General features: G+C 38.3%; 1 protein-coding gene and 1 non-coding gene across 8 annotated transcripts; one reads left to right on the top strand and one right to left on the bottom strand.

Moving 5' to 3' along the window:
* The first annotated feature begins 48,301 nt into the window (after positions 1-48,301).
* SUCO (SUN domain containing ossification factor) lies at positions 48,302-136,642 on the top strand. 7 transcript variants are annotated; one of them, XR_005724988.1, is made up of 25 exons: positions 48,302-48,791; positions 70,352-70,460; positions 72,122-72,232; positions 74,576-74,736; positions 81,216-81,353; positions 81,587-81,740; positions 85,821-85,944; positions 86,610-86,746; positions 87,788-87,855; positions 94,483-94,590; positions 96,558-96,663; positions 99,163-99,183; positions 99,381-99,436; positions 100,156-100,247; positions 101,190-101,255; positions 107,101-107,169; positions 108,098-108,188; positions 111,562-112,725; positions 118,941-119,028; positions 121,734-121,838; positions 123,706-123,860; positions 124,304-124,395; positions 124,677-124,767; positions 133,358-133,413; positions 134,620-136,642. XR_005724988.1 is itself a non-coding variant. In XM_040263482.1 (24 exons), exons 1-24 carry the CDS (start codon positions 48,730-48,732, stop codon positions 135,058-135,060), a joined length of 3,774 nt encoding a protein of 1,257 aa, XP_040119416.1. In that variant the 5' UTR covers positions 48,304-48,729; the 3' UTR covers positions 135,061-136,394. The 7 variants fall into 7 exon arrangements, 5 of the variants coding, with proteins under 5 accessions (XP_040119416.1, XP_040119415.1, XP_040119419.1 ...); XR_005724987.1 differs by having other exon boundaries at positions 134,617-136,642; XM_040263482.1 differs by lacking the exon at positions 124,677-124,767 and having other exon boundaries at positions 48,304-48,791; positions 134,620-136,394.
* Positions 61,153-61,224, bottom strand: TRNAG-GCC. The gene has a single exon. It is a non-coding gene; the product is annotated as a tRNA-Gly (tRNA).
* Positions 136,643-144,179: the final 7,537 nt, after the last annotated feature.

The raw sequence follows: 144,179 nt of genomic DNA, 5'->3' as shown, positions 1-144,179 counted from the left end.
GATTTCATATATGTGGTTACAGAAGTAGCACAATTTCCCCCACGGATCAAGGCAAGAGAAGGGCTGACCCATGGGGGTGGGTATACAGAATGGGCTAAATCTCCTTCTTTAACAACTTAATATTCTTGAGTGCCTTCAACCTGGCTCCGTTTGTCGCAGCAACGTTGTGAGGATTATAATAAGCATTATTGCAGTGACTTTATACTGTCCTTTCTGAGCACATACCCTATAGCAGGCAATATTCATTTTGCATCTGTTAAGTCTTTTAATTCTCATAAGTGTGGAAGTAGAGATCATTTCTTCATCCTCTTCTTACAGATGGATTTAAAATAGTGAAGCAAAGAGAAGTTAAGCAATTTTCCTAGGGACAAACAGCTACCCAGTGGTGGAGCTCGGCTTAGAACCCAGGTATTACAGCAGGAATGTAGCAGGTCGCACGGTGTGATTGCTCTTCAGGCAAGTTAGTGCCCACACCAGGGGAGGGTGGGGAGGAGAACAGAACAGAAACGCAAGGCTCTCCGCTGGTTCTGGAGCTAGATTCCCTCCCCAGTGGTGCCTCAGCCAAACTCTGCCACATCAGTCCCCTGGCCTGGAGTTTGACACCCACTGCCGTTCATTCGGGTCGGGTGACAGTGACGCGCGCGGGCCTGGGCCAGCAAGCATCCGAGCCAGGTGGCAAAGTCCAGCCGCCGGCGCTGTGCTGCACCTCCCCTTGTGGGACCAGGGCTCGGGAGGACACGCGACAGAGCTTCCCTGGCCTCAGAGAGTCGTGCCCAGGCCCTGCCTGCCTCTCTGCCCGATAGGAGCGGATGGGGCTCCGCGCGGGACGCCCTGGCCCGAGGTGGGGCAGCTGTGCCAGGTGAGGAGGCCAGGCTGACGGGTGTAACCACGGGTGCTGCCGCCGGCCCACCCTTCCCAGCAGGCGACGGGAGGCTTCTCACTGTGAGTCTTTCTTCCCGGGCAGACTGGGAAGGAGGGCTGCCTTCGGGCTTTCTCCCGCAGATGGGAATTCAGAGCCAACAGGCCTCTCCCCAGAAGACTGCAGACCCAGGCCACGGTTCCCAGGCAACGGCCAGCTCACCCTGGCTGACAAGTGACCTCTCCTGACAAGTGGCCAATCGAGTTTCAAAACAACAGTGCCACTGACTAAAAGAAAAGTGTCTCTTTTAAAAAAAATAGTATTGATTCATTTTTGGCTGTGCTGGGTCTTCATTGCCGTGCGGGCTTTTCTCTAGTTGTTACAGGTGAGGCCTACTCTTTAACTGTCATTCGCAGGCTTCTCATGGCGGCGGCTTCCCTTGTTGTGGAGCATGGGCTCTAGGGCCCGGGGGCTTCAGTAGTTGCGGCCTGTGGCTCAGTAGTTGCCGTTCCCAGGCTTTAGAGCCCAGACTTACTAGTTGTGGTCCATGGGCTTGTGGAGTTAGTTGCTCCGGGGCATGTGGAGTCTTCGGTGTCAGAGGTCAAACCCAAGTCTCCTGCATTGTCAGGCAGACTTAGACTGAGCCACGAGCGAAGGCCAAAATTGCCTCTTCTTAAAGAACACAAGGTGGTTCATAGGTGGATCAGAGTTCCACTCTTCAGATGCAGGAATATGGGGGACACTCATACCCATTCCACAGAACAGGCTATCTGGGTCACCCCATCCCAGAGGGGCTGACGCATGTGTACGCTCTGCTTACGCTCAAGGGAATTGGTAGCTGGAGGTAGTGCAGGACCCGCCGTACTGGACATGCTTTCTGAACACAGGAGGGCCTGCCATGGACCCACTCCACCACTCGGAAATGAGGGCTCAGACTGGTAACTCCTGGCCTCTGCACAGTGTGGGTTTTGTTTCCTTGTTTGAAGGCAATTTTAAGCTTAAATGTATATGGTGGGAAAAACATGTTTTTCTATTAGACAGTCTAAAACAACTGGCAAAGGTACAAGGAGCCCTTGTTACCTGGACCAGGATCTGAGGAAATGCTCCTTACCCAGAAGAAGACTCTGGAATAAACTGTTCCTTTCACCAGGCTGGCTCAGGCCCCAGTGATTGCTGAGGGAACAGATGAATAAAGCCTGAGGGCTGGGAGAGCCACTGGGGCCTCCCAGAAGTCTGCAAGTCTCAACAGGGCCCCATCCTCCTCCCTAAACCACTCTGGATTACTTAGCTTAAAACCCATCAGTCCTTAAACACCTTCTCCCACCTGCTCAGGGAAGATGTCATCCCTGGTGCCCAGTTTCTGGAAGTTTCTGCCTTTCATTTTTAAGAGTTTGCTTTTTGCCTGGGGTTAAAGATCATCCATTCAAGAAGCAGGCTGGGCAAGCTTTCCTCCACAGTCCAGCTGGAGCCCAGGGACTCCTGAGCCTCCATGGGAAGCATGCCAGGTTAGCCCTGGAACTGCTGGTGGACTCATTCATGGAGCAAGTCTTTAGGGGGCACCTTCTACACGCCAGGCTTGACCAAAGCCCTGGAGACAGACACATGAACCAGATCTGCTTTCACAGAGCCTGTGCTGTGCTGTGCTTAGTCACTCAGTCGTGTCCGACTCTTTGCGACCCCATGGACTGTAGCCGGCCAGGCTCCTCTGTCCATGAAATTCTCTAGGCAAGACTACTGGAGTGGGTTGCCATGCCCTCCTCCAGGGGATCTTCCCAACCCAGGAATCGAACCCAGGTCTCCCACATTGCAGGAGAATTCTTTACTGTCTGAGCCACCAGGGAAGTCCAAGAGTACTGGCATGGGTAACCTATCCCTTTGCCAGGGCATCTTCCTGACCCAGGAATCAAACCGGGATCTCCTGCGTTGCCGGCGGATTCTTTACCAGCTGAGCTACCAGGAAAGCCTCCTCACAGAGCCTATGTATGTGAAATTGCTCGGTCGTGTCCGACTCTGCAACTCCATGGACTGTAGCCCACCAGGCTCCCCCGTCCATGGGATTTTCCAGGCAAGAGCACTGGAGTGGGTTACATTCTAGTATTTGTGGTTTCAGTCACTAACTCATGTTCGACTCTTTGTGACCCCAGGGACTGCAGCACTCCAGGCTTCTCTGTCCATCACTATCTCCCTGAGTTTGCTCAAACCCTTGTCCATTCAGTCAGTGATGCCATCCAGCCATCCCATCCTCTGTCGCCCCCTTCTCCTCCTGCCCTCAATTTTTCTCAGCATCAGGGCCTTTTCCAATGAGTCAGCTCTTCACGTCAGGTGGCCAAAGTATTGGAGCTTCAGTTTCAGCATCAGTCCCTCCAGTGAATATTCAGGGTTGATTTCCTTTAGGATTGACTGGTTTGATCTCCTTGCTGTCCAAGGGACTCTCAATAATATTACATTCTTAATATGGTATATTAGGAGGTGATGATTGCTATGGGGAAAAAAGCGTAACAGGAGTAGAGGACTGATAGAAACCTGAGGACCCAAGGGAACCCAAATCAGGAGTAAGTCATTGGATGGGGATGTCTTTTGGCCTGAATGTCTGCTCCTCTCACCCCAGGACCTTCATTTTTACCAAGAGCTCCTTCTAATGCCCGCCTCTCTTCTTTTGAGCTTTTTGTTCCTATCCCTTCCTCCACCACCAAACACTGGGCCACTTCCTCTGTTACTAATCCTCCTTACTTCCAAGGTCTAACTCAAGCCCAGCTTTCGTGCAGCTCCTCAGAAGTGTCCAGATGTGCCCTCTCTCTGAGATCTGTGAAAACATTATGCCAAGCGCTCCTGAGTCTCATCTCGTCTCCTGTTGTCCTGTCAGTGGCATTCTCAACTCGTGCTAAGCTGTTAAAGAAGACTGCTGACCTCCCAGCATATGGCTTGAACAGAAGATACCTTTAGTCAGCATACTAAGTGGCTCCAGTGCACTTTGCTTGGAGAGGACTCCTCACTCCCAGGAAGCTGCAGCTTTTTCTGCTGCTGCTGCTGCTAAGTCGCTTCAGTCGTGTCTGACTCTGTGCGACCCCATAGACGGCAGCCCACCTGGCTCCCATTCCCTGGGATTCTCCAGGCAAGAACACTGGAGTGGGTTGCCATTTCCTTCTCCAATGCATGAAAGGGAAAAGTGAAAGTGAAGTCGCTCAGTCCTGTCTGACTCTTTGCGACCCCATGGACCACAGCCTACCAGGCCCCTCCATCCATGGGATTCTCCAGGCAAGAGTACTGGAGTGGGGTGCCATTGCCTTCTCCGGCAGCTTTTTCTACTCAATCCCTAACGGCTCCCTCAAGCTCTCTCAGTAGAATCTCCATTTGATGAGAATTTACTCAGTTTTCCCTCTCCTCTAAGTGTTCCTCAGTCATGTCCACCTCTTTGCAGTCTCATGGACTGTAGCCCGCCAGGCTCTTCTGTCCATGGAATTCTCCAGGCAAGAATACTGGAGTGGGTAGCCATTCCCTTCTCCAGAGGATCTTCCTGACCCAGGGATTGAACAGAGGTCTCCCACATTGCAGGCAGATTCTTTACCATCTGAGCCACCAGGGAAGCCCAAAGCACACATCGGGCAAAGGTAGGATTGAACCACGCATTCAGAGAACAACGGCTTAGCAGTCCATTGCCTTAACCACTCGGCCACTTCATCCTCATCTCTCCTCAAAGCATAATCTGTATCTTTATCATCTCCTTCTTATCTAAGGAGAATTAGTGCTGATTGTGGCCAAGACTAACTGCTTCATCTACACTTTCCCACCATGGCTGCTCATGACTCTGGCAATCTTGTTCTGTTCATTATCCAAAAATTCTTGTTCATTCTCTTAAAGTACTGATTCCTTCTTCTAAGCATCCCAGCAAGCTGAAGTCTTCCCAATTAAAAATAAGAAAAAATCCTCATACTTCTTCCTCAAATTACTACCAAATCATTTCAGAAGGAAAAGTGAGTTAGAAAATGGATTCTTGAACCAAATTTCCCATAGTTTAAGTACCACTTCTACTGTTGCTAACTGTGGGTTTGGGCAATTTACTTAACCACTCGATTCCTCAGCTCTTCATCTGTGAGAATGGGGATAATCATAATAACAATTATCTCATCATGTGAAGGTGAGAATGAAGCAAATTAATTGTTTGTAAACCACTTAGAAACAATGTCTGACACCTTATAAATGCCATGTAAGTATTTGTTAATTAAAATAAATAATGGCTAAGCATTAGCTATTATTGCTCTTTTATTTCCTTGGTCTTATTTCTTCTTAAAGCTACCATCCAATCCCTCTATTGCCTTTCATCACTAAATTTCTCTAAAGGATGGCTTATGTTGCAGCTTCTCCACTAATTGCCTTCAGTTCCTCATGTACTTCGTTCCTGAAGCCACTATAATACTGAAACCACCCCCCTCAAAGATGCTGATGGCATTCTTGACCTATGACTCCACAAAGTCTCTTTTCCTTTTACTTGCCTTCTAGTATCTGACTTAGAACCTCCTCCTCCTGTTGGAGAACCCAATCCAGCGCCTTGTCAGCCCTCATCTCTCCGCCTACTCCATCCCTTAACACAGCCTTCCCAAAGGTTCTCCTTGCCTTCTTATGCTCCTCCCTCTCCCTGGTGATGTCATCCTTACTCCTGTCTTCAGTTATTGCCCACATGCCATTGACTCTCACACCTACGAGGCCTAACATTTTCCCCCTGAGCACTACCCTAAAAGTCTGACTGTCCAGACAGGTAAGATATCCTACCAAATATTCAGTTACAAAATGTGAATCTTCTCCCTCTCATGTGTTGCTACAAGTCTCTATTTCTGGCATTTAGCCTCCAAACTTTGAAATCTTAGTCTTTGTTGTTCTATACCCGTACATGCCTTTGCATTTCACAAGTAAGTTTCCACCTTCCTTAGTGCAGTTGTTCCCTATGATGACCTTAAGAATATTATTTGATGAGTAATTTAGCAAATCTCAATTTAGATGAGTCATCTTTCCCCAGACTGACAAAATGAGTATATTTGCCGATTCTTTTAAGAAAGGCTGGTATAACTGCTTACAAAGGAAGGAAACAAGCCTCATGAAAGTTAGGTAGCTTGTCAAGGTGTTGGAAGGGTCAAATACAATAGTAAATGCAATGGAAGCTTCATGGACCATAAAACATGATGAACATACAAGGTTTTAATAATTACTAATAAAATATTAAATTGTTGCTGAAACAACACATCTGGTAAATGTCGTAAGAGAAGTAGTATGCGTGCGTGCTCACTCAGTCATATCTGATTCTTTGCAACCCCATGGACTGTAGCCTACAAGGCTCCTCTGTTATGGGATTTCCCAGGCAAGAATACTGTTGAAAATTACTAGGTGCATAAAACACAGAGGGGAGAGAAAGATTTCAGTTTGATGACCTTCTAAATGACCAGAGGCAAAGCCTAGCAGTTGCCAACCTCGCTGGGCCTGGATGGTGCATTCAGAGACTATCCTCACCTCTCAATATTCCAGGTGCTTCACTGTCACTAAAGATGTCCCACCATTATTTGACTAAGTGACTGAGACACAGTCCTCTGGAATGTACCAGAGGAAGCCACCAAAAGCTTGTGTCTCATTACTTCTTATGTTTTTCTAAGTTATTTAAGAAAAATTAATCTTGTTTATTTTTATTGGAATAGGTTGACTTACAAAATTGTGTTTGTTGGTAGTTTAAAGACTCTTGTCCACTTATGCCCATATTATAGCTATTCAGCTGTGCTTTTTTTTTTTTCACATGTAAGTTATTACACAGTATTTAGTACACCACTCTTGCTAAAGTAAGTCCATGTTGATGATATATTTGCAATGCTCCTTTCCCCAGACTGGAAAAATGAACATATTGCCAATGCTTTTAAAGGACTGTTGTGAGGGTTACTGAGATTATGCTTGTACAGGGCTTGAATTCCTACTAAGAAGAATGCTGAACAAATACTGAGCATGTGTGCATATATGCTATTGCTTCAGTCGTGTCCAACTCTGTGCAACCCCATGGACTGTAGCCCACCAGGCTCCACTGTCCATGATATTCTCCAGGCAAGAATACTGGAGGGGTTGCCATGCCCTCCTCCAGGGGAAAAGCATAGTCAATATTTAATCCAATTACCATTTATTTTAATAGTTACTCATGAATAGTGATATCTTGAGAACTAGGGCTAAAACTGGAACAACTATGAGCTGTCCAGTCACAAAAGTCAGTGGGTACACTTTTACCTAGAAATGGAGTCACAGAATGAGATATAGTCAGTTCGCTCTGAAAGCTAAAAATAAGTTATGTCACATTTATGTTCAGATCTCTAAGAGGTCCTGTTGCTGCTGCTCTGGGGAGATGCCACCCTCTCTGCCTGAGTGGTCATCAGATGATGTCCAGAGAGTGCCCCAGCCTGGGCCACGTTGTCCTGAAAAGGGGGACAAAAAACTAGAAAGAACAGAGTTGATCTCAGCTTCCCAACAAATTCACGATCTGTTGATGATGTAAGAAAGCTTCATTTCACAAATTGCTGTATCTGAATTTAAAAGTAAGGAGAAACCTCTCCTAGGTCCCCAAAATCTGCCCTGTGGGTTGCAGTGGATGTAAAGGACAGAGAGGTGGAGGAATAGAACTGAGTCACTAACCAGGGAGGAATTCATTTAAGTCTCTGGGTTTGGGGATCCAGCCTCTTTGTGTAGGACTCACTGGGGCCAGCAACTTTTCTCAAGTGTCTTGTGCTACCTGTTTCCTTGAGCACCCCACCCCTAAGGAACACTAACCTGGAACAACAGGATCAAGAGAAATTCCTTAAAGTTTAGTCCAGAGCAGTACAGCTAGATGCTGGGAGGGCCAGCTGGAGCGAGGGTCTCCTCTCTAACGTCAAAGGGGCTGTGGAGAAAGAACCTACAATAAGGTGCAGCTGAAAAGTGACATGCTTACCTGAATTCTTTACCACTTGCTTCCAGTTGGAAAGGAAAACCTAGCTTATGATACCAAAACCACTGTTACTAACAAACCCAGGTGCTCCTGTGGATCCTTCACCACGGTCCTGCGGAGGCCACACTGCCTACAAGCTGCTCCCAGCCACTGACAGAGCACACAGGCCACCGTGAGGCAGGCCTGTCCCTCTAAGACTTGGGACTCTTCCAATAGGTGACTTTGGCTCAAGGACATCCCATCAGCTTGGCCAAGCCTTTCGCGGAACTGGGCTGCAGTCCGTGACGCTTCATACCCATTTCTCCTTCCTTCTTCCTTCCCTTCACTGTTGTCAGACCTGCATTATGGTCTGAAAGCTCTTCCCAGCGTCTGTTCCTTCCCCCTTTATCCTTCACAGGCACCAACTCTGTACATCTCTATTGTGTCTAATCCTCTCTTGGATCTGCTAAGGACCTGAACTCACACAATCATCAACACTAATATTTCTATTGCATTTTCTGGGGAAGGTGCTATACCAAGATTGAGGGATGGTGGGACCATACCGAGATAGAGGCCACAGTCCCTTTTTCTTTGGAAGCCTTTCGTTGAATAGCTAAAATAATTCCCACAGATAAAATCAGTTCAGTTCAGTTTAGTTCAGTCGCTCAGTCATGTCCAACTCTTTGCAACCCCATGGACGGCAGCCTGCCAGGCTTCCCTGTCCATCACCAACTCCTGGAGCCTACTCAAACTCATTTCCATCATATCAGTGATGCCATCCAACCATCTCATCCTCTGTCATCCCCTTCTCCTCCCACCTTCAATCTTTCCCAGCATCAGGATCTTTTCCAATGACTCTGTTCTTTGCATCAGGTGGCCAAAGTATTCGAGTTTCGGCTTCAGCATCAGTCCTTCCAATGAATATTCAGGACTGATTTCCTTTAGGGTTGACTGGTTAGATCTCCTTGCAGTCCAAGGGACTTTCAAGAATCTTCTCCAGCCCAGTTCGAAAACATCAATTCTTTGGTGCTCAGCTTTATAGTCCAACTCTCATATCTATACATCACTACTGGAAAATCCATAGCTTTGACTAGACAGACCTTTGTTGGTAAAGTAATGTCTCTGCTTTTTAATATGCTATCTAGGTTTGTCATAGCTTTTCTTGCAAGGAGCAAGCATCTTTTAATTTCATGGCTGCAGTCACCATCTGCAGTGATTTTCGAGCCCCCAAAATAAAGTCTTTCACTGTTTCCATTGTTACCTCATCTATTTGCCATGAAGTGATGGAACTGGATGCTATGATCTTAGTTTTCTGAATGTTGAGTTTTAAGCCAACTTTTTCACTCTCCTCTTTCACTTTCATCAAGAGGCTCTTTAGTTCTTCTTCGCTTTCTGCCATATCTGAGGTTATTGATATTTCTCCCGGCAATCTCGATTCCAACTTGCACTTAATCCAGCCTGGCATTTCACATGTTGTACTCTGCATATAAGTTAAATAAACAGGGTGACAATATAAAGCCTTGATGTACTCCTTTCCTAATTTGGAACCAGTCCATTGGTCCATACCCAGTTCTAACTGTTGGTTCTTGACCAGCACACAGATTTCTCAGGAGGTAGGTCAGGTGGTCTGGCATTCCTATCTTTTTCAGAATATTCCAGTTTGTTGTGATCCAACAGTTAAAGTCTTTACTGTAGTCAATAAAACAGAAATAGATGTTTTTCTGGAACTCTCTTGCTTTTTCCTATGATCCAGTGGATGTTGGCAATTTGATCTCTGGTTCCTCTGCCTTTTTAAAACCAGCTTGAACATCTGGAAGTTCATGGTTCACGTGCTGTTGAAGCCTTGCTTAGAGAATTTTGACCATTACTTTGCTAGCGTGTGAGATGAGTATAGTTGTATGGTAGTTTGAACATTCTTTGCCTTTGCCTTTCTTTGCGATTGGAATGAAAACTGACCTTTTCCAGTCCTGTGGCCACTACTGAGTTTTCCAAATTTTCTGGCCTATTGAGTGCAGCACTTTCATAGAATCATCTTTTCAGTTCAGTTCAGTTCAGTCGCTCAGTTGTGTCTGACTCTTTGCAACCCCATGAACTGCAGCACACCAGGCCTCCCTGTCCATCACCAACTCCTGGAGTTGACCCAAACCCATGTCCATCAGGTCGGTGATGCCATCCAACCATCTCATCCTCTGTTGTCCCCTTCTCCTCCTGCCCTCAATCTTTCCCAGTATCACTGTCTTTTCAAATGAGTTAGCTCTTCGCATCATGTGGCCAAACTATTGGAGTTCCGGCTTCAACATCAGTCCTTCCAATGAACACCCAGGACTGATTTCCTTTAGGATGGGCTGGTTGGATCTCCTTGTGGTCCAAGGGACTCTCAAGAGTCTTCTCCAACACCACAATTCAATAGCATCAATTCTTCGGCGCTCAGCTTTCTTTATAGTCTTACTCTCACATCCATACATGACCACTGGAAAAACCATAGCCTTGACTAGACAGACCTTTGTTGGCAAAATAATGTCTCTGCTTTTTAAAATGCTGTCTAGGTTGGTCATAACTTTCCTTCCAAAGAATAAACATCTTTTCATTTCATGGCTGCATTTACCATCTGCAGTGATTTTGGAGCCCCAAAACAATAAAGTCAGCCACTGTTTCCACTGTTTCCCCCTCTATTTGCCATGAAGTGATGGGAACAAATGCCATGATCTTAGTTATCTGAATGTTGAGCTTTAAGCCAACTTTTTCACTCTCATCGAGAGGCTCTTTAGTTCTTCTTCACTTTCTGCCGTAAGGGTGGTATCATCTGCATGTCTGAGGTTATTGATATTTCTCCTGGCAATCTTGATTCTAGCTTGTGTTTCTTCCAGCCCAGCGTTTCTCATGATGTACTCTGCATATAAGTTAAATAAACAGAGTGACAATATGCAGCCTTGACATACTCTTTTTCCTATTTGGAACCAGTCTGTTGTTCCATGTCCAGTTCTAACTGTTCCTTCCTGACCCGCATACAGATTTCTCAAGAGGCAGGTAAGGTGGTCTGGTATTCCCATCTCTTTCAGAATTTTCCACAGTTTATTGTGATCCACACAGTCAAATGCTTTGGCATAGTCAATAAAGCAGAAATAGATGTTTTTCTGGAACTCTCTTGCTTTTTCCATGATCCAGCAGATGTTGGCGATTTGATCTCTGGTTCCTCTGCCTTTTCTAAAACCAGCTTGAACATCTGGAAGTTCACGGTTCACGTATTGCTGAGGCCTGGCTTGGAGAATTTTGAGCATTACTTTACTAGCATGTGAGATGAGTGCAATTGTGCGGTAGTTTGAGCATTCTTTGGCATTGCCGTTCTTTGGAATCAGAATGAAAACTGACCTTTTCCAGTCCTGTGGCCACTGCTGAGTTTTCCAAATTTGCTGGCATATTGAATGCAGCACTTTCACAGCATCATCTTTCAGGATTTGAAATAGCTCAACTGGAATTCCATCACCTCCACTAGCTTTGTTTGTAGTGATGCTTCCTAAGGCCCACTTGACTTCACATTCCAGGATGTCTGGCTCTAGATGAGTGATCACATCATCATGATTATCTGGGTCGTGAAGATCTTTTTTGTACAGTTCTTCTGTGTATTCTTGCCACCTCTTCTTAATACCTTCTGCTTCTGTTAGGTCCATACATTTTCTGTCCTTTATTGAGCCCATCTTTGCATGAAATATTCCCTTGGTATCTCTAATTTTCTTGAAGAGATCTCTAGTCTTTCCCATTCTGTTGTTTTCCTCTATTTCTTTGCATTGATTGCTGAGGAAGGCTTTCTTATCTCTCCTTGCTATTCTTTGGAAGTCTGCATTCAAATAGGTATATCTTTCCTTTACTCCTTTGCTTTTCGCATCCCTTCTTTTCACAGCTATTTGTAAGCCTCCTCAAAGAGTCATTTTGCTTTTTTGCATTTCTTTTTCTTGGGGATGGTCTTGATTCCTGTCTCCTGTACAATGTCACAAACCTCCATCCATAGTTCATCAGGCACTCTATCATATTTAGTTCCTTAAATCTATTTCTCACTTCCACTGTATAATCATAAGGGATTTGATTTACAGATACAATGGTGAACAATAAAAAGAAGTATATGCTTTTAATACAATATTGTTGTCATCTGTTTACACAGCTGTTCCCCTTTCTCTATCTCAGTGGAACCAGTGTTTTTTTTAAACTGTAAATCAAGACTCATTAGGGAGCTGTAAAATCCTAATAGTAGGTCACAACCAGCATCATTTGAAACAAAATAGAGGAAAGCAGAAGGTAGAATACATAATAAATATTATATGTGACACTCTTGCATCTATATATTATGTGTACACACAAATATATGTGTACAATGGACTTTAAAGTAAAATAAAATATAATATTCCTTACTGGAACACCATTAAGAAATTCTGAAAGTGAGTAAACTCAACCATAAACTTCCTGAGGAAAAGAACAGTGTCCTTATTCAGGGGTATAGTCCCAGCATCTAAAGTAATGCCTACTTACATGCAGGCACACTGTAAATATTTGTTGACTATGTGTGCTTTTGATGGCTAACTTTAGAAAGCCATTTGACTGGGCTTAGTGATGCCCAGATAGCTAGAAAAACATTGTCTCTCTGGATGGATCTGTGAGGGTGTTTCTGAAAGAGATTAGCATTTGACTTGGTAAGGGTGGGTAAAGGAGTTCACCCTCACAAATGGAAGTGGGCATCATCCCATTCTTTGAGGGTTTGAATAGAACAAAAAGGTAGAGAAAGGGTGAATTTGATTTCTCCTTGAGCGAGGATATCCGTTTTCTCCTCCCTTCAGACTTCAGTACTGCTGGTTTGTGGGCTTTTGGACTTGGAATTACACCATTAGCTCCCTCGGTTCACCGGCCTTTGGCTGTGACTCCACGACTGGCTTTTCTGAGCCTCCAACTGGTAGATGATAGATTGTGGGACTTCTCAGCATCTATCTATAATCACACGAGCCAATCGCTTGTACTAAATCTCTTTTAAATTATCTGTATAACTCCAGTTGGTTCTCTTTCTCTGAAGAAGCCTGCCTAATATGGTAGTGAATAAGAAAAAAAGAGTCAGTTTACAGAGGAGAGAAAACCTTAGCTAGAACTTGAAAAAAAGGACTGGATTTAGAAAAATGGAGAGCAAAAGGACAAGGATGCAGGGAGCATGATCTGAGGTGAGAACTAAAGATCAAGATGCTCCTGATATATTAGGGAGATTGAGTAGACCAGTTTTTTGGTTTAGTGACTATCAGTGTGGAAAGAGAGTCGAGAGGAAGAGACGTTGGCCAGATATTTATGTCAAAATGGCCAACACAGTTCTCCCAGCGTGTGCTTTTGCAATGATAAGGTGATAAGGTAATAATGATAATGGCAAAATCATACCCAGAACTCACAGGAGGCATTTTGCAGAGGTCTCTGAGCACATTACCATGCTGCATGACTCATCCTCTTGAGGATTCTGTGAGACAGGTTCGGGGAACTTTTCAATCATCTCTATTACTCAGGGAGGGAAACCCAAATAGAGGCAGTGAAAATGTCTTAATTCTACATCCCTATTGTGAGCTGGCTGGAGTTCTTTGTCTCTCCGTTTCAGCTACCTCTTCTAAAGCCAGTCTTCACACATGTACCCCAATGTTCATCGCAGCACTGTTTATAATAGCCAGGACATGGAAACAACCTAGATGTCCATCAGCAGATGAATGGATAAGAAAGCTGTGGTACATATACACAATGGACTATTACTCAGCCATTAAAAAGAATACATTTGAATCAGTTCTAATGAGATGGATGAAATGGGAGCCGATTATACAGAGTGAAGTAAGCCAGAAAGAAAAACACCAATACAGTATACTAATACATATATATGGAATTTAGAAAGATGGTAATGATGACCCTGTATGCAAGACAGCAAAGGAGACACAGATGTGTAGAGCAGACTTTTGGACTCTGTGGGAGAGGGAGAGGGTGGGACGATTTGGGAGAATGGCATCGAAACATGTATACTATCATGTAAGAAACGAATCGCCAGTCTATGTTTGATGCAGGATACAGGATGCTTGGGGCTGGTGCACGGGGATGATCCAGAGGGATGGTGTAGGGTGGGAGGTGGGAGGGGGGTTCATGTTTGGGAACTCATGTACACCCGTGGTGGATTCATGTCAATGTATGGCAAAACCAATACAGTATTGTAAAGTAAAATAAAGTAAAAATAAAAATTAAAAAATAAATAAATAAAGCCAGTCTTCATTGTTAAGGGATGTCCCAGATCCCTTGTAGAGGTAGATCCCTTTTAAGTCTATAGATGTGTCTCTAGTTCAGGCAACTAGCTAGATTTAAAGCCTTGGGAAGGAAGAAGGGCTACATCTTCTCTTTTAGTGATATACAGATATTTCTTGTTGACACCTAAAATGAAATCTGTGTGTCTAAAAGTAAGAGAGTCAAATGACACATGGGTTTTTAAGTGCATTTCCAGTCTAATATGGGTTCATTCTGTTAGCCTACTGGAGTCTTCTGCCCTTGAAATCCATCAGTTTCTCTCTCTTTAGACTGTTCCTTTGCCCTTCTTCCCTCTTTCACCACCAATAAGACATGATACATAACTCCAAATACTGGTTTCCAAATCTAGTGAAAAAATTGAATGGTTCACAAACCTCCTCTGCCTTGTTTATGGCCTTTTATTCTTCATGGCCCACTGTACAGACTGGATCTTCAACCCAAGTTCCTTGAAGACCTTTATACTTACCTTAGTGCAGGTGCAGGTCAGTAATGGCTTCTCTTAGTTTTCCCAGAGCTCAGTTGAGTAGCAGCCTACTTGACCTCTTAACCAACGAAATGAGCAATGACATGATCGGCCATGGCTTGTAATTTATTTCCTATCTGTCCCCAAGCAGAAGCTGAAGTTGAACGGTTCTATGAAGACCTACAAGACCTTCTAGAACTAACACCCAAAAAAGATGTCCTTTTCATTATAGGGGACTGGAATGCAAAAGTAGGAAGTCAAGAGATACCTGGAGTAACAGGCAAATTTAGCCTTGGAATACGGAATGGAGCAGGGCAAAAGCTAATAGAGTTTTGACAAGAGAACGCACTGGTCATTGCAAACACCCTCTTCCAACAACATAAGAGAAGACTCTACACATGGACATCACCAGATGGTCAACACCAAAATAAGATTGATTATATTCTTTGCAGCCAAGGATGGAGAAGCTCTATACAGTCAGCAAAAACAAGACCGGGAGTTGACTGTGGCTCAGATCATGAGCTCCTTATTGCCAAATTCAGACTTAAATTGAAGAAAGTAGGGAAAACCACAAGACCATTTAGGTCTGACCTAAATCAAATCCCTTATGATTACACAGTGGAAGTGAGAAATAGATTCAAGGGACTAGATCTGATAGAGTGCCGGATGAACTATGGACGGAGGTTCATGACATTGTACAGGAGACAGGGATCAAGACCATCCCCATGGAAAAGAAATGCAAAAAAACAAAATGGCTGTCTGGGGAGGACTTACAAATAGCTGTGAAAAGAAGAGAAGCGAAAAGAAAAGGAGAAAAGGAAAGATACGAGCATCTGAATGCAGAGTTCCAAAGAATAGAAAGGAGAGATAAAAAAGCCTTCTTCAGCGATCAATGCAAAGAAATAGAGGAAAACAACAGAATGGGAAAGACTAGAGATCTCTTCAAGAAAATTAGAGATACCAAGGGAACATTTCATGCAAAGATGGGCTCAATAAAGGACAGAAATGGAATGGACCTAACAGAAGCAGAAGGTATTAAGAAGAGGTGGCAAGAATACACAGAAGAACTGTACAAAAAAGATCTTCATGACCCAGATAATCACGATGGTGTGATCACTCATCTAGAGCCAGACATCCTGGAATGTGAAGTCAAGTGGGCCTTAGGAAGCATCACTACAAACAAAGCTAGTGAAGGTGATGGAATTCCAGTTGAGCTATTTCAAATCCTGAAAGATGATGCTGTGAAAGTGCTGCACTCAATATGCCAGCAAATTTGGAAAACTCAGCAGTGGCCACAGGACTGGAAAAGGTCAGTTTTCATTCTGATTCCAAAGAACGGCAATGCCAAAGAATGCTCAAACTACCACACAATTGCACTCATCTCACACGCTAGTAAAGTAATGCTCAAAATTCTCCAAGCCAGGCTTCAGCAATACGTGAACCGTGAACTTCCAGATGTTCAAGCTGGTTTTAGAAAAGTTAGAGGAACTAGAGATCAAATTGCCAACATCTGCTGGATGATCAAAAAGCAAGAGAGTTCCAGAAAAACATCTATTTCTGCTTTATTGACTGTGCCAAAGCATTTGACTGTGTGGATCACAATAAACTGTGGAAAATTCTGAAAGAGATGGGAATACCAGACCACCTGACCTGCCTCTTGAGAAACCTATATGCAGGTAAGGAAGCAACAGTTAGAACTGGACATGGAACAACAGCCTGGTTCCACATAGGAAAAGGAGTATGTCAAGGCTGTATATTGTCACCCTGATTATTTCACTTATATGCAGAGTACATGGTGAGAAATGCTGGGCTGGAAGAAGCACGAGCTAGAATCAAGACTTCTGGGAGAAATATCAATAACCTCAGATATACAGATGACACCACCCTTATGGCAGAAAGTGAAGAGGAACTAAAAAGCCTCTTGATGAGAGTGAAAGTGGAGAGTGAAAAAGTTGGCTTAAAGCTCAACATTTAGAAAACGAAGATTATAGCATTTGTTCCCATCACTTCATGGGAAATAGACAGGGAAACAGTGGAAACAGTGTCAGACTTTATGTTTTGGGGCTCCAAAATCACTGCAGATGGTGACTGCAGCCATGAAATTAAAAGATGCTTACTTCTTGGAAGGAAAGTTATGCTCTCCAACCTAGAGAGCATATTCAAAAGCAGAGACATTACTTTGCCAACAAAGGTCCATCTAGTGAAGGCTATGGTTTTTCCTGTGGTCATGTATGGATGTGAGAGTTGGACTGTGAAGAAAGCTGAGCGCTGAAGAATTGATACTTTTGAACTGTGGTGTTGGAGAAGACTCTTGAGAGTCCCTTGGACTGCAAGGAAATCCAACCAGTCCATTCTAAAGGAGATCAGCCCTGGGTGTTCTTTGGAAGGACTGATGCTAAAGCTGAAACTCCAGTACTTTGGCCGCCAGATGCAAAGAGTTGACTCATTGGAAAAGACTGATGCTGGGAGGTATTGGGGGCAGGAGGAGAAGGGGACGACAGAGGATGAGATGGCTGGATGGCATCATCGACTTGATGGACGTGAGTTTGAGTGAACTCTGGGAGTTGGTGATGGACAAGGAGGCCTGGCGTGCTTGCGATTCATGGTGTCGGAAAGAGTCGGACACGACTGAGCGACTGAACTGCACTGACCTGCAATGCCAAAAGGGCAGCACAGCGTATCAGGAAGAATATGAACCTGGATTCCTGCTGGGTTTCTGGTTTTGCAGCACCTACTGGCCTCTCACCGTGGACTTGGCCTTTAGATGACCCTCTTTGAATCTCAGTACACTGCTTTAGTTTTTCCCTTCAGTGCCTAGCAGAGACCTAGACTCAAAGTACATCCAGGTGAGTTCTGGTCCATTTGATGTAACTGACCTGCCTATAACATTGTAGCAAGCTTAAAGCTTCTCCTTCTCCCAAGCTGTAGCTCAGTCAAGGTCATCAAAGAGCTAAAGAGACACTGGCCATTGGAATGGTTTCTGCAGCAGCTGAACACTACTTGACACTTTCTTTCCTCTTTTTTCTCTCAGGACTTTTTCCTACCTGTTGGAGCACTCTCTGCTCTGGTGTTGGAGGGTGGGTCACACTCTCAGGGAAACTCCCGAAGTTTATACCAGAGGCCGACTCCTTCCTATGACCTCAACAGCAAATGGAGTAGGAAGAAATGGAAAACTGAAAGAAGCACTATTATCTCTAAAGCTAAGACCAAGTGAGAATGCCCCTAAGGGACATGGTACCATCAGGTACTTATATGAGAGCAACAATGCAAAAGCAGCAAGAATGCTGTAAGAATGATGACATGTCCTGCCCTCAGCCCCCGACCTCACTAACTCTCCCACAGCTTCCCCACATATGTGCCAAGATCCAGACATACTGGACTATGTGTAATTTCCTGAAATTGCCTGCTTTTGTTTTGGCCTCTAGGCTTTTCTTTATGTTATTATTCTGTCTTCCTAGGTGCTCTTCCCAGTCCTTCCCATAAGTAGGACTTCCTCCTACTTATCCTTCTGGGTGTGACTAGGTATCAGTTTCCCTCCTCTTGTTCACCTTCTGCCTCATCACCATCCCAGACTATGCTCTTACCAGATTTTCTTCCTGTCTCCATACACCACAAGTGATATTGTAATTATTGATTTATAAAGTAATACTGTAATTATTGATTTATAATCACCCTTCACCATTTCCAGAATGATGACAGCAATGAAATCATAGATGCTATATGTTGAGCACTGCCTATGTTCCGAGTACTATATTTTATGCCGCTAATTCTCACATCAACCTCGTGTGTAGGACTGTTATTCCCACTTTGTTGTTGTTATTGTTTAGTTGCTAAGTCGAGTCCAACTCTTTTGTGACGCTATGGACTGTAGCTCACCAGATTCCTCTGTCCATGGGATTTTCCAGGTAAGAATACTGGAGTAGGTTGCCATTTCCTTCTCCGGGGCATCTTCCCAATCCAGGGATCCAATCCTAGTCTCCTGTATTGGCAGGTGGATTCTTTACAGCCAAGCCACCAGGGGAGCCCTATTCCCACATTAGAGATGGGGAAAATGAAGCTTAAAAAGGCTTCATCTGCACTTACACAGTTAATAAGAAGCAGGGTCAGGATGAGAACAGAGGCCTAGTTGTCACCCACTGGGCTGTGCACAACCTCAAGGCAGAGCCATATCTTTCATGTCTGTAGCTTCAGCGTCTAGCACAGTGCCTGGAATGAAGAGCAGATGTGTTGCTCAATGATGTGTCTGATGAATCAGTGAATGAATGGTGATGAATTACTGTCACAGTCAGCCTTGACAATCTCAATATATATTTCCTGGTCCTGGATAACCAATTTAGAGGAACAGTTAAGTCTAAAATGGAGAAGGAAATGGCAACCCACTCCATTACTCTTGCCTGGAAAATCCCATGGACGGAGGAGCTTGGTGCAGGCTACTGTCCATGGGGTTGCAAAGAGTCGGGCATGACTGAGCGACTTCACTTCACTTAAGTCTAAAATAAAAAGATACTTCAAGGACAGCAGCAAGGAGTATTTTGTAACCTGACTTTGAGTACATTAGACGTGACTGAACTGAACTGATTTAACTGGGATAGACTGCTATACAAAACAGGTCAAGGGACTTCCCTGGTGGCCCAGTGAATAGGAATCCACCTGCCAAAGCAGGGGACACATGTTTGATTCCTGGTCCTGGAAGCTTCCACATGGCTAGGAGCAACTAAACCTGTGCACCACAGCTACTGAACCAGTGCTCTGGAGGCCAGGGTCTGCAACTACTGAGCATGCAGGCTGGAACTACTGAAGCCCACATGCCTAGAGTCTGTGCTCTGCAACAAAGAGTAGCCCCCATTCACTGCAACTAGAGAAAGCAAAGAAGAGCTAGTGAACTAAAAATAAATAAATAAAATAGGTTAAGTATCCAATGAGGAAATGGATATAGATAAATTGTATTTACTCCCAGGAACTACTGCTGCTGCTGCTGCTGAGTCGCTTCAGTCGTGTCCGACTCTGTGTGACCCCATAGATGGCAGCCCACCAGGCTCCGCCATCCCTGGGATTCTCCAGGCAAGAACACTGGAGTGGGGTGCCATTTCCTTCTCCAATGCATGAAAGTGAAAAGTGAGAGTGAAGTCACTGAGTCGTGTCCAACTCTCAGCGACCCCATGGACTGCAACCTACCAGGCTCGTCCACCCATGGGATTTTCCAGGCAAGAGTACTGGAGTGGGGTGCCATTGCCTTCTCCGCCCAGGAACTACTACAAAGGGTTTAACAGAGTCTAACATTCTGCTGAGGCAGGGCCTTGAGCAAATAGCTAGGCTTTATTTGCACAATAAACAAATGGTCCCCAGTATGAGCTAAATTTCTCAGGAAGGCTGCTTGAAAAGCAGATCTGGGCTTAGAACAAGTCTGAAGCAGTTTTCTCTGTTGTAGGAGAACGAAAGAACAGATCATTTTTGGTGGAAATAATAAACCTGAAGAGAAGAGGCTTAGAAAGTCTTTGTCCTTAAACAAGTTCTCCCAGACTTGTAACCAGTAGGTAATTCCTGGAGATCTAATGCACAGTCATTATAGACAATACTGTATTTTAAACTTCAAAGTTGCTAAAAGGCTAGATTCCACTTGTTCCCACCTCAAAAGAAGTGATAATTATGTGACACAATAGAGATGATAACTGCAGCTAAGGTGGTGATCACACTGTAATATGTGTCTGTATCAAATTAACACATTGCACACTTTAAATTCTTACAATGTTATATGTAAATCATATTTCAACTTTTAAAAAAGCCCTTTGGTTTCATTTCAAAGTAGAATACATTCCACCACTGAGGTTGCCTACTTAGAGGATCAAATTGCTGCTATGGAGTTTAGATTTGAATATATTTATTCTAATTTTTTAAATCTCCTAAAACTTTAAAAATTATAAAACAGTTACTGAGATGCAGAATGAATACATCATGTAAGCATGTCTACTTACTAGGAAAATCAATTCCTGAGTGATAGAGCTGATGGCAAGGAATCATGATAGTTTATTCCAGTTTTGACAGTTGATAATATATATGAAAGCACTTTTACATTTGTAAAGGGAAAATATAACTTGTAGTTACACAGTACTCTAAAAATCCATGACAATGGAATCTCATGTGATTGGATGTGAGTCTGGAAACCTGACCAATCAGCCACTAAGAACAGTATTATAGGATTTTTAGAAAAAATATCTTTTTAAGCTTTAGACTTCTTTGCTTATGAAATGTGGTTATGTCTAATCTACCTACTTCACTGGGTGGGATGTATGATCAAATGAGACCATGAGGATTGAAAATGTAGACACCGTCTTTCCCCCTTAACCAACAATCAATATCTCAAGTCTACTTCCAAGGGAGGAAAGTAAAGTAAAGGATACTGCTAATCTTCCTGTGACTCCCTTTGAAGAGAGAGGAGAAGTAGATAATGTGGTGTCTTGGCTCACCATCCTGCCCGCCCCCAGTATGAGTCTCAGTGAATCACTAGCCTTTGATACAATAGAAACAGGTTTTTCAGAAACTTTGTAGCATATTTCCCTGCTTCTGCCTGCCACTGCTAAGTCGCTTCAGTTGTGTCTGACTCTGTGCAACCCCATAGACGGCAGCCCACACCAGGCTCCTCCACCCCTGGGATTCCCCAGGTAAGAATACTGGAGTGGGTTGCCATTTCCTTCTCCAATGCATGCATGCATGCTAAGTCACTTCAGTTGTGTCTGACTCTGTGTGAGCCCACAAGGCTCCTCTGTCCACAGGATTCTCCAGGCAAGAATACTGGAGTGGGTTGCCATTTCCTTCTCCATTCTGCCTAGAACATCAAACATTTATTGTATCTACCTCATGAAAGACAATGGGCTTTAAAGGTGAAAAATCACAGTTCCTGCTCAGGAGTAAAATTGCACTGGGAAGTGACCCCTAGAAGTTTCAGACAAGAATAGTTCACAAGACAGGCAATGGGAAGGAAGATCTTTCCAAGCTAATTGTATCAGGGTCAAGATTAATTCAGAAACTTTAGAAGATATGTTTAAACTAAGGTTGAATGATTGTTCTCATCACTGGACAAGATGCATGAGATCTCATTTTTTTTATGAAGTAAAACAACAGATCGCCCAGAATGATGGAGCGTCTTGCTTGCTTTGGAGATAACGTGGATTTCATTTCCAAGTTTTCTCAGATGTGAGGTTTCAATAATAAAGGTTCAGTAAGACACAGTGTTCATGCTCAGTCGCTCACTTGTGTCTAACTCTTTGTAACCCCATGGACTGTAGCTCGCCAGGCTCCTCTGTCCATGGAATTTTCTAGGCAAGAATACTGGAACGAGTTGCCATTTCCTCCTCCAGGGGACCCTCCCAACCCAGGGATCAAAACCGAGTCTCCTATGTCTCCTTCATTGGCAGGCAGATTCTTTAACATGGCGTCATGTGGGAAGCCCCACTAAGACACAGAAAAGCAACAAAATGATACAACTGGAAAATAACAGAAGTGGGTAGGGGACTTCAGGGGAATTGTAATGGAAGAGGGATGGCAGATCATGGCATTAAATCAGCGAATAAACTATGTATTTACTTTGCATCAGTTGAAAGATTTTAAAAAGTTAATGTCTAGATTCAAGTTTTTTATTAATGTGCTATTTAGTTTATTTAAATCTTCTTTTATAGTGTCTGATCGAAACGTGTGCCAAGACTTAAACCTGGTAACATTGAATATTGAATGGATGAAGATTTGTCCTTGATGATCTTCTTCTTTTAATCCTCTACTTTGGGCACCAAACAAAACCTGCCTACGTTGATGAGAACCCTGTGGTCCAGACCTCTCCCTGACCTGTATACTCCATCAGCATTTGGGTTCTGAATCAAATTTCAACATGACCCTGCTCTCCTCTGAGAACAGAACCAGTTAATCAACAACAGTAGAACCTCCATTAAAGGAGAAAATAGACTTGGTTAAGAGAGATGATTTAGGGAGCTAGGAAGAGAAGCAGAGAAGCCAAAGGAGAAATGAGGTTAAAAAAGGAGATGGTGAAGAGCGGTCTTGGACAAATGGGTAGAACTGTATTTAATGATTTAATGATTAGAATTGCTGAACTGAGTAAAATGAGAGGAGTAAAGAGAGAATGCAACATGTTAAGGAAAGAAATCAACCCATGAAGAAGTGGGGACAAGGTTATAATAATGATGATAACCAGTGTTTATTTGGGAGCTTAGCTGTGTGTCTAGTATTCCACTAAACACTTGGCATATATTATCTCCTTACAGAGACCCTATTAAGTAGGCACTATCATTATCCTCATTTTAGATGAATATTGCAATACAGAGTAAACAGTAATTTATGTAAGTGGGCTTCCTTGATGACTCAGTGGGTAGAATATCTGCCTGCAGTGCAGGAGACATAGGAGACGCAGGTTCAATCCCTGGGTTGGGAAAAAGCTCTGGAGAAGGAAATGGCAACCCACTCCAGTATTCTTGCCTGAAAAATCCCATGGATAGAGGAGCCTGGTGGGCTACAGTCCAAAGAGTCGGACACAGCTGAGTGACTCAGCACACACGAATATACTACATTGTGTTACTGATAATCTGGAGCTGATGAAGCTCAGATTCAGACTCAGAACTGTTCAACTGTTGACTGCCAGGCTATTGTGCCTCTCACTCTAGGTTTGGTTGATTCAGAGGAAAGAAATAATTTTATCTGTATCTCATGAGGAGAATGTGGTTTGGGAGAATTTTTTGTCAAGATAAGGAGGATACAAGGATCTATGTGAGCAGATGGGAAAGGAGCAGTGGAGATGGAGGTCAAAGATACAAACAGCTGAGTCTCCTAGATGGAAACTTGCAACTGATGGGATAAAATTTCCCAAGGATAGGAAGGACTCTGATTACAAACACAGCTAGATGAATTAAGACATAAGAAAAGGAAGAAAAGGCTTGCTGGGTTTGATGATTAGGAAATAATTTTGTTTGAAATAGCTTTAAAACTCAGATTTCACAGAGGAAGTCAGTTGTTAAGAAATATTCAGTTATTTCTCAGATGAGTTATGCACCCTGTCAAGTAGAGTCAACAACAGCACTGCTTGTCATTTCGAATTATTTTCTAGACACTGATTATAATGATGAAAAACAGTTTATCATTACTCTGCCACGTAAAATATTTATGTTGCTCCATTCATCTGAGAAACTGTATTCTTCAGGTAATCTCTGGATAGATAGGGCATGTCAATTAGAATTCTTCCGATTGTAAGGATCAGGAACACAACTGGAACTCGCTTAGGTAAAAGGATTGCCATGTCTCACACAACCAGACCCAGGAAGGCCAGGGTTGTAGCCAGCCTGGGGAGACCTGGAGCTGGGACTTGGGTATCAGCAGGGTTCTCTCTTCTCTCTGTTTCTCTGTGCTGCTGACTTCATGCGCTCCTACTCCGGGCTACAGTCTCCATTCCTTCCCTACTAGAAAGAAAGGCATTTCTCCCAAACTCCAGTATGAAAATCTCAGGGAAACCCTCAGAGTGCACTATAACCCAGGTCACATGCCCAGTGATGCGGCTAATGACTGACCAGGGGAGTGAGGTCAGCTCCCATCCAGACCACGTGGGGCCAGGTGCAAGGTGAGGAAGTTCAGGTCTTCTAAAATAAGGAGATGCTGTTCCCAGAGGAAAGAAAGGGTGACAGTCAGAAACAAATAAAACAAATCCACTGCCTGAGTGTGGTCAGCTCTTTTACTGATGGGGAAAGGGAAGCACAGAGGCATTAGAAAATCAACTCCAGAGTGCTTGAGTCAGAGCTGACAATAGATGTGGTTCTTTTTCTTTTTAATTAGTTTGTTTTTTTTATTGAAGGATAATTGCTCTACAGAATTTTGTTGTTTTCTGTCAAACCTCAGCATGAATCAGCCATAGGTAAACATACATCCCCTCCTTTTTGAACCTTCCTCCCATCTCCCTCCCCAACCCCACTCCTCTAGGTTGATCTGCTCATCTTCCTCATCTTCCTTCTGGCTATTGTGCTAAATGTTGGGTTCCGTTTTGGCCATAATTATTTTGCCCTCCAGTTGTATTCTTTGTGAGCAAATAGAAACATGTGGCTAGAAGTACATATTTCTGGATATATCCTCAAGAGTCAGTTTCCCTCTTCTCCAAAGAAAATAGTAGGAAAAGATTCATTACAAATTTCTCCTGGGTCAGCAAGACTCTGCTTGCTTCAGGCCTGTCTTCACCTGGCTTATTCACTGTGATCTCAGAGAGAGCCCCACCTGAAGAGTCATAATGAGTGAGCTAAGAAATAGGCAACTTCAGCTCCACCCTGTCTGCTGACACAAGCCTTTGAGCTCCCATTTCATCTTTCACAGTTCATTTACAGTGAGGATGTTCCCTTCCCAGTCCCGAGAATATAGACATTTAGGCCCTCTAGAGCATGGTCATCTTATGTCCAATTTGTGTCTTTTGACTTTAAATATTCTTTAGGAATTGGCATATTTTGCAAAGCTAAAGAATATTTTTTTTCCGCATTAATGAAAGGAATCTGCAGAAGCAATGATTACTCAGAAGTAAAGCAGAACACAAGGATTATCATTGTAGGCAGGGCTCTTGGAAATATACATACATGAAAAGAAGGCAACGTGGAATTGAATAATGCTTATGTCTCCTTATTAGTATGCAGATCTTAGACTGGAATGCTGAAAAGATTCATTGAGAAAAACCCAATTCATTGCTTCATTGTTGAGAAAATAAAAGGAACTTTTCTATTAACCTCCAGATTAGTAAGTATAGGCTTCCCGGGTGGCACAGTGGTAAAGAATATCTGCCAGTGCAGGAGATGCAAGAGACCTGGGTTCGATCCCTGGGTTGGGAAGATCCCCTGGAGGAGGAGGAAAGGGCAACCCACTCCAGTATTCTTGCCTGGAGAATTCCATGGACAGAGGAGCCTGGCCGGCTATGGTTCATAGGGACACTACTGAGCAATTAGTAAACACAACACAGAAAACATGGTCCTTGACTAGCAGAACGGCTTTTAAGACTAAAAATAGTCCCAGTGGGTATTTTTCAAGTATTTGGTGTCCTCTGCCACCACTGATTCAGACTCAGCTGATGTTTGTGACGGACTGCTCTGTTCTGGCACTTTGCTGTCTGCCTGTGTTACCCCGTTTGATTCCTGCTTCAACTTCAGAGGAGTCTCAGCGTTCTTATTGTACAGAGACTTAGGGAAATTCAGAGCCTAAGTAAGGCCTCTTCAGTGTGGAGTGAGGAGTTGGGGTTCTGGCATCAGAATCTGCTGTTTCCTGATACTACAACTCTGACCCTTGTCTCCATTTTGTCGGAGTCTGTGAGGTGTATCGACATGAAGACATCAAATAGGAATGGGAGTAGGAGCGAGCAGAAAAGAATTCTTTCTTTGCTAATCTTAATTTCATGAACAAAAATGTAGTGATTTGCACAGAAATAGCAAAGAATAGAGCAAACATAATTTGAGCAGTCATGAGGCACGATCTGAAACCATCTGTTCTTTCCCATGTCTTTGTGTGTGTGTTTGCTTTTTGTAGTGTCAACAAGTTCTGTGTGTGGCAGAAAGGCATGAAAGATGAAACAGCAGGTTTGAATTACAGAGTTGTATGGGTCTGGCCTGTCCCCCCACTCAGGGAATTTTATTTACTCATTGAAAGCCTTGTGCAACATGTGTTCAAAGACAGCTGGGTCTTGAACGAAGCGATATCACACCGGTGATATCAGAGGGTCACGGAGCCATGTGGGACCTTAAGATAAAAACACTCCTGCACAGCCTGTCCCAATCAATACACAATGTGCCAACTTCACATGAAATGTCTTTTGGCAAATAAAAAGGTTCTCTTAGAGAAATACAAGATGGATACATGCTGGGTTTTACCTCCAATTAAAATAAAGTTATCAAGTAGACTATTAAGGAACAAAGGTCAATTATTCCTAAGCACATCACCCTAATACTATAGCTAATTTCACTTTTGTATATTCCCTTCCTAGGGACATCACTGTCTTTAGGTTGCATCACTTTGGCTCCCGTGATCTCTTTTGATAAATGACAGTTTGCTAGAGATGGAATGCCTGACCTTGTGGTTTATTTTGCAAGCTTGTGGCCCTCAGCAGCATGATTGCATGGTGTTTTTTTTTTTTTTTTTTTTTTATTCCCTGGTGGTATCTAGATGTTCAAACCCACATCCTAAGAACAAAGTGAGTGTGCTAAGTAACAACCATTTCTCTGTAGCCCAGCTCTGCCCAGTTATTTCTGGTACAAAAGGCAGATCCCCTCGAACTTCTTCCTGATCAAGCATTTTTAGTTTCTTAAGCAACTGCAACAGGAAGGTGTGAGACAAGGCCTTATTTCCTAAGAGGCATTATTTTTGTCAGCCCATTGCTCCTATCAGTATTCAGCTCTTAATTTTTACATTTTTAAATAAATCCCTTATTTTTTTCTTAAAATAAAAAAATCATACTCTAAACTGCACACTCATTGCTGCCAGTAAAAGCAATGAAAGAGGACAAAGGTATAGGAGCTTCCTTCGACAGTAGGTCAACGCTTCCAAGCTTGTTTTTCTGGAAACACACAGGAGGAGAGATTGTTTCACAAAGGGGATCTTAATGCACACAGAGTTGCAGTACTCACCCCCTTATATTTTTTTAAATATTTATTAATTCATTTGGCTGTACCATGTTGTAGGGGCAGTATGCAGAGTCTTTGATCTTCATTGTAGCATTCAAGATCTTCAGTTGCAGCATGAGGGATCTAGTTCCCTGACTGGGAATTAAACCTGAGCCCCCCGCATTGGGAACACAGAGTCTTAATCACTGTACCACCAGGGAAGGCTCTTGCCCCCTTCTTAATCACTCCTTTCTCCTCCCTCTTCGTTTGTTTTTCTTTCTCCCTGTCCTTGATTGTATTCTCCCTTCTCCCCTCTTTCCCTTGTATGTTTCTATCTGAACAGGTTTTTAATACTGTAAGAATATTAAGATTAATGAAATAATATTTGAGTGTTCTGATGCTCTCAGAGGAAGGTTCTTTGGATTTCCTTGTTCTCTCATAACTAATGTCTTCTCTGGGAGTGAACTGTTCATCCATCAAGAATATTAGCTCTTCTCCAGCCAGATAACCATCTGCTGGTCTTTGAGAAGGAAGACATTCATTAGGTGATTTTTTGTTTTTTTAAGACTAAGGCCAAGGATCTGTATTGGCTTCTCATTGGAAGGAAATGGGAACAGTTCCACCCAGGGCTGCTGTCCAATGGGAAAAAAGGAGAACAGGATTATTGGAAGACTGAAGAGGCATTCAAGGGCTTCTATAATATGCCCCAAACTACCTTTACAGCCTTATCACCTGTAGTCCCCTGACACGCCTGTAGCCTTCTCTCAAGGTAGATTGAACTTCTTTCTTTTCCCTCAGTCTATGAGGCAGGCCCCAGACCTTAGCTTATATGCTCTTCCCACTGCCTGGAAAACACCATCCCATTCCTCAAACACGACAGGCACACACATGGGACCTCACGTGCTCCTTCTGCCGGGGAAAGTGCATCTATCCATGAAGGCCGCATGCTAGGCCCATCTCTTCCTCTGCCTTCCTCGAGTATCTCACCTTGCTCACTCTCTTCTTTTCTTCTCTGAACACCTGTGGCACTTACTTGTGGCAGGCAAAATCTCATCTCCATGAAGAAAACATACTGACAGTGACCCTGAAGATAATGCTCTTGATAAAATTTAGCATGCTTTAAAAAAGTGGCATGTGTGTGTGTCTTAGTGAAGAGAGGGCGAGGAAAGTAGATGATGAAAACAGAGAGACTGACTAGAGAGAAGTGATGAAAGTAAAATATCACCTTCTGGCCCTGACTGTGTACCTTACAGAACCCTTTTTCACTAGTCCTCTTGTATAGCTGTGCTAGTTGTCTCTCTCTCTTTCTTCACTTTGGCCTTCATCCTGGTGTTTTCCAGGCAGTGGGAAGAGCATATAAGCTAAGGTCAGTCATACTGATAGTAGAAACTCAACAAGGCTTCTCAAACTCCAGTTCAATATTTTAGAAACATCTTTTCCATTAGGAGACACCACTATACATACCATACACACACACACATACGCACACACATACTCTATATCCCAGTTGGCCAAATGTCCACTAAATTGTGCTTAACTTCTTAAATGCTGCTGCTGATGTTGCTTTTGGTGACTTCTGCATCCTCTTGGCCAAAACTAAAACCTGAATAGTTTATATTCTTTTCCCTTCCCTTCTCTAGCCTTTTCCTGAAAGTTCTAACTTGGTGTCAGAACAGCTTCAGGCAATCTCCGTCTTGTCCTGCAGTCTAGTCTGCGCACACGCTGACAGCTTTGACACATCAGACAAAACCACCTGGCACTTTTGTTCTCTAGTGTGTATGTACCCCTATCCTTACAATTTGGGATCACATACTCTCAATAAGTTGTGAAAAATAAATTGTTAGAAAGCATTTTTCAATACCCTATTTTGCTTCTAGAGTAAAGACCTATTTGTGAAAAATAATGGAAACCTTGTAGACCTTCAGATAAAATCCTAAAAAGCATTTATATATATATACAAATATTCATAGCCATACACATGTCAAACATGATAACTGATAACTCATGTGGTTTATTTATTTATTTTAATTGGAGGATAATTACTTTATAATATTGTTATGATTTTACTATACATCAATATGGGCTTCTCTGGTAGCTCAGATGGTTATGAATCTGCCTGCAGTGCAGGGGACTTGGCTTCGATTCCTGAGTTGGGAAGATCCTCTGGAGAAGGGAATGGCAACCCATTCCAGTATTTTTGCCTGGAGAATTCCACGGACAGACCATGGGGTTGCAAAGAATCGGACATGACTGAGTGACTAACACACTTTGTAGGTATACATGTGTCCCCTCCATCCTAAACTGCCCTCCCACCTGCCTCCCCACCCTATTCCTCCAGGTTGTCCCAGAGCACTGGTTTGAGTACCCTGTGTCATGCATCAAACTTCCACTGGTTATCTGTTTTACATATGGTGATATATATGTTTCAATGCTATCCTCTAAAATCATCCCGCCTTTGCCTTCTCCCACTAAGTCCAAACGTTTGTTATTCATGTAGTTTTGAGATGAAAGAACAATGAAACCAATATGTAGAATATTAGGAATAAATCTTTCCTTCCTTCCTTTCTTCCCACTTTTCCTTTCTTTCAACAAATATTTAATACCTACTGTGTATAATATCTCAGCTTTCCAGGTGGTACTGTGGTAAAGAATCCACCTGCCAATGCAGGAGATGCAAGGGACGTGGGTTCGATCCCTGGGTCAGGAAGATCCCCTGGAGAAGGAAATGGCAATGCACTCCAGTATTCTTGCCTGGGAAACCCGTGGACAGAGGAGCCTGGCGGGCTGCAGTCCATGGGGCTGCAGGATCGGACAAGACTGAGCACAGCAGTACATACATGCATGCATTTGCTGCTGCAGGGAATGCTTATGCTCAGTGTCAGTCGCTCAGTTGTGTTCGACTCTTGCTTCCCTTTGGACTGTAGCCCACCAGGCTCCTCTGTGTGTGGTATTTTCAGGTAAGAACCTGCTATATATGTATTCAGTACTATAGGCAATAGAAAGATTACTCATCTCTGTCCTAAAGTCACTTTCAGTCTTGTTAGGAAGATAAGGAATGATGGAAAAGATTATATGATACAGATATTAAAAGATTAATACATAAAGTGTCATGAAGTAATATGTGATTGTGTAACAGTTAAGTGGCATGGGGAATTAGTGCTATGATTTTGAGGTAGACATCTTTGTGGGTTAGGTGGTCCCAGCAGGCTTCCTAGACAAGGAAAAGTTTTAGCTGGGCAGAAAAGAGAAGTGCAGGACCATTTTGATGGTGGGAACTAAACTAAGTAGTGGATTAAAAGACTGTATGTGGGATTAAAATGTTGTATCAATAATGTGGTCTAAAAAACAGATGCTTAGAAAAAGGAAGGACGAGGAATACAGGAAAAACACTAGCTGGTTGACTTTGAGCAGTGGAACGATTGTTTTCTTGGTAGTATCTGTATTTTCCAAATTAACTATCGTGAACCTTAAAAAAATAAGATGTGATGAAATGTTGGAAAATCATGCATCAACCTTTGTTGACTTTTTGATCACAAATCTTCTAGTGACAATACAGGATTCTCTCTCCTAGCTCATGTTTGCAATAGGGCACTCAATTATTTTTCTCACAGAAATGTGTGTGTGTGTGGATTTCCATGACTGATGTTTTATTTGATATGTTAGGCAGCTTTTGTGTTCTCTTCCTTTCAGCATATTAGCCATTGTTCCAGTTATCTTCTGAGTAATAAAATCATCTCCATACCTAGAGGAGTAAACAGGGCTTTATTGTGCTCATGGGTTCCATGAATCAGACATAAGTGTATGCAGGGAGGATTCATCTTTGCACCATGATTCTGGGCCCTCTGCTGGAAGATGAAAGCTTTGGGGTGACAACAGCTGAAGTCTGGAATTATCCAAAGGCTCCTTCACTCAGATATCTGGCAGAGGATGCTGACTGTTGACTGGAATGTCAACATTCCGATAGCTGAGGCTATCGGCCAGAACATCTCCATGTGACCTCTCTGTGTCTCCTGGGCTTCCTTATAATAGGAAGTCATTTTCTGAGGGTGTTTCTGAGTAAGAGAACTAGGCAGAATCCATAGCTCCTTATTTATTTATTTGTAAGAGGTATTAACTGTGGCATGTAGGTTCTAGTTCCTTGACTGGGGATCAAACCCAGGCCCCCCACATAGGGAGCACGGAATCTCAAAACTGGACCACCAGGGAATTCCCTGTGTCTTCTTTTCAGATCCTCGATGACACAACCTTGGAAATCACACAGCCTCACTTTCACCACAGTGTATTGGTCCAGGCAGTCACAAAGCCCACCTCCTCCTCTAGTTTCAAGGGGAGGAGAGAGTCTCTGCCTCTTAATGGAGGAGTGACAAGGTTCCAGGAAAACATGGGGAACTAGACAAGTTTATGTGACAATTTTCAGTTCAGTTCAGTTCAGTTCAATCGTTCAGTCGTGTCCGATCTTCACGACCCCGTGGACTGCAGCACGCCATGCTTTCCTGTCCATCACCAGCTCCTGGACCTTGTTCAAACTCATGTCCATCGAGTCAGTGATGCCATCCAACCATCTCATCCTCTGTTGTCCCCTTTTCCTCCTGTCCTCCTTCTGACAAAGACAATTTTGGGAAGATAAAATCTACTACAGCTGTTGTCATGGTTTTTCTTGCAGTTAAGTCAGTTGTACTCAATTGCTGCTGAAGAAGCCAGATGAGCCAGATTTTCAGGCCCAGATCTTTTTTTTTGATAGCTGAGAGATCCCTTAGTGCAGTGATATCAAGTATCTGCTGCAAGTTGCTTTCCTGCTAAAGAAAGGCCTCACTTTCATCACTGAAATGGTTTGGTTTATAGTCCGGGAACTGCTGCTTATTAATATGTTGACCAAGGTCAGAAAGTTCTGTTGAGAGATACCCTGTCTTATTGAAATTTATGTTCTGTGTTATATTTATGTCAGATTTTGTCTTTTCTTTTGGCTATGCTGCATAGTACATAGGATCTTCGTTCCCCAATCAGGGATCAAACCCTGTGCCCTCTTCATTGGAAGCTCAGAGTCTTCACCACTGAGGGACCACGGGAAGTCCCTTATGTTATATTTGTAAATACAGATATAAAGCCATTACTTGAGTATGGAAGGACAAAACAGACCCAACAGAGGGAGCAGGGAAAGAAGGAAAGTGAGTACTTGGGAGAGAGGATGAGTGGAAGGAGCTTTTCTAAAAAATATCTTCTACTCATCATTGCCAAGTGGGAGATCTAGGTTGATAGCATTTGGGGCCTGGTCAGCAGAAGATTAGCAGAATGATCTCCAAACCATTCTGCTTAGGTCTGTGAGATGTAGAGGTAAAATTAAAACTGAGACTCCAGCCTTAGGATGTTTACCTGTCTCAATGAGCATGGGGAGGAGGAAGGCAAAGGAAAAGACATATATACTTCACTTGTTCACTCTACAATGAGAATGGGAGTTGTCCATTAATCAGAGTGGTGGTACAACTTAAAAATTGACTGAAATTAGAATCAAGTTTATCAAATTTCCCCGCAGCCACACTTGTAGTCCAAAACAATTGAGATGCTTTATATACTCCTGTACAGATAATGGTTCAAGGAGATGAGGGAAGAATGTCTTAGAATAGTGTTTCCAAATTTATTTGACAGCAAAAACCACCTCTTATGTATGGATTTCAGGGACTGTCTTCTGGAGATTCTGATTTTGTGTTTTTAGGGTGGGCTTAAGAAACTATACTTTTTACAGAGGATTCCATTACAAGGAAAATTTAGAAAATTGAGATCTAGGAGAAACTGCAGTTGACGAAAGAGGAGTGAAGCCCAAAGGACTGCTTGTGCAAATAAAAAACAGAAGCACAGCTCATTTCATGCTTTGTGTACCTTTCACAAGTTGACTGAATCTACATCAGCAGGATTGCAGATAAATATAGCAAAAATAAATTAATTCAAAATACATCTGTCAAGATATTTCCAACAAATATGAGTCTCTGACTAAAAAGTACATAGTTACTCACGACTGTGCAAATAAATGCATCACGTTAATTTTTTTAGCCTATCAGTAGTTTCTGAAAAAAGGTAAAATAAAAAACATACAATGTTTAAATTTAATCAAAGTCATTTTAAAGGATTCAAAATTTAAATTCTCCTCAAATGATCAAAAATCCCTTTCATCTTCATCCTTATTCTTCAGGAATAACCTTTCTTTTTTTCTCTCTTTTCAAACTTCTTAGAGTATGTTTTTGTTTTCAATTGTATCTTGGAAGATGGGACTTTAACTACTGAAAGTCCTATAAAGAATGAATGTTTCTAAACATTCTAAAAACATGAGACTAATGTTCTATCTTACATAAGTAATATAAGGAGGGTCGTATTGCTTCACTGTAGCTTGAATTTTTTTTAACATAGTTGTAATTTTAAATGAAAGAATGCACATAAAAGCTCTAACTCTGAATATAAAAGATGCCCAATAAATTTAAGTGGCCCACTTTTCAGTCATTGTCAGCATCACCAGTATCTTCCTCACAGTTCGACTCGATTCAGTGGCTCCTTTGTACCAAGACTCATGCTACGTGCTGTGGCGGTGGCAGAGGTGAAATAAGATACTTCCCATCCCTCCAGTGAAGGACACACTGACTGTAGTGTATGTCAGAATGTAATAATCCACACTACAATGTTCACAAAGTGGAGGGATTGCACAGCAGGATTCTGCCACACTTTATAAAGTGGCTTTTTAGCCGGTGTACAAAAAGTTTCTATATAAATGGAATAATCTCAACAACTTTCCCTAGAAGCATCCTTGTTACTCTTCATTAATTATTTGGCGATGTGGAATGATGAATATATAATGCTTTCCTATGGAACAGACTTTCCCAATGAGTTCAATTAAATGGTTTGAGTCATTTCAGGGTCAGGTATTGAAAGTTGTTTTGTGGAAGGAAACTGCAAAGGCTCTTCAATGCTAGTTTACCTTGAATATCGTTTCATGCAGATCCTTTAAAGGTTTACTGACTGACATGCCTTAATATCCCATTATCTCCCTGTGCAAAATGAAGAGGTGAAATTACTCGATCTATATAACAATCTTCACAGTTTAGGCCTCAAAACAGGATAATGACTGAACAAGGAGGCAAAGTAAGTATGCCTCAATTATCCAAGTAGTTGCTTCACTTCATGGAACAGTAGAAAGATGGTTTAAAAATAGGTACAGATAACAGAGGGAAGCAGAAATTTTTAGGCCTGGAAAAAGTTACATTTTAAACACTAAATAGGTGGTTCTGAAAGCAGAAGTAGCCAGAACAGTTCTAATAACTGGCTTTCTTATCCTAAAAGAGAAAAATAATCAATAGGAAAGTGTTCATTTGCTCCACATCTCCACTTTTTGTTATCTTCTTATATTTGACTCAGATTTTTAAGTCTAGGCCCTGAATGAACAATTGTGAAATCTACACATCATAGCAGGTAGTTTACTTTTTTCCACAGATCCAGTACAGACAAATAGAAAAGGAGAAGAATATGAATACGTGAAAAATATGAACTTATTTTGCCACAAATCACAAACATTATAATAAAATATCTTAATTTGGGGGAGTACCCTCATGGGAACTAGGATGGATCCTAGTGGCCAGCATTCCAAGCCTTTGTTTCTGTGGCCCAGGTTCAATCTCTGGTCGGGGAACTGAGATCCCACAAACCACGCAACATGGCCAAAAAAAGAGAAAAGAAATATTAATTTTTAAAAATCCAAAATTTACATGCACATAAGAATCAAACAATTGTGACAAAGTTATGAAAAAATCAATTCCCTACTGCTCACCTTCTATTTCTTCCTGTTCAAAAATCAACTGCTTCTACCACTTATTGTCAGCTATTTTCATATTTGCCTCCATATCCTAAAAACTGTACTGTTATTTTTTGTTTCTATTTTTCCAAGTTTTAGGCATTATTGATTGACTTTCAGTTATGGAAGCTGAGGATTTTGCTCTTTTTTCTTTTTCCTGACCAAGAACTCCTACCAGAAACCTATAATCTTTCCAAGCCTCCCATCCTTCTCATGCAGTTATAATTTTGTTTGGATTTAATTTTACTGTTTGTTATTAAGATCATATAAATGTTAATCACAGATGAAACTTTCTGCATGGCTATTTTCTAAATTGTTATGTTTTAGTTTTCTAAGTGCTTCTCACTAATCAACTCTTTATTTCATAAACATCTAAGTTCCCACCAAATCATTCAGCTCCAGTAGATGTTCTACAGATGTCATCTTCTTGCCGAGGTCTCTCTCAGGGCCGCTGATCTGCACCAGTCTGCATGGCTGCCTCCTTCCTATGTCTGGTTCTCAGCTGTCCTGCTGGGTTCTTTCTTCACTGTCATCCTGGGGATCCCTTTCACTTCTTTCCTCTGTACTGGATTTCCTGTTTCCTGTATCAAATGTCTTCTTTTTGGTTTCCTCCCTTGTTTTGGTAGAGCAAAATCTCTTTTCATGAGAAATTCCCAACAGGTAACTTTATTGAGATCTTGCCTGTCTCAAAACGTCTTTATTCCCCCTGGCACTTGGGGATTGATTGATGGCTTGAATGAGCAAAGAATCCTTGGTTGGAAATAACCTTCCTTCAGTATTTTGAACATGCTGCTCCACTGCCTTTCAGCTTTCCATGTAAACATAGACAAGCCTGAAACTAGTATTAATTCCTGATTCTTTGTGCATGGTCTATTTTTCTCTCCTGTCTCTAAAACGTCTGTGATCTTCTCTTTGCCAGCATTGTTCTCAAATTTCACAGTGGGGCACCTTAGTGTTGGCCATTTTTATCCAGTATGCTGTTCACTTTGACTAGGGAACTTTCAATACAGAAACTCTGAACTCTAGGAAAATGTCTTGAAAATTGTTTATTATCTCATCTATGTCTTCTCTCTTCCTCTATTACAGATACATGTCTGGACTTCCTGGATGAGTCCTTTATCTTTTTGTCTACTTTCTAGATGATTTCCACAACTTTATCTTCCAATTTTTTTCTGTAGGGTTTTTTTATTTCATAGTTTTACTTCCTAAGAGTTCTTGGAAGATGTTGACAGGTTCCTTCTTTTTAGTATCCTGCTCCTGCTTTATGGTAGCAATATCTGGCAATGTTAGAATTTCTTTCTTTTGTTTAAGATTTCTTCTCACTTCAGAGTCTCATTTCTTCTCACTTCAATTTAACAGCTGCTCCTATTTGTTCTCTCTCTTTGAATCTTTGAAAGTAAGGTGCCATCTGTTTATAATAGCCAGGACTTGGAAGCAACCTAGATGTCCATCAGCAGACGAATGGATAAGAAAGCTGTGTACATATACACAATGGAGTATTATTCAGCCATTAAAAAGAATACATTTGAATCAGTTCTAATGAGGTGGATGAAACTGGAGCCTAATATACAGAGTGAAGTAAGCCAGAAAGAAGAACACCAATACAGTATACTAATGCCTTTGACTGTGTGGATCACAATCAACTGTGGAAAATTCTGAAAGAGATGGGAATACCGGACCACTTGACCTGTCTCTTGAGAAATCTGTATGCAGGTCAGGAAGCAACAGTTTGAACTGGACATGGAACAACAAATTGGTTCCAAATAGGAAAAGGAGTACGTCAAGGCTGTATATTGTCACCCTGCTTATTTGACTTCTATGCAGAGTACATCATGAGAAATGTACTGGAAGAAGCACAAGCTGGAATCAAGATTGTCGGGAGAAATATCAATAACCTCAGATATGCAGATGACACCACCCTTATGGCAGAAAGTGAAGAGGAACTAAAAAGCCTCTTGATGAGAGTGAAAGAGGAGAGTGAAAAAGTTGGCTTAAAGCTCAACATTCAGAAAATGAAGATCATGGCATCCAGTCCCATCACTTCATGGGAAATAGATGGGGAAACAGTGGAAACAGTGTCAGACTTTATTTTTGGGGGGCTCCAAAATCACTGCAGATGGTGATTGCAGCCATGAAGTTAAAAGATGCTTACTTCTTGGAAGGAAAGTTATGACCAACCTAGATGGCATATTGAAAAGCAGACACATTACTTTGCCAACAAAGGTCTGTCTAGTCAAGGCTGTGGTTTTTCCAGTGGTCATGTATGGATGTGAGAGTTGGACTGTGAAGAAAGCTGAGCACTGAAGAATTGATGCTTTTGAACTGCGGTATTGGAGAAGACTCTTGAGAGTTCCTTGGACTTCAGGGAGATCCAACCAGTCCATTTTGAAGGAGATCAGTCCTGGGAGTTCATTGGAAGGACTGATGTTGAAGCTGAAACTCCAGTACTTTGGCCACCTCATGTGAAGAGCTGACTCATTGGAAAAGACTCTGATGCTGGGAGGGATTGGGGGCAGGAGGAGAAGGGGATGACAGAGGATGAGATGGCTGGATGGCATCACCAACTCGGTGGACGTGAGTCTAAGTGAACTCCAGGAGTTGGTGATGGACAGGGAGGCCTGGCGTGCTGCAATTCTTGGGGTCACAGAGTTGGACATGACTGAGCAACTGAACTGAACTGACCTGAATGCATATATATGGAATTTAGAAAGATGGTAACAATAACCCTGTATGTGAGACAGCAAAAGAGACACAGAGGTATAGAACAGTCTTATGGATTCTGTGGGAGAAGGCGAGGGTGGGGTGATTTGGGAGAATGGCATTGAAACATGTATAATATCATATGTGAAATGAATTGCCAGTCTAGGTTCAATGCATGATACAGGATGCTTGGGGCTGGTGCACTGGGATGATCCAGAGGGATGGAACGGGGAGGGAGGTGGGAGGGGGCTTCAGGATGGGGAACATGTGTATACCTGTGGTGGATTCATGTTGATGTATGGCAAAACCAATACAATATTGTAAAGTAATTAGCCTCCAATTAAAATAAATAAATTTATATTAAAAAATAAATAAATAAAATAAAAATAAAAAGTAAGGTGCTGTCACTATGACATTTCACTCTTTAATATTTCAGCATATGTCTCCTTAATGTGAGGACATTTCCTACATAATGGCATTATCATATCTAAGAAAAAATAATATATTAATTAATGACCAGTCCTCATTCAAGTTTTCCCAACTGACTGTCACAAAAAATATCTTCTTTTTTTTGATTGTTTGCATGGTATTTTTGCTTTAAACTATGCTCAGTTCAGTTGCTCAGTTGTGTCTGACTCTGTGACCCCATGTACTGTAGCATGCCAGGCTTCCCTGTCCATCACCAACTCCTGGAGCTTGCTTAAACTATGATGGATGTTCCCAAATCCAAGCTTTACCTTTATCTTCCCCTGATAATAAATCTATAGGTTTTTTTTTTTCTTTCTTGCTGGTGGTAGGGGAAGGGCACTCATCTAGCCATGTAGAGCAGTGGAGGGTCTCTGTTTTTTAATTTGCAACCCCTTTCTACTACCACGCTACCAAACACACATACCATTAACCTTACTTCCCATGGTAATTTGTGTATTGTTTCCTGAATGGGCTTTCTGGGGATTCTGTGTCACAAATCGAGTCAGTTTTTGCTATTTCCTGTTGCTAAATTAGGATTCAGTTTTTTCATGTCTGCTATGTTGAACATTATTATTTATTGTTCAAACCAGAACATATTTGAAAGTAAAAGTTCCCACTATTATTAATTATGCCAGGACCATCAATAAGGGTAAACCAGAACTGTCCTTGGAAGGTCACATTAGGAAGTTGTTTCCTTACCAATATAATTTTCAGCTTCAAAGTTTTGTTCTTTTGATTCTCTCACCTGACTTCTCCATCCTTGTGACTTTATGTACAAAGAACAAATAAAACTTTCCTGTTGTTTTATGGAGTTTTGTGAGTAAAGGTAATTGTGTGTGTTCAACTGTATTATTTTTACCCAGCTTAATGATCTTGAACTCACTGTGATCACTTTGTACTTGGCATCACTTTTTGGTATTTTAATGTTCTTGAATGTCTTGTTTCTTGTTCTTGAAGGCTATCAAAGGGTATAGCATCTCTAATACTTAGTCTTTAAAGTTATCATATGACCTAACATGAATTATTTTATGTAGATATTCAACAAATACCTGTTTCTTTATTTTTTGTTTAGAACTCACTATCACTGATTATGTCAAACACAGAGTACCAAATAAATGTCAGGCAAACCAAAATTATAAGGTACATGGTAAAAATTGTTAAGGTAGTTTTTAATTAAATTATAGAGTTTACTGTTCTCTATACCTGAAATAGGTTCTCCTCACATCTCTATCTATTCAAATACTGCTCATCTTTCAAAGCTCACCTTAAATCTACTACATTTTCAGGTCTTCCCTGATGATTTCCTTGAAAGAAAAAAATTTATCCTCTAAAATCTGTGACACATATGCTTTGTATTGCTTGTTGCATTTATTCCATAGGGCTTCCCTGGTGGCTCGGATGGTAAAGCGTCTGCCTACAATGCGGGAGACCCAGGTTTGATCCCTGGGTCAGGAAGATCCTCTGGAGAAGGAAATGGCAATCCACTCCAGTACTCTTGCCTGGAAAATACCATGGACGGAGGAGCCTGGTAGGCCCCAGTCTACAGGGTCGTAAAGAGTCAGACAGGACTGAGCAACTTCACTTTCACTTTCACTTTATGTGTCTTATTTCCCCTAGTGCAATGGCTTTCACTTGATTTTTACTGCAGCCCACATTAAGATATATGTTTTACATTGCAACTCAATATGCATATACATATATAACAGAACACACATAAATATACACACATGCATACATGTGCATATATATACGACATTTATATAACTGAAACAGGAGTAATGAGATATTACCCCTTACTGAGACACTGATATTTTATAAATTATTACCTTTTGCTTTTTAAAAACTTCTACTAATGTCCCTGAAAATTGATTACTTGACTCTCTAATGAGTTGTGACTCACAATTTAAAAAATAATGCCCAACTGCAGGGATTCTTGACTTAGAATCCAAATATAAATTCACTGGTCCATGAACTCGGACAAAAAATAATTATGTCTTTACTTTCACTAACCTTTTACTGAAATTTAGAATTCTCTCTTATTGCAAATGGAGGTAACTATCTCAGAAATTTGTCACTAATAGAAGTCTCCATGTCACATGCTACATATTGTAGATATCTTAAAATACATTTTAAACGCATCACTCTTTTGATGATTGAAAATCACCACTAGCCATGGTGGTTTAGTCGCTAAGTCGTGTCCAACTCTTGCGACCCCGTGGACGGTAGCCAGCCAGGTTCCTCTGTCCATGGGAGTTTTCAGGCAGGAATACTGGAATGGGTTGCCGTTTACTTTTCCAAAGGATCTTCCTAATCCAAGGATAGAACCCACACCTCCTGCGCCTCCTTCTTGGCAGGTAGATTCAATTACTAATCACAGATTTGCTTTGAAATAGTTTCACAACTCTATTTCAGTTTAATTGGTTTCCTTTGTAATCTATTATTTTATTTTATTCCCTTACAAATACTCTGAGGGCTTCGCTGGTGATTCAGATGGTGAAGAAGCTGCCTGAAAACACTCTGAGAAGGGACTCATGTGTATCATGAGCCTGCCAAAAGGGTGCAGTCTGGAAGAAGATTAAGAAACTACAACACTGAGTTTCCTGGAGACAAATAATCTACTGCAGCACCTTTCACATAAAAAAAGCTCAATAAATATTTGTTGGACACATTATTTCTCCAGATTACTCAAGGATAATTTAAACCCAGAAAAGTTTAGTCACATACACGTCAAACAGTGTTATGCTAAAAAGCTAATTTGGCTACTTGTAGTGGAAGAGATAGTTGGCTAGTATCTCTGCTGCTGCTAAGTCGCTTTAGTCGTCTCCGACTCTGTGCAACCCCATAGACGGCAGCCCACTAGGCTCCTCTGTCCCTGGGATTCTCCAGGCAAGAACACTGGAGTGGGTTGCTATTTCCTTCTCCAATGCACGAAAGTGAGAAGTGAAAGTGAAGTCGCTCAGTCGTGTCCGACTCTTAGCGACCCCATGGACTGCAGCCTACCAGGCTCCTCCGTCCATGGGATTTTCCAGGCAAGAGTACTGGAGTGGGGTGCCATTGCCTTCTCCTAGTATCTCTAGTCAGTTGCTAAAACTTAGGGATTTGCTATTCCTGGGAATTGAAAATATTGGGCAGCTTGTAATTTGGTATGATTAGACAAATGAAATAGTAACTAAGTAAAAAATCATTTTTTTGGCTCCTGTAATAAAAAAACACATTGTGTTTTGTATATATAACACATGACCTCTTTGCATAAGGAATTGATACACTGCTTGGGGAGATAGACATTATAAGAACTGAGAACACAGGGGTTTCAGAACTTGGCAAGCAGCATGGTCTGTGAGAAGGTTGAGTCCTGAAAGGAAACAGTGGAGGATATGTCTTATACTGTCAGCTGAGTTGGATCCTGGGAAGCTTTAAAAGCAGGACTTTATTCAACAAGTATTTAAGTGCTATTGGAGATTTTCTTTCCTTTTTTTTTTTGCATCAGAGAAAGGATGTGATGGGCAAAGATGTTTGTATTTGCAGGAGCTCTTTCCTTGGCCTGGAATTCTCCTTCCCTGAATCCCTGGGGAGACCTGCCCTGACCCTTGCCCACTCAAGACATCCATCCATCAGCACCCTCCACACCCCTCAGTCTATGCATCTTCTTCCCGGCATCTTCTCCTCTATGGGAGGTTCCTTGCTGTCCTGAGGGCTGGAACTCCGGGCCTCGGATGTGCCTGGCCAGTGGCAGGTGGCCACGTGGACAGTACCATTCCCCATGTGGCTGTCAGTACTGCCACCCACAGGTCTTGAGAAAGCAGGTGGTGTGTTCCTCCCAAAGGACATGGGCACTATTAGGACCCATTACATCCTAGGTTCACATCCGAATTTTGATGCTTGGGTGACCTTGAAGAAGTTACTTAGTGTGCTCCTGCCTCAGTTTCTTTATCTGTACAATGGGGACAAGGCTGGTGCCTATCACATAGTGTCACAAGGATTAAATTAATTAATATGTGCAAACACTTAGCACAGCCCCAGCACGTGGTAATACCACCATGAAGGGCCCTGTGGGGCTCCTGGGCACAAGGCCTCTCTGTGTCCCCCATTTCTTTGATTATAGGAAATAGCCTTCATTCAACCTCCATGAACTTCCCTGAATTCCAATGGGCAGAGGCAAACAAGTAGTTGTTAATTACGGAAGGGAGACCAGGTAGAACAAACTGTTAAGAGCAGTGTTGGGCAAGGTCCTATTTCCCCATAAAAGGATAAACACAATATTTTTGAATTATTTTGTAGATGCTGAAACCCCTTCTATATGAGAGAAGTTAACAATTAATGATATTAGGCTGCCCACAAGCATGTAGACCCCAGACCAGTTGGACCTGAAGGTCGATGATGCTGACTCCTACTTCAGTTCAGTTCAGTTTAGTCGCTCAGTCGTGTCCGACTCTTTGCGACCCCATGAATTGCAGCACGCCAGGCCTCCCTGTCCATCACCAACTCCCAGAGTTCACTCAGACTCACGTCCATCAAGTCAGCGATGCCATCCAGCCATCTCATCCTCCGTTGTCCCCTTCTCCTCCTGCCCCCAATCCCTCCCAGCATTAGTCTTTCCCAATGAGTCAACTCTTTGCATGAGGTGGCCAAAGTACTGGAGTTTCAGGTTTAGTATCATTCCTTCCAAAGAACACCCAGGGCTGATCGCCTTCAGAATGGACTGGTTGGATCTCCTTGCAGTTCAAGGGACTCTCAAGGGTCTTCTCCAACCACTCAGTTCAAAAGCATCAATTCTTTGGTGCTCAGCTTTCTTTATAGTCCAACTCTCACATCCATACATGACCACTGGAAAAACCATAGCCTTGACTAGACGGACCTTTGCTGACAAAGTAATGTCTCTGCTTTTGAATATGCTGTCTAGGTTGGTCATAACTTTCCTTCCAGGGAGTAAGCGTCTTTTAATTTCATGGCTGCAATCACCATCTGCAGTGATTTTGGAGCCCCCAAAATAAAGTCTGACACTGTTTCCACTTAGCTTACCGCTAACATATCAGAAGAATGTCCATGAGCTGATCCTGCCCTCTTTGGACAATTGATATAAAAATTTTCACTCTTTCCCATAAGTTAGGACCCACGGTTTTGAGGACATGAGCCCGTTGTGGCCCCCTTTGCCTGGCAAAGCAATAAAGCTATCCTTTTCTACTTCTTCGGAAAAAAAAAAAGATGTGAAGGAGGTAATATTTTAGGACATGTTTAGGACATGGACGTCCCTGGTGGCTCAGACAGTTAAGAATCTGCCTGCAATTCCAGAGACCTGGGCTCGATCCCCAGGTGGGGAAGATCTCCTGGTGAAGGGAATGGTAACCCACTCCAGTATTCTTGCCTGGAGAATCCCATGCACTGAGGAGACTGGTGGGCTACAGTCCATGGAGTTGCATAGAGTTGGACACAACTAAATTACTAGCACCCCGAAGGACATAGCAGTTAGAACTCTTAACATCATCAGTTGCTGTTTCTCTCCCTTTTGGGAAATATATGTTTGTAAATGCTTGCCAGATGCTTCCACCAGAACCTAAAGCTCAATACTACACTTCTAAAATCAAACTAATCTTCCCTACAAACCTGCAAGTCCTGACTTTTCTATTCATGTCAAGACCACATGCCTTCTCAGAAATCCTCTTAGATTTCTCCCTCTCCATCACCCACTTCCTGAGTAATCCTTTCTCTGGCTGATTTCATTACTGCTAAACTCATGAATTTTCAAAGTAGACATTGAAAAGCCAATGTACCCAGTTGAGAAACCGTGTTATAGCATGGTTAACCAGTGATAAAAGACTAAACTGGTGGTCATAAAGTGCAAATATTTTAAGGGGAAATCTTTTGTTATTTGCAATATAAACAGAACTAAACAGACTGACATTGCAGTTTGTGATTTTTTCTGTTAAGAAACTAAGTTCTCAGGCTGTCCTAGAGAAACAAGTTTTTCTTATCTCCCTCTGAATTCTACCTTTAGTTCCTTAAGTAGCTACATCATCAGAGCTCTAAGGTAGATTTGGTAAAGTAGCTTAGGCTCTCCTCAGGCAAGCAAGCAAGTTTAGTTGGTCAGTCATATCTGATTCTTTGTGATCCTTTGGAGATCCTCTCAGGCTCTTCTGTCCATGGGATTCTCCAGGCAAGAGTACTGGAGTGGGCTGCCGTTTCCTTCTCCAGGGGAATCTTCCCAATCCAGGGATCAAACCCTTGCCCCCTATGTTTCCTGTATTGCAGGCAGAGCCTTTATTTGCTGAGCCATCAGGGAAGCTCTCCTCAAACAGCGAGTGGCTAAAAAAATAGGCATATGCTATTCTATGCACATATCTATAAACACTCAAAGAAACAGCAGCAAATGGAGTGAAGAGAAATAATAATAAATCTCTATATCTACTGTATCTATATGTAGATAATATTTTTAAGTGCTGATCACCACATTCACCCTTCTTCCCGTCTGGTTTAGTCCCTTTCCTTGTCTCTGTATTAGTCTTTTCTCAGTTCTCTGAGCTTTCACTGATTGCCAGGGAACTTTTGTCCTAACTAGTTTTACTCTGGAAGCATCTAATTTCATTGAGCCTCAGCTGTTCCTCTGTAACACACAGTGTCTCAGTATTTTATAATATTGAAAAGGGCTGATGAGTTTTCAACAAATTCAAAATATGTCGAAGCTTGCTCACCAAATACCACCAACTTGAACAAATATGCCTTCTCTGGGGCTTTTAAAGTGTGATTTATATATGAGACAAAGTACAAAGGAGCTGGCCAGAGGGGTTGACTTCTTATCTGAGATCTGCTTGTTCTTTTTCACCATGAGCAAACAGAGTATCTGACTTTTATCCTGGCAGGGACTTGACCTGTCCAGCGTTTCTATGTCTTTAACCTTTTAAGAACAGGAGAACTCCTGTTCACCATGTGTCTTGTCCTTGGTGACTTCCTAAATAACCAAGGATCTGCAAGGCACATAAGTTATATGTGTGTAGTTTGTGCTTTATAGATTTTATAGAATTGGGTGACTCTGTTATAGGAGGGTTTTCCAAGCTGGCCACTTTTGACTTTTCAGGCCAAATCATTTTTTATTGTGTAAGGCTGTCTTCTGCATTGTAGGATGTAGCATCCCTGGTCTCTACCCATTAGATATAGCACTTCCTCAGTCGTGATAACCAAAAATGTTTTTAGACATTGCCAATTTACCCTCAAGGGAAACAATTGCTGCTGGTTGACAATCACTGTAGCACAGTTAAGAGGTGGTAGATGGTGGTTAGTTAGCTTGTACTAAGATTAAATACACATTTTTCTTGCCATTTTCTGGCATATGGTATATATTTGAGTATAAGGGCAATTATCTATACTCTATTTTATATGATACTTACTTATCACATTTATTGTATTATAATAAAATTTCTTCCCTTATTTCTTCTCTTATTTAACAACCATGCAGAAAAACATCTACTAGTTTTTCAAAGGTTAGCTCCATGAAACTCCTCTTATCCTCACTATCTGAGGTCTTAAAACAAAGAAGAATTAATGCAAATAAAAACTCAAGTGAAGAACTTAATTTATGGGGAAATTGAATTTATGCAGAAGCAAGTTCTATTTTATGTAGTGATGGTAGAATAAGTGTTATGTCCAGCCACTATTCGAAGAGAGGCTGGGATCTAGAGTTGACCTGGGAGTCAACTGTATAGCTGAGAACTGAAATTATGAAAAATCCTAGAGAAAAATGAAAAGCTAAAGGGACTGAAGATTAAAACTTAACATGAAGCTATGGACATGAAACGAGCAAAAAGAGAAAAGGATATTTATTGCTTGAAACAATAGTAGCCAGTGATTCATTAATAATAAGGGAATGACAACCCTACCACAGCAGCACCCTAAAGCCTCACCTGTAAGAAAAACGGAGAAAGAAAGGAAAGAAGGGAGGGAGGAAAAAAGGATGAAAAATTCTATCTACTAGTTGTATGTGGACTTATGGGTTTGGAGTGAGAAGGACAGGATACAAGAGTGGCACCTGATAACTTGTCAGGCTTGAGATGAGTATGTATTCTAACAGAACTTTGTTGGCTGTGATCTATGGAGAACCAGCTCAGGAGCACCTGCTCTTCGTCCTGAATAACCTAGTTCCCGGAGTGAAAGGAAAAGGGTGCCCAACACGGTAAAGAATGTAAAATAATCCCCATACTTCTTTTGTCCCTACCTTCCTTTAAATTTACATATTAACCATTTGATACTGCTCTTGGGCTAGTTAAGTGCTTGCCTACTGCAGTGAGAGAGATAAAGACTTTATTGTCATATGCCAAAAGGGCCATGAGCAGACCATTCTAGATTTTGCCAGAAAAATTAGTTTAGGATGAATTCTTCTAAAACCAAATCATGCTTCGTAGAATTTTTTAAAATATCCAGTTGACTTATAGCAAGAATTTTAGAATGAGTCAAAACATTCAGTTTCCTGGGAATACAGTTAACAAACAATTCAACCTAGAAGGTTTACAAGGAAATTACACGGCTCAAAATTAGATGGACATTTTATGGAGTCTTTTTTCCTTTAATCACATAAGCAATAAGTGCCTCATACTTTAATAACACTTGCTTTGACCATTGGACAAATCGGACAGTTGGGCTCTCCATTCTCCCATTTGTCTGGATGCTTTCTGGAGAAGGTAGTTCCGAGTTTCTGATACCCAAGACAAAAAGGGAAACACCACTGAGTTATATTTCTTATTTTATAAAAGAAAATAAGCGACTCGGTAGTGACTAACTTCCCTGGTAATGTCAAGAGTCTGAAACAAATGTATCACCAGGGATAGAAGAAGGAACACGTTAGGCCAGAGACCAGATGTCTTCTTCCCAGATGAGAAGCTAATGCCTTTTCCCCTATACAATCTACAAGAAGAGAGCTACGTTAAGAGGCGCTTGGGAAGAAGCTGCTGCTGCTGCTAAGTCGCTTCAGTCGGGTCTGACTCTGTGCGACCCCATAGACGGCAGCCCACCAGGCTCCGCCATCACTGGGACTCTACAGGCAAGAACACTGGAGTGGGTTGCCATTTCCTTCTCCAATGCATGAAAGTGAAAAGCGAAAGCGAAGTCGCTCAGTCATGTCCGACTCCTAGAGACCCCATGGACTGCAGCCTCCCAGGCTCCTCCGTCCATGGGATTTTCCAGGCAAGAGTACTGGAGTGGGGTGCCATTGCCTTCTCCGGAGTGGTTAAGAATTGCGGACTTTCAGGCAGACGGTCCCTAATCTAGCTTCTGAGAGATCTTTAGAAGTCTCAGGGGCATAAAAATCTCGGGTGGGTACATTGCTCGTTTTACAGATTGAGAAGGAGTCACTTTTTGGTATCAGACGGTAACGAAAGACGTGTGAAGGCGACCAATTTCCCCGCTTTCGGTGAACCCCAGAACTTTAAACTCCCCCAGCAGGAGCCGCAGTTTTCCTTTCTGGCCCCACCATAGCAAACCAAAGCACGAATCCGAAAGAATAGAGATGAATCGAGCCGATTCCAACAGAGGAATCCAGCCGGCTGCGAAATTCTCCCTGAGGCGGAAAAGATGAGAACGTTGTCCCACTCCAACCAATCAGGTTAGAGGAAATCTTGGCGCACACACCCCCCCTTCCCGCCAGCCAATCAGCATCTAGTTCGATGGGCCCGGCCCCCTGACACAGGGAAACTCCTTTTAAATTTTACTAGTATAGCTTCCCCCTTCCCCCGCCACCGTCATTCTAGGCCTTTCCACAAATTGCGGTCAAAAAAGGAAAACTGCCTGTAACACTTCCAAAGCTGGTCAGTCTTGCGGTGAGAAGCGAAACCACAGATCTCTTAAAACAGTGATACTAAGAGGGACAGGGACAGGGAAACGAGAGTTCTGGAGAGAAAACTACAACTCCCAAGGGCCTTTGCGCGGAATATGCGCGCCCCGAGCAAGGGGGCGGACCAGCGTAGGAAGGAGGCTGAGGGTCACGAGGCTGCTCTAGGACTTCCTGAAGTGGGCGGGACTTGAGGTGGGCGGGGCGGTGGCCACCTCGGCTCTCCGGCTTTGTGTCCTCCTCCCTTGGCGTCAGCCGCCAGAGACGTCGGAGGGGGCGTGGCTGACGCGGAGGCTGGTGGGGGTGCGAGCGCCGCGGGACGTGGGTGACGCGTCTCCTTCCAGCTCAGCGGTGTGTGAGGTGTCGCGGTTCCGCTGGCGATTGGCTGTTGAGAGGCGAGTGCGCAGCGGCCGTTGGTCGCCGGCAGCACGGAGCGAGAGCCGGGGCGGGCGGGGGGGATATGGGGCGGCAGCGGAGGTGGCGGCTGGAGAAGGCGGGCGCGGACGAGCCGGCGGCCGCGGCAGCAGCGGCGCTCCCCGGAGTCGTCCTGTGAAGCGCCCGGGTCGGCGCCGCCGTGGGCCCCTGGGAGAGGGCAGCCAGCGCGCGAGCCGCTCAGGAGCCGGTCCTCCAGCGCCGCAGCCCTTCGGACTCTCGGTCCCATCCTCACTCTCCAGCTCCGGCTCCTCCATCTTGGCCTCGGCAGTGGCAGCTGCAGGGAGGATGTGCCGCCTTCTGGCAGGGGGAAGAAGGAGGAGAAGATGAAGAAGTACCGGCGGGCCTTGGCCCTGGTCTCCTGCCTCTCTCTATGTTCCCTGGTCTGGTGAGTAGCCGCGACCATACGGGAGTTTCCCGTAAGGGGAGACGGGGCAGGGAGCGGCCCAGGTCACACCCCCAAATTATCCTGGCTTTTGGGGTGCGGGTCTCCGAGGCGCCTATGAAGCAACAAACACATTATTCCGTGACTTCCCGGCGGACTGGCTTGGCAGCACTCTCTATGGAGGTTTTCATGGTGCATTTTGGAATTTACAGTCTTAAGTGGCAGAGGAAGGGCCTGGGTGCCTTTGTACCCAGTTACCCTGGCCCTTGGCGATGGAGGGGTGTTTGGGTAGTGTTCAGATAGAGACTGGCTAAGTTGTTCGGGCTTAGTACCAGCCACTTGGTTTCATGGTGTGCGAAGGGCAGAAATCTTGTCGGATGTGGCGTGTTCCCGACAGGCGATTTTAAAAACGTGACTCGTGAAGGTGAGATGTACAAGCAGTAATTCTGGCCCTTTTCTCGCGTGGTCTTTGCCTCGGATACTCTTGGGTTGCTGCTGTTGGAAACTTTGGGGGGCGTTATGTAGCCCTTTTTCAAGGGGTAGATGATAAACTGTTAAGTAGAGTGTCTTAGGTGTAGTGTGTACGGGGGTTTCTGACAGTGTGCCTTGGATAATGTCCCTTAGTAGTGGAAGGATAAGCCCTGCATTTTGAAGGCGGGAAGAGTGCTTTGTCTATAAGTTTATGTATGGAGTTTCTGTTAATCCCTGGCACATTTGGGTTTTTGGGGAGGAGCAGAGAAAGCCAGCTTATCAATCAAAGGATCGTTACCATTGCACTTGAAAAATCCCTTCTGTACTCCGAGGGGATTTCTTCAGAGCTGTGTGATGTTTGCTGATTGAACAGATGCTTCTTCGGTCAAAGTGATTTGCTGTTACATTAAAATCTAGGTAAACTAAGTTTCTTGTTTAGCTTATTTCTGCAAAACAATATTTTTCTTTTTCATTAATGTGGGATGTCTAACGGATTCCAAAGACACTGAAGTTGTACCAGAAAATAATAGATAAATAAGAAAATACTTGCCTGGCTGAAGAATTTTGAGTGGTAGGTTGGTAGACGTTTTAGAGAACAAGAAATTTGACCTTTTTGACATTTACTCTCAACCCTTTAGTAAGACCAGTGTTACCTCACCTTAATACTTATCAGCATCACGTTGAGTACAAAAAGTGCTTGTAGGAAGTGAGTACACTCATCTCATTTTAAATTTAAATTTATATGTGAGAGAGGGAAACCTTGTATTCATAACCATTTCTTTCTATTGGCTGTTTAGTTGTAGGTTATGTATCTTTTCTCTTTCTCCCTGATCTTGCCCATCTTTAGACCATGTTATTATTATTCATTACTTTCTGAAATGGTTTAAGGCAAAGAGGTTACACTTTTCATTCACATTTAAAATACACCAGGATCTCTGATTTTTTTTCTTTTTTAAGTTGAAATATACCCAAGTGAAGAGGAACTAAAAAGCCTCTTGATGAAAGTGAAAGAGGAGAGTGCAAAAGTTGGCTTAAAGCTCAACATTCAGAAAACGAAGATCATGGCATCTGGTCCCATCACTTCACGGGAAATAGATAGGGAAACAGTGAAAACAGTGTCAGACTTTATTTTTCTGGGTTCCAAAATCACTGCAGATGGTGACTGCAGCCATGAAATTAAAAGACCCTTACTCCTTGGAAGAAAAGTTATGACCAACCTAGATGGCATATTCAAAAGCAGAGACGTTACTTTGCCAACAAAGGTCTGTCTAGTCAAGGCTGTAGTTTTTCCAGTAGTCATATATGGATGTGAGAGTTGGACTGTGAAGAAAGCTGAGTGCCCAAGAATTGATGCTTTTGAATTGTGTTGTTGGAGAAGACTCTCGAGAGTCCCTTGGACTGCAAGGAGATCCAACCAGTCCATTTTGAAGGCGATCAGCCCTGGGTGTTCTTTGGAAGGAATGATACTAAACCTGAAGCTCCAGTACTTTGGCCACCTCATGCGAAGAGTTGACTTACTGGAAAAGACTCTGATGCTGGGAGGGATTGGGGGCAGGAGGAGAAAGGGACGACAGAGGATGAGATGGCTGGATGGCATCATCGACTTGATGGACGCGAGTTTGAGTGAACTCCAGGAGTTGGTGATGGACCGGGAGGTCTGGCGTGCTGCGAGTCATGGGGTCGCAAAGAGTTGGACATGACTGAGCGACTGGACTGAACTGACGGACGTATAACATTGTGTAAATTTCAGTTGTAGAACATATTGATTTGATGCATTTATATATTGTAACATGACTACCATTGTTGGAGTAGTTAAGCACCTCTATCATGTTACGTAGCCATTCCTTCTGGTGCTGGGAATAGTTAAGGTCTAGTCTCAGCAACTTGGTAATTATCATAAAATAGTGTTGTTTATACTAACTATACAGGGGTCTTCAAGACTAACTTATCTACCAGTTCCAAGTTTCTACCCTTAAATGGAATTGAAAAAAATTTAATTGGTTGGTGGCAGTGAAATCAAGCATTTCAGTGTAGTTTTAAAAATCATTTCTGGATTAAATTAACTGTGCTTCTATTACTTTGTTTAATTTCTGGCTGTCTTTTGCTGAAGCTAATCTCAGAATGGTTTCTCAACTTGATTCATTAGAAATAGTGATGAGCTCATGATTTGTTGTTCAGTTGCTCAGTCGTGTTTGATTCTTTGCGACCCCATGGACTGCCAGCACATCAGGCTTCTGTGCTTCACTGTCTCCTGGAATTTGCTCAGACTCATGTCCATTGAGTCGATGATGCCATGACCTGTTAGGGGAAAAGAAATCAGTTGGCCTATTGAAAATAATAGTCATAAAGTTCTGTAAAGTTTGTTGATAATTCACAATGAAAAATAGATGTTGAGGGTTTAAGTAATGCAAAATTTAAGAAGTTTTTGTTTAAGAGACAATTGGGTTAGTTTGTTTTGAGATTTGTTTGCACTGCCAAATTCAGAGAGATTTTAATTGCTCTCTACTGAAGTGGTGGGAAGGCATTAAAGTAGAATATTAAGGCTTGAGAATATTTTGGAAGGGTCATGATGAGATCAGGAAGAAGAGTGGTGTATGGTGTGATTGGTAAAGAGACTTTTCTTCCTTGGGAAATTGGAATAATGAAATTAAGTCACTGACTCACCTGGCGATCTGGTCCTTGCTACAGTCTGCTCTGTTAGGTCATTTCTCAATATCTCCATTCTCCCTTAGCCTAATGCCATTTTAGGGTTCAGCAGGTTTGGCAAAAGAGTCATTTTTGTCTTTGTCATTCGTAAAGTGTTCCAAGATTTTGTGATTCATTTCTAAGTTGTATCATTTTGTAGATTTTTGCGTGCCATATGTTTATACTACAACACTCCAGTTTCTAAATTTCCAGCCTCCTCATCCTACCAGTATTATTGCATTTTGTAACCACCTCACTTATATTGTCACATATTTACAGATCTTGATTATGTCTCCCCTCTCCTTTTGTCTTTCCAGCCTGGAGTCCTAACCTTAGATTACTTTCATAGAAGACCCATCCAATCTTTATTATTCATTCTGGTTGCTGTTTTTTTTCTTTTTTTCATACTTTTATGTGATTATCAAGTAGCACAGTATTTTAGGCATAAATGTACTATAGCTAACAGCAAGAATAATTATGATAGCTATTATTTATTGTTAGCTACCTCTTTGCCAAACCTGTGGTGTGTACTTTGTACATTTTAGCACCTTTAATCTTCAGCACCTTTAATCTTCACAACAACACTATGTGCATATGATAAATTAATTTTACATTTTACAGTTGAGGAAGTAGAGAAGTAACTTGGCTAAGGCAAAGCAGCTATTAAGCCCTGAAGCTTGGATTTGAACCTAGGCTGCCTGATTCATAGGATCCTGATTGCTGTAATCCTTTTGATTATGGGCCAGAAAGCCTATATTGTAGTTATGGCTCCATCACTTAGTAGATCTGTGTCCTTGGACATGTTTTGTGGTGTTTTCGAATCTTATTTCTTATATCCTAAAAGTGGGAAAACTAATTCATTCACAGCCCACAGGGTTTTAGGATGATAATACAAGAAAGAATATATATGATAGATCTTTGTAACATAGTAAGGGTACATTATCTATATATTTCACCATAAACTCATTCAACGAAGGTTTTTTGCATGCTCATTATGTACCAGATGTTGTTACTGTTATTGAAAACCTGAAAATAGGGTGACCAACTTATCCTGGTTTTAGCAGTAAAATCCCCAAGTCCCAGGAGTCCTTTGTGTTAGTTTTCTATTGCTGCTGTAACAAGTTACCAAAAATTTAGTGACTTAAAACAACATACATTTATTATCAGTTTTGTGGGTCAAAAGTCCAAAATAAGTCTTAACTGGGCTAAAGTCAAGGTGTCAGCAGGCCTGGTTCCTTGAGACTCTAAGGGGAAGAATCTACTTCTTGAATTTTTCAGCTTCTTGGGGCTGCTTGCATTCTGTTGATCGCCATTCAAAAAAGGAAAACAAAAAACAAAAAACACTTGCCTTAAGTGGTAGACATTCAGATTTTTTTGTGTCCTCCCCTCATCAGAAATTAAAAGATGCTTACTCCTTGGAAGGAAAGTGATGACCAACCTAGATAGCATATTCAAAAGCAGAGACATTACTTTGTCAACAAAGGTCCGCCTAGTCAAGGCTATGGTTGTTCCAGTGGTCATGTATGGATGTGAGAGTTGGACTATAAAGAAAGCTGAGTGCCGAAGAATTGATGCTTTTGAACTGTGGTGTTGGAGAAGACTCTTGACAGTCAAAGGAGATCAGTCCTGGAATTTCTTTGGAAGGATTGATGTCGAAGCTGAAACTTCCATACTTTGGCCACCTGATGCGAAGAGCTGACTCATTGGAAAAGACCCTGATGCTGGGAAAGATTGAGGGCAGGAGGAGAAGGGGACGACAGAGGATGAGATGGTTGGACGGCATGACCGACTCAATGGACATGGGTTTGGCTGGACTCCAGGAGTTGGTGATGGACAGGAAGGCCTGGCGTGCTTCGATTGATGGGGTAGCAAAGAGTTGGACACAACTGAGCATCTGAACTGAACTCATCAGAAAAACATTGTGTATGTAGCTTTATTATGTACTTAATTGTTTATAAGATTTATACATGTGCAAATATGGTATTAGTATATTTATATACTAATCACAGTGTACATAATAAGTGACACAAATTAGGTGATTAAGAAAAGTGAGAAAGAAAATAATCTAATACTTTGTTAACAGACTTTTCGTTCTTATTTGCTGCTAAGTCACTTCAGTTGTGTCCGACTCTGTGCGACCCCATAGACAGCAGCCCACCAGGCTCCCTGTCCCTGGGATTCTCCAGGCAAGAACACTGGAGTGGGTTGCCATTTCCTTCTCCAATGCATGAAAGTGAAAAGTGAAAGTGAAGTCACTCAGTCGTGTCCGACTCTTGGCGACCCCATGGACTGCAGCCTACCAGGGTCCTCCATCCATGGCATTTTTCAGGCAGGAGTACTGGAGTGTTCTTATTTAAAAAGTAATAATTTGGTGAGAGGTGTGTAATTGACTAGATTATTTTACATCATAATGGGGATGAATAATGGCTTGTTCTTAGCCCTGGCATTTCGTTGTTGGCTTATGCTTCCCTTATTGTTATCTTTGTGGGAATTTTTTTCAGAGCCACTTCTCTGTGTTGTGAGAGTCAGTTTAGCTAAAACTTAATAAGTTAATCCCTGAATCTGCTTCATTGGGCACACGTAAATGATATTGTATCACAATATGCTGGAAGTAAAATATATTTTATGGTTTACTGTTTATGGAACTTTCATTCTTTCCTTGACTTTCAGCCTGTATAGTCTCTGCTGTTATGACTGGCTGACCTTTAGATGGAGTGTGAATCCTTATATTAATCTTGGTAAAGCTAAATAAATGAAAAGTTAACTTTTTTAAAGAGTATTTTTAGGTTCATAGCAAGATTGAGCATAAGGTACAGAGATTACCTTTAATACTTGATCTCTGCCTCCACCACATGCAAAAATTCTTCCATTATCAGCATCTCCCACAGAGTGGTTTAGTTTATTTAAGACTAAAAAAATCTATTTTTTTCTTTTTGCACCAAAAAGGATCATCTTGGAGGAGCTCATATTTAGAGCTAATGAGAGAGGAGCCTGACATTTAAACGATTCTCATACATTTGACAGATAGTTACCAAAAATAGTTCAAAAGGTCTTTAGGAACTCGAAGGGAAGACTTTGTATTCTATAATAGATATGGTCTATCTCTAGCTGTGTGTCCTGGGACAAGTTACCTCTGTGAGCTTCAGTTCTCATCCACAAAATGGTTTGAGAATGGTGAAGTGGCAGTCACACTAGGGGAGAGTTGATAGATAACCTAATTCAGGGTAATCAGTTTTGTTGGCCTTTTTGGCCTTAGTATTAATAGTAATTTTTCTGAGGATATGTCACCTAGTTTTCATTGATTTAAGAGGTTTATTTCTTGGTTTGTAATTTTGTCTCTGTACCGTTTATTTTGTGTTTTCTCTGACAATTTTGTTGGTTTCTTGCTCATTTGTTAATATGCCTAAATGAGCAGAAAAATAAGAAACTTGATTTCTTTTTTTGCTTATATTTTTATAAGCAGTTTCTCCCCACAACCCCAACCCCCCTTTTAAAGATAATGATTAGAAATTTCCTTGGGGGAAAATTTTTTCCTTGAAAATTCTCAACTCTATCTTTGATCTGGAGATTTTTTTCCCTATGTTTTGTTTCTATAACTTTTTAAAGACTTTAAATCTGCTTCTTTTCTGAATCAAATAATATTCAACATAAGTAAAATAATAAAATAACCCTTTTTCTCCAAATCATTTGATGACTTTAAAAAAAGTCTGTGTTGTTCTGGGAATGTATTGTTCAGCATGGCGAGTGTACAAAATGATAGTATATTGTATGTTTGAAAGTTGCTAAGAGAGTAGATCTAAAGAATTCTCATCACAAAAAAAAGCATTTGTACTAGTGATGGTGGATGTCAGCTAAACTTTGGTGGCAATCGTATTGCAGTAAATACTAATATTGAATCATATTGTACATTTGAAACCAATGTAATGTTATATGTCAATTATATCTCAGTAGAAAAAATTAAATACTTTCTTATGGAACTTTATGTGAGTTTGGGAAGAAAGTTTATTTTTAGTCTGGGATATACATTCCATAGACAATGTCTGGTACTTAAAAGAGGTCTTGGGTTGTTAAAAACAGTGTCAGATCCCTTCAGACAAATGAGATGAAACCAGATTGCCTAAATAGGAAAAAGTCTGTGAAAGAAGGTGTATGATGTCTTTGTGTAAAAGCTGAACACGTGTCTTCAGTAAAAAATGATAAATAATTTACTTATAATATCCTTTGGAATTATTTTTTAAAGAACTGGATGTATTTCAAAATAGCCTCTTTAGATTATTAAACATTCGGGGATGTATTGGAATAGATGCAAGTAGTAGACAGTAAGAAATGTCTTGGCAGACATTGAAAAAAACAAGAGATGTCAGCTCCAAACTTAACCTTTGGATGTTGGCTATTTCTTTCTTCAACTGTTCATGAACTCTTTTAAGTATTCTTTCACTTTTCTCAACAATCTGAATATAGAAATGAATCTACATGTATACCTAATAGTCTAGTGCTTTTTATTGAAAGGAAAGAGATGTTTACTAAAAATTTAAGTGCTGTATTATTCTCTCAAGTCATCTTTATGTAGAAACATTTGTGTATTTGAAATACGTTAGTGAGAAACTAAATACTCTTTGTTGGAAACATGTACATGTTGCAGCTGGTACTTCAGTGCCCGGTGTATGTTCTCCTCTTTTGTTTTCAAGGCTGTATTTTAAGTAGTTTCAGAAAATAAAATTGTACATGTCTCAAGGGAATGAAAATTGCTTTTAAGTATTTGCAGTATGTCAGTCCTTTGGTATACATTTGTTTCATAAATGCTGAGTTTTTTGAAAGAAAATTTGATTTTATTTTTAGGACTTTGTTTTTTTAATGACTCAGTTAAAAATTATTTTATATTTTTCGTAAAAGTAACACTTTGTTAGAAAATGTTTTGTAGCATTGACATAGCTCGTAAATACTAAGTTTATGTTGTATTTCTTATTATGGAGTATCTGAAATCAGTAACAGGAGCAAATGTGTAAAGTGCTTAAAACAGTGCTTTGCTCTTAGTAAGCCTTGTTAGGTAAGTTCTTATTATTCACTCAGTCTGGATACTTTGGCAGAAGTTGGATCCTAGGCTGAGGTATCAGAGTTCAGAAACAGGAATCCATATGTTTGTTCAAAATATTATTTGGTGGCCAACAATATATTGGGTGTGGTGGGGGTTGCTGAAGAAGCAGGAGACTTGAGCTCTGCCCTGAGGAGTATACAAGTTGATGTCAGAATATACAAAGATACTGGTGTAGTGAAAATGGCAGGAAACCAAGTTAGACTTGATTGTAATCCTTTCTTTCCTGTATTAACAGTGAACCTTTTGGGTACTTATTTTTGTTCTAAGTGCTTTATACACACTAACTCATTTTGACTTTATTAAACTGTTTTTGAGGTAGTCACATTTTAAAGAGACTAAGAAAGGCACAGAAAAATTAACCAACTTGCCAAAATTATCAGTAAGCAATGAACTGGAATTTAAGTAGCCTTTGAATCTGAGCCTGTGCTCTTAACCACTACCCTGTGCTACCTTCGGCTGATAGGTGGCCTTAGGCAAGTTTCTCTACCTTTTCTTTGTCAGTTTTCTTATCAAAAAATGAGGTTGACTGGATTGACTCAATGAGGAATGAATATTGGAATTATTCATTCATGAAGCTTTAAAAAAAAAAAAAGCCTAAGCCACTTACCTTGTAGGTTTGCTAAGTTTGGAATATTCTTTTGTGTGTTCCAGTAGTTACTACTAAATTAAATGAATTCTGAGATTTTTCTTTTGCACTGTTAACATTCTAAGATACCTGATTTGAGCATTAGTGAACAGTACAAAAAGCTGAGTTGGTTAGAAGGTGCTTGAAGAGAAAAACTGGAGAGGAGTTGTCAGGTAAGACTTGGTTTTAAGAGAAATGATGTCTGTGGTTCATAAAACTTTGCTTCTGTGGAATACAGGCGCTTCACAGACTGAAACATATACTGGAGCTGCTAATATGAATAGTGGCCTTTTCCTAGTTTGCATGTGTGTGTGTGTTTCTGCTTGCCTGCCTGCAGTGGGCAGACAGTACTTAATTGTCAGGAGAAATGAGAAAGAGTTACGGGTAAAGGAGACAGTGTACTGGATACGGGTGGAAATGATAGTAAGCAGACAAACCTGAGTAGGAAATAAAGTCATTCCTTGGTATTTGTGGGAGATTGCTTCCAGCACCCCACCTCGATGTTTAAGTCTGCTTTGTAAAATCGCATAGTCACTTTGCCCTCTGTATAAATGGATTTGGAACATCTCCAAATGTTTTCTGGAGATTATGATGGGTTTTGCATATTAAACCAAGGAGTTAGGCAGTGAAGATCCAGCAAGAGAAGTGGTGTTTGGAGACTATTATTTTGACATCTTTGTACTAGATATTTTTCAGAGAAGAACAGCTGGAGGGATGAATACTAAATGAAAAGCAATTGGAATAGTTGAAGTTTGTCTTAACAAGGACTTCACTTGGCAGCAGAAATGAAGAGGGTGTGTTGAACAGAGGTTTTGAGCAAGTCAATGATAGGTTTGGTGATAGGTTGGCAGGTTGGCAATGCAGTAGAAACAGCATTGGGCTGTGATTGAAAGGAACTGGGTTTTGGTTTGCCTCTGACCAGCTCTTGGTCTTTGACGTTGCCTTTCTGTCATCTATCTCAGTGTTTAAAGATGTTTACTGAGGCTTCTGTTTGCTGTGTTCTATGCAGGATTCTGGTGGACAAAACAAAGTAGCTGCTTTCTGACGATGGTTGAGAAAATAAATTCTAGGGTCTAAAATTAGGAATCTGAAATAAAGTTCAGAGAGGAGTGAACTTTTTTCTTTTAACTTGGGCAACTAGAGGAATTGGAGGTGTTAAAAAAGAATTAGAAGAGTTGCAAAGAGTTTTAAAAGAGAAGGAGCTTTTGGTTCAGTTGAGTAGAATATCCTGGTGGAGACGTTGTATGAGTGAAAGTTGCTCAGTTGTGTCTGACTCTTTGCAGGCCCATGGACGATATAGTCCATGGAATTCTCCAGGCCAGAATACTACAGTGGGTAGCCTTTACCTTCTCCAGGGGATCTTCCCAACCCGGGGATTGAACTCAGGTCTCCTGCAGTGCAGGTGGATTCTTTACCAGCTGAGCCACAAAGGAAGCTACAAGGGAGACTTTATATAGGCACTTAAATGCAGACTTCAGTAAAGATGACACTTTGGCTGGAGCTGTTTTTGTAGAGGGGATCATTTAGGAAACAGATCTTTTGACTGAACATGGAGTTGCTGCAGATACTTAGAACAAAGAAAGGTGACAAGCAAACTAAGGCTCTGAAGAGAAGGAAGAAACTAGGGAAAGAAGTTTAATGAGGTCAGAAATAGAAAAGTCTCAGATAGCCTGAGAAGCTTGAAAATTGAGAAAAGGACCTTGTTTTCAAAAGAGAGTGGTGATTGATAAACTTTTGTGAGTGGAAATAGAAAATATTTGGAGAGTGGTAGGTGTGAGTTCATACACATTTGTTTGGCAGCCAGAAGGAATGTAAGAGGTTGGAGTAGCCTCCTGTATGCTTCAAATTATCCAACCCATTTCCATCTGAGGTTGATTGAATCCAAAGATGCTGAGGGCCTCCTGCAAGGGATGTGAGCATCCATGGATTTTGGCATATAAAGAGGGTTGTAGAACCAAGAGACCTAGAAACAACTGTTTTCACTACTTTGGAATTCGATAAATCAAAGACGATGAGAAGGACAGCAGCTGATAGCAACTGCTGCAATTTGAGTGCATATTCTCTGCCAGACTAAGCATTACAGAAATAGATTCAAGGGAAGAGGTTTGATAGACAGAGTGCCTGAAGAACTGTGGATGGAGGTTCATGACATTGTACAGGAGGCAGTGATCAAAACCATCCCCAAGAAAAAGAAATGCAAAAAGGCAAAGTGGTTGTCTGAGGAGGTCTTACAAATAGCTGAGAAAAGAGAAGCAAAAGCCAAAGGAGAAAAAGAAAGATATACCCATTTGAATGCAGAGTTCCAAAGAATAGTGAGGAGAGATAAGAAAGCCTGCCTCAGCAATCAATGCAAAAAATAGAGGAAAACAATAGAATGGCAAAGACTAGAGATCTCTTCAAGAAAATTAGAGATACCAAGGGAACATTTCATGCAAAGATGGGCTCAATAAAGAACAGAAATGATATGGATCTAACAGAAGCAGAAGGTATTAAGAAGAGGTGGCAAGGATACACAGAACTATACAAAAAAGATCTTCATGACCCAGATAACCACAATGGTGTGATCACTCACCTAGAAGCAGACATCCTGGAGTGCGAAGTCAAGTGAGCCTTGGGAAGCATCATTACAAACAAAGCTAGTGGAGGTTACGGAATTCCAGTTGAGCTATTTCAAATCCTAAAAGATGCTGCTGTGAAAGTGCTGTGCTCAATATGCCAGCAAATCTGGAAAACTCAGAAGTGGCCACAGGATTGGAAAATGTCAGTTTTCATTCCAATCACCAAGAAAGACAATACCAAAGAATGTTCAAACTACTACATAGTTGCACACATCTCATGCTAGAAGAGTAACGCTCAGAATTCTCAAAGCCAGGCTTCAACAGTACGTGAACTGAGAACTTTCAGATGTTCAAGCTGGATTTAGAAAAGGCAGAGGAACCAGAGATCAAATTGCCAACATCCGCTGGATCATAGAAAAACCAAGAGAATTCCAGAAAAATATCTGCGTCTGCTTCATTGACTACGCTAAAGCCTTTTACTGTGGAGCATGAGAAACTGTGGAAAATTCTTCAAGAGGTGGAAATACCAGACCAACTTAGCTGTCTCCTGAGAAATCTGTATGGAGGTCAAGAAGCAACAGTTAAAACCGGATATGGAACAATGGATTTGTTCCAGATTGGGAAAGGAGTATACGTCAAGGCTGTATATTGTCACCCTGCTTATTTATTTTTTTTAATTTTTATTTATTTATTTATTTATTATTTTACTTTACAATTCTGTATTGGTTTTGGCATACATTGACATGAATCCACCATGGGTGTCACCCTGTTTATTTAACTTATATGCAGAATAGAAAGTGAAAATGAAGTTGCTCAGTCGTGTCTGACTCTTTGCGACCCCATGGACTATAGCCCACAAGGCTCCTCAGTCCATGGAATTTTCCAGGCAAGAGTACTGGAGTGGGTTGCCATTTCCTTCTCCAGGGGATCTTCCCAACCCAGGGATCGAACCTGGGTCTCCCACATGGCAGGCAGACGCTTTACCATCTGAGCCACCAGGGAAGCAGAAGACATCATGTAAAATTCTGGGCTGGATGAAGCACAAGCTGGAATCAAGATTGCCAGGAGAAATATCAATAACCTCAGATATGTAGATGACACCACTTAATGGCAGAAAGCAAAGAGGAACTGAAGAGTCTCTTGATGAAAATGAAAGAGGAAAGTGAAAACGCTGGCATAAACTCAACATTCAAAAAATGAAGATCATGGCATCCAGTCCCATCACTTAATGGCAAATAGATGGGCAAATTTATTTTTTCGGGCTCCAAAAATCACTTCAAATGGTGACTGTAGCCATGAAAATAAAAGACGCTTGCTTCTTGGAAGAAAAGCTATAACCAACCTAGACAGCATATTAAAAAGCAGAGACATTGCTTTGTCGGCAAGAGTCCATCTAGTGAAAGCTATTGTTTTTCCATTAGTTGTGTATGCATGTGAGAGTTGGACTATGAAGAAAGCTGAGTGCTGAAGAATTGATGGCTTTTGAATTGTGGTGTTGGAGAAGACTCTTGAGAGTCCCTTGGACTGCAAGATCAAACCAGTCAGTCAATTCCAAAGGAAATCGGTCCTGAATATTCATTGGAAGGACTGATGCTGAAGCTCCATTAGGACTTTGGCCACCTGGTGTGAAGAACTGACTCATTAGAAAAGACCCTGATGCTGGGAAAGATTGAAGGGAGGAGGAGAAGGGTCGACAAAGGATGAGATGGTTGGATGGCATGACCAACTCAGTGGATGTGAGTTTGAGTAAGCTCTGGGAGTTGGTGATGGACTGGGAAGCCTGGTGTGCTACAGTCCATGAGGTTGCAAAGAGTCGGACACAACTGAGTAGCTGAAGTCAAGGACTGCACGTGCATTATTTCATTTTCCTGTTGTACAGTGTTTATATTGAGACTTACAGCTTTTGTAATTAGTTTGTCCAAGAGAATGCACATAATAAAAGGGGGAACCCAGGATGTAAGAGTTGGTTTATAAAGGCTGAGCACCAAAGAATCGATGCTTTTGAATTGTGGTGCTAGAGAAGACTCTTGAGTCCCCAGGACTGCAAGGATATCAAGCCAGTAAATCCTAAAGGAAATTAACCCTGGATATGCCTTGGAAGGACTATTGCTAAAGCTCCAATACTTTGGCTACCTGATGCGAAGAGCTGACTCTTTGGAAAAGACCGTGATGCTGGAAAAGACTGAAAGAAAAGAAGTGGGTGGCAGAGGATGAGATGGTTAGATAGCATCACCATTTCAATGGACATGAATTTGAACAAACTCTGGTAAATAGTAAAGGACAGGGAAGCCTGGAGTGCTGCAGTCCATGGGGTCACAGAGAGTTGGACAGGCCTTAGTGACTGAACAACAACAAGTTTTGACTCTAAAGTCCATGCCCTAGCCACTACACTACAAAACTTTGTCTCTTGGAGCTGGTATCTAAATCAAGGGGTAAACATTGCCCCCCCTTTATGATAGTTCTTATATTTGTATCTGCAGTAACTAGTCTTAATAACATGATCAGTTCTTAAGAGAATGGATTCATGTTATTTTCTCACCTTTCTTTTCATTTGTCTGTTGACTAGAGAATATGACATGGGAAATGTAGCAGGACAGAAAGATGATAGGCTTCGGAGAGATCTAGATTGGTTGAGTGACTTTTGACCAATTAACTTCTGAGGTTAATTTTCTTTATTTGTAAAAGTTAATATTTTAATGTAAACAGCTTGACATGTTAAAGAGAGACTGTGTTCTCTTCTAGAGACATCAGATACTTAGGATTGGATTGGTCATACTCAGTTTATGCTACATTCTTTATCAGTTCAGTCGCTCAGTCGTGTCGGACTTTTGCGACACCATGAATCGCAACACGCCAGGCCTCCCTGTCCATCACCAACTCCCGGAGTTCACTCAGGCTCATGTCCATCGAGTCGGTGATGCCATCCAGACATCTCATCCTCTGTCGTCCCCTTTTCCTCCTGCCCCCAATCCCTCCCAGCATAGGTCCCCCTTTTTCCCTCCACTTTACATCATTACTCTTTTATATTCTATCTTCATTTTCGCTTCTATCTCCCCCATGTTGGGCATTTACCCTGGAGTATATTTGATGTGTTTTTCCAGTTAATCTTCATGTATTTACTTAGATTTCTGATTTCTTCCAAAAATAATGTTTTGTTTATATGTTTTAAAATTTGCGTAAATGGTATAATGCTATTAATCTCATTCTTTTTCCTATTTCCTTCTACCTAACACTTAAAAAAAAAAAAACAAAAACACTAACTTGTTTTAGTTACTGGAATCACCGTTATGTGAATTCTGAGTAGTGTGACAGATGCCTCAGGAAGGGCTGATGTCATTTATTCACTGAGTATTTATTGACCCCTTTGCATGTATGCTGCTTCTAAAGAGAGACTTTATACCAACAAATGCATTTGGGAGTATTCTGTTCCATTTGCTTATCTTTTGCTGTCCTAATACTATAGACTAATTAGAGTGGTTTTGCGATAAATCTTAATTATCTGGCAAGGTGAACCACTTGCCTTTGCTTTTTTTGTTAATGTAGTTATTCTTAGATCAGTTTTTCCATATTTAGAACATCCTTCAGGATTTTTTCTCTAGGATTTTCTTAAAAAAATTTTTTTTAGTTTATATTGGAGTATATAGTAAATTTACAGTGTTGTGTCAGTTGCAGGCATACAGCAGAGTGATTCTTATACATATACATATATCTATTCTTTCTCATTTTCTTTTCCCACATAGATTATTACAGTGTATTGAGTAGAGTTCCCTGTGCTATATGGTAAGGATCCTTCAGGTATTTTGATAAGAGTTATATTGGAGTGCTGAATTAGTTCGGGGAGAACTGCTGTCTTTGCTTTGCTGTCAGCAGCACTCCATCCGTGAACATACTAGATCTTCAGTTGTCTCTTCACTTTATGGTCTATTAGAGTGAACATTTTTTCCTCTGTAAATGGTTGTGTAGTTTTTAAGGTTAATTTCTAAATTATTTTAAAAAATTGTTACTGCTAATGGTTTATTTTCTATCTTGTTATTGCTGGGGAGGAAAATATTGACTTTTTGCTTATTTTTTAAATTGAAATAATTTACATAGAGCTAAGTGCATATGTTGTCAACTGTATAGTTGGATCAGTTTTGACAAATGCATACATCTGTGTAACCCACACCCATCAAGATGCAGAGCATTTCTACCACTCCAGAATGTTTTCTCATGTCACATTCTACAGAATTCCCTGAAGCAACTGGAGATTCGATTTCTATCACCATGGATTAGTTTTGCTACTTCTGGAAACCTATTTAAATAGAATTAATACAGTATTTATTCTTGTGTCTGACTTCTTTCACTCAGTGTAATGTTTCCAAGATTTATCCGCCTTATTTCATTCATTTGTAATTCATTCCTTTTGATTGTGAGAACTAGTATAATACATTGTATGAATATACTACAGTTTATTTATATTCTCCTGTTGTTGAGCATCTGGACAACTTTCAGGTTTTGGCTATTAGGAGTAAAAGCTGTTGTGGGCATTTTTGTACACATAGTTTTCATTTCTCTTAAGTATGTAAAAGTGGAATTGCAAGTACTGAAACAGATGGATATCCTATGCTTCCGGAGATGGTACCCTGAGAAAGACACATTGCTTATGAAGGATTCCAGCTAGGAATATGTGACCTGAATCTGGTCATGATGAAACATAAGACAGACCTCAAAAAAACGACCATGGTATTTAAAAATAAAAGGATTATGTCCTTCAGAAGTGTCAGTACCATATAAGATAAAGGCCAAGAACTGTTCCAGGTTAAAGGAGGCTAAGGACACAGGACCTGGTCTTAGACTTGATTCTGTGCTTGGGGTTGAGGAGGGGAGGGGGAATGCAGAAAGGACACCTCTGGGGACATAGATTATTGTGGCAGTGGAACATTTACTCAGATTGTTAATTGTAGTGTGGTTGTGTAAGAAAATATCCTTTTTTCTGAGGAAACACCTACAGAGATACTTTGAGATAGATTGCATGGAGTGGGGAAAGAGAGAGGGCCATGAACTTGCTGTGAGAATGGCAAATGATGGGACAAATGGGTCACAGCAGGTAGAGAGGGTTTGCAGTTGTCCTTTGTACTATGTTGGCATTTCTTCTGAAAGCTTGAAATTATTTCCAAATAAAAAGTAGGGGGAAAAAAGATTGGGATTTCCTTTTCTCTAGATAAGGTGTTGATTAATCTACTCAAAATTTTTAAATTATTGTCAGTGAATTCCAATTTTAGTATACTTTGTCCCAATTTTGTTATTTTTCTAGAAACATCCATGTCTTCTGAGTTTTCAAATATTTTAGTATATATAGCTGTTAATATTTTATAATTAAAAAAATATGTCTTGCCTGTGGTTATTTCATGCTTTTAGAACATATTTTGTTAATTCATATCACCAACTCTCCTTTACCAGTTTTTCCAGAGGTTTGTCTTTTTAATATTTTCCTTGAAGAACCAACTTTTGGTTTTAATCTTTTGGTTTGGTTTTTCTTTCAGTGATTTCTGTCCTTAAGAGTCCTTTTTTCCTTAGATTTAAACTGTCCTTTATCTTCTTGAGTTGAAAGAGTAGTTCTTTTGTATTCAATTTGTCTCCAGATGGGCTCAGAAGGATAGTTTTCCTGCTGCTGTTTTACCTGCATTCTACCTACCAGTTTTGACCTGTGGTCTTCTGCTCTAGTATTTTGTAATGTGCCCTATATTTTCCTCTTTAATAAAAAAATTATTCTGCTTTATAATTTAGTTTACAGGTTTTAGAAGATGGTTAGCTTTTGTATCCTAAATGACACTCAAATGCAAATTTTACAAGACTTTTAATTACATCTACTCTAAAAGTTAATACCTTTCCATATGAATGGTGAATCCATGCCACATTAGCGGGGTGGTGGTGGAGGGGGGTGACAACAAGACACAAGTGTCCTCTTGTTTTCCAGATTCTATGTTTTGTGTTTGTGTGAGGGGGTGGTGGATGGGTGGTTGAGTTGGGGAGGTGGTGGTAGTGGTCAAGGCAGGAGATGGGGCTGATGGGAAGAGGAATGAAAAGTGATTGAATTTTGTTTCTGCTGTGTGCTACAAAACAGTTCCCCTAAGAACCCTCGTTAGTAAGTATTTGTTAAACACCTGATGTTTGCAGGTTTTGGCTATATGGGGAGGGGCTAAAGTAGTTAGGGATATGAAATTGATTCTCAAAGAGTTTAAGTGTAAGAGGATATACTTGGCTCAGGATAGATTTAATCAATAGTAATAGAGTCTGAGGGGAGAGTGTCAGGGGCTCCATTTATCTTGCTTGTTGTGGTTTCTGGTGCTGAATTTCTAAAAAATTTTGAAAGTAATTTCATCAGGCTTGGGGTTTTCACAGTACAGTTTTTGAAAGTTTCTTCAGTAGTATGGAATCAGATCCATTTAGTCATGCAGCAAAGTGCCCTCAGCTATTTTAATGTGACCCAGTGATTCTTAATGATGGGGCATGCATATCTAATTCACCTGGGAGAACTTGTTGACAGTAAAGACTGTATTGTAGAGATTCATTCTTCTTCAGTGTAGTTGGTGTGGGTTTGTGTTATTTCATTTTACTTTGGTGATTTAAAATTTCTTGACAGTTCCTAGTTGGTGATCATTTTTATCTATTTTAGGCTTTTTTCTTATACACAAAATTAAGGATATCTTTGCAGGTCTGTCTGTAATTAGCATCTGTCTTTATATAGGGACTGATATATTAGAGGTAAACAGTGATACTATTGATAAAGCTATAGGGTAGCTTTATCAATAGGGTAGATACGCTAATAATGTAGGACACACTAATGTCAGGTGTACTAGGGTTCTTCAGAGAAATAGAACCCACTTTATATGTAAAATGAGATGTTGAGTCACACGATTATGGAATCTGAGAAATTCTACTGTCTTAAAGCTGGAGACTGAGGAAACCCAGTGGTATAATTCAGATCAAGTCTGAACACCTATTAACCAGTGAAGCAGAAGATATAATCCCAGTAAAAAGGCTAGAGAACATGAGATGCCACAGCTCAGATAGTGAGGCAGGGGAAGAAAGGGCAAATTCTTCTGATCAGTCCCTTAAAGGATTAGATGATGCCCACTTATATCGGGGAGGACAGTCTACTGAGTCCACTGATTCATATCTTGTTGTTCGGTTGCCAAGTTGTGTCTGACTCTTTGCAACCTCATGGACTGCAGATTCCGATGCTAGTCTCACTCAAAAAGCTCCTAACTTTGGATAATGGAATTTGATTATGTGATAGTAAAAATAAGTCTCATGAGATTTAATGTCTTTTGGCTGTCTTCACACTAACTGTGAATATTAGGATTTATATATACATATGCACATGCAGAATTACTGATGATAAAACTAGTATATGCTCGTAGTAGAAATTTAGAAAGTATAGAAAAGAATAACGAAAATAAGGGGGTATAATCACCAAAATTCTAACATCCATAGTTTTGAATATCTGAAACTTTTTGCTGTCCCAAATATGTGTATATATACACTGACAAGTACAGCTACAAACACCAATGTGAGAAACAATGCAAAAGTCTGTCAATAAGGAAATATTTAATAAATAATGATATATCTATATGACAATTTGAATAAGTAATATATTTTTATGGCTCAAAATTCAAAGGACTTAGGGTATTAAAAAGTGAAAAATATCCATCTATCCAGTCACTCAGTTTTCCACCCTGGAGGCAACCAAGATGGTGCTTTTTTTCCCTTTTGTTTTTAATTCTTTCAGAGAAATTTATGCATGTACAGATGCCTTTAGTACACATGTGCACACATAGAAGCATACTATATGTATATGTTATTTTGTACTTTGCTCTTTTATTTGATTTTAATTTTTATCAAAATGATGTAACAAAAAGATAGCTCTACAAGGATTTTTGTTTTATTTGCTTTTGCAAAGAAGTCAGTCCTTCATCCCTCTTTCCTCATTTTTCCTTTTCAAGGAAACCACTTTGATCTTTTAGCTGATGAATTTTGTTTACTTCTTTGTCTCTAAAATAATTGTTTTAATGTCAATTTTAGGTATGTTACTGTAAATGATCAGATTCTCCTGGTAATGTAGTCAGTCATAATTTGGATTAGATCAGTATTCATTACTATAAATGATACAACTGAGCCATGTAGTAAAACATGATTACTTTTTCTTTTTCTGTTTTACTTTTCCATTTTCATGGGGCTAATATATGACTTGTGTTTTCTTATTTTTCTCTTTAATTACAAATTATCTGCTAGTTACGTAGATCTGTTATTGAGATTTTCAGAGACTCCTCTAAGTTGTGCTGTTAATTCCGTCCTCCAAAAGAAGACTCTTCCAGAGCTTCTGATGACTTCCAGTTTAGTTTCAGTCGCCCTCTGTGTACGTACAGCTGTCATCCACGGAATTCTCTTTGCAGTCACCCTGGGAATTCCCTTTTGCTCTTTCATCTCACTGCTATATTGTTGTAATTATTGTGATTTCTTAGATGTCTAATTTCCCCACATTAAAATCTTCTTGACTACTCTGTTTATATAAACTTTAGAGTCAGTTTGTCTTAATTTTTTTAAAGCTTTATTTTTTGCAACTTCCATATAACTTTGAATTGTGTAAAGCTTTTTTTTTCAACTTAAATAATATCAATTTCAAATATTTTTACAATTAAGAACACAGAACACGTATGTGTATTTGTGTAGAACATTTCTCGCTAAGTTTATCTTTGGTATTTTATTGTTTCTATTATAAATGGGGACTTTTCTTCTGTTAACTCTTATAACTGGTGGCGATGATTTGAGTAGAGTATCTGCTGATTTCTTTCTTAATTTTATATCTGCTGCTACTGCTAAGTCGCTTCAGTCGTGTCCGACTCTGTGCGACCCCATAGACGGCTGTCCACCAGGCTTCCCCATCCCTGGGATTCTCCAGGGAAGAATACTGGAGTGGGTTGCCATTTCCTTCTCCAGTGCATGAAAGTGAAAAGTGAAGTCGCTCAGTCATGTCTTGACTCTTAGCGACCCCATGAACTGCAGCCTACCAGCCTCTTCAGTGGGATTTTCCAGGCAAGAGTACTGGAGTGGGTTAGGAATATTATTTTATACCCAAGCCTTCTTTTAACACTTTTTAGCTTTCCAACCATATAAACTCATCTGCAGTTATTGGTAATTTTACTGTATCCTTTCCTGTTTTTATACTGCCTTTGTCCTCATATTATGTAATACTAGTGATAATGGACATTCTTGTCTTGTTTCAGATCTAAATAGGGATATTTTGGTTTCTTCACTGATTATGATAGTGACTCTTAGGCTTATGTGTTATGCATGTACTATGTATTCCCCATGTTAAATATCTACGTATTACTATTTTATTGACTTTTAAAATCTGGATGGCTGCATAAATTTATCAGATGTCCTTTGGTGATAATGAGATTTCTTTTCCTTGATATTTTTGCATAGCAAAGTAAATATATTCTAAACCACTTTGGAATATCAGAGCTAAACTCTGCTTGACCATAACAGTGGTGTGTTGCATCTTGGGTATGTTAATGGAGATTTTTTCTTTTTTATTTTCTTCAGAACTTTTGTATCTGATTTCATATGTATTATTAACCTATAGTATTTATATATATGTACTGTTTCCATTAATTTTTGATATCATTGTTTTGTTCCCTATAAAATAATTTGGAAGCTTTACTTCTATACTTTGAAATAGTTTAGGTAGCTTTAGCATTATCTGTTCTTAAATATTTGGTAGAATTTAGAATATCAATGGCATCTGGTGCTTTTGAGGTTAGCTGTTTGTCAACTTTCTCTGTTCCTTCTGTGATAATTGTCTGGTACTCTTATTATTGTGAAGTATTTCCTGTTTTACCTTTGTGAGATTAATGATGTCTTACTTGGAGTGCTGATAACACTTTATATTCTTCTTAGGGTATTAAATAAAAAACCTTTGTCTTATGTACATTTGTCTTCATCATTAAATTGTCAAATTGTCAAGAACATTAGGATAAGAACCATCTGTTTGTCTCTTGCCTCAAGTTCTAGTTCATAGTATGGACTATGTTGATTTAACAACCTTACTTTTTTTTTTTTGATGGTGACGGTCAATGTTTTACAGGCTTCCCAGTTGGCATGTGTGTTGTAAAGAGAGTTCTTCAGCTTCATCGTATTACTCTCAAGATGACAATTGTGCACTAGAAAATGAAGATGTACAATCCCAGAAAAAGGTACCTTAAATAAAGATGAAGTTGTAATTTGTGTATTAGCTTTCTGTCTTCTCAAAACATTTGGAGTAAAAATATTTCAAAAATACTGTGACATTATTTTTGATGGAGATTTGTAATTTTCTTTGCTATACTTTGAGGAGTTACTTAGGTAATTCTGAAATTAACCTAAATATTTATTTATTTATTCTTATTGCTTGTATTATAAGGAGAAAAATAGTACCTGTTCAGAGAACTGAAAACTAGGACTTTCTTTTTAATACTTAACTACTTAAAGTGTCTCTAAAGAAACCTGAGTCTTATAAATTAAAAACTATTAGAAATGAGAATTATAGGTAGAATCTGAAATGATTGGCTATGTACTTTGTTTCATATAATTGGGTAGAGTGAATAGACGGAGGCAAAAAAATCTGATGGTCTCTAAATAGTTTATTATCATTTTAAATGGTAAAAGGTGATTATTGACTTCAGCTAGATTTGGCTCCCCCTCACTCCCCCCTGAAAATCAACGTACTTATTTTAAGTTAGAGGAATAATTTATACACATTGTAAGATATTCATCTTTGTATCCCCTTCCCATCCCCAAAGGAACCAAAATTTGCTGTTTCTTATTAAAACACTCAGAGCATTGTCTTTGGGTATAGGTACATCATAGCTCACAAATTAATGTTTTAATTTTTAGTAAAATGCCATAAATATTGCACAAGTTGACTTCCCCTCTTCCCCAGCAATATCTTGTGGATACCTTTGTATGTTACTGTATTATTTTGAATAGCTACATTTTTATTCCATTATATGGATATGTTAAATTTATTTAAGCACTTTTTTGATTGAGAGGCTCTCAGCTGTGTTTATACATGCATGTTTGTGTCTGCATTTGTGTGTGTGTGTATGCATAAACTTTTAATTATATGCTTGAGTGTTTTCTTTTTTTGGCATGATGTTTAGAATGGATTTAAATTTCTGAGTTATACAGGATCTGTTTCAAGGATAGATCAGTTAAAATTTTGAAGACTCTTGCTGGATACCTCTCCAAAAGTATAATTGTATGCGTCTATGCACAATCTGTAAGACTTAAAGCTAATCTCTTCTTTGATGAGAAATAAGACTTAAATGTTGTTAAGAATGAATTTAAGCAAAGTGTTAAGGAAGGGGAAATAGACTTTCTTTCAGTAAACATTTGGTTACCTATTATGTTCTTTACAGGGTTAGAATATGATGGATATGAACTTTGCTTTTATGAAACTTATATGCCAGGATATACATTTAAAGACAATATATCTGAAATTCTAACTTAACAGTATCAAAAGAGATGACACAAAAAGCTATAAGTGTATATATTTACCAGATATTTACTGATCTTCCTGTGTGTCTAACATACAGTGCTGGGTGGTAGGACTAAAGTGCTTATTAAGAAATCAAATGTAGTGTATATTTGGAAGGCAGCTATGCTCATTACTGTACCACTAGTGTACACATGTAGTATACATTTGAAGTGAAGCAGTAAGGAGAGTAATGCATGAAGATAGACAATAAGCATGGAAACAAAATTATTAAAATCACAATAAAGTGTTTTGGTTGTATGGAAAGACAGTCTTAATATTGCTTCAGGACTATTTTGTGAAGCAATTTTATCAGTCGGCCTTTTCTTTGTTGCAATCTAGGATGAAAGAGGGGGACCTGTCAAAGCTGAATTATCGGGAAAAGTAGATTCAAGCTTACCTGTTCCTCCAGAAGAAAACAAATTAAAAGATGACTACATTGTGAATGTACAGGTAAGATTTGTTGCTTTGATTTTTTAATGATATGGCTTTTCAAACCACTTCACAACATAGAATACATTTATTTGGTCAACATATTGTGTATTTTTTTTTTCCCCTTTCTTTTTGTGATACCATGCAACTGGCTTTAATACTAGGCACCTGTTAGGTACTGTTTTTGAGAAAATTCAAAATTACTGATGTAATAGTAAATGTGACCATTTTCCTTGTAGTATAGGTTTGGTTGTAATCTTTCTTTTTAGGTTCCATTTTGGCTCAGTATAATTACTTATCTTCTCTCAGGTTTTCAGATGTCAGGGGACATTTTTTCTGACTTAAAGTATTTGTATGTAGAATACAGAGTATTTTGACACCAAAATTTTATCACTTAGTGTGGAATATTAATAAATAATCATTAATAGATTATGTTTTTCCCCTTTTCTCTCATATTATATCCTAAATGTTATTTTTCATTTTGTATACCAGCTTTTATGAAATATGTAAAATTAGACCAGAGTGTAAGTTGATCAGAATGCTGATGTATCTGGAAACCATTTAATATCAGGAATAACTGAAGAAACTGGTGATATTTGATCTGGAAGGAAGAAGGACTAAGGAAAAACTAAATATCTTAAATATTAACAAAAGTAAATTTCAGCTTAAAAGAAGGGGAAATGCTCTTTAAAAAAACACAGCCAGAGTTATTTTATGATTTAATTGGGTTATCTAGGGAGAAGAGAAGAGAGTACATTTCATTTTAATGAATTTTGGAGGACATTTGGAAAAGGTTTATGCATAAGAGTAAGGGAAAAGTGATCTCTGTAGCCCTTCAGTTATGCAAGTATCCCGAACAGTCTTGCCATTTTTCATTTTCCTGAATTTTTCTCATGGTATTCTCTTGTTCAAATACATTGAAGTGCTTACTGCATCTTTAGAGACCTGTGCTGTTCATGTTCAGTACAGTAGCCACTAGCTACCTGTGGCTCTTGCACATTGAAAATGTGGATAGTCTTAGTTGAGATTAGCTGTAAGTATAAGATTCACATCGATTTTGGAGACTTAGTATTAATAAAAGAAAAAAAATAGTGTAAAATATCTTATTAATTTTTTATGTTGAATAATGCAATGTTTGATAATAATGTGATAGTTCTTTTCTCAAAGCCTCCATCATAAATTATACAAACTATTTGTATTCCTTTGCTAACTTTTCATTCCAGTGTAAATTCCTCAAATGATCACATTTTATTTTATTTTCTTATTTTATAAAGAATTTTTGTTTTAAATCACATTGTTAATTTTATATTCTTTTATATTTATTTTCTTTTACGTTTTAATTTTATATCACAGTCCTTATTTTATATTCTTCTGACTCTGCCTCTTATTTTCTTTCTGTTGCTGTACTGGCTTGTCCTTTTCTTCAAAGTCCTAGTTCTTCTAGTTCATCGTAGTCCTTAGTTTCTCTTTTCTTTGAACTGAGCATGAGTACCTCTCTCTCATTTGATACTCACTTAGTAAGTATTGTCTACTGTGTGCTAGGTACTAGTACGTGCTAGGCACTAAGAACATGAAGATCAAAAAACATAGTCTGTACTCAAGACATTTATAATGGAATTGAAGAAGATAAATAAGGGCAATTAAGGTGTGATTAAAGTCTATACAGATAACAGTGGAGGCATAGAAGAAGGGGAATGGCTAATTCTATATGGAGTTGGTTGGTGGGGGAAAGTACTTATAAGAGGTTTTCAAAGATAAGTAGGTATTAAGTACATTTCAGATTATGTTTCGGAAGAGTGAAACAGCATACAGGCCTTAAAAGAGCAGCCAGAATCGTGTATTGCCTTGTAATGTTATTTATACATCCCTTGTATTGTTATTTCTTGATACACATTATCTTCTAAACTGCTCAGGGACAAAAAACTATGTGGTACACTATTTTATACTATTTTAATTTGTACTATTATATATTAAATACTAGTATATAGTATTTTATACTAATAAATAGTAATGCTGTTTAATAGATACTGTTTCATGTATTTACATAGGATTTCAGTGTTGCTGTAGGATACATTAAGGTATAATTATAGTAAGAGAGAAATTTTGTAGGTCCTGATACAAAATAGGAAAGAAGAAAGACAAGCTGCTTTGTACTGGTTTATGAAATGCTATGACAAATCTGTAGAGCCTGTATTGTAATAAGAGGTGTATTCCTTAGGGTGGTCATGTTAGAAGAAGGGACTTTTATAAAAGTAATTTTTAGTGAACATTATATTGTTACTTTTGAGACATACTTTTTATAATATCCTCTTCAAATAAAGAGAATTTGTTAATCCCAGCATTAAATATAACTGACTTTTTTAGAAACAGGATGCGGAGTCAAAAAAGTTAAGTCCATCTGTGACTGAGACACTCCCTACAGTTGATCTTCATGAAGATTCTTCCAGTGTAGTTGTGGACAGTGAAAATAATGAAAATATTTCCAGTTCATCTACCTCAGAGGTCACTCCAATCTCAAAACTTGAGTAAGTCATTACAAAGAAAAAAAGAACATCATTAGACAGTGACAGAAAAATTTCTTTGATACTTAAATTTGACCTTTAGTCTATATAGCAGACCTATATAATAATGCACGTGTTTTGTGTTTTTTAATTTTTTAATTTTTAAATGTAATGATCTTATGGCATAATGAGTATTTATTCTTCTGTCTAACTCAGGGAAGTTGATTGCATCCCAGGCATGAATTATCTGCATAATATAGGTAAAGTGAGATTCTTGTTTAAGAAACATGGAACTTAACTGAATAATCTTTCCTATAATTATCAAAAATTCCAATGTCAGAGGGTTCATTTCCATTAAGTATTACTGTGTCATTCCATTCATAATATGTGTTTGTATGATAGCTAACTTTTTCAAGCTTGATAATAAATATTCAGTATATTTAGATAAATTTGGAATATTTTGGTTTCTTTTTCTCTCTTTTAAAAATGTTTTACACCATTTTTAAAAGCTACTTTCCATTTTCAGTTATTGACTCTATTCTCCATGTTTTATGCTACATACTTGAGCCTGTCTTATACCCAGTACTTTGTGCCTCCCACTTCCCCACCCCTGTATTGCTCCTTCCTACACAAAAGGAAAGATATACCCATCTGAATGCAGAGTTCCAAGGAATAGCAAAGAGAGATAAAAAAGCCTTCCTTAGTAATCAGTGCAAAGAATTAGAGGAAAACAATACAATGGGAAAAACTAGAGATCTCTTCAAGAAAGTTCGAGATACCAAGGGAACATTTCATGCAAAGATGAGCACAGTAAAGGACAGAAATGGTATGGACCTAACAGAAGCAGAAGATATGAAGAGGTGGCAAGAATACACAGAAGAACTGTACAGAAAAAGATCTTCATGACCCAGATGATCACGATGGTGTGATCACTCACCTAGAACCAGACATCCTGGCATGTGAAGTCAAATGGCCTTAGGAGGCATCACTACGAACAAAGCTAGTAGAGGTGATGGAATTCCAGTTGAGCTATTTCAAATCCTAAAAGATAATGCTGTGTAACTGCTGCACTTAATATGCCAGCAAATTTGGAAAACTCAGCAGTGGCCACAGGACTGGAAAATGTCAGTTTTCATTCCAGTCCCAAAGAAAGGCAATGCGAAAGAATGTTCAAACTATTGCACAATTGCACTCATCTCACATGCTAGCAAAGTAGTGCTCAGAATTCTCCAAGCCAGGCTTCAATTGTACATGAACCGTGAACTTCCAGATGTTCAAGCTGGATTTAGAAAAGGCAGAGGAACCAGAGATTAAATTGCCAACATCCGCTGGATCATTGAAAAAACAAGAGAGTTCCAGAGAAACATCTATTTTTGCTTTATTGATTACGCCAAAGCCTTTGACTGTGTGGATCACAACAAACTGTGGAAAGTTCTGAAAGAGGTGGGAATACCAGACCACCTTACCTGCCTCCTATGAAATGTGTATGCAAGTCAGGAAGCAACAGTTAGAACTGGACATGGAACAACAGACTGGTTCCAAATAGGAAAAGGAGTATGTCAAAGCTGTATATTGTCACCCTGATTATTTAACTTATATGCAGAGTACATCATGCGAAATGCTGGGCTGGAAGAAGCACAAGCTGGAATCAAGATTGCCAGGAGAAGTATCACTAACCTCAGATATGCAGATGATACACCCTATGGCAGAAAGTGAGGAAGATCTAAAGAGCCTCTTGATGAAAGTGAAAGAGGAGAGTGAACAAGTTGGCTTAAAGCTCAACATTCAGGAAACTAAGATAATTGCATGTGGTCCCATCACTTCATGGGAAATAGATGGGGAAACAGTGACAGACTAGTTTTGGGGGCTCCAAAATCACTGCCGATGGTGACTGCAGCCATGAAAATAAAAGATGCTTGCTCCTTGAAAGAAATGCTATGACCAACCTAGACAGCATATTGAAAAGCAGACACATTACCAACAAAGGTCTGTCTAGTCAAAGCTATGATTTTTCCAGTAGTCATGTATGGATGTGAGAGTTGGACTATAAAGAAAAGAGAGCATTGAAGAATTGATGCTTTTGAACTGTGGTGTTGGAGAAGACTCTTGAGAGTCCCTTGGACTGCAAGGAGGTCCAACCAGTCAATCCTAAAGGAAATCGGTCCTGAATCTTCATTGCAAGGACTGATGCTGAGGCTGAAACTCCAATTCTTTGGCCACCTGATGCAAAGAACCAACTCTTGGAAAGACGCTGATGCTGGGAAAGATTGAAGGCAGGAGGAGCAAGAGACGACAGAGGATAAGATGGTTGGATGGCATTACCGACTCAATGGACGTGGTTTGAGTAGGCTTCAGGAGTTGGTGATGTGGGATAGGGAAGCCTGGTGTGCTGCAGTATGTGGGGTCACAAAGAGTTGGACACGACTGAGTGACTGAACTGAACTGAACCGTCCCCATTGGTAGCCACTAGTTTGGTCTCTATATCTGTGCGTCTGCTTTTTTTTGTTACATTCACTAATTTGTTGTAGTTTTTAGATTCCACATATAAGCTATCTCATACAGTATTTATCTTTCTCTGACTTATTTCACTTTTAGCATAATGCCCTCCAAGTCCATCCATGTTGCTGCAGATGGCAAGATTTCATTCTTTTTTTTTTTGCTGGGTAGTATTCCATTGCATGTGTGGGTATATATACGACAGCTTCTTTATCCATTCGTCTGTTGGTGAACACTTAGGTTGTTTCCATGAGTTGGGAATTGTAACTAATGCTGTTGTGAACATTGAGTACATGTATCTTTTCAAATTAGAGTTCTGTTTTTTTTTTTCGAGTACATACTCCAAGGGAAATTGCTGGGTCATAGTTTTAATTTTTTTGAGAAACCTCCATACTGTTTTCTACAGTGGATGCACCTATTCACATCCCCACCAATAGTGTGCATGGGTTCTCTTTTCTCCACATCCTTGGCCAACATTTGTTACTTAGTCCTTTTTTTTTTTTTTGGAATTTATTTAGTTTTGGCTGCACTGGATCTTCATTGCTGTGCATAGGCTTTCTCTCAATTGTGACGAGTGGGGATTATTCTCTAGTTGCAGTGCACAGGCTTAGGTGCCCCACAGCATAGGGAATCTTAGTTCCCAGGCCAGAGATTGAACCCAGGTTCTTCCATTGGGAAATGGATTCTTAACCACTGTACCACCAGGGAAATCCCTGTAAACTTTTTGATAATAGCCATCTGACAGATATCTCTTTGTGGTCTTGATTTTCCTTTTCCCTGAGGATTAGTGATATTTAAAGTTTCCTTAATTTAGAAAGTCTCTTTTGTACGCCTAGCTTCAGCAACAGTACAAAGAACAAAACCCCTTTCTTTTAATAGTATATTAAACATATCCTTTGTCAAATGAGTTAGCTTATATAAAATGTATAGGACAGTATCTGGCATAGAGTAAGAATATATGCATGAGATAATATAATTTTTATCATTACTACTATTTTTCTGCCACAGGCACTTTTTAGATACATACTCTTTTCTAGAATATGAGGGACTGGGTTGAAGGAGTTGTACACAAAGATGGTACAGTTATCATTTAGGAGTTCACCCTGGTAAGGGACGAGAGAACAGAAGACATGCTTAGAAATAATGACAGTTTTTAAAATTTTTTAATATTAAACACTTAGTATTTAAGTCTAGATATTATATATCTGAACAGTACATCTCATTTTCTCATTATATTGAACATGATTGTCTAGTGAAATGAAAGTAAGTTAGGGAAAAATACTAAGATATATATATTTTAAATGAAATTATAAAAGTGCTTTAAGAACTTTAGTGAAGCATTTTGAGATAATAGATGATTTCTTGATACTGTAGGCAATAACTCTAATATTGGCTCAGTTCAGTCGCTCAGTCGTGTCCGACTCTTTGCAACCCCATGAATTGCAGCACGCCAGGCCTCCCTGTCCATCACCAACTCCCGGAGTTCACTCAAACTCATGTCCATCGAGTCAGTGATGCCATCCAGCCATCTCATCCTCTCTCATCCCCTTCTCCTGCCCCCAGTTCCTCCCAGCATCAGAGTCTTTTCGAATGAGTCAACTCTTCACATGAGGTGGCCATAGTACTGGAGTTTCAGCCTTAGCATCAGTCCTTCAGAATGGACTGGTTGGATCTCCTTGCAGTCCAAGGGACTCTCAAGAGTCTTCTCCAACACTACAGTTCAAAAGCATCAATTCTTTGGCACTCAGCTTTATTCACAGTCCAACTGTCACATCCATACATGACTACTGGAAAAACCATAGCCTTGACTAGACAGACCTTTGTTGGAAAAGTAATGTCTTTGCTTTTGAATATACTATCTAGGTTGGTCATAACTTTTCTTCCAAGGAGTAAGCATCTTTTAATTTCATGGCTGCAGTCACCATCTGCAGTGATTTTGGAGCCCCCCAAAATGAAGTCTGACACTGTTTCCACTGTTTCCCCAGTTTCCCCATCTATTTCCCATGAAGTGATGGGACCAGATGCCATGATCTTAGTTTTATGAATGTTGAGCTTTAACAACTTTTTCACTCTCCCCTTTCACTTTCATCAAGAGGCTTTTTAGTTCCTTTTCACTTTCTGCCATAAGGGTGGTGTCATCTGCATATCTGAGGTTATTGATATTTCTCCTGGCAATCTTGATTCCAACTTGTGCTTCTTCCAGCCCAGTGTTTCACATGATGTACTCTGCATAGAAGTTAAATAAGCAGGGTGACAGTATACAGCCTTGATGGACTCCTTTTCCTATTTGGAACCAGTCTGTTGTTCCATGTCCAGTTCTAACTGTTGCTTCCTGACCTGCATATAGGTTTCTCAAGAGGCAGGTAAGGTGGTCTGGTATTCCCATCTCTTTCAGAATTTTCCACAGTTTCTTGTGACTCACACAGTCAAAGGCTTTGGCATAGTCAATAAAGCAGAAATAGATGTTTTTCTGGAACTCTCTTGCTTTTTCGATGATCCAGCGGCTGTTGGCAATTTGATCTCTGGTTCCTCTGCCTTTTCTAAAACCAGCTTGAACATCAGGGAGTTCACGGTTCACATATTGCTGAAGCCTGGCTTGGAGAATTTTGAGCATTACTTTACTAGCATGTGAGATGAGTGGAATTGTGCGGTAGTTTGAGCATTCTTTGGCATTGCCTTTCTTTGGAATTAGAATGAAAACTGACTTTTTCCAGTCCTGTGGCCACTGCTGAGTTTTCCAAATTTGCTGGCATATTGAGTGCAGCACTTTCATAGCATCATCTTTCAGGATTTGAAACAGCTTGACTGGAATTCCATCACCTCCACTAGCTTTGTTTGTAGTGATGCTTTCTAAGGCCCACTTGACTTCACATTCCAGGATGTCTGGCTCTAGGTGAGTGATCACACCATTGTGATTATCTTGGTCGTGAAGATCTTTTTTGTACAGTTCTTATGTGTATTCTTGCCACCTCTTCTTAATATCTTCTGCTTCTGTTAGGTCCATACCATTTCTGTCCTTTATCGAGCCCATCTTTGCATGAAATGTTCCCTTGGTATCTTGAACTTTCTTGAAGAGATCTCTAGTCTTTCCTATTTGGATTACTGTGATATTGAATGGTTTGCCTTGGAAACAAACTGAGATCATTCTGTCATTTTTGAGATTGTACCCATATACTCATTTTCAGACTCTTTTGTTGACTATGAGGGCTACTCCATTTCTTCTTAGCGATTCTTGCCCACAGTAGTAGATATAATAGTCATCTGAGTTAAATTTGCGCGTTCCAGTACATTTTAATTCACTGATTCCTAAAATGTCGATGTTCACTCTTGCCATTTCCTGTTTGACTGCTTCCAATTACCTTGATTTATGGACCTAACATTCCAGGTTCCTGTGCAATATTGTTCTTTACAGCATTGGACTTTGCTTCTATCACCAGTCACATCCACAACTGGACGCTGTTTTCGCTTTGGCTCCATCCCTTCATTCTTTCTGGAGTTATTTCTCCACTGATCTCCAGTAGCATATTGGGCACGTACTGAGCTGGGGAGTTCCTCTTTCAGTATCCTGTCATTTTGCCTTTTCCTACTGTTCATGGGGTTCTCAAGGCAAGAATACTGAAGTGGTTTGCCATTCCCTTCTCCAGTGGACCACATTCTGTCGGATGTACTAATAGAAGTGAAACATGAGAGAAGATGCATTTAGAATAAATAGTTTAAAGATCTTATTTTTGTCAATATTAAATATTAACCTATAATATTTTGTTTTAAATTTTGGTACTTAGCTATTTAGAGGCCAGGCAAGGGCACCAGCAGATCAAGGGTCTACAGTTCACATGTTTTAAATCTTTACACAACTTAACAGTATGTGAATTCTTGAAAACCCTCTGTAGAACTATAAAGCATTTTTTTCTGGCTTGGATTTTTTTGGAAATCACTAATATCACTTTTAACTTATGCTGCATTATGTCCATTAAATTGTCAGATCGTCTTTTTTGTTTCTATTTTAGTGAAATAGAAGACTCTGGTACTATCCCTATAGCCAACCCAGGAGAAACTGAGCAGTCTGAAACTGATTGTGATGTTGGTGAGGCCCTTGATGCAAATGCTCCAGTTGACCAACCTTCCTTTGTCAGTCCACCTGAAAAGTGAGTGTGAGCTGTTGTTTGTCTTTATATGATTCTGTAGTAAACGGCAGTGTCACCTTTGAGTAGACTTTGGTGTATACTAATTCAGTTTTATGATTGAAAGAAAACTTACTTCTTTGTGCTCCTTTCTTGGTTTACTTTTTATTCATGTACACTTTTTATAGTTTGGATTTGTATGTACTTGTTATTCAGCTGAAATTTGTTGATTTAATATGCCTTTTGATTTCAAATAGCCTTGTCGGCCAACATATAGAAAATGTGTCATCTTCGCACGGCAAAGGAAAGATAACAAAATCAGAATTTGAATCAAAAGTTTCATCAAGTGATCAGGGTGGTAGTGATCCAAAATCTGCATTGAATGCTTCTTCAGATAATTTAAAAAATGAGGTAGGTAAATAACATGCACCGTCTCCTACTTTGTTATACAGTGCATTTTTGTTTTTAACCAGTCTTGTAATTTGTTAATCATATTTGCCATAAAGTTAGGGGATCAATAGTTAGTGATCAGTGTGGAACTGAGATGAAGTGTGCTCCCAGAGAGCAAGTGGTTACTATTGCCAATGTAATGTTCATACTTAAAGTTGTCCCAAGTGTGACCTCTCTTTGGTTATGTTTAAGTATAAATGGTTTTCTGCCACCATAGACTGTTTGGTACCAGATGCATAAAGTCCTTTTTTAAGCAATTTTTAAAGAGAGCTTTATAGAAGTTATAATTGTTTTAAGTATCTTCAGACTATAATTCAGTAATACAGGATTAAATTTAGGCTCTTCAACTAGAATTATTTTAAAGGGACATTTTACCCTTTGTTATTTGTATGCAAAATACAACTAGACCAGTTTATATTAACAAATATGATTCTTAAAGGCAAGGCTCATCCCTGTATGAGAGCTTTATTTTCTTTTCTCCTTGTGAGTTTTACTTTGACTTCATGTAGAGGCCAATACACAGGCCAGTATAGAATTTCCTGAAAGAATGTTGGCGGAGAAGTGTATTCCCTTCATCTAAGAAATAACTAAATAAAAGAGAGAAAGGCCACTCAATGAACTTAACAAAAACAAAACGTGGAATTGGAGTTCAAAATACTGAGTGCCACGTCTGTATTTGTTTGTTTCTTATTCAGCTGTTCTGTTCTCCACTTTTTGTTTTACGTATTTTCTGTGAATCTGCATTCATCACTAACTAAACTTCATTCTGGAGACCTGACTATCATTGGGCTAACTGTTTGTACAATGCTGCTTATCAATGTAGGAAATCAACATTTCATAGTCCGAGATCTTGTAGGTACAAGTTTCCAGTGAAACCAAGTCAAGTGTGTGTTAAGAGTCCAGTTGTCAAATACCACAGGCGTAAATAAAATTAGACAAACATTACAAAAATGTCTTCTTTAAGCTATTTAAGTACCAAATGTAGAATTCAAGCATGGCAGCTAGTTTTGTCCAAGATTTGCTTGTGCGCCTTGACCATTCACAGCAGTGTCTTGCAGATCCTTGAGATAATAGGGATAAGCTCTTCCACTCACATAGACTTAATTGGGCAGAACTATTCTGAACTGGATAGTGTATAGAACTACTGGACACTTTGTGATAAAATTCATTCTCTGACAGTTTTTCTGGAGTATTAAATAATTTAGGAGGGAATTAATTCAAAATTCCATTCCTTTGCTTGTTATAATGCTTTGCAAAATAATTTTATTGTGTTATTTAGTTTTTATATTTGTTGCTAAGAGGTGAGAGTGATTGCTCTGCCTGGCCCTCAAAGAGTGTGTGTGTATTCTTACTTTTTATTGTATTTCTTTTAGTATTTGGGCTTTACTCTCAAGCATCTCAACTAGATTAATTTTTATAAATATTTGTTTATTTTCTCACTTAAACTAAATTTTTATTTAATTTTTAAATTAGTGTAATGTTGGTTTTTTAGTTTTATTTTCTGTATGTTATTTTTTAAATAGCTACATACTTTTATAAGCTTTTGTGTTCTGCAAAACACTCCCAACATGAAAGTTGTGGAGGAACCAGTTTGCTAGTTTGTCTTCCTAAGCGAGATTATGGAAATTTGTGTTGGTGTGTTATACTAATATACAAATTAACATTAGTACTCAAAAATGTACCCTAATATGAGATTTGTGCCATTTACTGAAGTGAGTGAGTGAATGAGTGATAGTCTCTCAGTCGTGTCCGACTCTGCGACCCCCATGGACTGGAGCCCACCAGGCCCCTCTGTCCATGGAATTCTCCAGGCAAGAAGACTGGAGTGGGTTGCCATTTCCTTCTCCAAGATTTACGGTCTAAATAGATTTTGTATACTTCTCAAGGCACTATTAGCTTTCCTGGTGGCTCAGACGGTAAAGTGTCTGTCTGCCTGTAAGGCGGGAGACCAAGGTTCGATCCCTGGGTGGGGAAGATCTCTTGGGAGAAGGAAATGGCAAACCACTCCAATACTCTTGCCTGGAAAACTCCATGGACGGAGGAGCCTGGAAGGCTGTACAGTCTGTGGGGTTGCACAGGGTCGGACATGACTGAGCTGCTTCACTTTCACTTTCAAGGCACTATTAATAAATGCATTATGTATTGTTTTAGGGAGACAGAAATAATGTTAAAATGGAATGAACATCCTTGCATACATTCTTCCAATTAAGGCTAAAATGACAGATTGAATTGTATGCCCTCTCCCATTACATTTCTTCTCTCTGCTTCAGATTTAACCACTATCTTGAATTTTTTTTTCTTTTTTTTACATTTTAGAGCATATTTTAAAGCTTTTTCAAATATTCATTGCTATAAACAATATATACTATTACTTGGCAAATTTTGAAACATAAAATGATGTCATTTTAAATATCATTTTACTCAACATTGTTTTTGAGTTTTATTTATTCTTTGTTTTCACTGTTATATTTGATTCTACCACAATTTACTTGTTCTTCAATTCATAGATATTTAGATTATTTCTAATTTTTTTGACATTATGAATAGTGCTGTAATAAATGTCCTTATGCATATTTTCTTAGGCACATATGTATGTTTTCATTGATATTTATACTTAGAAATTAAATTATTGGGTCATAGAGTATGCATATCTTTAATATTGCTAAATGTCACACTCACTTTGGCAGTCTCATAGATGTCCATGGCTCAACAGGCTATCACATTTTAACCTCCATCAGATTGGTATAATTTATGATCTTTAGTTTTCATTTGCATTCCCTGATTTTACTGAGAGTGAGCATTTTGTATTTTCTCTTTACCCAGTTGGCTGTACCTCTTCCACTTTTCCCCATTATTGATTTGTAGGCAGTATTTATGGTTAGTAATAATCCTTTGTTGTCTGAATGTGTTTCATATATTTCTGTCTGTGGCTTATTGAACTGTGTGGTTTATGGTCTTTTGATATATTTAATTTTCAAATTTTAATCTAGCCAGATGTATCAGCCTTTTAAAAAATGATTTCCTTCATCTTGCTGAATCCTGGTATAGCCTGAATCATGAAGATATCTTTTCAATACTTTCTTTAAAGCTTTGCTTTTCACATTTAAGTTTTTACAGCCACCTTAAAATTTTATATAAATGATACTTTTATTTTTAAATTTTTTATTGAAATCTTTGGTGGCTCAGCAGTAAAGAACCCACCTGCCTAAGCAGGAGTTGCATGTTCAGTCCCTGGGTCTGGAAGATACCTTGGAGAAGAAAGTGGCAACCCAGTCCAGTTTTCTTGCCTGAGAAATCCCATAGACAGAGGGGCCTGGCAGGTACAGTCCATGGGGTTGCAAAGGGTTGGATACCACTTAGTGACTAAATAACAACAGCAACAGTAGCTGATTGATAGTGTTGTATAAGAGTTGGACACTACTGAAGTGACTGAGCACGTTGTGTTACTTTCTGTTGTATAGAAAAGTGAATCAGTTGTATATATATGTATATCAAGTTTTTCGTCAGATTTTTTTCCATATAGGTTATTACAGTGTTCCATGTGCTATACTGTAGGTCTTTATTAGTTATATAAATGGTACTTTTTATTAAAGATTTAGGAGAAACAGTATGCATGCTTAGTTGCTCAGTACTACATCTAAAATTAGCTTGCTTTAATATATATATTATTTTAATGTAGATTTTACGGTGGATTCACGACAATTATAGTCTCTGTACAGTTTTTGTTTGGGTAATTGTTGGCTTATGAAATTATATAGAGTTTTTTACAACCCATGCTAATATTGCTAACATATGAAGGGATTCATCCTGTGATACTCAGGTAGAGAAGGTTTTCATTCTTCAAAGAGAAACTCAGCTTTTAAGTTAAACCAAAACTTTCCTTTGTATGTTTTTGTTTTTTTCCAGAATACTATCATTCATTATAAAATTGGACTTCTAGTTTAATTTGACAGAAACATTTGTATTTACTACTATAATTTATTCTATTTCCTCTGTATTCTTTGAAACCTGAAATCTATTTATTTTTGACATTTCTTTCAGAGTTCTGATTATACAAAGCCAGGAGAAATTGACCCTACACCTGTTACAAATTCCAAAGACCCAGAGGATATACCAACATTTGATGAATGGAAGAAGAAAGTTATGGAAGTAGAAAAAGAAAAAAGTAAGGAAGCACTATAATGTAATTTTTTTAAGGGATTGGTTTAAATATGCAGTTTCTTTTTTTAATTGTTAAAATAAAGTAAAACTTCTGAAAAGTTTTTAAAGGTGAAACTTACCAATATGCTTTTGGTTACCCACATGGAATTTATCTGTGTCTGTCTTATTAATCTTAATTAAAATCCATTATTGTAAATTATTAAACAAGGGTAAAATAAGATAAAGTGGGCAAAAGCAGTGATTTCCCATCTCAGTTTATAGAAGGAAAGTTGAAGCATGGAAAGTTCTCAGTCATAAACTTTAAACTGTAAACAGAATTGGACTGAAGTATTACACTTTCTCTTTGTCATTGTAAAAGTCTCAGAGTTAAAAATTATTGTTGGGGTTAGTGATGGATAAACTTTTATCCTTAATATGATAAAATGTATATGCAAAAGTTTTGATTATCATAGTAAACTTCGTTTTGTGAATTACACTAAGCATAAGTCAAGTAATATGGATTTTTGTAGTTCATTTGTTTACTAAGGATATAAAGCTATTTCATATGGGTTTTAAAAATATTCTCTTTAGTATTAAAACCTGGACTCTAGATGGCAGCCTGTTGTTCTTGAGATTGTTTGCTGTGGGTATTTTCAATCATAATCATCGTATATATATGTTCATAATAAGGTTTGTCTGCAGGTCAGTCAATGCATCCATCTTCTAATGGAGGTCTACATGCCACTAAAAAGGTCCAGAAAAATCGAAATAATTATGCTTCAGTAGAATGTGGTGCCAAAATTTTGGCAGCTAACCCAGAAGCCAAGGTACTTAAGTGTAAAATTCTTCTATACATATAGGAAGCTAGAGATTTTATTAAATATAAGCAGTGGTTTCCTGGAAGCTGTATTTTAACATGAACTATTTTCCTAATCCACTAATAAGTGCAAGATTATGCTTTAAAAGACATAATTTCTTACATGAATTCTTAGTGTATTGGTTGATGCATTGCACCATTTTTTTTTTTAAGAGCAATTATAAGTTCCCAGCCAAATTGAGAGGAGATCTGCCATATACCCGCTGTCCCCACATGTGTTAGTCTACTCCATTACCAATATCTCCCACCAGAGTGGTACATTTGTTATAGTTGATGAATTTATATTGACAGATTTTTATCCCCTGAAATCCATAGTTTATGTTAGAGCTCACTCTTACACATTCTGTGGGTTTGGATAAATGTATAATGACATGTATCTGTCATTATAGTATCATATAGAGTATTTTTACTGTCCCAAAACTCCTCTGTGCTCTACCTATTCACTTCTTCTTTCCTCCAACTTTTGACAGCCACTGATCTTTTCACTGCCTCCCTAGGTTTATCTTTTCCAGAATATCTTATTGTTGAAATCATACCATATGTAGCTTTTTCAGACTGACTTATTTCACTTAGTAATATGCATTTAAGTTTCATCCGTGTCTTTCCATGACTTGATAGCTCCTTTCTTTTTAGTATTGAATAATACTCCATTGTCTGGATGTACCATAGTTTATCCATTCACCTACTGAAGGGCATATACTTGGTTTTTAAACTTTTAAAACCTGTGTTTTAAAAGGAAGTAGCTAATAGGAAAAATCATTTTGCTTCTATAGCAACAGATGTTTAATTTTAGTTGTTTTATTACAAGCCTTGCTTAGCATAGTATAGACAAAACTTGTAAATTTTAGCCGCTGTTACGCTTTCTTCCCAGGTATTTCAGTCTCTTAGGTATATTTTAAGATCTAAAAATATAGAAAACCTAGAAAACTTGAGAGTTGAAATAAATATTTTTCTTTAAGTAATTTATTCCCTTCCCCCTTTTTGAAAATAGAGCACATCTGCTATTCTTATAGAAAATATGGATCTTTATATGTTGAATCCTTGCAGCACTAAAATTTGGTAAGTAATATAAAATTTAATAAAGTATACTTTATATATATATATAAACCTTTTATGTTAGGGTTAGATTGATTTGTTCATATAGTCACTTAATAAGCATTTATGATTTGTTTATATGTCACTTAATAAACATTTATGATAGGTGGTGGTACTATACTTTCCTTAGGTCCTATACATATAGGAAGCTAGAGATTTTATTAAATATAAGCAGTGGTTTCCTGGAAGCTGTATGTCTTTCCTTTTAAGGATGTCACTCAAAATTGACAGATCTAGTTCAACAATTATCAAATAGTATGAAAAGTATGGCTGAAAAGATACTATAGAAACAGAGATGATATATAACTGCAGAAGAGAATGAGCTTGCTAGAAGAGGTGATTTATGAGCTGAATCTTGAAGAATTAATTCCTTGAATTCATAAGTAAGTCACAGATAAGGGAGACAGAGGTATTCAGGAATTGTAAGAAGAAGGAGCCAGCACTAATAGGAGTGAATGTCTTCTGGGCAGCTGTAAGTAGGAGCAAACCGAAGAAGCTGTTTTAGTGATTACAAGAATAGAGGTAAAACTAGAGTAATCATGAAAGATGAGCCAGTAGACTCAGTTTAGCAGTAATTAGGCCATTCATGCTATGTATAACACAGCTTAAAAGTTTCTGAGGTTTATCTTAAAGACCATGGAGGGTAGTTTTTAGTAAGGTAGTTTTAAGTAAGTTTGTTTTAAGTAAGGAAATGACATGACCTCACTGGCATTTTGGAAAGGGTTATCCTCAAAAGATGGCCTACAGCATAATGCAGTTAGAAGCAGTGAAACCAGTTAGGAACCTACTGTCATAGCTCATGTGGAAAATAAGGGCTTTAATTAAGGCATGGCAATTTGGGTAAAGAAGAGAGAGGAAAATCTGAAAAATGTTTATAGCAGTTAAAATTGACAGCTTTTGCTTAGAAATCGGATGTGAAGAAGACAGAGGCATCTGGTAAATCTCTCTGGATTTTGGCTTCATTGCTTCAGTCTAATTCTTCCATTAACTAATAATATAGAGAAACTTATGGGGGATATATGGGGAAAATAATGTTTAATATGCCAACAGTTTTATTAGATTACTTGGTTTCGTTGATCAAAAGCAGCTGTTTTAAAAAAGAATTGAGGTGAATCACCACCATTTCACTGAGTGATTAATGATGCAGTGTAGTCACTAAGTCGTTTCCGGCTCTTTGCGACCCCGGTACTGTAGCCCGCCAGGCTCCTCTGTCCGTGGATTTCCCAGGCAAGAATACTGGAGTGGGCTGCCAGTTCCTTCTCCAGGGGATCTTTCTAACCCAGGAATGGAACCTGCATCTCCTGCTTGGCGGGTGGATTCTTTACCACTGAGCCTCCTGGGAAGCCTGTTTTCCTCTTTTAGATAATTGTTTATTCACACTTTTCCCTCTGATTTACAATAATACATTTATCATAAAATTCTCTTATATATGGGAATTTGTTTCTTTGTCCTGTTCCTTTGGTCAGTTTATCATTACCTGCAGAAACACCACACTCTTTAGCTTTATAAATCTTAATACCTGGTAGAGCAGGTTTTTGTACCATATTCTTCAGGACTGACTGGGCTGTTCTGCCACTGCTTTCTTTCTTTTTTTTCTTTTTTCTGTTAAATCTTAGACTTATTCTATTGAGTTCCCCCAGTGTCCCATTGGATTTTGTTTGTGATTGTATTGCATCTTTTGCTGACTTTTAGATATTGAGTTTACTTGTCCTATATAGGGCATATCTTTAAATTGTTTTTAATATCTTTCAATTATTTTTTTTTTAACTTTTCATGAAAGTATTGGGTATCTTTTGTTAAATTCATTTGTTGGTATTAGCAGGAAACTAACACAACATTGTAAAGCAACTATACTACAGTAAAAATTAATTTAAAAAATGATGTTTTGTTGTGTTTAGATATCCAGTTTTTTTTAATATATGAGTCTTAGATCCAGCTTTTTTTATAGTCTCTTATTTTAATAGTTTATATGTAGAATCTTTGAGGATTTCTGCACAGAAAATTATAGCTTCCCTACATATTTTTCTCCTTTTTAACATTTTCTAATCCTTTTTATTACATTTTACTTTCTTTTTGTCATCACATGCTGGCTAGATCATTGAGAAAATTGTACGTAGTGATAGTAAGCAGTTTCATCTTATTCCTTATTTTGAAGGCAGTGCATCTAACCTAATACTTACAAGATATGTGTGGTTTTTTTTTGTTGTTGTTTTTTTTTACTGAAGTGTAGGTGATGCTAGTGGTAAAAAAAAAACCCATCTGTGAGTGCAGGAGATGTAGAGATGCGGGTGCAATCCCTGGATTGGGAAGATCCCCTGGAGAAGGGCATGGCAACCCACTCCAGTGTTCTTGGGTAGAGAATCCCATGGACAGAGGAGCCTGACAGGCTACAGCCCAAGCGTCACAAAGAGTCAGACAAGACTGAAGCAACTTAAAGCACAGAGCTGATTTCCAAAATTGTATTAGTTTCAGGTGTACAAAATAGTGCTTCAGTATTTTTCTTGATTATATTCCATTTAAAGTAATTACAATTAATGAGTATATTTTCCCATGCTGTACAATATATCGTTGTTGCTTATTTAGTCTGTGTATAGTATTTTATGTCTCTTAATTCTGTACCCCTATCTTATCCTTCCCCTTCCCTCTGCCTCCTGTTAGCCACGAGTTTGTTTTGTTTTCTTGTTGTCTTCTTTGTCATGGGTGGATCGACCCTAAGTTCATGGGGTCATTTCTGGGCTTTCTGTCCTGAGCCGCTGATCTGTATGTCTGTTTCTGTATCTACCATGCTGTTGTGATTACTGTTGTTGTATAATCTGCCGTTAGGGAGCATGATATCTCAAGCTTCTTTTTTCTCAAGATATTCTAAGTTTGAATCTCAACTGTAAAGCCTTCCATGCCTCAGGGAAGATGTTAATTTTAAATTAAATATGTGATTTCAAAAATAGGACATTCATGTGGCTCAAACTCAAAAAGGTGTTTAAAAGAGGTAGAGGAGCTACAATGAGAAATACACTTCCAATCTGTCATCTATCTTCCTATTCTGTGTTAAATTTTTAGATACCTTTTAATTTTCTTTATGCAGAAACAGATTTTATTTATCTCTCAGTTTTCACAGCAGCATATTATACATAATATTTATCACCTTGAATTAGTTTTAACTTAAAGTTTTCTGGTCATGTTTCTGTTTCATTTTTTTTTGATAACTTCATGAAATTCCATTATATGGTTGTACCAAGATTTAACTAGTCTTATATTATAGTATTTGGGCTGTTTATAGTAATCTTTTACCATAACAGACAGTTAATTATAAATAAGCTTGTGCATGCCATGTTTTATAGTTGTGTGGTAGATGACAAGGTTTAATTATATTTAAAAAAAAGAAAAAACATATTTAAAAGAAGTAATTATGAGACTGTATGCGTGCTAAGTTGCTTTAGTCATCTCCGACTTTTTGCAGCCCCGTGGACTGTATAGCTCACCAGGCTTCTCTGTACATGGGATTCTCCAGACAAGAATACTGGAGTGGTTTGTCATGCCCTCCTCCAGGGGGTCTTCCTGACCCAGGGATCAAACTCTTGTCTCTTAAGTTTCCTTCATTGGTAGGTGGGTTCTTTACCACTAGCACCACCTGGGAAGCCCATACATGAGACTATATAGGTTTTCTATTTCTTCTCAACTTAGTTTTAGTAAATTAGTTTGGTTAATTACATTTTTCTAGAAATTTATCTTTAATCCATTTTGAAGATTTTTGTAATGAAGTTGTTTATGGTATTCTCTTACAGTTAAAAAATCTTTTCTTTGTACCTTTGCAGATAAGTCTAAGGTTAGCTCGGTTCTTTCTCAAGATTATTTTGGCTATTTGGGGTATTTTGTGTTTCCACATAAATTTTAGAGTTATGCATTCTAGTTTTGTAAAAATGTCGTTGGTATTTTGATAGGGATTGCATTGCATTTGCAGATTACCTTGTGTAATATGTTCATATCATCTAATTTTTGACACGTGGTATTTTATCAATGTACTCTTATATTTAGGTCTGCTACTTTACTGATCTTCTAAAATTTCTGACCTACTATTAATTAAGAAAAGTATGTTGAAATTAGATGTATCAGCTTTTATAGGTAGTTTTTACTAATTTACATGTGGTGTTATCTACCTCCAAGAAAATATAAAAGATGAGGCTTAGATAAAAAAGCATTTTAAAATCAACCTTTATGAGGCACAATTACATATGTACTACTAATTTTATATATATTATGAGTGTTTACTACTTTAATATAAGTTTTAGAAATGTTAAATCTTCTTGGTAGATTGTATATCTGGTAATACATTTGTCTAAAAATTTATTTTAATAGTATCAATAATATAGCTCATATCTTCTTAGAAATTGAGAACTTTGTATGCAAAAGAGGTAGAGGAGAATTTGCTTTTTCTTCTTAGTGCTCTTTTAGATTTGTAAAAAAAAAAAAGCAAAATCTGAGTCTGCTTTTCTTTAGTTTCCTCTCCCTGGGATAGTAGTATAGTGTTTAGGCTTTGGAGCCAGATAGATGTGTCTTTTAACTTTTAACTTTGTTACTTACTGGCTAAATAACTCTTTAGTTAGGGCTCTTGATTCTGCCTTTTTAACAGAGACGAATGAACTGTGGTTTGAAAAAGATAGTTAATTTTCTCTGACACAAAAACCTCAAGTTGATATGTGGGGCAGGGGTATAACAGAAGACAATTAAAGGACACATTTACCTTCTGTCATGTTTTTCTACCACCCCCGAGATGTTGTCCCTGCCTGCATTGCTGTGATGATTTCTTCCTATCACATCCTCATTGTGACCTGTCAAGTGGGGGAAAGCAGCAGTAGAGGTAGCAGCTTCCTTTTGAAGGCTTACCCTGAAAGTTGCACTGGAGACTTCTGCCCACATCCCATCACTATAATTAAGTAACATTGCCAAGACTGGGAAAAACAGTCTTTGATTAGTGACTGTATGCTTGGCTACATCTTTGGAGAGGGGAACAAGTTCTGTTTTAAAAAGACAGAAAGGAAAAATGTGAAGTAACCAATTGAATAATTCTGTAAAATAGAGATAATCTATGCATTTTGGTTGTAAGAAATCAGAGCATGGACATAAATCATCTAAAATGGTATCTGACACAGACTAAGCATTGAGCAACTGTTAGTTTACTTTTTATCAGGAGCTGTTCTCTGAATCATGGCTGTTCTTACCATCTTCTGGAATTTAGTTCTGTTGCTCCCCAAACACAATATGTTAATTGTAATGCTTTTAATTTAACATTTACTTGTTAGTGTATATAATCTCATTTGATATAATAGTTTATTAAAGTATTGATTGGAGTCCTAGATGTCATGAGTATTTCTTTCCTCAAATGCCATGCTAGATGTAGTTTTATGTTATACATGTAGAAACATACTGTTAATGTTTTCCTAAATAGCAATATTTTGTGGCATCTTTTTCAGGTCCATGATACATATCTCAAATATTTTTTTTTTTTTCAAAAATTTCACACACATGATTTCATATAGTTCCATAATAATACTTACTTTTCTTTCCCTACCCCATTTGCCATCCCCTGTTCCATCTCCCCACTGGTAACCCCTAGTTTGTTCTCTGTACTTCTCAGTCTGCTGCTTTTTGGTTTTATTCACTAGTGTGTTGTTATTTTTAAAAACAGTTTTATTGAAGCATGATTGATGTATAAAAAACTACATGTAAAATAAATTGTAAAATGTTAAAGTGCACAATTTGATAAGTTTTGATATTTATTCATCTATGAAGCCATCACCACAGTGAAGATAATAATCTGTCTCCCCCAAACTTTTCTTCATGCTCCTTTATAACTTTTCCCTCCCACCCCTTACCCCCATAGCAATTACAGATCTGTAGTTTCTGTCACTATACATTGGTCTGTATTTTCTGTATTTTTATATAAATGCAATATATAGTTTCTAGTATCATTTTTAATAGCTCTTTGGTATTTCATTCTGAATGGGGCCATAGTTTGTTATAGTTTCTAGTACCATTTTTAATAGCTGTTTGGTATTTCATTGTCTGAATGGGGCCATTATTGTTAATCAGTCCTCTATATTAAACATTTAGGTTGACTTCCCTCCCCCCTAGCCCTCACTTTTATAAACTGTGCTTTGATATATTTATTAAGGTGCATATACAAGGGTGATGATTTGGAGCTGTGTGTCCATAGATTAAATTTCTAAGAGTATATTGCTGAATCAACAGCTGTGGTACCTTTTGAGATAATATGGCCAAACTGCCCTCTAGACTAGTCAGGTTACACTCTTACTAGTTGTTCTTTGTCAAATCATTCCTCCAAGAATGAACTTTGTTATTAGAAAAGAATCTTTATTAAAAAAATACTGTAGGACAAAATCAGCACTTTTTCCTACTAATGCTGTGCTTGGGGAATACTTACGGGTGTTCTTTCTCAAATCCTCTTCCTTCCTTACATTTTTTAATGAATAACTTAATGGAGGTCTAGTTTATGTAAGTTGTTAATGTCATGTTTAATATGAATTGTTATTCTAGTTGGTTTATCTAAATAATTGTCTTGTGCTCTTTTTAAAGGTTTGTTATTGAACTCTGTGAACCAATTCAAGTAAAACAGTTTGATATTGCAAATTATGAATTATTTTCTTCTACTCCTAAAGACTTTCTGGTTTCTATCAGTGACAGGTAAATTCTAAAGCTGGTTTCTACGGAGTTAGTATTGGATTTTCAGAATAAAAATTTTAAAATGGGTCATGTTTTAAAACTTTAATTATTTTATTTTTTGTTTTAATCAACTTGTACCCATTTGTAAGAACAGTAATAATACTGTTGTAGGGTAGTCATTTGTTATTTTACATTCATTAACTTATATAGTGCTTATAACAACCCTCTGATATTATTCCCTTATGAGACGAAACAGAGATTAAATAGCCTATCTAGGTCACGTGATTTGTGAGTTGGACAACCAAGATTCAGACATAGATCTCTATGATTTTGAAGTCCTTACTTTTAATTATTATGCTGTATTGCTTCCAAACATTTCTTTAAAAAGTTATTAAGAACATATATGAGAAAAAAAAACATATATGAGTATTTCATTTTACATCATTTTATAGCGTATGTTTTTGTTAAAGTATATTTTAAAAACTTTGGTATATATGTGTGATTATAAGAGAAACATACATTCTAAGGAATTCGGTAGAGAATCCCAGTTCTATCAACCAAAGATACCTGTGTTAACATTTTAATATGTTCCCTTCCAGTCTTTTATACACATTTATATGTTTATAGGTCTATCAAAAATCAGTTTCGATGCTTACATCTTGAGAATATCTTTTTTTTGTTTTAAACACATCATTTTTAATAAATACTTGATATTTTCCTCCAGATGGAGGTATTAGTTCATTCCATAAATGCTTTTTGAGTGCCTGCAATGTACCATGTAGGATGCTGTTATTTAATCCTTCTTTTATTATTGACTATTAAGAATTTTCTGTGGTGTTTCTTCCCCTACCCTACATGTAGCATTGCCTATATACAGTTTTCAAAATGGTTTCTCAAGATCTCTTACTCATTTTTCTTTAGCTAACTTTGCTCAGGTCATTTCCTTTTTCCCTAAGCTATAATTTTTCTTACCTGTCAAATGAATCTGTTCAGCTATGACAAGTAAAGTGTATTTTTTTTAATGTGATAAGAGAATACTCATTACTTTGAGGGATTCTCTAAATGCTGTAGTAAAGAAAAACAGTAGTTGGGACTTTTACATTAGATTTCCTTTAAAATCGGAAAAGCTATGTAAGTGCTGTGAAATTCAAATATGATATTAAAGGATTTTTTCTGTTTCCTTTCAACTAGTACTTATGCTTTATATCATCGCACACTTCAGTTCAGTCGCTCAGTCGTGTCCAACTCTTTGCCACCCCATGAACCGTAGCATGCAGGCTTCCCTGTCCATCACCAATTCCCAGAGTCCACCCAAACCCATGTCCATTGAGTCAGTGATGCCATCCAACCATCTCATCCTCTGTCTTCCCCTTCTCCTCCTGCCCTCAATCTTTGCCAGCATCAGGGTCTTTCCAGATGAATCAGCTCTTTGCCTCAGGTGGCCAAAGTATTGGAGTTTCAGCTTCAACATCAGTCCTTCCAATGAACACCCAGGACTGATCTTTAGGATGGACTGGTTGGATCTCCTTGCAGTCCAAGGGACTCTCAAGAGTCTTCTCCAGCACCACAGTTCAAAAGCACCAGTCTGATCACACACTTACTGGTACATAAAGAGTAGTACCTCATCCTTCCAAAACACTCTCTTGGCTACTTTCTGTTTTAAAGCCTCTAGTTTACTTGGAAGCCCTCTAAAACTCCAAGAGGCAATCCTTGTCCTTTTTGTCTTCTTCTTATCTTCTATTTGATAGTGTGATTTTTTTCAAGATAGTCTTTCTTCATAAGGAGAAACCTGTCAGATTTCAGTTGGAAAAGAAAATGTATTTATTGAACTTGATGCTTAACTCATATTTAAACTATGTTAAGTGAATGTGTTACCTGGAGAGGGGGGAAAAAAAAAAGTACAAGATCTCATTTGAAAATGATAGGACCTCTCAATGTGGGATTTATGATTTTCTAAAAAGGAATGTTAATTTTTTTTTATTTTCTAGATACCCCACAAATAAATGGATTAAGCTGGGTACTTTCCATGGTAGAGATGAGAGGAATGTCCAGAGTTTCCCTTTAGATGAACAGATGTATGCAAAATATGTGAAGGTAATGTTTATCTTTACAGAACTATATTCTGTAATTAAACATACCTGTTATTCATACTTGGTACCTCACCTGTTTAGAAATAAGAAAAATTAAGAGGAGATGTATTGCTGTATTCCTTTTAATAAAACAATTCTTTCTTGAAAATATTATTTTATGGGACAAATACTAATACATTCCCTTTTATGTAACTGGAAACCTAGGCTAGTTTTTTGATATCTGTGGCTTTGATGAAATTCCAAATTATAACTCTTAATATTTTTGAAGACTTGATATACAATGTCATCTTTATAATATTATATTTCTTTATATTTTAAAACCTGAATCAGTTACTCACTGCTGTCTTTAAAGCAGATCTGGTTTCTTATTAGAATCTGATTCTGAGATTTCTATTTTAATGCCCAGTTATTTTTCATTATAGCTTTTTGTCTTTTGTATATTCAGGTGAAATATTATATGTTTAAGTAACAATTTCACATAAAGTCTTAACCATTTAAATTCCTGCTGCAACCTAAATGTCCTTGGACAGAAGAATGGATAAAAAAGCTATGGTACATATATATGAGGGAATATCATTCAGCCATAAAAGAGAACAAAATAATGCCATTTGCAGCCACATGGATGGACCTAGAAATTGTACTGAGTGAAATAAGACAGAGAAAGATAAATATCATGTCATATTGCTTATATGTAGAATCTAAAAAATGGCACAAATGAACTACTTACAAGCAGAAATAGAACTGCAGATGTAGAAAACAAACTTATGGTTACCAGAGGGTAAGGTAGAGGGTAGGAGGAGAGATAAATTGGGAGACTGGTACTGACAAATGCACACTACTATACATAAAGTAGGTAACCAGTAAGAACTTACCATATAGCACAGGAAACTTCTCAGTACTCTGTAATGACCTATATGGGTGAAGAATCTAAAAGGATGTGTGTGTGTGTGTGTGTGTGTGTGTGTGTGTGTGTATCTGATAAATTTTGCTGTACAGCGGAAACTAATGCAACATTGTAAATCAACTACACTCTAATAAAAGCCATTAAATAAATTCCTACTGCCTCCCTCACCAGTCTTGAGGTGGATTATCTACCACAATAGAGTTATCACTCTTGAATTTAGACAAAATATGGGAATTTCTTACTCCTTTTTATTTCCTCCTTTTTTTTTATGATACTATAGCCATACCTTAAAGTACAACTGTGTTGTTAGTAAGACTTTTTGGAGTGACAGCAGCTCTAATTTTCTTCCTAATTATTTCTTCTTTAAATGTGAAAACTTACACTTGCCTATTTGTCTCTTGGGATTTTACTTTCTGTGTCTTTTGTAAGCATGTTTTAAATTGGCTTCTGTAAATGGGTAAACTTGTAGTATTCCTACTCTCCATATAAAAATACATTTATAAAAATGCTGTTTTTAAAGTACAGTTGATATTTTCAGTTAATGATTCAACAGTGTTCAGAAAAATGATACATTTTCAGTTTCTTTTTAAAGTGAATTCTGAACCAGTTTAATGACCTTTTTATGTAGCTGTTTCTACACTGTGATGCCGAAAAAAATATATAAAATATTTTGGCAGATGATACAATTGTACCTGATTTTGCAATTAAAACAACTCACATGTTATGAAATAGTTCCAAGAATCAGTCTTTATAGAGTCTACTTTGTTAATAACAGAACATTTTATTGATGATACAGAAAAATCCTATATAAAGCTCCCTACTTTGTCCTCTTTATAATGGGAGACTATAGAGCATTTTAATGACTGGTTTTCTTAAAAGCCCTTTTTGGTAGATTTAAACCTAAAAGCAAAAAACATTTACTTCTGATTCTTATTTTATACTGATATATGTTATATAAGTTTACCTGAGTTTTGCTCATCACAGAAGAATTAAAACCCAAATTTAAAAAATGCTTTTTAATAGCTTATATTTTAAAAATGAATTGATAAATATCCTCTAGTTCTATAAGTTATACTTAAAATAGCAGCATATCAGAAATCCAAGTTTTCCCCAGATAGTTTGTATACAGTATTGTGCAAGAATAAATATTATTTTTTATTATGTTAATCTTTTTATCAATATGTATGTTCATAGATATGTATGGCCACATATAGGTATCAGTGTATTAATATGTAGGTATATACATGATAACATTTATAATATTTAATGTAATATAAGACAGGTTATTTCTAGATATACTTTAATTTTAGAATGTTTTCAGATCTAATGAATAAATAAAACAGCAGCAGTGGATTTTAGGTTAAAGTTAATTTATTTCATTACAGTTGTACTATATTTTCTAGTTGTGATGGTAAAAATAAATGCAAATCATTGCTTTGGTTTCTGCAAAGAAATGAGTACTACAATGTTATCCATCACAGTATATTGCTTTCTATACTTTAATTATACAATATAATTTACAAATATTGAATGTTGCTTATGGCATGTTATTCAGACTTTGGAACTGATTTCTTTTTCTTTTCCTTTCTCTTGCTTCAGATGTTCATCAAGTACATAAAGGTTAGCAACCTTCTCTTTTGCAATATTGAATAATAGGGCATGACATATTATTGCATGGCAAAGCAAAACTTTACAAATACTAGTTTTGGGGAAAATTAGGACTTTATTTTTAGAAATGTTATAATGAAAAAACAATGTTTTGTTGATAATTTCACATACACTGCTGGCTTGCCATTTTGTGTGCTTTTATTCTTTAGGTGGAGTTGGTATCACATTTTGGATCAGAGCACTTTTGTCCATTAAGCCTTATAAGGTAATACAGAACAAAAAAATTTACTGAGTGGTTTAAAAAGAAAAAAAGGCAACATAAAAATCCCAGTATATTTAAAGTGAAGAAATAAAATTTGTTATTACGTGAGATAACACCATAAAAAATATACTGCTAAACCTTTCTTCCTTTTGCATACAGTTTAGAAAAGTGTAAAAATTTAGATAGGAATTTGGCATGTATCATTTCTAATTTTTTTTGAGAATTTATATTCATAATTATATCCTTGAAAAAAGTATTTAAAATTTTTTATGCTAAACTATATGTATTTTGCAGTTTCATTTTATATCTATCAATATGATTTGATAATGACCATAATAGTATATTTCTGATTTCTTTAAACTGCTATGTAAGTTTCACAATCTGAATAAACCACAATTTGTGAATCCTCCTAAAAAAATGTTTTTTCCTTTGTTAGGAAAAAAGAACCTTCATTTTATGTGTTCAATTTAGCTTGCTTGATATGATGATAATAAATGGAAACATTTTAGGACAATAAGTCTTTTCCCTATTATTATATTTTTAAATGCCGTAAATAGATTAACATTCTAATGAAAACAGTGGATTGAGAAAGTCATTATTTTTGAGTTCAGAAGTTAATGATGCTCAAAACAACCAAAATTATTATAATTTGTCATTTATTATGAAGAGATGAGTCTTAACAAGACATTAGTGAAAAACTTCAATGAAATTGTTGTTAACAGGGTATTTGGCACTAGCATGGTGGAAGAATATGAAGAGATTGCTGATTCCCAGTATCAGTCAGAACGTCAAGAACTATTTGATGAGGACTATGGTGAGTGATTTTTTAAAAGTAACTATTTGGGACTTCCCAAGTGATCCAGTGGCTGAGACTCTGCATTCTCAATGCAGGGGGCCCCAGGTTCCATCTCTGGTCAGGGAACTAGATCCCACATGCCACAACTAAAAGATCCTGTGTGCTGGAACAAAGACCCAGTGCAGCCAAATAAATAAATAAATATTAAAGAAAAAAAGTATTTATGTATTTTTTTTGGTTTTTAAATGGGTAAATGTAGGTCACTTAAAAAGATCTCCATGATGATTAGTCTTTAGTTTTTTTCCTTGTTTTTAACCCTAGTAACTAATTTTCTCCTAAACCTATTTTCTAAAATAATTTTCTGCTTGTCGATCAGTTATTTGTGACTTGAAACTCAGTGCTAATAAATTATAGTTATATCCCTATGCCAGGCCTCAAAGCCTGTTACTCAAAGGCAACTGACATAGTAGAATTGTGCATGAATTTCTTTGATTTGCATTTAGCCTAAGAGCAAGCAAGCAAGCATATTGAGGCATGAGTTTTTGAAATTCCCATGAGCCTACAGAGGTCAGAGAACGTTTTATGACACCTTCCATTTCTGTTTTATTAAGTTCTTGTTTTAAGATGTCTTAAACTGTAGTCTGAAAAATCTAATTTTTGCATTCCCTAGTTTTCCCATAAGTGAAGTGAAGTCATTTACTAGGGGTTGGTAAACTACACTGAAAGCTTGAATAAAAGTCTTACAAATGTGATTAAAATTTTTGTAAGGAGTAGAATATATTCTTTGGTTTTTATATGTTTGATAAATGGCTATGAATTTCCTTTGTTGTGAATGTGCTTTGGATGTATACTGAAAACTGTAAAATTGTTTTGTCAACTGACTTGATATAATTTGTACTTTTAAACATACCATCTGATATAGTTCTCAGCATAATTAACCTTCATTTTCTCTTTGAACAGATTACCCACTGGATTATAATACTGGGGAGGATAAATCCTCAAAAAACCTTCTTGGTTCTGCTACAAGTGAGTATTGGGGGGGCGCGGTTTCTAGTCACTGTTATTAAAGTGATCTCACTTCTGTTTCCTGGCATATGCGAACATTTTGTTTTGAAGTTTAGGGGGTCCTTCTGTCCTAGTGTTAAACTTTGAGTTGAAATCAAAGAATACTTTTCAAAAGTATTCTCATAGGAATAAAATAGAATATATGTAATCAAAGAAGAGAGGCGAAATGCAAGCATCGGTCGGTTCTTTTACAAAAATGAAGTAGTTATGTTTTTAGGCAAGTTCCTTAGAGTGAAGAATGGGATATGAATTTACTTGGGGAAAGAACTATTAAAGAGGTCCTAGACCATATAAATAAGAGCATCTAGGTAATCATGCTTGGTAGGAAAGGAGTTTATTTTAGAAGTGGTACTCATCAGTGAAATCCTGCCAAATGAGGATTTGTTAATGTATGGGTATGGTTAGTTTCCTGATTAATTATAAAGAATAAAGGCTGTTCTTATTCATGATAATGATGATTCCCAAGCAGTAACAATAATAGTAATAATAATACACACTTTGTAAACTGAAAAAAAAATGACTAAGATACTAGTTGTTTAGCTTCTTGTCTTGCCAACCTATTATCTGAACTTATAGACAGGCTAGCCAAGTAGACTCCTGGAAAGACCTTTACTGACTGACACTTTATTTTTACTGTTAGAATGCAGGTAGGTATATTTTACATTTGTTAGTTTTGATTAGTCCCCCAAAATAAGGACTTTTTATTTGGAGGTTAATAATTGAATGTAGTGAAAGTAAATCTTAGTAACACAGAAGACGATTTGTGCATTTTTCTTTTACTCTTGAGTTGTTTGAATCCCAGTCTCACTGTGTATATTGTCCTCATAGCTTTTTAAGGTACTCAACCAGTAGTACCTTAGGACTTCCCTGGTGGCTCAGACGGCAAAGCGTCTGCCTACAATGCGGGAGACCTGGGTTCAATCCCTGGGTTGGGAAGATCTCCTGGAGAAGGAAATGGCAACCCACTCCAGTATTCTTGCCTGAAAAATTCCATGGACAGAGAAGCCTGGTAGTCTACAGTTCATGGGGTCGCAAAGAGTCAGACACGACTGAGCAACTTAACTTTCACCAGTAGTACCTATACCTAGGTAGATATTTGGGTGGCTACACTATATGAATTAAGAGTCACTTGTCTTTCTTTTCATCTTTTATCTTTTTCCCTTTCTTCCCTTCTTGTCCTCTCCCTCTCCATAGAAGACTATAGATTTCAGTGGACTATTTTAGGGAATAGGGAAAAGAATGTTAAAAAATAACTGCATAAAGGGAATGCTTTTATGTAATATTTAACTTTGTTATAGATTAGCTTAATACATTTTTACTCTGTTGCTAGTCAACTGACTTTTTAGATATTATTGATCACTTTTAAGTGTATCCTTAGCAATTTCTGCTGATGATAGCATTAAAAACAGGTGCCTCATTCACTGCTATGGAATAGTTTTTTAGGAGTGAGACAATGATGCTATTTTATTTAATTGGATGTTAATATGTTTGTTCGTGTCCTTAAATTTGTAGTTTAAAAACTATATTATGTAATAGTCATCATATCATAATTCAGTAATGCTGATTTAGCTGTGAGGCAGCATTGTTATTTTATGGGGTCAGAAAATAGCCCCAGACTAAAAGTTCTCTAGTTTTTGGTTGTTACTGGGAACGAAGGGGCACCTTCCAGAAGTAATGATTTACTGTAGTTTTAGATAAGGGAAAATTTTGTTGATATTTTGCTTTCTTTCTCTATCTTCCTATGGGATTAACTCCAAGACAGCATTAAAATGTTTTCAGTAGAGGACATTTCCCTATTTGTAATCACTTCTCTGACTGATGTATTATTTTAATTAATGAGACATAGAATTTTTTTAGACCCTATTTTCTGGATCTTTTTCCTTGAAGATATGTTTCTTGGTAACACATTTCATTTTTGTTTTTATGGCTTCTGGAAGAGCAGTCCATTTACGTTCCAGTGTTCCTAGGTATTGAAAAATTTTGTGTAGTGAGACAAGGTGGATGGGAGGATATCAGCTGAGGCTAAGTATGAGAGGCTTAAAAAGATATCCATTTCTTGATGTTTCAGAACAAGAGAGGCAGTAGTAGCTGAGTGATAAGACTTTGGTGTTATTAGGTTAATAAGCATGACCTAATAACTGCTGCCTTCGATACCTATATCCTTCTGGTTTTCTCTGAATAGTCTAGACTGGTTTTGAGCTTGACCTAGTTACTTCCTCCAATGTAATACAATGTTAGGAAAAAATAACAAGGTGGAATCAGGCCAAACAGCTCGTCTCTAGCAGTGGAATGTCTGAATTTGACTATAATCATCACCACTTCCTAAATTAGCTTGAAATTGGCCAATTTTGCACCTAATTTATCTTTAATATTTATATAATTTCTCCAAAACAGAATTCTGTGCCTTTAATTTAAAAGAGAAGCTCTTTTTTCTTTTGCTATTGAGTAATTGGTAGTCACAGGAAATACATGTTACCAGAGTATGTTGCTTCTAATGGGACTTGGTTGTCAAAGAGCATGCATGCTGCTTATTTAGATGTTTTTGATATTATATAATATACTGAACTTCCAGAAAGGGAGAGACTACTATCTTAGAGCAGCATTCTTGGCTTTGTTTGTTTGCCAGTTCTGGGACTCTTCTGCCTGAATCTTTTGTTTACAATCAGTTCAGTTCAGTTCAGTTCAGTTGAGTTCAGTTCAGTCGCTCAGTCGTGTCCAACTCTTTGTGACCCCATGAATCGCAGCACGCCAGAGCATATAAATATTTTACATCAACAGAAATTCTTCGTATCAATCTACTCTACTCGTGCTTGGTCATGTGGGTCTTCCAGGCCACTCTCTACTTTGATATTCTTGCAAGTCTGCCTTTACTCCTAAATATGATCTGTATTTTATTAGAGTCATCAGATTTGCCAAGGGCCAGATTTCTGCTTCTCTTTCTGTATAAGTTTAAGACGAACTGTCGTTTTTGTTTTAAGTCAGAATACTTTTTTTGAATGTATTTATTTTAAGATCCTGGAAGGAGAAACAGAGAAGGAAGGTAGGCGTGTTTCAGAGTTAGTAGCTCAGTACACATAGGAGGAAGTAGTTTTTTTACTGATTTGTCTTCTTGTGTTGTACCATAGGCATTTGGTTTTCTATATCAAAAAGAGCCACTGGTGTGTTGGGGACTTGGTGTATATAACATGTTGATATCTGGTCCCTGGGAGAGAGTTTCATTCCTAAAGTAATGGGATGGAATAAGTTACCCAATTCAAGAGAAAGGAGTTGGCAAATCCGTGAGAAATTGAGAGCAGCTGTCTAGTATGGCACTATATGCCAAATTGTTGCTTTTACCCTTTAGCCTTTCTGAAGGCTTTTCAGTGATTAGATTATGATCGTAACAAGAAGTCATGTGTTTAGATGCAAAGTGAGACTGGTAAGAAAATTCACAAAGCTGCTTTCTCTCTGTATTTGACAACATTCTGTGAACATAGCAAGATTATTTCTTATAGGTTAGATGGGCTGAGAAAGAAGAATCTGCCAGATTTTGCTTTTATTACCAAATGGCCCTCTGAAATAATAAACTATTTTTAAATGATCAGTAGTATGTATAAATCTTCCTTATTTTAGGTACTAGTATAAAAATTTACATTAAAAAGTAATACTCTAAAACTTCTTTCTCTACACAGATTAACAGATACAGATTTTTAAAGCTTTTAATAATAATACCCTAGAATTTAAATGCAAAAATCTGAAATCTGAAGTAAGATTGCCCTTTGAAGCAAGCACAAGGGACTTAGAATATAAAGTTAATTTCAGAATTTGGGTTCTGTGAGCAGTCAGTTTTGATTGAACTTCAGCTGTCAGGCTAAGTAGAGGATCAGATACTACTGTTGCAATATTTAGTGCAGTTCAGTCTCTCAGTCATGTCCCAACCCTTTGCGACCCCATGCACTGTCGCATGCCAGGCTTTCTTGTCCATTACCAACTCCAGGAGCTTGCTCAAACTCATGTCCATAGAGTCATCCAACCATCTCATCCTCTGTTGTCCCCTTCTCCTCCTGCCTTCAGTCTTTCCCAGCATCACTGTCTTTTCTAATCTTCACATCAAGTGGCCAAAGTATTGGAGCTTCAGCATCAGTCCTTCCACTGCATCTTTAGGACTGATTTCCTTTAGGATTGACTGGTTTGATCTCCTTGCAGTACTGGTTGACATTAAAATTTGATTTATGAGGAAATACAGAGTTTCCATTGCTACTTTAGTTTTGTTTATAAGGGAATGGAGTTTCCATTTCTTGTTTTTATGCTGAGGTGTCCTTTAGCCTAAGATCTAAGACTGCTTCTCTGTTTTAACAATTTCCCAGGTGAAAGGACAGGGTTGACCTATAATCCTAGATATTTCAAAAGCAAATATAAAGCTTTTGTGTGTTAAAGTAATGATTGGAAACAAAGTACCACTTCTTGTTGTCTTTCAGATTATAGAATCATAGTTATATAAAGTTTAAAATTAATAATTATGTACTACTAGTTATCACATTTAAAAGTCTAAAATCTCCGACTATTTTACCTGTCATAAAGCATATGTTTACAGTATCAGCACCAGGTGACAGTGCTTGGCTTGTTCCCAACCTTCTGGATATGCTAGCTTTTCCTTCTTTAGATCCTTTCCTACTTCTCACATCTCTGGTTTTCATGAAAGTGTGATGAAAACTCGGATCTCTTTTAGGAAAGGAAACCAAGATGGAAAAAAGTGATGAGTTTTAATATGAAGCCCCTGCCAGATGTTAGTATTTTAATGGTAGAAAAATCTGGTGAATTACCTTCTAGTAGAATTTCAGAGATTAGATTGGAGTTGGAATTTAATTTCCTGTGAAATTACATTAAATTACTAGAAAGAAGTCTTCTGTTCCAAGCCAGCTTTTATGGAGTTATGATATTTCGTGGTTAAATTACTAGAAAGAAGTCTTCTGTTCCAAGCCAGCTTTTTATGGAGTTATGATATTTCGTGGTCCTCATGTATCTTCAGCCATTTATGTAGATATTAAGGTTTGTAGCACTTTACTCATCATTGAGATTACCACTTTGGAAAGAGAGGAAGAATTAGAAAGTATGCAGATTGTTTTACCTACAGCACTTAAGTTTTATGACTTTGACTTTTAATTCATCTTCCCGTGCCCATATTCACCCAGTTCACAAAAGAATTTGTCATTTATTGTCCATAAACATTGTTACAAGTCATCAAAGGCATGATTCTATGCAGTGTCAATTTGAGATTTAACCATATTACTTAGATATTTTATATTCATAGTTGAAAACAGTCTTTCTGCAGTCCTTTGAAGAATAATCTTCCCATGTTATTTATTTTTACCTATGAAAGTCATATGTTTAGGAAAAGGATTTTTTGTTTGTTTTTGGTTTAAACTGTAGAACCTTTTCTTTAAAAAAAAAAAACAACAAGGCTTTTCTGTAAATTATGGGGTTTGGTTGTCACGTTTTTTTCCTGTCTCAGTGCAGGCTATATGCTGAATTATACTTGAATCTTGTGATATGCTGAAGGTAGTATTTGCTGAAAGGTTTGGGGAGGTTTTGTAAAAAAAGTATAATTAGATTTTAAAATCCTTCTGAACATAAAAGTTCAGATTTATATATAATACTTTTTGCCTGAAATTTGTATCCTATATTGGACTAATAGTAAGCTGAGCGAAAAGGTAATTAGGCCAAAAAATGCAAAAGACCATTACAAATGGTTTTTTACTATCTGATATCAATTATATGAAAATATTTAGGTGTATTAGTATCTTTTTCTGATTGAATTTTGTTTTAGATGCCATTCTAAATATGGTGAATATTGCCGCTAACATTCTGGGAGCAAAAACTGAAGACCTGACAGAAGGTACCTAATCATTTTATGGGTCTTTTAAATATATGATACTCCAGGGGTCTTCCTAGTTAGTTAAATTAATTAATAAGCCAAGCAGTTTGATTTTTTTATTTAGAATTACAGAAACCATTGAAAGGAACTTGCCAATCTTCTATTATTCATTGTTTATTTGAATTTCACAAGTTCTCTTTAATAGGATCTTGTCTATATAAAAATCATTAATTTGATTTTTCACTCTTAACCTGCTGTAGAAGTAATGATTTTATCCCTAGTTCTTTCCTGAGGTTTTGATGCTCTAATGGTTACTTGAAGTATGCTTTTATTTGTCAAATAGCAATTCAATTTAGAAAGTAATAGAAATATGAATATTATGAACAAGGGGAAACAATCTTGCCCTTTTTTTGTTTTCAAAAATACTTCATTCCGTTTATAAAATAAGTTGTCACAGGGTTGTAATATATAACATGGGGAATGCAATGTGGTGGCAGATGGCAACTAGACTTATTGTGGTGATCATTTTGCAGTGTATTACAAATGTCAAATCACTACGTTAGACACATGAAAATGAATATAATTTTGTATGTCAAATATACTTCAATTCTAAGTGCAAACTTAAAATGTCCCATTTATTTCTTCTTATTCTCTTTAGTAACTCTAGTGTCTTATTAATCATGTAAGATTACACAAAACTCACAGTTACTTGCTTTTAATTTTCTGAGAAGTTGAGAAAGAATATGCACTACTTATAGTTGTGACTTTCAGTGATTATTTCTTTTTAAAAGAACTTGATGAAAAAAAAAAGCAGAGTCTGCAGTAGAAAACCTGTTTGCCTTTTTTCTTCTCCCTTGAGAATCTAAAGTTCCTTATTGGTTATAGTGAAATATTTTCATGGTATAGCTTTTTAAAATTAAACTCAATATGGACATCTTTCTTAAAATAGGAAATAAAACTATATCTGAGAATGCTTCTGCCACAGCTGCACCCAAAATGCCTGAATCAGCTCCTGTTTCAGCTCCTGTTCCATCACATGAGTAAGTTATATTGGGATATTAGAGTTCTGTTAAAAGGGAGATATACTTGTACATAAAAAGGTACTTGTGATTTGTGGAAAATGAAAAACTCTGAATCATGGGACAGACATTGCACAGTCACTTTCAACATCTTTGAGTTGCTTTTTGTATACTGGCAGTTCACCGTAGATAGACCAAATGTGCACTATTTTGATATAGTGTTACTTTTATTATTTACAGTACTTAATCTTTTCCTTATTGCAAATAATTAACTCTGCAGGTATGTTTAAGGACAAATTTTAAAGGCCTGTTTTTATTAAGTTCAGATTTAAAAGCCTTGATTTTTATATATCTGTGCTATGCCCAGAAAGCTATACAGGGTACCTGAAATACTTAGAGCAGTGATTTTTAAATGATGTGTTGGTCACACAGCTTACTCTTAGAATGTTCAATTTCTGAAATTGAATGATACAGGTCTTTCCCCAGGTTGCAGTGGTTACTTTGGGCAGGGATATATATGCATCAGTCAGTCAGTGAGTTCACTGGTTCAGTAGTGTCCGACTCTTTGTGACCCCATGGACTGCAGCACACCAGGCTTCCCTGTCTATCACCAACTCGGAGCTTACTCAAATTCTGGTCTTTTCTAGACCAGAGGTAGAGGTGATTAAGGTTTGTACCTCAGCCTCTGATCTAAAATAGATAGGCTCATTAATGATTTGGGTTATTGGGATAATCTGGTTATAGTTATTATAAATTTAGCTATGTATATTTCATTAGATATACTCCATGTAAACTTTGACAGACATTTCTTTCAGAGGAACTCTACATAATGAGATAAGATATTTACATAAAACAGTTCAAGGTAATAAGTAATGAAACCTGCAGTGAGTATGCTTTTGAGCTGTAATTTCAAGGTACTATGTTAATTTAAAAATGAGATTTTTGTGCCTTGAAGGGCACAGTGTCAAATTTGTGTTTTCCTAAAATATAACATTATGTGTTACTGATTCCTAGATGGTCCTAAGAAATCTCTTTGGGATAGAAATTCTTGACGTTTCTAATTATCTGGATCTGTCTCGGTTTTGTAACTAGGTTCTTCAGTGACTAACACATAGTATGTCTTTATTTTTCAAAACTAAATTAATTTTATTTTACACACACACACACACACACATATATATATATATATATATACATTTACCCCCTCGTGTGTGTGTGTAAATGTTTATTGAAAGATACCACATCTGGCTAATGTAGCAGTTTTTACTCTTCTGCTTTAGAGTTTTGTTTTTTAGTAGATATTCTTACATAACTTTCTTAATGTTTCTCCATGTATGTTTGTTTTAAATTCTTTTTGATGATTATATGGCAGTTCTCTGAAAAAAATAAAAGAATCCATGATATGGTATCACTCAAAAGTTTTTATGAAATGATGACTTACTTTCTTTTCCCAGGTTTGAATTTCTTAAAGTGTAACTCTGACTAGAGTGTATACATAGTTGATAGGGCTTCCATGGTGACTCAGATGATAAAGAATCTGCCTTCAATGTGGGAGACCTGAATTCAATCCCTGATCTTCCCTGGTTGGGAAGATTCCCTGGAGAAGGGCATGGCAACCCATTCCAGTATTCTTGCCTGGAGAATCCCCATGGACACAGGAGCCTGGCAGGCTACAGTCCATGGGGTCGCAAAGAGAAGAACACTGAGCGACTAAGCACAGCACATCACAAAGACAGTATAACTGAATTTTTACCAAATTAATTCAATTTAGTTGTAAGAAATATTGTGTAGAGACTATATACAGCTGTCTATATCTGTATCATCTGTTAAGGGAAGCTTAGCCTAATTATGTTTTTTTTTTTTAATTTAATTTAATTTTTACTTTATTTACTCTAATAATGTTTTAATTTAGTCTGTTTACTATTTTATTGTCAACAAAATGAAAGTCCAGCTTTTAGATATTGCCTTTTAAAAAAAAATTTCTTTAGAAAAATATATGTTTTAAAAAAATGTGGACTGTTTTTAAAGCCTTTATTGAATTTGTTATGATATTACTTCTGTTTTATGTTTTGGTTTTTTGACTCTGAGCATCTGTTATCTTAGCCTCCTGACCAGGGATTATACCTATACCCCTGCATTGTAAGGCAAAGTTCCAGTCAGTGGACTGCAAAGGAAGTCCCTAGATACTGGTGTTTTTTTTTTTATTCCTACTTTTGCTGTTGTGATATTAGACTTCATTTAAAGACATTTCCTGGCAATTTTAGTAGTGTTTCACAGTAGGAAAATTTGCATATGAAGATTTCTTTTTGGTATTCAAATTAATTTGTTTTTTCAAATTACACCTTTGTTGCTACAAAGCCTGCACCTGGAAATTCATTACTTTTATCTTGAAAGGGACCACATATTATAATTTTCAACACTGTTCCCACCAGCTTGAATTCTCCACTCTTCCCTACTGGACACGCATACTCCAGACACCAAAGATAAGACTAAGTTAGTGACACTAGTAGTTTATTATTAGCCAGGATTTTCATTACAATGGCTAAGTATTTAGCTTCAATAGCTGAAAATTAGCCTAGATAATACTGAAATTATTTGGGGAGAGTAGGGATATTTTCTTCTTTCTAGAGCAGATAATCCTCTGTGTGTGTGTGTGTGTGTATAATGCCACATTGAAATTCCTCAAATCTCCATAGAGAAATGATCTTTGAGAAATCTGCAGTTGACCCTTGAATAATGGGTTTGAACTGTACCGATCTACTTACACATGGATTTTTTCATTAGTAAATACTGCAGTACAGATGATCTCCGTTGGTTGAATCTGTGGATGCAGAACTAAAATATAGAGGAACTGTGGATATGGAGGACAGGCTGTAACTCTGACTCGCTGCATAAAGTTCAAGGGTCAACTGTACGATGACTCTTGAAAGTAGGATACTCAGGCACAAAGTGCATTTGTAGTAAGAGTCCTGGCTTCTTGTTCTAACTGGGACTTTCATAGCCCTTGGGTAGCTCAGTTTCTGATATAAGGGGTGATATAGCTTGTGATATTGGTGAATATGGGAGGAAGGGTACTATATTCACTAAATGGAAATATTCAGTAAAGGTACTATGTTCAGTAAATGGAAATATTCATGTAACAAACTATTCTTAAATAGGGATTAAAGAAAAACTTAATTTGGTAAATACGGTGATTTGAATCATCTGGCTTGTCACTTGATAGGTTATCTTTCTGTTACCATTCCTGAATAATACTGTTTTTATAATGAAAGTGATTTGAAGGACAGTAATTCATTCAAAGTAAATTTGAGTGTTTTCTGTACTGCCCCTTCTTTTTATCTTATGTGTGATACATTTATTTTCCTTAAGCATAATTATGGATATGTATTTCTAGGTTTGGAACCACTGAAGGACACGTACATGACACCGAGTCATTGTCACCAGATACTACAAAAGAAAGTCCCATTGTACAGCTAGTTCAAGAAGAAGAAGAGGAGGCAGGTCCTTCTACAGTGACCCTTCTGGGTAGTGGTGAACAAGAGGATGAAACATCACCTTGGTTTGAGTCAGAGACACAAATATTTTGCAGTGAACTCACCACAATTTGTTGTATTTCTAGCTTTTCAGAATATGTATATAAATGGTGTTCAGTTAGAGTTGCTCGTTATCGGCAACTCAGCAGAACTGCTCTGAGTAAAGAAAAAGAGTATCTTATGTCAGCTGAACCACCACGAGTACTTCCTGAAGAACCAGTAGGTGTTTCATTATTGCAGCCTCCAGGTGGAGAGCCAGACAGTAAGAATAACGAAAAGGAAGCTGAAACCATTGTTCTAGATGATTTAAGTGGTGTGCTTCAGGAAGATTTGATTAATCACACTTTAGATGCAATTGAACTTGAACCAAGCCATCCTCAAACTCTTTCTCAGTCTGTTCTCTTAGATGTTACTCCAGAAATCAACTCATTATCTAAAATAGAAGTATCTGAGCCTATTAAGTATGAGGCAGGGCATTCACCATCACAAGTGATTCCCCAAGACAGTTCTGTTGAGGTTGATAATGAAACAGAAAAAAGATCTGAGAGTTTTGGTTCTATAGAGAAACCAACTGTGATCTATGAAACAAAAATACTTGATAAAGTAATGGATAATGTTGTAAAAGAAGACATAAACTCCATGCGAATTACCACAAAGCTATCTGAAACAATAGTGCCACCTGTAAACACAGCTGCTATGCCAGATATTGAAGATGGGGAAGCCAAAATGAACATAGCTGACACACCAAAGCAAATTTCCACTCCTGTTGTGGAGTCTTCTTCATTACCTGAAGTAAAAGAAGATGAACAGTCTCCAGAAGATGTCCTTTTAAGAGGGTTACAGAGGACAGCTACAGATTTTTATGCTGAATTGCAAAACTCCTCAGATCTAGGATATGCTAATGGAAATCTTGTACATGGATCAAACCAAAAGGAATCAGTATTTATGAGACTTAATAACCGTATTAAAGCCTTAGAAGTTAACATGTCTCTCAGTGGTCGCTACTTGGAGGAACTTAGTCAAAGGTAAGCTTTCTTATGAATTAGCACAATCCACTTTGCACAGTGAGTTAAGTAGCAGTCTAATCTGACTAAAGGAGAGGATTTAATTATCTCATGATTCCTTGGTGGCTCAATGGTTAAGAACTTGCCTCCAGTGCAGGAGACATGGGTTTAATCCCTGGGTCAGGAAGATCCCCTGGAGAAGGAAATGGCAACCCATTCCAGTATTCTTGCCTGGGAAATCCCATGGAAAGAGGAGCCTGGCAGGCTATAGTCCATGGGGTCGTGGAGATCAGACACAGCTTAGCGGCTAAACAATGAATGTATTTGGATGTTGGTCAGTAATTTTAAGAAGTGATTTCCATTTTTAGAAATACTAAGTGACATAATAAATTTGCATTATCTATATTAGTTTCTCCTTTTTCCTGTTGCTTAACTTTAGCTACTTTTGTTGTTTGATTCCCAGAGCAGTCATGGAAAAATTAAAGTTTATAGACCTTAAAGCTCTTTGTGGAACTTGACTAGGTATTATTTAAGAATTTAAGTAAGTGAATACTGGAATAGACTAAACTAGATGATTAGGCAACATTTGAACTCTCTCACCAAGTATCCAGAATCCTAGTCCTAGTTGTAATAATTTATCTTCTTGTGCTTATAAAATGCCAGAGGCAATGTCAGTTTGCTTATGCAATGATGAAGACCCCTGGCATAGTTCTCCACTTTTTAAGCCAATTTTGTTATTGTTGTTGTTCCTTAAGTGTCATTGTTCCTTAGGACTTTTCCAACATTTTGTAACCACAAGGAGCTCAGTGCCCAGAATTTCTGAAATACTACCTTTTCCTAATCCTCCTAAATTAAAATGCTACTAATGTCCCTAAAGTCATTCAGTTCTGTTCAGTTCAGTCGCTCAGTCGTGTCCGACTCTTTGCGACCCCATGAACCGCAGCAGGCAGCCCTCCCTGTCCATCACCAACTTCCGGAGTCCACCCAAACCCATGTCCATTGAGTCGATGATGTCATCCAACCATCTCATCCTCTGTCGTCCCCTTCTCCTGCCCTCAATCTTTCCCAGCATCAAGGTCCTTTCAGATGAGTCAGCTCTTCGCATCAGGTGGCCAAAGTATTGGAGTTTCAGCCTCAAAATCATTATTATATGCTAAAAGATATTACTTCTTAATTCATGCATATAATTTATTGGCAAATTATATGTGGGTGTGTGTGCATGCTTGCATCATACTTGCTCAAGCCTCTCCTCACTCGCACCCTTTTTGCCCCCACTACAGGAACCACTGAGAAATCATGCATGATAAACCTTTTTTTTTTAATTGAGATGTAATTGATGTGTAACATTATATTATTTCAGGTATAACAATGATTTGCTATTTGTATATATTCTAAATGATTACCACAGTAAATCTGTTAATATGATCACCATGTAGTTACAGGTTTTTTTTCCTAGTGATAAGTTTTACGATCTACTCTATTAACAACTTTGAAATAGACAATCCAGTATTATCAACAGTAGTCAAAATGCTATACGTTATATTCTTATTCAGTTCAGTTCAGTTGCTCAGTTGTGTCCGACTCTTTGTGACCCCGTGGACTGCAGCATGCCAAGCCTCCCTGTCTATCACCAACTCCTGGACCTTACCCAAACTCATGTCCATTGAGTCAGTGAGGCCATCCAACCATCTCATCCTCTATAGTCCCCTTCTCCTCCTGCCCTCAATCTTTCCCAGCATCAGGGTCTTTTCCAATGAGTCACCTCTTCGCCTCAGGTGGCCAAAGTATTGGAGTTTTAGCTTCAACATCAGTCCTTCCAATGAAGACCCAGGACTGTTCTCCTTTAGGATAAACTGATTGGATCTCCTTGCAGTCCAAGGGACTCAAGAGCCTCCTCCAGCACCACAGTTCAAAATCATCAGTTCTTCGGCAGTAAGCCTTCTTTATAGTCCAACGGAGCAAGTGTCGTTTAATTTAATGGCTGCAGTCACCATCTGCAGTGATTTTGGAGCCCCCAAAAATAAAGTCAGCCACTGTTTCCATGTTTCCCCATCTAATTGCCATGGAGCGATAGGACCAGCAGCCATGAAATTAAAAGATGCTTACTCCTTGGAAGGAAAGTTATGACCAACCTAGACAGCATATTAAAAAGCAGAGATATTACTTTGGCAACAAAGATCCGTCTAGTCAAGGCTATGGTTTTTCCATGGTCATGTATGGATGTGAGAGTTGGACTGTGAAGAAAGCTGAGCACTGCAGAATTGATGCTTTTGAACTGTGGTATTGGAGAAGACTCTTGAGAGTTCCTTGGACTTCAGGGAAATCCAACCAGTCCATTTTGAAGGAGATCAGTCCTGGGAGTTCATTGGAAGGACTGATGTTGAAGCTGAAACTCCAATACTTGGGCCACCTGAGGCGAAGAGCTGACTCATTGGAAAAGACCCTGATGCTGGGAAAGATTGACAGCAGGAGGAGAAGGGGATGACAGGATGAGGTGGTTGGATGGCATCATCAACTCAATGGACATGGGTTTAGGTGGACTCCGGGAGTTGGTGAGGGACAGGAAGGCCTGGCATGCTGCAGTTCATGGGGTACCAAGGAATCAGACATGACTGAGCGACTGAAAGGAACTGAACTGTTGGGACTGGATACCATGATCTCAGTTTTCTGAATGTTGAGCTTTAAGCCAACTTTTTCACTCTCTTCTTTCACTTGAATCAAGAGGCTAAGCATAGTGACAGTATACAGCCTTGACGTACTCCTTTTCCTATTTGGAACCAGTCTGTTGTTCCATGTCCAGTTCTAACTGTAGCTTCCTGACTGCATATAGGTTTCTCAAGAGGCAGGTAAGGTGGTCTGGCATGCCCATCATTTGAAGAATTTTCCACAGTTTATTGTGATCCACATAGTCAAAGGCTTTGGCATAGTCAATAAAGCAGAAAAAGATGTTTTTCTGGAACTCTCTTGCTTTTTTGATGATCCAGTGAATGTTGGCAATTTGATCTCTGGTTCCTCTGCCTTTTCTAAAACCAGCTTGAACATCTGGAAGTTCATGGTTTCTGAATTGCTGAAGCCTGGCTTGGAGAATGTTGAGTATTACTTGACTAGTGTGTGAGATGAGTGCAATTGTGCAGTAGTTTGAGCATTCTTTGGCATTGCCTTTCTTTGGGATTGGAATGAAAACTGACCCTTTTCCAGTCCTGTGGCCACTGCTGAGTTTTCCAAATTTGCTGGCATATTGAGTGTAGCACTTTCACAGCATCATCTTTCAGGATTTGAAATAGCTCAACTGGAATTCCATCACCTCCACTAGCTTTGTTTGTAGTGATGCTTCCTAAGGCCCACTTGACTTCACATTCCAGGATGTCTGGCTCTAGGTGAGCAGTCACACCGTCGTGATCATCTGGGTCATGAAGATCTTTTTTGTATAGTTCTTCTGTGTATTCTTGCCACCTCTTCTTAATATCTTCTGCTTCTGTTAGGTCCAAACCATTTCTGTCCTTTATCGAGCCCATCTTTGCATTAAATGTTCCCTTGGATCTCTTAATTTTCTTGAAGAGATCTCTATCTTTCCCATTCTATTATTTTCCTCTATTTCTTTGCACTGATCACTGAGGAAGGCTTTCTTATCTCTCCTTGCTATTCTTTGGAACTCTGCATTCAAATGGGTATATCTTTCCTTTTCTCCTTTGCTTTTCACTTCTCTTCTTTTCACAGCTATTTGTAAGGCCTCCTCAGACAGCCATTTTGCTTTTTTGCATTTCTTTTTCTTAGTGGTCTTGTTTCCTGTCTCCTGTACAGTGTCACGAACTTCTGTCGATAGTTCATCCGGCACTCTATCAGATCTAGTCCCTTAAATCTATTTCTCACTTCCACTGTATAGTCATAAGAGATTTGACTTAGGTCATACTTGAATGATCTAGTGATTTTCCCCACTTTCTTCAATTTAAGTCTGAATTTGGCAATAAAGAGTTCATGATCTGAGCCACAGACAGCTCCTGGTCTTGTTTTTGTTGATTATATAGAATTTCTCCATCTTTGGCTGTAAAGAATATAATCAGTCTGATTTCACTGTTGGCCATCTGATGATGTCCATGTGTAGAGTCTTCTCTTGTGTAGTCGGAAGAGGGTGTTTGCTATGACCAGTGCATTCTCTTGGCAAAACTCTATTAGTCTTTGCCCTGCTTCATTCTGTACTCCAAGGCCAAATTTGCCTGTTACTCCAGGTGTTTCTTGACTTCCTACTTTTGTATTCCAGTCCCCTATAATGAAAAGGACATCTTTTTTGGATGTTAGTTCTAGAAGGTCTTGTAGGTCTTCATAGAACCGTTCAACTTCAGCTTCTTCAGCTTTACTGCTTGGGGCATAGACTTGGAGGATCACCATGATATTGAATGGTGTGCCTTGGAAACGAACAGAGATCATTCTGTCCTTTTTGAGATTGCATCCAAGTACTGCATTTTGGACTCTCTTGTTGACTGTGATGACTACTCCATTTCTTCTAAGGGATTCTTGCCCACAGTAGTAGATATAATGGTCATCTGAGTTAAATTCACCCATTCCAGTCCATCTTATTAGTTCACTGATTCCTAGAATGTCGACGTTCACTCTTGCCATCTCCTGTTTAACCACTTCCAATTTGCCTTGATTCATGGACCTGACATCCCAGGTTCCTATGCAATATTGCTCTTTACAGCATCGGACCTTGCTTCTATCTCCAGTCCCATCCACAACTGGGTGGTGTTTTTGTTTTGGCTCCGTCCCTTCATTCTTTCTGGAGTTATTTCTCCATTGATCTCCAATAGCATGTTGGGCACCTACCTACCTGGGGAGTTCATCATTCATTGTCCTATCTTTTTGCTTTTTCATATATTCTTATTACTTTATCATTTTAAGTTGTACCCTTTGCCCACCTCTTCCCCCTGCAATTGACAATCACCAGTCTGTTCTCTGTATCTATGAGTTTAAGATTTTTGTTTTGAATTCCACATGTAAGTGAGATCATATGATATTTGTCCATCTCTGACTTGTTTCACGTAGCATAGTGCCCTCAAGGTCCATCCGTGTTGTCACCAATGGCAAAACTTCCTTCTTTTTATGGTTGTATAATATTCCATGGTATACACATACCACGTTTCTTTATCCATTCTTTTGTTGATTAGTTTGCTTCCACTTCAGGACTATTGTACACAATGCTGCAGTGAATATGGGGATGCAGGTATCTTGGCAGGATAGTGTTTTTTTGTTTCCTTCAGATAAATGCTCTAAAGTGGAATGCTTCCTGTTGTAAATTGTTTGAGATACCACCATACTGTTTCCTGTAGAGTCTATACCAATTTACATTCCTACCAACTGTACAAGGGTTCTTGTTCCTCTATATCCTCTCCAACATGTTATTTTTTGTCTTTTTGATAATAGCTATTTTAATAGATGGGGGGGTGATAACTCACTGTAATTTTGATTTTCATGTCCCTTATCTTGTTGAGTATCTTTTCATCTTCTTCTATCTATTTGTTTTCTTTGGGAAAATATTCAGATTCTCTGTCAATTTTTAAATGGTTTATTTTTTGCTGTTGAGTTGTATGAATTCTGTATGTACTTAATATATTGGATGTTAACCCCTTATAAGGTTAATTAATGGCTTGCATATATTTTCTCCCATTTGGTAGGTAGCCTTTTCATCTTGTTGATGGTTTCTTTTGCTGTGTAGCTTTTCAGTTTGATATAGTTCAACCTGTTTTTGTTTTTGTTGTTAAATCCAAAAAACATTTCTATGACAGAATTCAAGGAACTTACTGCCTGTTTTCTTCTAGGAGTTCTGTTGTTTGAGTTTTTACATTTAAGTCTTATATACATTTTGAGTTTTTTGTGTATGGTGTAAGATAAGGGTCAAATTTCTGTTGCTTGTGGGTGTTTGGTTTTCCTAGCACCATTTATTGAAGTGACTGTCCTTTCCCCATTGTGTATTCATAGATCTTTTGTTATAAATTGACTGTGTATTTGACTAGTAAATCTTCTGTAGCAACAAGGAGCATAGAATTGTTGTTGAGGTAGCAAATACCTCAGGGGACCTCTTTATTTTACCTTTATAAGTTTTCCTTTATTGCACAGAATTCAATAAGAGTCATTTTCAGAAATATGGCTTTATCTCATATGTTGAAATCAGAAGTATATTTCTGATAATAAATTAGTAAACAAGAAATTAAAACCAATTTAAATCAATTCTTACTCCATAGGTACCGAAAACAAATGGAAGAAATGCAAAAGGCTTTCAATAAAACAATAGTGAAACTTCAGAATACTTCAAGAATAGCAGAGGAGCAGGTTGGTCATCTTCATGTCTTACTTTTTACATAAAGTTCCATTGAATTTTATAGGCTCTGTCTGGTTAGAAGGATCAGTAATGTTCATTCATGTTTTCCCTGATAGTTGATGAGTACTCTGTAATACAGTGCTTTCTAGTCCTTAGTATATACCCAAGAGAAAATTTTCTTGAGCATTATTCATGTTACATTTCAAGATTTGTATGTATATATATATATGTGGGTAGAAGTGTAGTGGACTTTTTTGAAATTTTGTTAAACTCTAAAATCATTTGTGGGTTTCTATATAGACAATTTTTTTGTTTGTAAGTAAGACCAGCTCTAGTTCATTTTAATCCTTGTACTTTTTTCTTCTTGCTTTCTCTTATCTCTTATTTAGAGCTATACAGTGATGCAATAGGACTGGTGATAGTAGCCATTTCCCTGTCTTGTTGATTTTAAGGGATTGATTTCTGTATTTTACCATTAAGTGTGACATTCATGAATAATTTTTTTTATGGTTTGTTACCATGATGAAGAAATTTTATACTTTTCTAAAGAAATTTTGAGACTAAAGGATGATGAAATGAGGTAAAGAAGTCTCAAGTTGCAGAGTTGCATCTGACTCTGAATTTGTGACACATAATTGTGGTTCCAAGTAAAGTTCTTCCAACTTGCCTTTTTTTTTGTTAGTTGAGGTTTGAAAGTTATTTGCATATTCTAAGTACAAGTTCTTTATCAGAGACAGGCTTTGCAAATATTTTCTCCCAATCCATTACTTGTTTTCTCATTCTCTTAAAAAAGATATCTTTTAAAGAGCAGAATTTGTTAAAGCCCTGTTTACCTGTTTTCTCTTTGCTACAGAAACTTTGCCTAACCCAAAGTCACAAAGATTGTTTGTCTATGTTTTCTTTTGAAATTTCTATATTTTTGGTTTTACATTTGGTTTATGATCTATTGTAAATTCTGTGTGTTACAGTGCTATAAAGTATGGATTAAAGTGCTTTTTTGTGAGGGCTAGGGGATTGAGAAACATGAATAGTCCTTTCTTCCAGCATCATTTGTTGAAAAGACTATCTTTTCTCCACTGAATTTTCTTTGCACTTATTTTAAGTCAATTTGCCATATACACGTGGCTGTGTTTCTGGGCTTCTCTTCTGTTTTGTTCATCTTCTTATGTATCTTTTTGTTTATACTACACTGTTGTGATGGCTAGCTATATAGGAACTCTTGAAACCAGATAGTGTGAATCCTCCAACTTTGCACTTCCTTTCCAAAATTGTTTTGGCTAATCTGCATTTGACTAATACAGATTTTAGAATCAATTTTTCAGTTGCTACCAGAAACAAACAAAAACCTGTTTGGATATTGATTGGGATTATGTTGAATTTCTAGATCAATTTGGAGAGTTGACGTTTTAATAGTCTTAAGTCCTCTGTCCCATGAACACAGTATTTATTTAGTTCTTTATTAATTTTAATATTTCCCTCTATATTTGCAGTTTGCTTTCTGTGTAAGTCTGTGTTTTATGAAAGATTGTTTAAGTACTTTTTAAATCATCTTGTGTACCATTAGCACTGTTGGAAGTAAATCTTGATTAGAAGTGTTAACCAATATCATAAATTTAATAATTTGTCCTTTAAAACTGTCTACAGTCTATCAGTGTTTATCAAATGTGAGTCAAAAGAAACAGTTTAATGACTCACATTCAGCATTTTAAACAGATGAAATAGGATAGAAAGTACCACAGTGGATCACAGTGAGGGAAGTAAGTGAAACGTTTTGTTACAATTTTATACATGCACCTACTCTCCACCCCCACTCACCCCCATACATAGTGGAGACTTAAAACTTATTTAAATGTAAAGTTGAAATATTTAACTTGAGAATCATAAATGGCTATGTAGACATTTCATATAAGATCCTAAATTAAAGTGTTAGATTTCCTTGACTTCCTGCTGCCTTCTTTTCCTTCTTCCAAAATTTACTAGTAAGTACACATTTTCAGTAGTATGCTTAGTGTAGGTTCATGACCATGAGCATATTGCATAAGCTTCTATAATATGCATGCAAGTGATATTTTAAATAAAGACATGTTTGTTCATTATAAGTTTCTAAAATTCTGATAGATGGATGTTCTTGATGAATTTCTTTTCACTGGTGATAACCTAGCTTTGATTAGATGATCCATTGTCATTTCTTGACTGTGTGACTTCCTAAGTTTCACCCTATCATGCTCTGAAATAGAACTTTTAAAATCTTCTTGGTATGAGTCTGCTTTGTATCCAGAAACATTCTTGAAAAAAATTTCAATATGTCTTTGTATTGACTGCTTTGATTTAGAAAAATCACACTTGACAAAATGACAATTTTGCAGATAGCTGGTTATATACTGTTTTACACATACAGAGCCCACATTAACTTGAGAAGTAGTTTATTAAAATTTGCTAGGCAATATTCTACATGGTAGCAGTGAATGGCAAAAGGTGTTTTCGTTTGCTCAGGTCAAGGAGGAAGGTTGAATAGTCTTAATTAGATTCTTAAGGGTTTTAGATGTTTGTAAAATTTCTGGTCCAGATTTATAATATTCATTCATTAAGAACTACCTATTAATATGTCACTCTGCCTTGAGGAATTTACAGTTTTTCTAGGTTATTTTATTTGAATTTATAGTGAAGCTAATGTGTACATGAAACACAAAGGAAAATATTTCTTCCTTTATTATAGGATCAGCGGCAAACTGAAGCCATCCAATTGCTGCAGGCACAGCTGACCAACATGACACAGCTTGTTTCAAATTTATCAACAACAGTAGCAGAATTAAAACATGAGGTAATTGTTATAGATGGTACTGTAGGAAACAGTGTCATAAAGGTTGGCTTCATATCTAAGAACTTTAATACAAGAAGATTGTCATTTATAGAGAACTTTTTCAGAAAACCAGAATGTGGTAGTTTAAAGTTATGGAAATACATTAATTATTATAATGCTTTGGAAAACATGGCTTTCATAGCTTAGGTCTTAACTACAATACAGTTATAAAGCAATTCTATTAGGCCTTTTGAAAACCATTGGTAGCTGTAATATATACTTCATTTTCAGTTCAGAAAGGCTTATTATTAAGTTGCTTGCTGCTGCTCAGTTATGTCCAACTCTGCGACTCCATGAACTAGCGCCCACTAGGCTCCTCTGTCCATGGGATTTTCTAGACTAGACTGAAGTGAGTTGCCATATCTTCCAGGGAATCTTCCCAACCCAGGGATTGAACCTGTGTCTCTTGCGTTTCCTGCATTGGCAGGTGGATTCTTTTATTTACCACTGAGCCACCTGGGAAGCCCTATTAAGCTGCTTAATGAAACAAACTTTTCATTGATTTAGGAAGCATTTATTGCAACACAAGTGTGTGTCAGGCATGAACTGTCCAATCCTTGGTTTAGGCATACAGCAGTCAGTAGCCCCTGGTAGAGAATGACACGTTTATGTGTGGACTGGTGGTGCTCTAAGTGTTGCTGCTTTAGCTCAAGTGGTCTTGGAAGGCTTACCTGAGGAAGTGGTGTTAGAACTGAGTGCTCAAGAGAAGTTAGCATCCACATAGAGCTTGGGGTCAGAACAAGCCTGTTAGTAGCAGAAGTAGGACAAAGGGCCTGTGCTTAAAAACAGTGTAATGTGTTTGGGGTTGGAAAGAAGGCTGGTGTGCAATACATGACATACATCATTCCACGTTCGTTCATGGAGAGCTACCTCATCCCCGGATTCTGTAATTTGCCCTGTGGCCTAGCATTCTTGTGGGTTTATGCACTTAGCCCATGAAGCCAAGTGCACAGTTTCTAATGTTTTGCTTGATAATTAATTTTGTAACAAAGATCTTAATTCACCAGAAAAAAAGGAAGAATAAAGCTGGTGTAGCTGGACCAGAGTGAATGTGAGAGGTGAGGGTAAGAAATGAGTTCAGGAAATCGGCAGAGACCTGGTCATGTAGCCCTTTGTAGGCAGCTTAGAGTTTGAATTTTATTCTCATCATTGCAAGTCATTGGAAAGTATTAAGTAAAGAAGTAACATGGATCATTTCATCAACAACACTTTGAGAAATCCCTACTTGTTGTTCTGTGGAAAATTGCTTCTTAGAGACCATCTAGACCACAAGTAGGGAGGAGACCAGTTAAGGAAGTGATTGAAATAACCTGAATGAGGTGATGTTGGCTTGGTTTAGGATTTTAGGAGTGGGGAATAGTGTGGAGTTGCTAAACTTAGGATATATTTAAGAGATAGAAGGACAAGCTTGTTGGGAATTTGGATGTAGGTCATAAGGAATTAAGGGTGATCCTTAGGCTTAAATCACTGGGTAATGGGTGGTTTAGTTTTGTATGAGTAAGACAGGTGGGAGCATTTTTTTTTTCTTACTCAAAAGGATAGTACAAATGATAAAAAATGAAATCTATGTGGCAGAATGTAAGATTGGAGGACATAGGTGAAAGGCATACATATGTTCATCGTACTATTTTTAAAACTTTTCCATGGGTTTGAAAATTTTTAAAGAATGAGAGGGGAAAGAAGAAAAAGGAAAACGTTGCCTTTGTAGCACATTTTCAAAGGACTTGCCTTGCATTTATGATTTTGAAGAACTTTGAAAAAAATGTTTAAAATGTGTTTTTCCCTAATATGATTTTCAAATTGTTACTAAGCTCTCTTCTCATCTCAGGTTTCAGATCGACAGAGCTATCTTGTCATATCTTTGGTTCTCTGTGTTATCTTGGGACTGATGCTTTGTATGCAGCGTTGTCGAAACACTTCTCAATTTGATGGAGATTATATTTCAAAACTTCCTAAAAGTAATCAGTATCCAAGCCCTAAAAGGTAAGTCAGCATTATTTCACAATTTTCCTCTTATTTGAGAAACTTGAGCAAGTGAAAGATACTGAGATAATTTCTTTCCCCGTATGATTATCTTGAAACCAAAAGGTTAAAAACTTGGAACTAGTGAGAGGGTCCTGTGCCTAGAAGGTTCTGTAGACTCTCAGAGAAAACACTAAGTACATAAAAAACCCATGTAATGGTTGTAAAAGATACTTCAATGTGGAATTCGAAGGGGGAGGAGAATAGGTATTTTAATATAGCACCTTTTAGAGAATAATTGGTGATTTTTTTTTTTCACATGTGTTATCTATAACTGGAGTGTTACCTTAGAGATAAGTCCTATATGGCATGTACAGTTTTCTAGCATTCACCTAAACCCCAATACAGAGTAAATTATATGTATTTTACTCATCATTCCCAATGTTGATTTTTCTTAATGTTAGGTGTTTTTCTTCCTATGATGATATGAGTTTGAAAAGGAGAACTTCATTTCCACTCATCAGATCCAAGTCTCTACAGTTAACTGGGAAAGAAGGTAGATTTTTGTGCATATGTAACATGTATATAGAAAAGTGAATCTAGCTTCCTTCTAGAATAAGTATAATGTCAATGTTGTGTTGGAGACCGTCAGCAACTGAACAGTGGGTGTGAGTGGCCTTTGTTTGTGCGGTGTCGAAGCCACTACCATTTCCACACTTTATCTTTGTTCCTAAAAGCCCAGAGGGTGGGGCGGAGGGGGGCTTAGTTTAATTAGCCATTAATTAGCCATTGATAGCCTGTTTGCACATGCTCCTGTTTAGAAGTATTTCTTTTTAGAAAGGGGTGTTTGAGAAAGTTCAGCAGATATGGAAAACCTGAATGTGCTCCCATAGTATCCTGTGCTTATCTGCCTCCTCTTCCTATACAGGTAGGACCCCTTTTGTCTCTAGGACTGTGAGGCACTTTATGAAAAATAAATCTTTTTCTTTTTTACAGTCCAAGGTCTATAATAGTATTCCATAGTTTAATACTTGATGAATACTTAAATTTAATAAATGAATGAATGTGCACTGAGTGGCTTTCATGTATCAGTACTTTTTAATAATTAGTACTATAATTAGTGCTTACTGAGACATATCTTCATAGCAGTATTAAAATAACTAAATTAATTGTATATTTCAGCTAATGCTTTCTTAATAATCGTTGGATTCTCTTTCTTTAGGATTTAGTAACTGAGCCGTGTGTTTCGATTGATTAAATCACTCAGGCAATCATTCCTGTGCTGCTCTGGTTTACTGTTGCAATGAAACTTTATGGACTTAATCTATTACATGTGTGTTACTAGTAAATTTCTTCCTGCTTCCTGCTCTTTTCTTTTTTTTTTTTTCTTTTGGCTGATATGTCTTTTTATAATTGAGTTTTTTTAATGAAGTATAATTTGTACAGGATTTTATAAAGTTTGGTGGATTTTCACAAACCACACATAACTGTGTGACCATCACCCAGATTAAGAAGTACAGCATTATCTAGCACCCCAGAAACTTCCTTGTGCTCCTTAGTCATTATCCGTTTCCTCTCAGTAGAGTCACTGCATATTTTGATATTGTGAGATTCACCATGTCGTTGAGTACAGTTGTAGTTAGTGTTGACTTATGCAAACATACTCTTCATTATTCATTTCCATTGGATTATTTTCCTGCATACACACATCTGTTGGGTATATAGCAGAAGTGGAATTGCTGGATCATAAGATTCTGTCTACTCTACTTTAGTAAATACTATGACACAGTTTGCCAAGAATGTTGTGTGAACATTCAGCTGTTTCTTAGAGTTCCATTTGTTCCACATCCATATTAAGATTTAACATTTAGTATTGTTGATCTTTTAGCTGTATTTGTGTGATTATAAAGTACCAATATGTTGAGGTTTTCCTTCTCAGCATTTCTAATCCCATTCTAAATTAGTTGAAAGCCTGACTGTTTCTCTTCTTTTGTACCTGACAGTAATATTACTTAAACAACTGTATCATCTTGGTTCATCTTTATAATTTAAAAAGTTGAGTACAATAGTCAGGAAACTAATTCTGATTCTGTTATTCATTAATTCATTTATTTCTTCTCCTAATTTGAATTAAATATCTTCTTATGACATTTACTATTGTCTACTTTGATTTTAGGCATCTTTGTACTTGCCTTATTTTTAATTCCAAACTCTATGAGAAGGGTCCATTTCTTATTTTGTTTCCTTATTGTAGTAAAAAAAAAACATACAACATAAAATTTACCATCTTGAAATTTAAGTTTCTCTTAGAAATTTTAATTACTATATATATTATATACTTTAGTAATGTTTAGTATGTTCACAGTGATGTGAAACAGGTCTCCAGAAGGTTTTCATTTTGTAAATCTGGAACACTGTATATATTAAACAACTACCTTTTTTCCCCTTCCTCCCAGCCTCTGGTCCCCATCAGTGTGTTTTCTGTTCTTGTGAATTTGAATACTTCAGATACCTTATATAAGTGAAATCATATATTATTCATCTTTCTCTGACTGACTTATTTCACTTAGCATAATGTCCTCAAGTTTCATCTATGTTGTAACATGTGGCAGGATTTCTGTTTAAAGACTGAATAATATTATGTTGTACAGATACATACTATACTTTGTTTATTCATCTGTTGATGGGCACTTGGGTTGCTTCTGCCTCTTGGCTATTGTGAAATAATGATGCTGTGAACATCAGTGTGCAAATATGTCTTTAAGTCCTTGCTTTCAGTTCTGGATATGTAGTTGACCCTTGAACAGTGCTGGAGTTAGGGCCACTGAATCGGTACAGTTGAAAATACATGTATAATTTATAGTGCTGGTGTAAACATTCCCTTTGTTTGTATATAGGCAGAGAGTTGCATAAGTTTCTCTAGGAATATTTTTGTTGTTGTGTTGCTAAGTCATTTCCTATACTTTTGCAAGCTCTCCATAGCCATGGTTCCTCCATTTTCGAGGTTCTGCATCCATGGAGTCAGCCAACCACATATTATGTAGTACTGTAGTATTTACTGTTGAAAAAAAATCCACATATAAATAGACTCACATATCCATGTATAAGTAGACTTCAAACCCATGTTGTTAGAGGGTCAGCTGTGTACTCAAGCGTGATTGCTGAATCTTATGGTAGTTCTGTTTTTTGAGGAACCTTTACAGTGTTTTCCATAGTGCTTGCACCATTTTGCAATTCCACCAACAGTGCATAGTGGTTCCAGACTTCTCCACATCCTCACCAATACTTGTTTTCTGTTTTGATAGTAGCCATCCTGATGGGTGTGTGGTGAATACCTCGTTTTGCTTTTGATTTGTGTTTCTCTGACGATTAGTGATGTTGATCATCTTTTCATATGCTTGTTGGCCATTTGTAAATCATCTCTGAGGAAATGTCTATTCAAATCCTTTGCTCATTTTTAAACCAGGTTATTTTTTTGCTTAATTGTAGGAGTTCTGTATATTCTGGATATTAATCCTGCATCAAGTATATGATTCACAGATACATTCTTCCATTTTGTAGGTTGCATTTTCACTCTGATGATTTTGTCCTGTGATGGACAAAAACTTTTTAAGTTTGATGTAGTCCTCTTTGTCTGTTTTTGCTTTTGTTGCTTATACTTTAACTAGCACATCCAAGAAATCATTGCCAAGGCCAGTGTTATAAAGTTTTTATAACTTTTTGGAAAAAGAAACTTTGTAACACTGTGGCCTTGGATGTGACATTTAAAGTACAAGCAACAAAAGCAAAAACAAAGAGGACCGCATCTATTTTGAGTTAATTTTTGTATATGATGTAGGATAGGGTTCAACTTCATTCTTTCGCATGTGGCTATCCAGCTTTCTAGCAGTTTGTTGAAGAGACTGTTCATTCCCCATTGAATGGTCTTGGCACCCTTGTTGAAGGTTATTTGACCGTTTGTGTGAAGGTTTATTTCTGGACTGTTTTGTTCCCCCCTGTTGTTCTGTATGTCTGTCTTTATACCAGTACTGTTTTGACTACTGTGTTTGAAATCAGGCAGTGTGAGTCCTATAACTTTTTCTTTCTCACAGTTGCTTTGCCTGTTTAAGGTATTTGGGATTCAATATGAATTTTAAGATGCATTTCATTAAAAAAAAGAAAGCTATTGGAATTTTGATAGGGCTTATGCTTAATTTGTAGATCGTTTTGGAAGTATATGGACATCTTGACAATATGAAGTCTTCCAGTCATGAACATGAGATATTGTTCAGTTTGTTTGTACCTTCTTTAATTTCTTTCATCAGTGTTTTATAGATTATACTTAGATTTGCATCTCTGACTTTCGTTGACCATCCAAGTAGACCTAAACTGTTTTGATTTTTGTAATACATTTTTGTTGTGAAATATGTGAAATACCAAAAAGTGCATAAAACTGAAATGTACAACATGCAGAGTAATTATAAAGTGAACACCTGTGTAACTAACACCCAGATCAAGAAATAGAGCAAGACCAGCACTTTTGGTATTGCTTTTTGTAGAAGTAACTATCTTGATTTTTTAATTAGTTGTCATCTTCATTTTCATAAGTTTTACCATCAGTGTTTGTGTTCCTCAGCAATATAATTGGATTTTTGTCTGGTTTTGAGCTTTTGATAAATGAAATTACACCATATATACTCTTTTTGCCTTCTTTCCTTCAGCATTCTATTCGTAGGGTTCATGTACATAATTGTACTTCATTTTCAATATTGTATAGTATTTCAGTAACTGACTAAATTACAATGTAAGTTATCCATTCTGCTGTGTTATTTACATTTTGGGGCTATTACATATAATGCTGGTGTAAACATTCCCTTTGTATATAGGCAGAGAGTTGCATAAGTTTCTCTAGGAATATTTTTGTTGCTGTGTTGCTAAGTCATTTCCTATACTTTTGCAAGCCCATGGATTCTTGGAAGCCTACCAGTCTCCTCTGTCCATGGGACTTCCCAGACAAGAGTACTGGAGTGGGTTACCATTTCCATCTGGGGTGGAGGGAGTGGGGGATGGAATCTTTCTGCCCCAGGAGTTGAAGCTGCCTGGCTTGGCAGGCTTATTCTTTACCGCTGAGCCACCTGGGAAGCCCCCTCTAGGAATATTACCTAGATGTAAAATTGCTGGATTGTAGAGTATGCTAATCTATAAGTTGCAAGATAATGGCATAATTTTCCAAAGTGGTCATATCAGTTTATCCTTCCACCAGTACCATGAGAATTTCCATTTTCTACACTTTTGCCTGCGCACAGTCAGAATGTCAAGTTTTAAAGTGTTTGTTAACCTCATTTCAGTTATAGTTTGCATTTACCTGATTACTATTGAAGCTGAGCATGCTAACTTAGGCCTTTTAATCATTTGACTTTCCTGGACATTGAAATTTTTGCCTGTTCTTTTATTTGGTTGTTTATCTCTTTCCTGTTGGCTTACAGTTATTTTTAAAATTTGTATCCTAATTGTTAGTTCGTTAATGTTGCACATAATCTTATTTCACTCTTGAGGCTATTTATTTTCTTTTACATGGAGTCTTTTTAAATAAGAAAAAGAAGCTCTTAATTTTAATGTAATCAAACTTATGGAATTTTTTTTCCTGATGTGGTTAGTGCTTCTTCTGTGTTGTTTAAACAGATTTTTTTTTTTAACTGTTTATGGATGATATTTTCTTATAGTTCTAGTGTTTGGTTTTTATTTTTAGATTTCTAAGATACCTGGAATTGATTTTTTTGTATGTGGTTTTAGGTAGGGAATTCATTGTAAAATTTGTATGAAATTCAGTTGTTTTAGGTTGCTCGGCCATTACTGGGTCTTTGTTTCCATGTAAATTTAGAATCATTTATTAAGTGTTTCATTGAAAAATTAATAGGCTTTTGGTTGATTACATTGACTCTACATATCAATTTGGGAAAAACATAGCATCTCTGTGTACTCCAAAAAGTCAAACTTTTGAAAGTTTTATTTCTAGAATATTTTTTGATGCTGTTGAAAATTGCGTTTTGTGTGTGTTTGTGTTTATTGCTGGTATGTAGAAACGCAGTGGATTTTGGTGCTATTGACATTTGCCATATTCTTTGATTCTCTGCTTGCTGGATCTTCAGATAGAGGAGTGTTAAAGTCTCCAGCTATAATAGTAGGTTCATCTGTTTCTCCTTGTAGTTCTACCAGTTTTTGCCTCATGTATTCTGCCATTCTGTGAGATGCATGCACATTAAAGATTGTTATGCTTTTTGGATAATGGACCCCTTTATCATCATGAAATATCCCTCTTTATCCTGAATAAATTTCCTTGCTCTGAAGTTTACTCTCTCTGAAATTAATTTGCCATTCCTGCTTTCTTTTGATTTGTGTTAGCATGGTATATCTTTTTTCATCCCTGTACCTTTAATCGATATGTATCTTTATATTTAAAGTGGACTTCTTATAAGCAATATATGGTTGAATCTTGTTGTTTGATCCACTTTTACAGTCTTATAAATTGGTGTATTTAAGCCATTAAAGTTTAAATGATTTGATATTTATTCAACTATATTTGCTATATTTGTTACTGTTTTCTGTTTGTTGCCCTCATTCTTTATTCCTGTTATTATCTTCCACGTTTTTTCTGTCTTTTGTGGTTTTAACTGAGCATATTATATGGTTTCATTTTTTTTCCTTTCATAGCATATGTTAAAAAATTATGACTTTTTTTTTAGGGTCCCAGAGTTTACAGTATACATTTACAGCTAATACAAGTCCACTTTCAAATAACACTATATTACTCTAGAGGTAGTACATATATTTTATAATAACAAAATATTTCTGATTCCTCCCTTCCATCTCTTGTATCAGTGCTGTCATTCTTTTCATTTTTACCTAATCTTGTCTATTTACATAAGCATACTCAATTACTTTGTTGCCATTATTTTTTTGAACAAATTGTTATGTTGTGGATTAAGAATAAGAAAAGTGGAAGTTTTTATCTTCCCTTCTTTTATTCCTTCTCTGGTGCTCTTCCTTTCTTTATGCAGAGCTGGGTTTCTGACCTACCTTATTTTCCTCCTTTCTAAAGAACTGCTTTTTAACATTACTTGTAAAGCAGGTCTGTTGGCAATTTTAGGTCCTTGATTTTAGCTTATATCTTTGATTTTTTTGAAATTTGTATATGATATGCCTGGTTGTAGTATTTTGGGCATTTGTCCTGCTTGTTGTTCTCAGTTTCCTAGAGCTGTGGTTTCTGTTTGATGTCAATTTGAGAAGATTCTGTCATTATTACTTAAAATATTGCATCTATTCCTTTCTCCCATCCTTATCCTCCTGTATTCTCATTACTTGTATGTTACACCTTTTGTAGTCATCCCATGATTTTTGGATATTCTGTTCATTTTTTTTTTTAAGTCTTTTTTCTCTTTGTATTTTAGATTTGGAAATTTCTATTGTCATATTCTCAAGTTTAGTGATTCTTTACTCAGTCTATTAATGAACCCAGAGGCATTCTTCATTTTTGTTCCTGTGTTTGATCTCTATCTAGCATTTTTTAAACTCCTTTTTAGAATTTTTCTGCTTATATTATCCATCTGTTCTTGCATGTTGTCTGCTTTTTTTCAATTTACATCCTTAATGTATTTTTTAAAAATTCCTGATCTAATAATAATGTCAACATTTCTGTCATATCTAACTCTGCTTCTGATGCTTGTTTAGTCTTTTCAAGCTGTGTTTACCCTTTTTAAAATGCCTTGTAATTTTCTGTTGAAAGAGGAATATAATGTACAGGTCATCTCTAATTTATGATGATTTGACTTAATTTTTCAACTTTATGATTGTGTGAAAACGTGCATTCAGTAGAAACTGTACATCGGTTGTTGATGTCTCCCTGGCTAATAATATGCAGTATGAGTCCATGTTTCTAGACGGTGGTGGCAAGGTCTTTGGGCACAAATGACTTGTGTTTCACTTGACGGGTCTGGATTACTGCTTTTCCTTCAGTTGTGGCCTGGGATTACTTACTTACTTAGTCTTGACAGCCTAATTAAGTGCTGTTGATGCTGCTGCTAAGTTGCTTCAGTCATGTCCAACTCTGTGTGAGCCCATAGATGGCAGCCCACCAGGCTCCCCTGTCCCTGGGATTCTCCAGGCAAGAACACTGGAGTGGGTTGCCATTTCCTTCTCCAATGCATAAAAGTGAAAGTTGAAAGTGAAGTCGCTCAGTCATGTCCAACTCTTCACGACCCCATGGACTGCAGCCTACCAGGCTCCTCTGTCCATGGGATTTTCCAGGCAAGAGTACTGGAGTGGGAAGTGCTGTTAGTGACTTACAAAAAACATTCATATTTAATTGCTTTTAGTGGAAAATTCGATCTGAAAACCATTAGCAATCATTCCTAGAAGTAGACATCGTGTTTTTTTAAAAAACAATTGGAATGAGATTAGTAATCTAGTAGAAATGACTGTTTAAAGGAATCATTGGATATTTTTATATATTTGATGACTTTCTCAACAAGTTTCTAAGACATAATGTGAAAAATGATAATTCATTGAATCATGTTGTTAGTAAATTTCTGGCACATGAAGTTTATTATGCATTTGTTACTTACAGACTTCACCTGCATCAAACCATAAATCATTTACTTTTAGTGTGTTGAATAGGACTAAAATCCCATAGCCCCTCTTTTATATGTACATTTATCTTGTCAGTAAAGCTGTCTTGAATGTGCTTAAAGTTATGAAACCTTAGAAACTTAGTATTTCTGATTTTCTTATCGTACCAGAGTGTTCTGGTATTGATCACAATAAATCATAGTTTTGATCACAGTAAATCATAGTAATAAACAATTAGGAAAAACTTGTTAAACTTCTTTTGTGTGTATGTTCCTTCAACTGAATTTCATACTATGTGCTTGTTGCACATAATTAACCCATAATTGCAACACAGTGTGTTTAGTCTTTTAGAAAAATATTCATATGATCTGTAAGTTTGGTATTAGCTTACCTGGTAATGTTATTTTTCTTATCAAGTTCAGAGGGTAGAGGCTTCCCAGGTGGCTCAATGGTAAAGAATCCACCCACAAATGCAGGAAACACTGATTCTGTCCCCAAGATAGAAGATCCACTCTAGTATTCTTGCCTGGGAAATCCCATAGACAGAGAAACATGGTGAGCTATAGTCCATGGGGTTGCAAAAAAGTCGGACACGATTTAGCGACTAAACAACGAGAGGGTAGAGCTGGTCCAAACAAGGATCTTTACTGTGTTGGCTGATAGCCAGCTGTTAGTTAAAAACTTAAGGTATTTAATGATGACCAGTCAAGCCCAGGATAAGAATGGTGCCCTCTTCTACCTTGTTGCTTTAGGCTTACTAATTTCAAATGCATAAATATATGTTTTAACCTGTTACAAATATAAATTCATTGGTTCTGTTACGAAAATAATCATAAATGGATAATAGTTATAGTATTTAATCATAGTATAATCTACTTTACATTTTATATCTGCCTTTTTGTTTTCTCTTACAGTAGATCCAAGTGATTTGTACATTGTAGAACCCCTCAAGTTTTCTCCAGAAAAAAAGGTAATCCTTTGTTTCCTTTTAAGTGTATTGGTGTGTTATGTGGATGTAGATGAAGAAATAGGTGAAAGTTTTACTATAACCTTTACTGGTCCTTAAACTTATTGTTTATTTTCAATAATGATAATGATTTGTTTACAGGGTCTCCAAACTGTGGCCCATAGGCCATATATGGCCTGTTTTATTATGATCCTGGAACCATTTTTAAAGGGTTATAAAATAAAAGTGAATATGTAGGAAAGAGAGTATGTGACCTGAAAAGCCTAAAATACTTACTTGTCTGGCTTTTACAGAAAAAACTTGCTGACCCCTTGTTGATAGTCATTCTTTATTATCAGTGCATGTCAGGCAGTGTGTATACCTATTCCTGTAATCCTCTTATCAATCTGAAAATGATACTTTCCCCAATTTTTAAGTGAGAAAACTGAAACTCAGAATTTGTATCTTCTTTAAATGACCCATTAAAGAGGTGGCAAAAATCAAAATATACTTAGACTTTTTTGGTTACAAAGTGTGGGCTTTTCTCATTTTGCCTCTGAAAGTAAGTTGTATTTACTAGAGGTCCAGGTGGCTCAGTGGAAAAGAATCTGCTTGCCAGTGCAGGAGACGCAGGTTCTACCCCTAGGTCTGGAAGATTCCTTGGAGAAGTGGCCACCCACTACAGTATTCTTGCCTGGAAAATCTCATGGAGTGAGGAGTCCATGAGGTCACAAAAGAGTCGGGCACAACTTAGCAACTAAGCAAACAACATTTGTCTCTAGGCTAAAGAACTTGACCATTAAAACCAAATAGCCTAGGATTCAATCCTAACTTGGCCACTTACTGCCATGTAACTTGGACAGGGAATCAAACTTATGAACCTTGGTTTTCTCATTTGGTAGTCAAGGACAAAATGCTCACCTTTCAGGGTTAGTAAGATACACATGAAAGCAACTGGAAGAATATATGGCATATAATAAGCATTCAGATACCTAACCTATATTCAGAGGTGACAGATAAATGAAGAATTTGGTTGAGTAGTATTACAAAGTGGAAAGGTAATTATGGTAGTACCTGTATAGGACATAACAGTGTGTTTTGCTGTTTATAATACTTTCGCTTTCCACCAGGAGATGGCACTTTATTCCAGTAGCTCAGCTCTCTGAATGTTTGATTAGGTAACTATCAGAGGTCTAATTCCTACCCTTTCTTTTACTTGTGTTAAAGAAGAAACGCTGCAAGTACAAAACTGAAAAAATTGAGACCATAAAGCCAGCTGATCCATTGCACCCTGTAGCCAATGGAGACATAAAAGGAAGAAAACCTTTTACAAACCAGAGAGATTTTTCTAATATGGGAGAAGTTTATCACTCTTCTTATAAGGGTCCTCCATCTGAAGGAAGCTCAGAAACTTCATCACAGTCAGAAGAGTCTTATTTTTGTGGCATTTCAGCTTGCACAAGTCTGTGCAATGGACAGTCCCAAAAAACAAAAACTGAGAAGAGGGCTTTGAAACGAAGGCGATCTAAAGTCCAAGACCAAGGAAAATTGATAAAAACTTTGATACAGACTAAGTCAGGATCACTGCCGAGCCTGCATGACATAATCAAAGGAAACAAAGAGATCACCGTGGGAACATTTGGTGTTACAGCAGTCTCGGGACATATCTAAAATTAATCGAACTTCTCATATTGGAGACTTTTCGTTGTTCTTTGAAGAACAGTCTGTGGTATTTGAAGGGTATGGGGAGGGAGAACATATAAATGGGAAAAGTATTCAGAAATTATGGTTTCTGCCTTTTTAAAAAGTAGGTGGGATTATGTCAATCTTGGTTAATGAGCTGCAGTTTTACAAGACTGCAAGTACAATGATAGACATTTTATAAAGATGTTTTTTCACAGATTAATTAATTACTGGGACAAAAGTAATTTGGAAGCCCAGTTCCTTGGGTGGGATAGGAATGAAAGCCTAAACCTCTTCCTTTAGCTTTGTTCCTATTTCTTGCACCTTCCCATATTTATGTGCCTTTTGTCTATTTATAATGCCACTGGAAGAGGAGGGAGAACTTTTTCTGTCATTTGATTTCTTTTATAACTTTGTTAGTTTTTGAAGCTGCAAACACTACAAGGCTTTAAAGTGATCTGCGCCTGGCGTTCAGTAAAGATCAGTAAAGACAGTGTAAAGATCCTAAAGACTTGGCCAGGTAGACTTTTGTTTAGCAAACTCACCTGAAACAGACACTTGATGGAATTATTAGGTCTATTCTTTTAGGTAAGTGGTGATACTTTTAATATTATTTTCAGTTAACTTATTCACACTAGTTTCCTTTGGTTACTAATTCAGTGAGAGGAAAAAGCAACTACATGATTTTTTTCTTCAAATGATTAGTATTTGCGAATAATTTTTTTTTAAATAAATTCACGTGTTAAACACATTTAGCCACTTTTAAGGGTTTCCTTTAGCTATGTTACATTTTAAACATTCACAATAAGCACTAATCCTCGTGACTTTGAGATTGTTGTTTTCTCTTACAAATGGAAAATTTGAAAGTTTGTCCAGTGAGTCCAGGCCTCATAATCACTGCCTATGTACATATGCACAGAACCAGCTAGTGAGTTTGTCAAGCCTTGTCTAATTGGTCAAGTCTAAAGGGATTATTACTCCTTGGTGTTTGCTTTGTATTGGCTACAAATGTGCAGATATACATGTGTGTTGTCAATGTGTTTGTATTCATTTTGTCTCTTTTCTTTAAAAATAATTGGCAGTGACTTTGAATCAAATGCTTTCTAAGTATGTGTTTATACAGTAATGGAGTAAAAGTGGAAAGTTTCTTTCTGAAAGGGAGAGAATTCACTGTTTTGTGTTGTAAGATTTAAGTTATAAGTTATTGAGCACTTTTAGTAATAACTGTTTTAAATTTGTCTAATACCTTATGGGGGTATTATTCGTAATGTGACTTATTTAAAGCCTCTTTTGTTTGTTTAAGTTGCTGCTTTACGTTAACAGTATGTTTTAGATGATTTACATTTTTTTCCAATCTGTACAATTAGCCATTCAGAGCAAGAGGGCCTGATTGTATAGAAACCCATTGAAGAAAGGTCCAGATGAGAGCAGAGGTAGAGCGGGAAGTTACACCATCTGTGTGCAGCATCCAGGGTTGTGGAAAGAAGACTTTTAATAATGTAACTACGGAGCTGTAGTGCCATTAGAAACTGTGAATTTCCAAATAAATCTGAACACTTGTCTTTATTAATTACTGGCTCTTCTGTTCTTTGAAGGAGAACTTACAAACTTAATACTCTAAACATAGATTTGTTTTTAAAATTAAAATTTTAAAAATGAATTTTTAAAAATAAATACAGCAGCATCTTGTTAAATACTTGGTTACATTCAGCCAACTACAAATTGATTGAACTTTCACGTAAATATTTTGTTCCTAATACAGTCAGAATTTCACCATTTCAAACACTGAAAGAGAGTTTTAAATATTCAGTGGATTACACATAATGTGCCTTTCTTTACTAGATGCCATCTCTAAGACTAATAATTTTTAACTTTTTTACATATATAAATATAGCACATTTTTACAATTTGGGGTTTGTTTTTCCTCTCTGAGATTATATTTATGAGGGATAAAAGCAAAAAGTCTTGCCAATAATAGATTTGTGCCTGGTGAGAAGCAAATTATATGTGTGTATGTGTATATAAAATAGGCTTTCAATATTCCTTGGTAATCAGCTTCATTTTATTTATTCTGATATTAAGAAAAGCTTTAAAACAGTAAGAAGAAACCGAGGGATCTGTAAGAGCAAGAATACAAAATAAAGAAGTCCTTTTAATTGGATTTTTTTCAGATAGAGTTATAAAATTTGAGGAATGAAATCATTGTATTAGGTAAGCCTTGCACAGAAAGGTGGCAGTTCTCTATTCTCTGCCACTACACCCCCCAACACTCCCATGTTGCACCCTGACCTTTGCCAAGCATTTCCTTCTCCCTAGCAGCAGCTGTTTTCAGCACTACATTGCCAGTCACTCTGCTTATTTTGCTACTTACTTGCCAGTTTTTGATGTGCCCCTAATTTGAATATGTAAACTTGTCAGCATGAATATAAAGTAGATATAAATGTATATTTGTTACCCTAGTCAAACAAATTTAAAATCATAGAATAATAAGCAACATGTCCATTTGGAATTGTTTTAATTCTCCATTTTATAGAACAAAACTATGCAACAAAAGCATGAGACATGCCTCCAAACAATACAGTAATGATGGCTTTCTTAAGCTCCCTTTACACCCTGATTTTTCTTATCCCATTCCCGAATCACTTTTCTTTCACTAAAAGGAAAGTTCTCTTTGCTGTAGGGGAGGGGAAAAACTGACACTCTCCAAATAACATTTTCAAATAAATTTTTTGTTAGGGCAAAGACAATGCTTCCTGTCTTTGTCCTTGACTTCCAGGAGTGGCTGAAAGATGGACTTCCCTTTTATCATTTCAACTCACCACCCTTAAAAGTCAACAGCTACAGGAGAGGAATCACGATGGTGGAGGAGTAGGACGTGGACCTTCCCTCCTTCCACAAATACAGCAAAAGCACATCTATGAGTGGCATGATTCACACTGAACAACTACTGAATGATAGCAGAAGACCTCAGACTTCCAAAAGGCAAAAAAACTTTCATGTAACAAGGTAGGACAAAAGAAAAAAGAGGGAGAAAAGAATCGAGACAGGACTTGCACCCCAGGGAGGGAGATGTGGAAGAAAGGTTTCCCCACCCTGGGAAGTCCCCTCACCTGCAGGGAGATCAACCTAGATGGAGGGGGAGCTTCAGAGCCTTGGAGGAAGAGTGTAACAACTGGTTATAGTGGAAGGACCCGCACAAATGGTTCATACCTCTGCCCTGTGTACCCTGGCTGTCATGCTCATCTATTGGTATGGTGAGGCTAGGTGCCAAAGCTCAGCCTTCAGAGTCAGACCCAGAGAGAGAGGGATTGGCAGGGTAGAGACAGCCTGAAGAGGCTGCAGAGTGGCAACTAAGCGTTCACTCAGAAGAGGCGGGGGCCTGCCAGAGGCAAGACACCATTGTTGGGTTGGGGGGGCACGTTAGAAGAGGGGCAAGACCACCATAGGAGCTTTGTTTCCTGTACCTGGGCTCTCAGGCAACAAGACACCGTAACATGAGCTCTGGGGGTAGGTGCAAGCTGCTGTCACCGTTATGGGCTCCAGAGATGGGCACAGGCGACTCCCATAACTAGGGACCCATGAGCAGGCACCAGTTGCTCTCCTTGGGAGTAGGCAGGCTGTCACTGCTACTGAGAGACACAGGAGCAAGTGCCAACTGCTAGCCCTGCTGTCCCGGGACATCATGGACCACTGCTGCCCCTGGGAGGCCTGCGAGGGGGTCCTGATCATGGTGCCTGCTTACTGGGAGTGTGCATGGGCCTTTGTGCATTGTGCTTGCACACCAGATACCAAGGCGATAGCAGCCAGCACACACTGCCAAAAAAGGCAGCAAGCATCCAAACTAAAAACAGTCCTTCAATTCCAGACAAGGTGGCAGGAGTAGAAGGACTTGAACTTACCTCCTGTCATAAAAACACCAAAATCACAAATAACTGCTTAAAGACCGTTGGCAAAAAAGACTGGAACCTACCAAAAAAGATACTTTATGTCCAAAGATGAGGTCTCAATGTGATGGTAGGAGGGGCCCTTTCACTGTGTAAATCAAATCCCATACCTGGCAGTTGACCAACTCACAGACTAGGAAGTAATTTTATCACAGAGGTTCTCCCCAGGAGTGAGATCTGAGCCCCATATCAGTATCCCTAGCCTGAGGGCCTGGCATCAGGAGGAGGAGCCCCCAGAGCCTCGGCTTTGCAGGCCAGTGGGGTTTGAGTGCAGGAGCTCCACAGGACTGGGGGAAACAGAGACCCCACTCCGGAAGGGCACACGATTTCACATGCACTGGGACCCAGGGCAAAGCAGTGACTCCGTAGGAGCCAGAACTATATATATAGGGGCTTCCCTGGTAGCGCAGTGGTAATCTGTCCACCAGTGCTGGAGATGTGGGTTCGATTACTGGGTCAGAAAGATCCCCTGGAAAAAGAAATGGAAATCCACCTCAGTATTCTTCCCTGGGAATTCCCATGGACAGAGAAGCCTGGCAGGCCACAGAGTTGGACACGAACAAGTTTGGCCTTGGAGTACAAAATGAAGCAAGGCAAAGGCTAACAGTTTTGCCAGAACACACTGGTCATAGCAAACACCCTCTTCCAACAACACAAGAGACTACACATGGATAACAACATATGGTCAACACCAGATTGATTATATTCTTTACAACAGAATATGGAGAAGCTCTATACACTCAGCAAAAAAGCAAGAACAAGAACTGTGGAGCAGACTGTGGCTCAGATCATGAGCTTCTTATTGCAAAATTCAGGCTTAAACTGAAGAAAGTAGGGAAAATTCTGGGCCATTCAAGTATGACCTAAATCAAATCCTTTATTATACAGTGGGGGTGGTGAATAGAGTGCCTGAAGAACTATGAATGGAGGTTTCTAACTTATAGGAGGCGGTGACCAAAACCATCCCAGAGAGAAAGAAATGCAAGAAGGCAAAGTGTTTGTCTGAGGAGGCTTTACAAATAGCTGAGAAAAGAAGTGAAAGGCAAGGGTGAAGGGGAAAGATATACCCACTTGAATGCAAAGTCCCAGGGAATAGCAAGGAGAAATAAAGCCTTTCTAAGTGAACAATGTAAAGAAATAGAGGAAAACAGTAGAACAGGAAAGACCAGAGATCTCTTCAAGAAAACTGGAGATATCAAAGGAACATTTCATGCAAGGATGTGCACAATAAAGGACAGAAACAGTAAGGGCCTCACAGAAACAGAAGAGATTAAGAAGTAGCAGCAAGAATACACAGCTACAAAAAAACAATGACCCAGATAACCAAAATGGTGTGGTCACTTACCTAGAGTCAGACATCCTGGAGTGTGAAGTCAAGTGGGCCTTAAGAAGCATTACTATGAACAAAGCTAATGGAGGTGATTCAATTCTATCTGTTATTTAAAATTCTAAAGGATGATGCTGTTAAAGTGCTGTACTGTCAGCAAATTTGGAAAACAACAGTGGCCACAGGACTGGAAAAGGTCCATTTTCATTCCAATCCCAAAGAAGGGCAATGCCAAAGAATGTTCAAACTACCATAAAATTACTCTGATTTCCCATACTAGCACGGTAATGCTCTAAATCCTTCAATCTAGGCTTCAAAAGAACATGAACTGTATAACTTCCAGATAGATGTACAAACTGGGTTTAGAAAATGCAGACGAACCAAAGATCAAAGTGTCAACATTGGTTGGATCATAGAGGAAGCAAAGGAATTTCAGAAAAACATATACTGCTTCATTGGCTACTCTAAAGCCTTTGACTGTGTGGATCACAACAAACTGGGTAACTCTTCAAGAGATGGGAACACTGGACCACCTTACCTGTCTCCTGCTACTACTGCTGCTGCTGCTAAGTCGCTTCAGTCGTGTCCGACTCTGTGCGACCCCATAGACAGCAGCCCACCAGGCTCCTCTGTCCATGGGATTTTCCAGGCAAGAGTACTGGAGTGGGGTGCCATTGCCTTCTCTGACCTGTCTCCCGAGAAACCTTTATGCAGATCAAGAAGCAACAGTTAGAATCAGGCATGGAACAACAGATTAGTTCAAAATTGGGAAAAGAGTACATCAAGGCTGTGTATTGCCAGCCTGTTTATTTAACTTACATGCAGAGTACATCATGTGAAATGCTGAGCTGGAGAAATCCAAGTTGGAATCAGGATTGCCAGGAGAAATATCAGCAACCTCAGATATGCAGATAACACCACCCTTATGACAGAAAGCAAAGAGAAACTAAAGAGTACTGTCATGAGGGTGAAAGAGGAGAGTGAAAAAGTTGGTTTAAAACTCAACATTCTAAAAACTAAGACAATGGCATCTGGTCCCATCTCTTCATGGCAAATAGAAGGGGGGAAAGTGGAAACAGTGACAGATGTTATTTTCTTAACGACTCCCAAATCACTGTGTATGGTGGCTGCAGCCATAAAATTAAAAGACGCCTGCTTCTTGGAAGGAGAGCTTTGAAAAACTTAGTTCAGTTCAGTTCAGTCGCTCAGTCATGTCCAACTCTTTGCGACCCCATGAATTGCAGCACGCCAGGCCTCCCTGTCCATCACCAACTCCTGGAGTTCACTCAAACTCACGTCCATCGAGTTGGTGATGCCATCCAGCTATCTCATCCTCTGTTGTCCCCTTTTCCTCCTGCCCTCAATCCCTCCCAGCATCAAAGTCTTTTCCAATGAGTCAACTCTTCACATGAGGTGGCCAGAGTACTGGAGTTTCAGCTTCAGCATCATTCCTTCCAAAGAACACGCAGGACTGATCTCCTTTAGGATGGACTGGTTGGATCTCCTTGCAGTCCAAGGGACTCCCAAGAGTCTTCTCCAACCACTCAGTTCAAAAGCATCAATTCTTTGGTGCTCAGCTTTCTTCACAGTCCAACTCTCACATCCATACATGACCACTGGAAAAATCATAGCCTTGACTAGATGGATCTTTGTTGGCAAAGTAATGTCTCTGCTTTTTAATATGCTGTCTAGGTTTGTCATAACTTTCCTTCCAAGGAGTAAGTGTCTTTTAATTTCATGGCTACAATCACCATCTGCAGTCATTTTAGAGCCCAGAAAAATAAAGTCAGCCACTGTTTCCACTGTTTCCCCATCTATTTGCCATGAAATGATGGGACCAGATGCCATGATCTTCATTTTCTGAATGTTGAGCTTTAAGCCAACTTTTTCAGTCCCCTCTTTCACTTTCATCAAGAGGCTTTTTAGTTCCTCTTCACTTTCTGCCATAAAGGTGGTGTCATCTGCATATCTGAGTTTATTGATATTTCTCCCAGCAATCTTAATTCCAGCTTATGCTTCCTCCAGCCCAGCATATTAAACTTAGACAGCATATTAAAAACCCAAGGAAGGCATCATTTTGCTCAACAAAGGTCTGTCTAGTCAAAGTTATGATTTTTTCCAGTAGTCATGCATGGATGTGAGAATTGAACCAAAAAGAAGGCTGAGCACCAAAGAGATGATGCTTTCAAATTGTGGTGTTGGGGAAGACTCTTGAGAGTCACTTGGACTGCAAGGAGATCCAACCAGTCAATCCTAAAGAAAATCAACCCTGAATTTCATTGGAAGGACTGATGGTGAAGTTGAATCTCTGATACTTTGGCCACCTGATGTGAAGAGCCAGCTTATCAGAAAAGACCCAGATGCTGAGAAGGATAGGGCAGGAGGGCAGGAGTAGAAGGGGACAGAAGAGGATGAGTTGATTGGATAGCATCACTGACTCAATGGACTAGTTTGAGCAAACTCCAATAAATAGTCCAGGACAGGAAAGCCTAGAGTGCTGTAGTCCATGAGGTCACAAAGAATCAGACATGACTGAGTGACTGAACAACTATACATATATATATAATATTATTTAGCCTTAAAAGAAAATGAAGTAATGCTTTTTGCAGCAATATGGATGGACCTGGAGATTATCTGACTAAGTGAAGAAAGTCAAACAGAGAAAGACAAACTGTGTGATACCACTTAAATGTGAAATGTGAAAAATGATACAAGTAAACCATAGAAAACATAAGTAGAATCATGACATAGAAAACCAGCTTATGGTTTCCAAAGGGGAAGTAGAGAGAGGGATAAACTGTGAATCTGGGATTAAGAAATGCACACTACTATAAAACAAACAAGGACCTACTGTATAGCACAGGGAGTTATATTCACTATTTCATAATATGAGAAGAATATGAAACATATGTATAACTGGACTATACACCTGAAACTAATACAACACGGCAAATCAACTATACTTCAGTAAAAAGAAAAAGGATGAGTCTTTCTTTCAAGAGATATTTTATTCAATGAGGTAGAATATTTTGTGATCATTATGTATTCGGGATGGACCACCACAACCCTAACTTTAAGGGGTAAGGAAGTTTGCACAATCCAATTCTAAGACCCAGGCAACATTCAGTAGAAATGAACAGTATTTTTATCACTGGTCACGAAAGGTCTGCTCTCCCCAGGAGCAGGCAATCAGAATTCTTATCTATTATGGTTTATGGGACTTTAAAGAGTAAGTATAAAGATGACTCAAAATCCCCACATGAAAAAGAATATTGATTTGAGGGAGTGTGAAATGTTAATGTGTCTCACATCAAAGAGGCTCAGCTTAAATATAACAACTAGTAACACAGCAGAGAACGGAAATTGTGGCTCTTCTTTTCTCCCCCAAGAGTCTCTGATCTCCCCCTAAAGCCCCAGAGCACCCTTCACATGAATCACACGAGCCTCACTAGGGTTTTCATCTGCATGTTTCTATGAATCCCAGAGTGACCAAGTTTATCACATCACTCAGAAATACCTTAAGAATTTATCACAGGGCCATATTGCCTATCCCAGGCTAACTCTGGCCATTGCTTTTCCCAATTATGTGTGCTCCATTGCTCAGTCATGTCCGACTCTTTGCGACCCCATGGACTGTAGTCTGCCAGGCTCCTCTGTCCATAGGCTTTCCAGGCAAGAATACTGGAGTGGATTGCCATTTCCTCCCCCAGGGGACCCAGAGTTCAAACTAGCGTCTCTTGCATCTCCTGCATTGACAGGCGGGTTCTTTACCACTAGTGCTGTCTGGAAATCCCTGGCCGTGGTTTGCCTAATTATAGTTGGAGCAAATAAAGAAC

This window comes from Oryx dammah, unplaced genomic scaffold (assembly GCF_014754425.2).
Source record: "Oryx dammah isolate SB20612 unplaced genomic scaffold, SCBI_Odam_1.1 HiC_scaffold_21, whole genome shotgun sequence".
NCBI lineage: Eukaryota > Metazoa > Chordata > Mammalia > Artiodactyla > Bovidae > Oryx > Oryx dammah.
The sequence above is the reverse complement of the archived record's forward strand: the minus strand, read 5'-3'. Positions and strand labels throughout refer to the sequence as shown.

What these genes read in the sequence shown, in the direction of transcription:
- SUCO (XM_040263481.1), top strand. Translation starts at nt 48,730, where the DNA reads ATGAAGAAGTACCGGCGGGCCTTGGCCCTGGTCTCCTGCCTCTCTCTA. An exon ending in TCTCTATGTTCCCTGGTCTG is followed by an intron (nt 48,792 to 70,351) that starts GTGAGTAGCCGC and finishes AATGTTTTACAG; the next exon opens with GCTTCCCAGTTGGCATGTGT. An exon ending in ACTACATTGTGAATGTACAG is followed by an intron (nt 72,233 to 74,575) that starts GTAAGATTTGTT and finishes TGACTTTTTTAG; the next exon opens with AAACAGGATGCGGAGTCAAA.